The 144,179-nt window shown below is 44.4% G+C and overlaps 1 protein-coding gene across 3 annotated transcripts; it reads right to left on the reverse strand.

Annotated features, from left to right (window-relative positions):
* Positions 1-23,301: 23,301 nt before the first annotated feature.
* zeb2b (zinc finger E-box binding homeobox 2b) lies at positions 23,302-114,097 on the reverse strand. Of its 3 annotated transcripts, none has more exons than XM_084346988.1 (10): positions 113,695-114,097; positions 112,283-112,422; positions 46,285-46,539; positions 40,705-40,773; positions 37,471-37,659; positions 35,752-35,966; positions 32,645-32,753; positions 29,893-31,904; positions 27,264-27,444; positions 23,302-25,521 (listed from the first exon to the last, which is right to left on the reverse strand). In XM_084346988.1, the coding sequence occupies exons 2-10, from the start codon at positions 112,353-112,355 to the stop codon at positions 24,950-24,952; spliced, it is 3,675 nt and encodes a 1,224-aa protein (XP_084203114.1). In that variant the 5' UTR covers positions 112,356-112,422; positions 113,695-114,097; the 3' UTR covers positions 23,302-24,949. The 3 variants fall into 3 exon arrangements, with proteins under 3 accessions (XP_084203114.1, XP_084203115.1, XP_084203116.1); XM_084346989.1 differs by having other exon boundaries at positions 46,285-46,536; positions 113,695-114,096; XM_084346990.1 differs by having other exon boundaries at positions 27,342-27,444; positions 113,695-114,096.
* Positions 114,098-144,179: the final 30,082 nt, after the last annotated feature.

Raw genomic sequence — 144,179 nt, forward strand, 5'->3', positions numbered from 1 at the left:
GAAACATAAGGATTACATGAACATGTGAATATTTTCTGGTTTCTTTCCTCCTCTGTGACAGTAAACTGAATATCTTTGTGTTGTGGACAAAACAAGACATTCGAGGACGTCGTCTTGGACTTTGGGAAACACTGATCGGCATTTTTTTACCATTTTTTGACTATAAAACTAATCGATTCATTGAGAAGATGATTGATGATCATTTTAACATACCGAGCCAAATAACTTGATACGGCAGATACATTAGCAAACATCTGCCGATAACATGCCGTGCAGACACGGACCGACGTTGGTGCCAGTGTCCGTTTCTTGGATGGAGGATGAGTCTCAGCCAAGAACAGACCCTGTTAACTTTTGTTGCAGATTCAGATAAAGGGACAGGAGACATTTTTGTTAATTTCTCAGGAAGTAATGGACAGATCATGATGAAAAACATCAGGTGGCTCTTATGAAAGGGTAAACAAGGGGACTGTTGGGTGCCATCTTAGTTTTTTAGTTCATTTTGGTCTCCACCACCTCCTGCAAAAATATATCTGTACCTGGTAAAGTCAATCATGGCAAAGACGATATTTCTGGCAATTCTTAGATTGATCAGCTGTCAAAGTGACAATCATTTTATATTTGCAGACCTAATTGAGGTTTTTGAGGTCAGAAAACCAAAACAATGAGCTGAAAAACACTAAACCGCTCCATATAGATGAGGGGCGTTGCAGAGTTGGTGCTGATCCCTGTGGAGTCATCACGAAATGTACTTAGTTACTTCCCGTTGTCTGATACGTGGCTGGCACCTCACCTGACACAAACTCCACCCGTTTGGCATCCGGAGTGGTTTAAATACAAATGCTCTGAGTTATTGGCAGCTCCTATTTGTCCCCGCTCTGGTATACATACCGAGTGTGTTTATTTGAAATCAAAGGGTGTGGCAAAAGCCGGGGTAATGAAACCCAGCTGCAGGGCCGCAGAGACACTGGATGGCTTCCCTCAACAACATGGGCCGGAGAGAGGGCCGAGTCGGAGGATAACACAACAAGAAAATGGGAAAAATACAAACAAAACGAGTGATTTGCACACAAAAGAAAACTGAATCATCCAACGGAGAGGGGTTCTTGTAAACAAGTGGCCGTGCTAAAACAATACAGCTGGATTTCCTCTCGGTAAGCGACGATAATCATCACTCACTGTTTACCGCAGCGGAGAGGAGTTCCAGCCCCCGATCGCCTCTGGTTCCCCAATAACAAAATGAAGCTGGATTCACTAACTCCATCTCTGTGATGATGCACTTCTACACCAACATTTGGCACCGCGCGTCTCGCTACTGTCCAAACACATCGGGAAAAATGTGAATCATGTGTCCTTTTCCTGTGCGAACGGCAGAAAGTTTAGCTTTAGTACGTTTTTTTTTTTTTTTTTTATCAGAAAAAGCGTAGTTGAAACCATAATTTTGGCATAACTTACCTCCTAACTATGACAAAATTTCCCTCTTTTTTTTTTAATGTATTCTAAATGCCCTTAATATCTGAGAGCCGGGAACACTTTTTCCGCAGCAACATTTTCTAACCATTCCAAAACTAATCATTTCTCTTTATGGAAAAAGAGCTTATCATATGCAAAGTGCTCGACATCAATGTCTTCATATTCTCGTTTGAGAAATTCATTGCGCGGTGAATTCCCCCGGGAACGCCGCAGCCAAGTTTCTGCCTTGCAAAAGTTTTTTTCTTTTTTTTTTTTTTATTCTCTCACTTTAATTCAACTTGGCACGTTATTTCTCAGAAATACCGTCGGGCTCGGGGGAGAAACATAGACGTGGTCTCACTTGTTAGTGCGGGTTTTAGTGCTGAATAAGGATCAGACAATGGCTGAGGGGAGAGGGGCTGCAGTCTAGCGAGGTATTGACACAGGAGATATTGCCTGAACAAAGTGGATCCGTGAGAAAAGGGAGGGAGCGAGCGTGAAGGAGGAAAAAAAGAGAAAGATTATCTTAATTATCATTCAGGAGCTGCTTAGTGCAGCACCTGTGCATGAATAATGTCATTTATAGGCACATTGAGATGTGCATAATTCCCCCTTAAATCATACACATTAGCGGCATAACAAGGGATGAACAAGTCGGCCTCTCGCAGGCTCAACTAGGAGCGAGGGGGTTCATTGTCAGCCCCTCACCTCCCCAATAAGAATGTATTTCTTTATTCAAAGACTCCACTCTCCTCTCATTTAACACTTGCTATTCGGTCCAGAAGAGCTGTGAGGTTACATATCCTGCTTCACATTACCACACTGGGTTTCATTTGCGTATGGCGTGACTTCAAAACAGAGGATATTTTAGGGCTCCGAGTGTGATTTAACAGCAGAGAGGTTGTATGATCGCACTTGTTTTGAAGTAAAAAAAAAAGCAATAAAGGGAGCTCCGACCGAAACCACATGAATCGATGTAAACGTCCTCTGGGTCAGCGTCTGTACAGAAACGTAGCTTGGATGTTATACAAAGTGGATGTTAGGAGACGTTTCATTGAGTCGGGGCGTCTGTACTTCCAACAGGCTCGACAAGGACCGCTTCCTCTGTCTGAAACCAAAAGTAGTTCAGTGAAATCACACGTTTCAAAACACTTAACAAGAAAAGGTGTAGTTGAGAAAATAAATATGTGGAGGTGACAGAACCGGAGGACTCTGACTACTAGCAGCACCAGTAATAATCAGATATAATCAGATATATACAGAGCAGGGGTGGAGGAAGTACTCAGAAGTATTTACATTTACTTAAACTACACAAACAAGCATCAAAATATACGTAGAGTACTAAAAGTAATAGACACTAATGATGCAGAACGATATGTATTCAGCTGATGGATTATAATTAGTGATGCATTCATGAGTTAGCATCATTTTAATGCAGATTCATTCATTTATTCCAAAAAGCATAAGTAGCATTGATTCCTGGCGCACCTGTCCCAGTACTGGTGGTACTGTAACCTAGCATGCAGCAGTAGAAGTGGTACCAGTGATATGTTTCAATATGTTTCAAGTTATTTTTGTTGTCATATGCACAAAAATAGCGGTGCACGAGTGTACGATCACACTATCGTCAGTCTTTTGCTGTCTTAGACAAATATGTGCATCACAAATTTAAATAAAATCTACGTTTAGGTTATTACATTGTAGATTTAAAGATGATTATACAAAATATAATCAATCAACGTCATTTAAAGTACAGACTCATCACGCAGCACGATCCTGAAACACGTTACAATAGTTTAAATAAGCTCTTTTCTTTAAAGCGATGATGCATCAGTGTTATTCTTCACTAACAACATCTATATTACTCTGAAATGGGCCTTCTACTGTACTACTTTTGTCACTTTTACTGAAGTACAATTGGTGTTTTTATTATGTTTGAGTCAAAGTTCTTCTTCTCCTTCCACGACTGCCTGCATCTAATTTGTTTTATATAGTTACCACATGGCACACTGAACCCACTTCATGATGACACTGTTGCAAATCTGCACTGACTTCATTTTCAAATAAAAACTCCAAATCTCCAAAAAATGTCCCCCTTTTGGAGTCGTTGGACGGCGCTCAGTATTTCGCACTTCATCTGATGTCATTTAAAGCGGTTTCAAATGACAAAACTGGAGCGAGGTATCCACATGACACCAGTGAAATAAACGCTCGTACGCTGCCTTTTATTCTCTGAGGTCTTGTTGTTCTTGCACCACCAGAAAAAGAGCTTCTGATGCCTCATCCCGTCCCTGAAGACTTCATGTCAAGCAAGTCCTCGGGCCTCAATCTGAGTACAAGCAGGGTGGAGTTTGCCAAAACGGTCCGACGCGCTCCGGAGCCGGAAAGTATTTGTCATCCAAATCAGATTTGGTGTTGCCACGGGAGACGCGGGTCCGCACAGAGAGGATGCATACAGTACGAAAACGAGAGTAGTAACGAGGCTGTCATCACGGAGAAATGTCAAGTATTCCGCCCCGCTGCCGACTCCTCAGCGCGAGCTCGCCACTGTTGAGACCCGGCCCACGCAGTCAAAAGTTCACAACAACAATAGAGGGCATTGTGGGTTTTCTCTAATCAGTAGGGCCTTCCAGTTAGAGCCGAGCACTTCTGAATTCTAACTATGCCAACAGAGATATGGAGTAGGATTCGACTCGGGAGCGTGTGGACCTCCTCTATGCCGGGGTCAAACTGCAATTTTAAAAAACACTTTGAGCGCTCGCTTTTAGCCTGGGCGGAGGGCCGGGTGGGCAGGCTTCGTCATTTCTGGTTAAATGTCAGCCGATCACAGAGAGCGATTTGATTGGATGTCGGACTGAACTCACTCACATTTTTCTTCCCCAAAACCGGACGAGATGATCTCTGAAAGCCACACGATTCAAAGCTGCAAATGTGCTTCGTGCGTCCTATCGACACTAATAAATCATCACCGGGCTCATTTTCAGACACGAGTGCAAACAAGTACAAACCACTGGTGAAAACAGAAGCGCCACAGCAGCCAGGACTCTGAAAAACAATGACAAACGTTGACGCAACCTCTCCAGCGACAGCTCGGTCGGCAAAAACAGAACCATAAACAACATTTTTTTTTTAAAGCTGCAAGTCGTAAGAGTTACATTCATGAAGTTTTGGAAGTTGGAGTCACGGGACGATTTGGTGAATGACTGTTAATGACACTGCATGCCTCATATCCTTGGGAAACAGGCTACAACTCAAAATTAGTACACATACAGGAGCAAGAAAATATCCATGCTTTAAAAATGCTTTAATTAAATGATTAGGTAGTCCTTTTTTCAACATTATGTGATATTAAAATGATAATTTGGGGGGGTTGGGACCATTTGGTCGTACAAAACTACAAAACAGGCTATTTCAAAGATTATCTTGGGGTTCAGGAATGTGCAATGGTTGATTTTCACTATTTTTTTATACCAAACCATCCAAAAGTATGAACATAAAGTCTTCAAAAGGTTTTCTATCAACTTGAAAGCCTCCACGCCCTGAAGAAGAGTCCTGAAGACAGACAGCGAATGCATTACACTTCCCAGGGTGCTGTTATGTATCTGATATTGGACTTTTGACCTTTCTAAATCAGAGTACCAAATGAAAATCTTCCACATATAATCCCAGTTTCAGAGTTTTTAAAGGGTAAAGGACGATAACGTCACATACAATAGTCCGTCCATCCGTCCAGTCGTATACCTGATGACAAGACCAGCTTGAATCCCTCTGTTCACGTCTCCCCTCCAAAAAAAAGTCTAGCGTTCCCGTCCTGAATCGCAGGAGCAACATAATGATTCATATTCAGATCATTATTCTCAATACCTCTGAGTATTCTGGTAATATTTGATAATTGCAGTGGAGTGACCTTAGGACAAATGCCATTATGAGTTTAAAGGATGACGACTAATGTGAAAGATGTAATTCCCTCTGAATATTCGGAAGGCCCTGTCGACGCACGCTATCATGTTTGAACTCAAGTTTTATTTATCCACCACTATTTGATATCTTTAAGATACTGCAATACAAATAAATTATTCATGTCAATTAGCTTTTCATCTTCCAAGATGCGAACTTGTGTGATCCCTTTAACAACTATTTATTTCATGCTAAAACAGAGCTCTCCCTGGAAGCCCACTGCTATCGCCTGAGGACATGTCTTTTAAATAAAAGCATCAGAGCTTTGCATACCTACAATTTGCATATTAAAGGCACTGGGAGACAGATGATAGAAGAATTGGGTGAAGCAATCTAATCATCGCTCAAGTCTGACTGGAATCCCAAAGTCTTTCGGGTTCGGTCTTCAGAGACGCAACAGCAGCGGAGAAAATGTTCACAAATTAGCGAAGATCTTTTCAAGTTGTTATTGTTGGGTTTTTGTCGGAGCTCCGTCGGTTGTTCCTGGGAGCCGTCGGCCTCTGTTGTGCCGTTTTCTTTATGTTTCACAGCGTTTCTGACAACTTAATTCCTCCCGTACTCCCATTGAAGACATGTTTTAGGTCTGTGTAACCAATCGGCATAGGAAAAGCATTACAGTATTGATCTTTCTATCGTAGTTTTGGAAGCGAAATCTTTTTTAAAAGTGAAAGACAACCAGGTTGTTGAAAAGGAAAAAGATTATATAGACCTTGGTATTACATTACTCGCTATTATAGCCAACAAGGCTGTTAAACAGCCGGCCACAGTTCGATTTACACCAGTGGATATTTTAAAAAGGACACCCGAGTACATTTCCAGCTGTTTTGATCGTTGCGACCAAAAACAGGTATTTTAAGCCAAACCGCCATGTTTTCCTAACCCTAACCAAGTGGTTTTTGTGCTTGAAGCTAACCAGAGCAAAAGCACCATGTTGGGACAAGAGAGAAATCGAAAATTCAACCTAAACAAACATAAAGTTGCAATATAAAGAAACGTTGAGTTAAATGAACTAGGCTAACGTTTATTCTGCCGGTTGGGCTGCACGAAAACTACTAGGTTAGGTTTAGGGAAGGATCCTACTTTGGGTGAAACACCAACAATACTTACGTAAGTTCAGTCACTATTTTCATAAATAACTCAAAAAACAAGTCCACCTTGACACACGGGAGTTGAACCCTCGTCTCGTTGAGGACAGTCCAGTTCATGACCCATCCAACCCCCCCGACCGACCCTAACTCAGACTTTTCTCACTCTTTATACGACTACACTCGAGCGGCGTCTCCAGAAATGACACCGCAGGAGTATCAACAGCATCATGCGCCCAAGTGTAGCTAAATCCAAGCAATCCAGCTGAAAATTTAATTTTGCGTAGGCACGAACAGACTTTCTGGGAAATGTTGGAAGACAACAACACACGTGGACGGACAGTGAATTCATCTGAGGAGTAAATAGTATCATGACATCATGGAGTAAATAAATATACCACTGTTGAATGTGACTAAGCTGAAGTATAAACACCCTCCTGTGTGATATCAGCAGAGTATTCACTCTCAACATGTGTTTAAATTAAACATTAGACGGAGGTGCCTCCACTGTTTCCTGAGGTCGTGGATTTTTGGAGGAATTTTAACAGGATTTGACTTCGACCCTGCAACAAACACAAAGTGGAGCTGTGAGTGTGTACGTGTGTCCTCTCAGCCCGCATCATGCTGATCACCTCTGATATGCTGCTGCCCCGTGGCTACCGATGTCCTGTTTAGGCAGAACAAGAAGACACCAGCTAATATCATGGTCAAAGACTCGCAGCTCTGTAGTTTCTCTGGCGAAGCCAACACGCAATTTGATTCGGAACGAACTCGTCCTGAGCTGAATCAGACGTGTCTTTTATAATGTGTTGTGTTTCTGTTTTATAAATGTAAAAAGTGCGACTGGAGCATGATGGATGCTGCCGCCGCAGAGGAAAATAAACAAGTTTCTGAATGAGGGATCTCATACATCTACTGATCTGATGAACAGGAAGGAATTAATAGTAACTACATGTACTTGGAAAAAAACCCAGGGAGTGAACCTCGAGTGGAGTTTTTTATTTTTTATTTTTTGTTACACAAGGTCTTATTGTAAAGAGAGAGTGAATTTTTCCAAGCAGAAAGAAAGAAGGAAAGAAGAGAAAGTTAAAATAAAAAAGGAGGCAGGAGGGAAGGAAAAAGAAAAACAACCTGAAAGAAAGTCTGGAAGGAAGGAAGGAAGGAGGAAGGGAAGAAAAGAAGAAAGAGCCTTAAAGGAAGGGGAAAAGGAAAGGAAGGGAGGAAGGAGGGTGAAAGAAAAGAGACCCCAAAATAAAAGGATTTTAAGGCTGGAAGGATGAAAGGAAGGAGGGAAGGAAGGAAAGACGAAAAAAAGAGAAAAAAATAATATTAAAAAGAAGAAAGAAAGAAGGAAGGAAGGAAGGAAGGAAGTGAAAAAAAGGACCTTTAAGGAAGTAAAGAAGAAAGGAAGGAAGGTGGATAAAAGGAAAGAGATCCAAAAAAAAAAAAAAGATTTTAAGGCTGGAAAGAAAGACGGAAAGATGAAAAAAGAAAGACAAACTGAATGTTAAAAGGAAGACAGAAAGAAGTATTAAAGAAAGAAAGAAAGAAGCTGAAATGGACTTGATAACATGAGAGAAGCCTTAAATCAACATCTGCTGGTGTCTAATATGGTGAGAAAGAACAGAAAGCCGGTCCAATGAGATGAAGAAGTGGTTCTGATTCTGGTTAGAAGCCGCTCTGACCCTGTGAAGAGTCTGAAGCTGCAGCTGAGGGTGGACGTGAAGTGCGGGGCAGTAAACTTCTCAGCCAGCGTCACTCTGACTTCCTCTGATTTGTTTGCCCCGTGGCTACCGGCGTCCTGCATCGGCCGAGACAGACAGGACGAGAGCTGCCCCGAGTCCATCCACCCCACCGCTAACGGGTCACATCACACGCCGGTGTCACTCGCATGTCCGCTCACTTCGGACCTGACCCACTTCACCCAGTCCAACCACCATCACCACCATCATCATCATCCTCCTCCTCCCCTGCCTCGGCCAATAGGCCCTGACACCCTGCAATCTGAGCCACGCAGCTATTTAAAGCCTTCATACTCGATCAGAGGCAGCGGGGCCTTTTCCACCGACATCGTCACCGACAGCAGATTGATGCTCGGCGAGATCACGCAAATGAGGGCGGCGGGGTGTTTATGAGGAAGAGATCACGGTAAAACTTCTCTGACAAACTTCTCGGTGGAGAATGGGCATGTGTTTCGGGGCAAGATGGTCAGCAGCGAGCATCAGCTGCGATTAATGTCTCCGTTTCTGTGTGGGGTTTAATTGAGGAGGAGACAGGAAGTAGATCAGGATCGAGAATGGGGCTCGGAAAAGAAAGAAAGAAAGAAAGAAAGAAAGGTGGTGGACTCAAGAAATATTCGAAAATGAAATCGGAGACAAACTGCTCTGAATGAGGTGAAATCCTCCCGTTGGCGAGCCCTTCCTGGCTGCGTGTGGCGAGCAAGCTCCGAGCGGCGCGCAGACTTTCCTCGGCACACATGGTGGGCGAAGGTTTTCGCAGCCACCCTCGCCCCTTCGCCGCCGCCGCCGCCGCCGCCGCCGCCACCGCCGCCGCCGCCCTCCATTCAGAGCCTCTTTCCTGGAAGGTTCCACCTCGCTTCGCCCAGGGGACAAATGTGAATCGTTGCAGTCAGACCGGCTTTGTTACAAACACTACGCTCTCGCTGCTAGCACGCCGGCTGGGCCCTGCTGATAGCTAGTGCCACTGCCAAGGTGGGCTCGAACACACACACACACACACACACACACACATTAACACACACTTACAGAGTGCCCACAAACTCCTCCAAGCTGCCCGAGAGCACAAGGACTGAATGGAGATGTGCAGGAGGACGCCAAGTACATGTCGACCCTAACGAGAACATTAAAATCTGATGTCACGTCACGGTAAAAAAAAGTAATATTAACATTTAAATTAGACGAGATTTACAACGTATAACGGTCGATTTCACTAAAACGTGCCGGTGCTGAAGCGTTTTTTTGGCACACGAGGCGATTCTGGTGCCAGTTTTTTCACAGGTTTTTCAGGAAAATGTAATAATCAGCTCAGGTCTAATAAGCTTTACAAGCACAGTGGGTATAAAAAAGAACAAATAGATCCAAAGCAACTCGATACAAGGTGATTAATGTTTAAGAGAGAACATAACGGTGTAATTGGTCCACAGAGATCAAATTTAAAACCAGGAAATGGAGATAAAACGGACAATGAAAGGAGGTGAAAGATGAAGAAGTGGACTTTGATGGTGGACGCTTGAAATGCAGTTTTTCTGCCTCATGAAGTTCTTCAAACGTCATAAATGTGGAACGTTTGATTCGCACACCTTGAGAAACCGAAGTTAAACCGGCTTTCTCTCACGCTTTCGTGCGACCACGAGGTCCCGCGAGTCGTTCAACTTGTTGTTCACCAATTACCTTCGAGGCTTTCCAGCGGCAAGGACTTCTCCCTGCATTCTTTACATTTATATTTTATGTACTTGTTACTTGGCAGATATCGTCTCTCCGCCCTCCCCGAGCCAAATTTTCACTTTTAGTTGAAAGAGGACGGAGAGTAAAAAATGTTTTTCGAGCCCGGCGTTTTTTGAAAGGCTTCAGAAGGTGATTTGGATCTCGGGTGTCGGAGATCGGCGGTAATCAGAAGCGAGGTTTTTTTTTTTTTGTGCAAGAGTAAAAAAAAAAAACACACACATGGACACACACATACACACACACACACACACACACACACAACAAAACAGAAAAACACCCACACAAGTTCACATGGCTCTCCCCTTCCCCCTGCCTTCCTGTGCAAATTTGGACATGATTACAAGTGAGAAAAGCCGAGGGGGGTCTGGCTTCACAGCGGAGATGGAAGACACCGCGAGTGTGTGTTTTTGTGCATGCATAGTTTTGCATGCGAGTGTGTGTGAGAGAGGGAAAAAGACCTCCACACACACACACACACACACACTTCAGCCACACCGAACATGCAGTCCCAGCAACATGAAATTCCAAGTAGATTTAATATGCACAGTTGCACAAATGGCATGACTCGGAAAGCTTCCATCCCTCTCGTTCGGAGGTGAAAAACCTCCTGTAAGTACTTCAACAATGGCATTTTGCTGGTTTAACATACCAGTTATGATTGAATAATACTTTCTCGTGAGTCTTTGATCTCAAAAAAAAGCAACGGCAAACCTAAATTTTGTACAGATTAAGGGTTGTTCAAAGCCGCAGAATGACGGCAGTTTCTTTCTTTTTCTTTTTTTTTCCTTTTCCCCCTCCAACTTTTAAGTCGCCTGAGAGGAGAATCATTACACTTCAAAAGTACTGGGCCCTCGCTGTAAAGAGCCAATCATTAAATAAAAAACTCAGGGAAGAAATACACCTAATTACGAGCAGACAAACGCACATAATTCTCCTGTTTCCCCCCCCACCCTCTCTCCTGGAGAGCTCAGAAATGTTTTTTTTTTTAAAATGCACGTCGTCAACCGTTTGGAGGATTAAAAACGTACAACAGCTCGAGCACTTTTCACTTTACGTGTCGAGGTTTTCGCCGGCTTGACGAGGAGAGAAAAGGGAAAAAAAATTACGACAACTAATTCCGCGGAGGACGGGAGTCGTAGTCGAGCGCGTGGAGGCGTTCGGAGAAAGTGGCGACACAGACGGTGAGACTCGCTGCAGTGTGGCGCCGGCGACTCATCTCCTCATGCATTTATGAATTTACTACTGGTGTGTCATTATGGGTACATGCTGTCACAGAAAACTGCGAGAGGAGGGGGAGGGGAGTCGGGTTCACGGGCAGGAGGTAGCCTCCAGAAGTGAGCTGGTACTTCCATCATCAGAACTTCACCGTTTTGTCTCTCTCGACTTCTGAGCTTGTTTATTTTTACTTTTTAGCATTTTTAACCCATTATTTTGGCCAACCGATTTCAGGTCAATAGCTCTCGAAAGCTCAAAGATCGTGGGGTTGTAATGAGAACTGGATGCTGTGTTGGATGCAGGGCTCCAGTCATTCCTTTGAAAGCTGATCAGTGGTCTGTGAAGCCCAAAAAGTTCGATGGACGGTGCAAAATAGTTTTATTAGCTTTCAGGTACGCCGCTACATGTCAAATTTGCTTCGAAGCTTGGCGCACCTCGTCTAGGGTTTGACTTCCATAGATGGCGACTAGCTGTAGCTAGCATTGTGCAGTGTTGTGCTGCTAAAGAGACAAATACTTCTCCAAGGAGTTGGTGGAGACCAAAACAGAGGTAAAAGGAGAATGAATATCCAACCTACATCTGTCAGGTGACGAGAAACTCGACCAGAAACTCGAGAATAAAAGATAAAGTTGCTCTATCGTGTCCAAATGTGTTGCAGCTGTTAGCCAACAAATTTGACATATAGCGTGTCGGTTTTGCCACCAAGAGGCCCAAAAAAGAGCTAGTTTGTTTTAATGGTGGGTTGGATGGGAAATAAATGCTGTAGGCCCAATAAACACAAGGCTAAACTCCTTAACATTAGCATCACGGGTAAATTATTAGTTAGGTTATGTAGGTCACGGTACCGTAACTTACAGTAAATAACACGATATGTAGAATAAGCTAATCTGCAGCCGAATGTTAGCTAAATAATGCTTAATGTGAACATTTAGTGTTTAATAAACAGTTAAAATGGCAGTTCTTGGTACGCAGTGAGTTGTTTGTGTGCGTAACATTTGCTAACTGTTAGCTAGTAGCCTGCGTTTGTCGTTGCAATATGTCTCATCTTCTCTTACACTGTCATTGTTGACGACAAGCTCACGCACAAGAGGAGCTATATTTTGCGTTACATCGATAAGAAAGGTTATCTTTCATCGGTTTTCTGGCAGTTGACCCGTTAATTCATACAAAAAAACACTGTGCTCTGCTACTTTCAACATCCACCACAGCAAACCTATTTTATCCTGAACTAGAAATGAGATCTGTAGTCAGAAACTTCTCAGAAACCGGAGCAGGAGTTGTAGCATCTCAAGCTAAATTGCTTCCTCATCTCCTCACTCACCTGTGCGACTCTTGAATTGAATGTTGGTCAAACAAAACCACTGCAAACATTTCTGAATTCTCCACAAAAGAACAGAAAAACACCACGTGATTATCACATCAGTGATCTCGCCCTCGGACCATTAACCGCTGAACTCGCTAAAAGTTCCCCCGACCCATCACTCCTGTCCCACATGTTCATTTTCTTAAGATATTAGGCAATTTAATTACAGTTAAGAGCATTAAGGAGCAATTTTAAGTATAATTTGCAGTTCATGAACTGTTTTTGAAAATTACTCTTAATATAATTAACTTCTGTCATTAGGCCTAATCCCTGCAGGCTACAGAGGCAATGCTTCCTTTAAGAAATTACATACATGTAACGCTACATTCATTCCTTTTCAACAGGAAGGTTGGACTGCAAAAGGTTCGCCTCCTCAATGGAGTAATTATCTATTTCCAGTGAGGGAGTACAAAACAGTGCTAAGTCCATTAACGGCTGGGAGTCTCTCTAGCATGAATAATCATAAACCAACCCCAAAAAAAAAAAACTAATTGGCCTGTTCAGAAGACAAAAATACACAGAGAGAGAAAGGACACATGTGAAGTTCATTTTCTTGAGAATTTAGGAGAAAAATGCCCCAAAAAAAGGAGGGCAAAGGGCAAGAAATCATGGATTTTTTATGACCACATTAACCCTGCGTTGAATTGCACTGTCTGTTCGTCCTCTGGTGAAGTATACTGCTTAATTAGAGCAGATATTTCCTTGTCGAAATATAGTGGGGGCCAACGTCTAATTAAATCAGGAGGACAGTGGCGTATTAGGGATGGGAACGCCCAGGCAGCCATCCACCATCGGCCACGATGCCTTCATAAAAAATGCATGCAGCTCCCCGAGAAGAAAGCTCTAATTTACAAAAAAAAAAGGAGAGGAAGAGGTTGAAAATTCATTCAGGGCTGAGGGGTCTCGGCGGGGTGAGCCTCGCACCTTGACGGGTAAGTGATGGTTTGCTTAACGTCTCCTCTGATGAGGTTAAGGACGTGTCACTTTGTCTTTGGCCGAGCTTTAATCAGGCTCCAGCCGGCCCTCTGGCACGAGCCGAGGCTTCGCCGGGCGCGTAACTGACCGGTGATTTAGAATGATATGATTACACCTACACCGGCATGCTGCGCTGCGGTGTGAATTAGCCTCCGCCCCCCCACCACCACCCCTCTAGAAAATGTGTAATGAGCGATGTTCCCTGCACCCAGCTGGGGCCCCGCGGACTCAGCCATGAGCCGGCATCCTAATCAGCCGTCAGCCAAAAAAGCTGCTGTTGCCGGCGCATTAGAATCTGTGTTTGTGCATATCAAAAGATTTCCACAAACACATTGGCAAAACACATAATCACTTACCCCTCAGAGGGAGAGGAGAAGGGGGAGGCTGGATGAGCGACGGACAGACTGACAGAGATCATTTCCTTTGAGTGCCGAAAGGAAATCACGGTCGTCACGTGACCGGCTTGCAACTAGTAGTGCTGCTGTTTAATTGAAGGAGCTCGATGCTCCTCCGTGAGGGAAAGTCAGACTCGACCGACTCAAAAAAGCTAAGAAATGATCAAAATAAGATTGAAAACATGAAGTTCGGGGCTGTGATGTTCCTGCCAAAATAAAAAAAATGACCGCTGAGTTTATGAAGTTGTGGAATTACTAAAAAACGCTCATTAACAGTTACACAGTTTTCACCTGATATTAGCAAAGTGCACGAAGAAGAAAAGTCTCCTCTGCTCTCCTAACACACTGAAAGGCTCGGGGAAGTTTTGCATTCAACAGGGCGGCAACGAGGATTGTTCTCATTATCGATGAATGATTAATAATTTAGTCGTCACGGAGCCCAAAGTGACTTCAGATCGCTTCTCGTGTCCAACCAACAGTCCAAAAGCCAAAGACTCTTCGTTTGCTGTCATGAATGACTAAAAAAGCAGCAAATCCTCATGTTTAAGAAGCTGGAACCAACAAATGTTTGACATTTTTGCTTAAAAGGAGGCGAAATGATGAAACAATCAGTCGTTCTTCTGACTTCAGTGTGTTCATGTGCATCATGTCTGAATGTGTTTGAAAGTTGTTTTATATTTTACAAAGGAAACGGATCATGTGAGCCATGAAACATATTTCATAAATATGACTGTCACCATCAACCCAATGTTTACTTTCACCCGCCATGTTTTAGCATCATGTGACGTCAACTCGTCAAGTCTTGGTCCAAAATGTTCCCCGACTCTGACCAGAGTCCTTCTGACTGACACTCCACACAGTTAGCCTCCAGAAAAAGAGGGAAATACGTGAAAACCAGCCAAATATTAGAGGTAATTTAAGCCTTCTGAACCAGTTTTACAACAAATTAAGAGACGACTAAAGAATATCTTCGCTTAAGAATGTAAATGAATTAAACATCTTTCTCCACATGCAGCTAACATGCAATGGGGATTTGAAACATGACTCATCAACAGTGTACCAAGAATCAAAAGTACCAAGAAGTCATACTTGAGTAAAAGTAAAAAAATAGCTTTAAAATATTACTTTGGTCATATGAATAGTACCTGAGTAAAAGTCAAACCCCCTCCTCCCCAAAACTGCTCCTCCAGCAGCAGTTTGCACACAGACAGATTTCAGTCACCGATCTGTTGAGTTACTTGGTGAACTCAAGATGTTGAAGACGAACAGAGTGAAGGAGGTTCAGCTGCTCAGGAAGCAGTTTCGATAACAGAGTCTACAGTTTGTAATCCAGTTTAACTTTACAAAATCATTTCCTGTCCTTCAACAGCTTCATTATATCCTTAAAGCACAGACGAAGGAGATGTTGGAGCATTAACTGTTGTTATCAGTGAATTTCCTCTCAGTCATGTGACGTGTGTGACGACACTGTGGTGAAACTAACTCCTGTAACACTTCAGCTCTTCTCTGATGTTAACCTCATGCTGTCGGTGCTGTGCTGTTCTGTATACTCACAGGAGTTGTGCTTTCCATGCGGCTCAGCAGCACAGATGTCAGTGGATGTGTCCACCACTGATCGTGTTGACAAACTGGAATTGAATCCATTGAAAAAAACTTTATTCAGATGATGTGTGATGACAAAGTGTCAGCCAACAGGGGGCTCATGGACAGGAGGTGAGCGGCCTCTTGGCTTCTGACCAAAACAATAAAAATGGGTCTTAAACTCAAACTCTCACATTAAATTCTCGACTGCATCTTTTTCTCATACTTTGTGTGTCACTGTAACTTTACTCTTTAACATTTACTCGAGTAGATCTGAGCTCTGTCCCCCCAGACCTCTGCAGGAGCCAGCTTCACCACCACCACACCATACCATGACTCCGCCGTGCCAAACCCGGTGTTTCGGTGGGAGCGAGAGCATGAAACCATAAATGCAAATTAATAAAATTCCACGCGGGGGTCTTTGCAGAGCTGTCCAACATCACCACGGTGCGCCGAAGCCCCCTCCGATGGCGAGAGCATTGTTGTCTTTGTGACGCTCTGCAGCTGCTGTATTCACTGGAAGAGGCAGCGATGGCACCGTGTCCCCTCGCACTCACACTGTCACCTCCGGTTCACACGCCGGCCTGCACAAAATATCAGATTAATAGGTTGTAAAATGGAAAATATGGGGGGTTATGTTTCAAAATGTATGGTTTCTGGGTAGGGTAGGGTCAGATTTTCTTTGCATTCTGGGAAATGTAGGAAATCACTAACTGAGGCTGAGAGGAAACAGAAGCCTCAGACTGTAAAATTACATAATTCATTAGAAAATAAAGTATTTGAGGATGAATAGTGCTCAATTTTGATAATTAGCTTTCACTTAATGATCTTTTACTTCATTTATGAGCGTCTTTGTGTGATTCCCGCCTCGCTTTTACCTTTCCTACCTTCACTTAATTAGCTTTTTAAAGCTCTGTGAAGCATTTTTTTGGATCTCTTCTGGAAAATGGCACCTAAATAAAGACCGAGGTTCTTCTTTCAACACAGATTATTCTTGTGTCCCTGGAATATTTATGCATAATAACGCTGGGCAAAGCAATAAGTGCCAGGCAGGAGGGGGAGGAAAAAAAAAAAGTAATGCAGTAACGTCCAAACATTAGGCGAGGATGAGTTTCTTTTATCGTCATCTTCTTCTTCTTCCCTTCCTTTTTTTCCCCCTCCTCTGTAGCACCGCTGGCACCGGGCTGCACCACCTGCTCCGGGGCTCTTTTCGCAGCGGCCAGAATGAACAGCTGGCTTCTCTTCTGACGCTCTGATTGGCTAATCCCTGCTGGTCACTTGCGCTTTTCCTCCCTGCATGTCATTGAACTTTCTCTCGCCGAATGCCAGGTCCGAGGAGTGCTCCCCTCTCCCTCCCTCTCGTCTTTGCCCGGGCCCCGTCCTTCATGTGCCCCGCGAATGGTCCGGGTGGCATATGGGGATATGTAAATAATTTAATGAGGTCAAAAGTGTGAGAGTCTCCTCTGCTTTACCCTCGTCCAAACCCTCCGTCCATGACATCAACGGATCATAAAATAATGTTCATGCAAGCAATATATGTGTCCAATATTGACCTCCATCACCCTGTGTCACCCACCTGACAGAGACAATCTGTAGTCCCAGAGACGATCTGTAGTCCCAGAGTAAAACACATCCTTATACTGACATGATTGAATATTGCTAAAAACTAAGAAAAAGACGTGACCATTGCATGAAAATGACTCTTATGTAACTTAAAGGTGCAACGTGTAAGAATTGGCCACCTGTCGAATCACAAGCCATCTGTAGCACCAGCTAGTTAGCTAGTTAGTTAGCTCAGTTAGCTGTGCAGTTAGTGGTCCAGACTGGGAGCACAGCGCACCAGAGGCCTGTTAACGTTTGAACCACTAGCATAGGAAAGTTGGTCCAGGTTGAGCTGAGGCTAGCTGGTTAGCATGCTAACTCCAGTAGATGTCTCTGCAATCCAATACAAATACATTATAAAGTCCAATTTGTTTTTTTCATTTTTCAAATTCTGACATGTTGCTCCTCGCTGCAGCATGTGGCGATCTCCATACCGCCTCACCTGACTACCTCCTTTGCTGCCGTAATAATAACAACGCCCACTGGAGGCCGCTGCCTAAAAAGGAAACATGAATATGTGTCGTAATAAGCTGCTTTCACAGACGACCGACAGTATACGGTGGTTTTCCTGTTGAAACTGACAAAATCAAGCTGGAGTCGGGGTTGTGATTAGCTTAGCTTAGCATAAAAACTGGAAACGGGAGAAACAGCTAGTCTGGCTTTGTCCACAGTTCAAAAAATGCACTTTACACCAACTTAAGCTGACTTATTTTAACCCTAACCCATAACAATGAGGTTGCCAGGTTTTGTATCATGGTGTGTTCACCGTCTGTATCTGGCAACAGTCGTTTATCAAATCTAATGACTTGGATTTTGCATTGCAGTTTTGTTTTTGTCATTTTTAGTTTTGGTTTGGACAAATACATTCACAGGTTTGTAACATCTGGTGAGAATATGTCTGAATTACCTCCTGAACTAGTGAAGGTGACTGGATTTTACCCAAAGTACCAAAATACATTCTGCAGCGTAAAACTATTAGCACAAAGTTGGACCCAAAGGTAAAAACAAAACTGCTGCATGTGCTCAAAACTTATCTAAGTGTCTTTAATGCTTCTCTGTCCCATTACAAGTGTAAATGGTTTCACTGATGAGCTGAGCTCAGAACTATTCAAAGGACAGAAATATTGGCAGATACTGGCCTAGATTTCAAAACTTCAGCTCGGTCTGTGATGCTAAATGATAGCAAGAAAATCAAACTTCAGAAAACTCAGAGAAGCTCGATGGAGTCCGCAGGATTCTGATGGAGACTCAGCAGGACATTAACAAAAGGAAAGTGAAGCAAGTGGGTCAGAAAATAACTTCCAAACTAATTTCTTCAACTAATAAAACTTAATAACTTGTCATCAAACACTCGTCCTGTAGACTTACGGTCTCTGTCGATGCCTCTAGGAAGCAGCTGAAGATTTATGTCTTCAGACTCGTCCTTGTCTCTTCTCGCGCTGTAGTTTCGCGGTCTTCTTTTTTTTTAACCATCTTACCTGCGAGGCGCTGCGTGACCTACATGACCTGCTGGTCTCATGTGTTTCCATGACAAGTGAATAAACTCCATCTGTGTAGAATGGACTGTGAAATGTGGTTAAACGTGGCGGAAAGGTCATGTTTTTAATCACAAGCACCCTGGACAGCTCCGGGATCAGCACACTGGACAGCAGTTATGGATGTTTTTTTGTTGTTTTTTTCCCAGAATCCTCTTGGCTAGCATGGATAATGTGAAAAAACGGAAAAAATAAACAAATAGTGTGGTAAAAGCTCCGACAAAACCTGTCAGGTGCTTGCTAACGTCCAACAAAATGGACGGTGGCAAGAAAATCTCACATTTCTTTATAACTTTTGTGTGTTTTTTAAGTTGTCTGTAGCATCTGTATGCGAGCGTGGACCTGCCTGTGTTCATCCTGCAGCGTCCTCTCTTCATCAGAGGTAAAACTACCACTGACTCACTCACTTTTTCTTCACATCCAGGGACTGATCTGTTCTCCAGCGTGGCTTTCGACCGACTTCAACGTGGAAAAAACACACTCGAAATCCTCGGTCGCAAACCAAACCTCAGACCTTAATTTCGCTCGCTGGCCTCCGACGTGTTCTGTCACGCTCTATCGCTCTTATTCTGCGCATTACAGCGTGATCTTTTTTTCCCTTACGTCTTCATTTTGCTGCTGATGTTCCTCGCTCTGCCTCCTTTTTTCCACATTGTAGCCCTCCTGTTTCTCGGTGTTTTTTTCTGTAAGTGCTGTATGGTTGACAACAGAGAGCTCGCAGCTCCGAGAGGATGAGAGCTGCAGGTAGAGGATTGAAGTGGAGGATGAATAAAACAAGACGGAGGAGCGTTTTCAATGCAAACGAGTCGATTTTACTACTAAGTGTATCTGTGGAGGCAGCAGAGTAGCCTGAGGCAAAATGTACACTTAGCTTTGGTCTATACAAGGCCCAGCAGTGAATCATTAGAGCTCAGCTGTCCAAAATACACCACCAATCTGGCCCAGGCATATGGCTGCATGACACTCGTATGAATTACTACTACACACTCGTGTTGTTGTTTTTCCTCCCTTTTTAAATGTTCTATGAGCCGGGCAACACTCCCAACACCGTTTTACATCAGAGCGGATCAGAATCACAGCGCTGACGCCCTGAGAGACGAGACAGGTTCAACGCAGGAGGGAGAGTCGGGTTCAAACGCTTTATTAAAGGGCTGGTTGTAAAACGTGTCACATTAAAATATAATATTTGCTTTGTGCAGAGATTGTTCTGATTATAGGACGTTATTGGTTACTGTGACTCTACAGTACACTGGTGGTTACTGCAGTTTCATACAGGAGGTCACTGAGATACACGCAGTATATTAATGTTACTGTGAATATCTACAGTATATTAACGTTACTGTAAATATCTATAGTATATTAGTGTTACTGTAAATATCTACAGTATGTTAACAGCTACTGTAAATATACACAGTATTTTAATGTTACTGTAAATATCTACAGTATAATGTTGGTTACGTTTTTTTTACAGTACAGTTTTACGGTTACTTTTACACTATATTATCGGTTATTGTGATTTATTTTACAGTACATTGTTGTTTACTCTGATTAAATTAACAATATTATTGGTTACTGTGATTTTATACAGTATATTACTGTAAATATCTACAGTATATTGTTTTACTGCGATTTTTAATGGGACATTATCATTATTGTCATTTTTATTATTTTATCATTTTATTATTGTATATTATTGGTTACTCTGTTTTTTTTACAGTACATTGTTGGTTACTGTGATTTAATGCAGTATGTTATCACTCGTGTGTTTTTAGAGTTTATGGTTGGTTACTGTGATTAGCTACAGCGTATTATCACTTACTGTGATTTTTTACAGTACATTGTTGGTTATGCTTCTCTACAGGACATAATTATTTACTGCGCTTTTTATTTTGTAGCAACTTGATTTCTGTGGTTTTGACTGAATACACAATAAATAACTGGATTTCACAGTGACTTTTAAGTTTTAACATTTAAATTGTAATTTAAAGATGTGATCAAATGCAAATATGAATAGGAATATGTGTTTTTAACGTGCCTGAACCTGGAAGAAACTGTTGCAGATTATTCAGTGTGTTAGTTTTAATCTGTAGGGATTACCACATGGGTGGAGCCTGCTTCAAAGGACTGAAATCAGTTTTCAGCAGCACATAGCTGCTCTCTGATGCAGTGTTTGTGGAGAAAAGGTTCATTTCTTGTCTGCATATCAGTCAAAACATGTTTATGTGTAAACTAAAATTATTAAGTGCACAAAAAAATCAATGCGGGGAACCACCGCGCCGTCTGATTGCAATTAAAAGCCGTCCTCGTCTGAGCGCGCGCTAATAGCCTGAGACAGTATTGATCAGTAAATGTAAGACTAGATTGGATCAACATCAGTATCAGTCAATATTCAAAGAGTGACAACTGGAATTCATACAGACAACGACGAGGAAGAAAGATAAGAGTTATCCTCGGTCTTATTTAGTCCTCAGAGGTAAATAACATTCAACCATTTCTTCTTTCTTTCACACCTTTCCTTGATCTAATAAACTTTTCCCCTCTGTTTCCTATTTCAGCAGCTCCCTCTCCGCCTCCATCCACTCCAGGGTTGCAGGAATATTTCATCACATCCATCCCGACCTTTGACCTTCCCTATTAGATGCTTGTGAAGTCTGGCGAATTCAAGCTTTTATGCGAGTCTAATAGATGTAAAATGTAAAAAGTAGAGGACGGTAGAAATTCCCTCTCTTCGCGGTATCCTCCGGAGGATTCCCTCCTCGCTCGTCTTGACACGCGCGCTCATTTTTTTTCCCGCATGTGTAATTGTTGAGGCGGTTCACGGCAGCATTATCAAATTCATCAGCTAATCATTTAAGACCCCCTCTTTTATCTGCGAGATGGTCTGCGAATGATCCGATGGCACGCCGATCGATAGGAAAATCGGAATATGCAAAGCGCGTTCTGATGTTTGGCATCGCTCAACCTTTGGCGCTTTCATCTCGGCCTTTTGATGTTGCTTTTAATCTGCATAACGCAGTGTGAGTGGCTAATGGAGTCGAGCATCGTCTCCTTCAGCGGGGAGGACTCCGCTGCTGGAGTCCACCTGTCAGGGCCGAGCAAAAGTTTCAACATGAGATTTGGAGGAAGAAAAGTGTTGTTAATAAACTGGAGGGATGAGGACATCCTGGGTAGTTCAGCGAGGAGGCAGTGCTGCTGCTGGTATTCCTCTGTGTTTGATTCTTCACTGGGTGTATAAAATGTGAGTGCTGTGTTCGTATGTGTTGTTTTGTCCAACCAACAGTCCAAAACCCAAAGATAATCAGTTTAGAATGATATGAAACTAAGAAAGGCATCAAATCCTCGCATTTGAGAGGCTAAAACCAGCGAATGTTGTGTATTTTTGCTTCATAATAGACTTAAACAATCAGTAAAACCATTGCATGTTAAATTTCTTTCATTTCATCTATAAAAATGTCCGAAAATAGTGAAAAATGCCGTCAAGTCGAGTCCAAAGTGATGCATTCAAATGTCAAAACCCAAATATATTCAGTTTGAGATTATATAAAATAAAGAAAACAGCAAAACCTCTCATGTGAGCAGCTGTATTTTGGTTTTTAAATGACGTTATCGATTATTAAAAATTGCTGCAGATTTGTTTTCTTTCATTTAAATCAATAAAATGTACGAAAGAGTGGAAAGTGCCTGCCAAAAGAGTCCAGAGTGATGCATTCAGTGTCTCGTTCTGTCTGAAACCCAAAGATTTTCACTTTAAAGTGAAAAGTAGCAAATCCTCATATTTAACAAGATGGAACGAGCTGATTTTTAGCATTATTTCTTCATAAATTAACTTCGGTTATTAAAGTTGTTGCTGATTTCTCCTTATATCGGCCGTCTACGGGATTCAACTCACTCTACGAACTCAAGGTGATTTAACAGTAGCTATAACATAATGCTATATGTTGTCATATCTACGCTATCTCATTAAATATGCACTTATTTGTGCAAATGTCGAGGACAGAAATCTGAACCAAAGTAAACACCAGAATGTGTATTTTGGTTTTTGTCTGAAGGAAAAAAACTAGTGCATGAAAAAATAATGTTTCTCAGGCAACAAATCCCATAAAAATGCTAAAAAATGGGCCCCAGATGTAAAGCCCGGTTTCTAAAACAAGCTCAGCCATTTCCTTCAGCAGCTGCTCACTGTAGTTTTTAGCAAGAAAGGAGGAAATGCGGCTTCCGCTCGGGACTATTTTCGGCGGTGGATGAACACACATTTTGTGCTGTGGTCAGTATTTGTGGTGGACGGATGAAGTATGCAAAACATGTAAAAACACAACATTTCTATTACATTCGTCTGATACTTGTTCTTCATTGTGGTGGTTTGATGACTCCAGGTGAGAAGACGTTGAATATGTGTTTGGTTTTGACTTTATCGTCTAAATGAGACGTAATCAGGCAGCAGGGCCAGAGGTCAACTCACTCTGATCCATCCGAACATGTGAATCTAAACTGTATGTCGTTAACATAATAATGAGAGGCAGAGACTTTGTATGAACTGGATGTGAGGAGAGAAAAAAGATTTCCAGTTTTTTCTTTCTCTCTTTGGAGGGAATTTAAAGTGACTGGATCGCGGCGCTGCCAAGCAAAACCTCACAGTTTGTGTTCTCTGTGAATAAACATGAAGCGCTGAGGGTTTGGTACTCTGTAATTTGGCTACTTTTTATTCGAGCAGGGTCATTTTCAAGAGAAATTACAAATTAAGAATTCAATAATACTTTTACAAAGACATTTCAGGAAAGATTCTTCTTCAGTCATGATATCATACATAGTATTTAACAGTCCCTCTTCATTTTTTTTTAGCTTAAAAAAAGAAACAAAGATGAAGAAAGTGGAATTTTTTTCAGTCGAAAATACAGTGTTTTCACAATTGTATAAAAGTTCCCAAATTTGGAATTTTCCAGTAACTGGAAAATAAAAAGGAAAATAAAATAAAATAAGATTAAACTTCGCATTTCACAATGTTTCAAAACACAATAAATGCTCTCTTTACGTAAAATTTGCCCCTATGATCGACACCATGTTCCTTTTTACTAAAATATATCTATATATTGAAGAACTATAGTACTGTACACAACAGTATGAAATAAATAAAATTAGGAAATATAAAATGGGCCACATAAATAATGTTTTTTTTTTTTTTCAACCTACAAATAAAATGAATGCAATTTGTTTGTTTCCAAAAAAAAAAAGAAAAAGAAAAAAAAAATGGTTTGGTGTAATACTGACAAAGTTCAAAAAGAAAAAAAAAAAGAAACTGAGAAAACATTGCACAACATAATGTAAACTAAGGAACTGTTGCCTATACGTCTTAATACTGACACGGATGCTTCAAAGAACAACGGTGAACCATTTCATAATACTGAAGCTGGTGAAAAAAATTAACCTTCCTTTTACACAATACGAGGGTGGCACTTGCAGAAAACACACAGGTTAAAAGGTTTGCATATAAGGCTTCTTTTTTCTTATCAAAAACACCTTACAAAGGCTTCGTCCTTCATTTTTTTTTTTTTTCCCTCCCACACCATCTGTCCATAAACTGTATTTTCCCTTAAAACGAAGGTCTCTTTAAAACTTCATCCTCTTAACAAACAAAAAAAAAAAAAAAAAAAAAAGCTCCTTCATACAGTTCTTCTGTTTTTAAAATTCCTTCACGTGAAGTTTGATTCAAGAGGCCTAAAATAGTGTGGCTGGAGATGTTCGTGGCCGGGCAACGATGGCGAAAAAACTAAAGACGACACTGTAGGTAGGTAGGTGATAACAAAGGTAATATCGAAGGACTGTAGTGCAGACACTACTGCTCTTTTTCCAACACTGTATAAATATATACATAGGCAATACTTTTTATTATTTTTGTTCATGATTATAGAAGCGGAGTGCAATTTGTACAAGTCACTAGTTGTGCTATAAATACTATGGAACACAGGGGGTTTATTTGAGGAGGTTAGCACCACACATATTTTTAGGCCTTAGTACTGTACATTTTTTGAAATGTATTCATTTATTCATTGTTCGGTTTGCATAATGCAGCTTATTTCACAAACCCATGCCTTCCCTTCCCCTCAAACGCCTCCTCCAGATTGATTTTTGAGTCCATGTCTTGTTTCGGCAGACATCTTCCCCCTCGAGGAGTCTGTCAAAGAAAGCTTCCCGGAAGCTTCAGGCACGTGCACGTACAGCTTAAAACACGGTGTTTTAAACCGAGCAGGTAAGAATACTGAACCGAAAGAGAGAGAAACTTAAAACTCTTTAAGATGGGAAGCTTTTGAAACGCCGCCGCTGCCGATGATTACATGCCATCCTCCATCGTGTCCTCGTGATCCGATTTGGTTTCCGTTTTGCCGTCCAGCGAGCTATCGTCCATCGAGTGCTCTCCGTTCTCCTCCTCGTCCCTCAACGTGTCCGGGTCCGTGTCCATGCTCTTGCTCTCCTCCTCCTCCTCCTCGAACTCGTCGTCCCTCCGTCCGATCTTCGCATACGTTCCTTCCACTTCCTTCCGTCCCTCTCTGATCCCTCCGTTCACGGCGTCGTGCCTCAGGATGGCCTCGCGCTCCGCCAGCTCCGGGTAACCCTGAGGAGTCATGCCCTGCAAGTACGCCCGGCTCATGAGCAGCTCCGTGGGCTCCAGGTGGCCCTTCTCGCGGGCCTCCCTCTCAGCCGCCTCCCGCTCCTCGGCCTCCCGCTTGCAGTAGGAGTAGCGGTGGTTCATGTGCTGCGAGTAGGAGCCCGAGTGGGAGAACCTCTTCCCGCACTTGTCGCACTGGTAAGGCTTCTCCCCCGAGTGCAGTCTGGAGTGCTCGATGAGATGGTGTTTGTGTTTGAAGGCTTTCTTGCAGATCTGGCACTGGTGCGGCCTCTTGCCTGCGGACACAACAAAACACAGAACAAGGAGACGTGAGTCGGCTTGCTTCGCTCGTCCCGCTGCCACAACAACAAATCACACAAGTCAGAAGAAAAGCAAAACGTTGAGGAAAAACTCTGATGAATTGGATGGCATGGAGTAAAATGACATCACGGAGCATTAAATCCAACTTTGACATACGACTTAGGGATATTTGTTTATTCAAATTGCGAGCACGATGAGAAAGTGCGCTCGCATTCATGGGCCTACATTATGGAAATTCCCTCCCGTGGTTAAAGCATGGAGAAACTCAACCACAACTACTTATTTTAGGCCTGCGTGCCACACTCATGAATGCAACATAAATAAACTACTGCAAAGCAAACAAACAGAAGAAGGCGCGACAAAGGAGTAAACAAATCCGAGATTGGGTTTTGGAGGGCAAGGGGGAGGCTCCGAGGGGGTTACTCTGCTTATCTCCGAACACAATTCAAGTTCATGGTGACGCCTGGCCCTTACATTAGGTTTTGGGCTGGGGCTCCTCCGTCTACCAAAATCTGACGGGACGCTTCGGATGCCAAGGCAGAAATGAGAAACCCAAGCTGGCCACAAGGGCAGGGTGAGATAGTTTTATGACACAGGGCCATAAACTGTCTGGCTAAATAAATGTCCTCCGACTTGTAATGTGGCCACACGGCTGCTGTTACACTTTATTCCAAAACACTTCTAGGACCTGAAGTTACCTGAATCTTCTTAACGACTTTTTAAACTCCTAATTTTCTGCTTCTCGTTCACTGCTGCTCAGCACGTGTGGAAATATGGCCGCCTGCCTCACACAAATCACATGACTCCCCTCTGACACTCCAGTCCGCCCGCCAACAGGCTTTTCAAAGTGCACTTCTGTCCAACATCTGGCCGGCTCGACTGCACTTTACTGCACTTCTGAGCCTCGTAATATTGTTTTAAAAACAAGACACAGCGACGCGAACATGAAAGCGTCGCAGTCCTGAGCGAGATGGAGGGGCGTCGTGGAGATAACGCACCCTTTTTTTTTTTTTTAAGAGTTCAGCACACTGTTCTGACGGTGCACCCTCCCTCCCTTTTATGTCCGACCAGATAACATGAAGGCTGCATAAAGCACCGAGCGCTCGGCTACTGATAGCGGATAAAATAAATGATGCAACCTAGTGAAAGAGGATCTCTGTATAATAACTATAATGAAAGACTTGTTATCGGTGCTCTGAAGCTTCTGAGCACTACTCCGCTGATGTGATCTATCGCCAATAATGGGGCCGATAAAGGCATTAGGGGCCTTTTGCTGGCTTTATATATCTAGGTGAATTGATGTGTGTCTTTTAAAGATAGCAAAATGGTTAATATAGCAGGATATGATTGGAAAATAAAGAGCACAATCACTTGAAAAGATAGCTGAAGCCTCCCTTTACTTGCCCACCTGCATTAATTACAGATTTGTTATCCAAAAGAGCCGCCACATTGTTTCAAAATCTCAAAATTAGAACACACAAAGCTTCGAAACTTTAAATGCAAATTCACTCATTCGTTGGCATCCTGTCAATGAAGAAGCACGTTAGGTGTTGGTTTACATATAACAACTTAGGGGTTAAACAGAGAAGAAAGAAAGAGAAAAGAGGGGGGGAACATAAAATGTATATATTCATACTGATAGGATTTGGAAACACAAACATTTAAAACATAAAAAAAAAGCATGGGGTTTAAAATAAGGGTCTAGAACAGTATATACCTGTGTGTTCATATTTGTGTCTTAGAAGGGAACTGCTCTTCTGGAATGTTTTGTCGCACAAGTCACACGCGTACATACCACTTTCGGTCTTCTTAATCTTCTTCCGCGACAGACAGGAGTCGGGGTCTGTCATGTCGTCCAGCCCTGACATGTAATCTGGTGTACCGTCGAGCAGGTCCCCCTTAAAAAACCACAAACAAAAAGAAAAAAGAAAAGAAGAGAAGACAAAAAAATAACAATGAATTTGGGGCGCGATAAAAAGGGGGATGCAGTTAAGCTGGAGTAAATTGAAGAAGAGCTGCGGTTAGCAAGTTTAATGTCCATTTGTAGCTGCAGTTTTAGCTTGAGCTAACTCGATGTAAAGGCTAATGTTACATTTCTTTTTGCTTTGTTTTGTCCAGAAAGCTCTATGACCTCTTGATATGACTTACAGCCTACAGGAAGGCCATTTATAGCCACGTTAAACAAGAAGCTAGTTGCTAAACATGTAGGGAAGCCTATCAAAAACTGGCCCAAAACCAGGAAGTTTACAATTCTTCTAAAACAAAAGCATTTCAGGAATAAATGCAGGCAAAACATTGCAGTTATTTGTCTATGAAGGTATCGTAGCTCCAGCTTAAGCTTTCGCTAATTGCTAAACATGTAGCCTGTCAAAAACTGTCACAGCCACGAGAATAAATTACTGAAAAATGTCATAATACTTCAAAATGTTTCCATTTAGATGCTAATAGTTTGTCGTTGATATCATTTCTTTAAATTTCTAGGACATTACTTTGTTTAAAAAAGCTAACACATCCTGTGTTCATGTGCTAACTGCTAAACAACGTAGCCTTTAAAAATCTGAAAACTGTAAAAACAATGCAAGTTATTCAGGAATAAATGTCATAATATCGCAATTGTATAATGTGTAAGTTTGCACATGTTGTTTTTATTCAAATAAAAGCTACTTAACGAAAAGTAAATTAAGTTTTTAGCCACTTCATATCACCAGATAAAGCCATAAACCAGAGCCTTACCTCCCAAACAATCACACTATGCTACATACGCTCATGCATTTTTAATTACCAGCACATACCAGCGTTGATTTCTTATAAAATTTTCAGCTCCGGAGTAATATCACCCATCTATAACTGACATGCTCGCCCATTATGAAACCCCGGCCATAATGGTGTGTTCAGTGTGGTCTAATTTTGTACAGGAGTGTTAATTCTGCACATTTCTTTTTTAAAAATTCTCTTTTATGATGAAGATTAGTCTTAAACATGAATTGATGGGGAACAATATTACAACATTAGAGGAGGCACTGAGCACCATTCTTGAAATTGCAAACTCATATAATGATTAAAATCAGAAGGTGCACCTTAATGGCCGACCCACGCTTTCTTTAATGAATATGTGTGTGATAATGTGAGGACAGCTCTGCACTGTGTTTTAAGAAGGGACCACTATCACTCTGCAATCAATTTGAACTAAACGCCTGTAGCTGTATTTTTAAAATCTAATTTAATAACTTAGAATAGGAAACATTATTAATACTTTTTTTCATCAAAATGGTTCCCTCTATGTTAAACAGCCTTCAGCATTCAGTGGTAATGAACATGGAGACTGTGCATTATTAATCCACATGTAGAAGCTCATTTTGGCTGTGGCTCTCTCTTTAAAATGCAGCAAAGTTGCGATGGGAAATTTCAGAGAAGTGCACAGCTCCGGGGCTCACCTTTGTCATTTTTACAAAGGCCTTTCACCCATATTTAATAACAAAATATCTGAGTTCAGGCCGGCGCTGGAAGAGGACTGGAGTCAGGAGCGTTAATGTATTCCACCCACAGCTGAGGGTAAAATTTACAGCGGAGAGTGGTAACAATTATGGCTTTACCGAGATGAGATTTTAGGGCCAATATCGTTCCTGTTATTTATTTGAACCTGATGCTGTTTGATTTTTTTTTTAATGCTTAAATTGGACCTTTTTGAGAGTAAAAATTAAAGCACTCAAAAACTGAAGATATTCATGGTTATGGTTCAGGGTGGAAGAACCCTTGCAGCAGTTTTTAGACCATTATTGGACAATTATAAAAATCTACAAATGAAACTGGAGGGTTAGAGGCTCATTACGGAGGGAGGCAGAGGCAGGTTCGATTAAAGTTTTTTTTACAGTCCGACAGCTGTAAAAAATAAAAATAGGCCTGCAACTAATGATTATTTTCATCCTTGGTGAACAAGAAGATCAATCTATTGCAATAAATGATTGTTTAGTCGTCGTTGAAATAGTATAAATCAGAAAATTTGCAAATGTTCACATTTGAGAAGCTGGAAACAGTAAAAAAAAACCTTTTCTCCTCCGTTATTGGCTGATTGCAGTTTATCATTAAACTGCTCTGTAAACATCTGAACCTCTAAATTACGCCCTTGACTCCATGACACCACTACGCTTCACTTTTTTTCCCGCCCCGGGGTCGTGTCACAGCTGTTTATCTCCATCGCCCTTTGCCAGTTCACTCTACCTCAGGTGAGCGTTTCTCTCTCCTGAGCCGAATGTCGTTTTTTAATTAGTACAGAAATGAGTTCAGATCATTTTAGGAGCATCTGAGTGAGCCTGGGGCTTTGACAAAACCACAGGTGGCTTATTTACCTGGAAACCTGGTTTCCGCTGGTACTTTCTCCTCTGCTGCATCTCGGCAAAGGTAGCTGCCCCTGCTGCGTAAGTGTAGGCCATGTGCGGTAGGAAGCCCATTTGATCCATGCCCGGGTAGGGCCTAAGACCTGGTATGCTGGCCTGCATCGGGGGCATGAATGTGGCAGGTGGGAAAGCGCTCTGAGGTGGAAGTGATGTGTACAGGGGTTTGGCAGCAAACGGGTTAATGCCGAAGATGGGGCTAGTGCTTTTTTCAAGGTTTCCGTTGTTGGTAGAGCCTGAGAATTCCTTCTTGAGATAGGCCAAGTTCAAAGGCTCTTCGAAGTGCTCTCGAGGAGAGGGTATGCTGTTATGGTCGATGGTAATGCTGTTGACTTTAGGTCTGCTTTTGACAGTCAGTGCATGCTTGGGTTCCTTCATTAGTCTCGGCAGAGAGAGGTCCAGCGGCTCAGCCTGCAGGTCTTCTGAAGTCAAGCTGTTTGGAGTGTAGGAGCTGCTGTGGGAGTTTTTGGAAGATGTAGAGGACAGATTTAGCGGGGAGGGGGTGTTGCTGCGGGAGTGGTCCAACTTTTCACCTGTGGGTTTGGCGCTGCCGCTGAACTGGTGGTTTTTCAAATGTCTGAGCGAGTTGTCACAGTTGTTCACGTTGTTATGGAGCTCTGCTATGGAGGGGGACGTGATGCGGTCAGTAGGCTTGAGTAGAGACACAGGTGACCTAGCTGCCATAGAGTCTTTTTGTGGAGTGTGGTGGTTATTTGTTCCGAGAACCATGTCCGAGTTGTTCCTGTGCTCTAGTGGTGGGCTTCTAGTAGTGCCGTAATGGTACATCTTCCGCTGCTCGAACCACTCCTTGACGAATTCCTGAGGAAGGCCGACCGCTATGGAAATCTTGAGCAGCTCCTCCGAGTTGGGCTCCATGTTCATGGCGAAATACGCCTTCAGCACAGACATGTGGTCCCTGTAAGGGTTGATGGGCCCAGTGAGTCCCTTGTCAGACAACATGGAGGAGGATAAGTGGGCGTTCTTCTCCATGAACATCGCTGGTTTGCTGGGCATCAGATTCTCACTGGGCTGCAGCACGGCTTTGATCTCCTCGTTCATTTTACACAGGTAGCGTTCGTGCTGATGCAAAGGTATCGGCCCGGTGAAGGTTTCTTTGCAAAATTGGCAAGCGTAAGGTGTAAACATGTGATTTTCCTGCACCTTCTCATCCACACCTCCTTCAAGCATGTGGTTGGATTTCTCTCGTTTGATATTGCTAATCTGTCTCTTTGAGTCTGTTGTCAAGCTCTGGAGGCAGGCTTTGGCTTCGTTCACTTTTTCTAATGTGTAGTCGATGATGCTTTTGGTGGCGCCGTTGTGATTGACAAGTGGAAGACCGACCTGACCTCCCGATTGCGCCAGCACCTGCTTCTGCTCTTCGACCTGGGACCCCAGCTCCTTCATGTAGGCCTTGAGCTTGGACAGCTCCTCCGGCTTGCAGTCCATTTTCTGCCTGCACACAGTGTTGTCCACAATCTGGAGGACCTTCTGCACCTCGCTCAGGTTGTTCCCCAGTGGCCCTGGGTAGCACAAGAGCTGCTGTTCTAGCCCGCTCATCCCAAGGTGCTGCAAGGGGCTCTGGCCCGTCGAGTTGTGGTGGATCCCCAGCGGGCTGTTCCCTCCCATGCCCCCGTTCATGAACGATGCAGGAGCAGCAAATCCATGAGACGCCATCATCAGCTTGTAGTCGTTGAAGTCGAGCGGCTCGGTTTTGATGTTCAAGTGGTTGTTGTGCTCGGGGAGGCCGAGCGGCTTGCCGTTCTCCAGCTTCTGCCGCAGCTGGGTGATGGCAGTGTTGGTGGGCGAGGAGGAGGCGGAGGTCGGGGAGGAGCCCGTCTTCATGTTGCTGCGCATCCTGCCGTTGACAGCGATCAGGCCGATGCACTTCTTGCTGCTTATGTGGGAGCTGTAGGAGCCGGAGTGGGAGAAGCGCTTCTTGCAGTTGGGGCACTCGTAGGGTTTTTCACCTGAAATGAAAAATATACAGCGTAAGATGAAAAATATCATCAAATTAGGAGCGTTTTACTGTTAATTTTGTTACTATAGAGGGTACTAAACATTAATCAAATTATATTATTAATGTAAAAAGTGCAAGAGTTAAGTGAATACAATTAAAGTGCTTTACATTGGGTAAAGAAAGGTACAGTAAAACAAAATAAAACTGAAAAATATCCAAGAAATGCAGAAGAGTTACAGCAAGGTGATGAATTGCCCTGCACAGGAAGTAAAAGTTTAAAACATAAGTCAAGCAAAACTAAAACAGTGCAGTCACATAATGTTCCTAAAGGGCTTGTTGTTGCATGTCTTTACGTAAATGATTTGTGTGGTGTCTCGTCGTCAAACAATATAATTTTAATTAATTTCTCTAAGTTGTCTTTTAACATCTGGACATGAGGAGCCGATAAAAATTAGCCTTTTGAGCACCTCTGCCTCTTTATAGCTTCTCTGTTGATCAATGGACATTGTCCCTGACAAATAAACTAATAAATTAAACAAAATTTCCTGAAATGCTTCACACACGTACACATTTCTAAGCAAATATTGTACTTGGCAAGTGGACTGATTCTCTACACAGCAGAGTTCAGTGTCCATCAACAGCAGGGAGGGTCCAAAATAAACCGAAAGGAATTTCTGCAGATTCATGCTGTTCTTAAATCACGGTTATGAATATTCAAAGAGCGAGGCCAGCGTTCCTCCCGCTACTCACCGCTATGAATCCGGAGGTGTTCCTTCAGATGGTGCTTGTATTTGAAGGCCTTGCCACACTCGGTGCATTTGAACTTGCGGTTGCCGGCCGCTTGGTTGAGCAGTTGGTGCTGCGAGAGAGGGAGAGAAAGAGAGGGAGATTCACGTTGAAACAAATGCACAAACATCGTGGGGGTGAGAGTTCAGTAAATAATCACAATTGGACGGCGCGACAACAAGCAGCAAGCCAAGCGGCTCCCGTCGCCAACGAAGCATCTTGGCTTTCTACTCCCACCGCCGTCGAACGACTACAGGCAGCGGCGGCGATAACAGAGAGAATCACATACCTTTTAATTTCCTGGCTCCTCAGCCAAAGGAGGCATGCCTTTAGAATTTGGCAGCCCAGAAAATAGAATAAATGAAAAGAGTCTTTTTTTAGAGCGTTTCCCCTTCATTAGAGCACCGATTTGATCTACTTTTCATTAATTTGGGCCTAATCAGTCTGAAAGGTATTCACAATCATCTGCGAGCTCTCTCACCCTGCATACCTGCATTCATTTGAGTCACACTTTGTACTTCTGAACAGTTTCAAATGTCTTAAAGTAATTAGGTCTTTTTTTTCCTGAAACCTTGAACGTCTCTTTAATAATCTTAGGATACAGAACAGAGCGTATAGGCCCGGCCTTGATTCGCTGTTCAAAGGTAAACATCAGTTGCAATCCATCAAATTTGCAATTCAAACAAGGCCTGTTCTCTGGAAAGAAAGAAATCAAAATATAATACCCAGCGACAACAACAACACTGGGTGTGTAAACCTGGCTCGTCACTCTCGCAACAATTAATTCCAAGTGGGAGTTGAGGACGTTAAACGGTTGGTAAATAAAAAAAAAAAAGGGACACATTTTCTCCGAGCTCGCTGGGGGGAGAAAACACAGCGACTCCCTCCTCCCAGTTCAGCCTTGACAAATGCTGGGGTGTGTGCTGACTCTACCCACATTCCTGGGGAGACAGATGGTGGCGCGCAGGACACTGGGAGGACTGGGAGGAATTGTTCAAACAGCCCCAACCTTCAAAGATCAAGCAGGGAGAGTCGGGGGCCCCGCCAAGCGCCGGAGAGGGACCCCACCGCTCGTATGTTGCTGAGTTGCATAAACAAACAGCAACAGCTGCTTCAGTGCCTCCGCCCCCCCACCTCCGCCGCCACCATCCCCTTACTTCCCCCTTGAGGACCCCTGCCCGGTAAAGTTTAGTCTCGCCACCACTGCTAATAAGGCACAATCGCTTGGCGCTCTTAATTGTGAATGGCACCGGCAAAATGCTCCATCTCTCCTTCATGGCTCGTTCTCGATGTGAACGGCACCACTGCTGGTTGTGGGCGGGGACCCGACTGGATGTTTGCATATGTATAACCTCTAATTAGTCATATTTCGGCTAATTGGTTAAGAGGAGGAGGAGTATTAAGGCTTGTAAACATACGAGACAGAACAGCAGAGCACATGTTTACCTATCAGGACATTATTCTTTATGTTAATCCGATTGCTCCTGAGTCCTCCTGAGTTAGTTGTTAATTGCCAGATTCACATGAATACATGCTCATTTTGATATTCGTCTGAGAGGAAGTGATATGTTTCACGCTTGCCGTTTATCCTCGAATAAACAGAAAAAGACCGAGGAGGCAAAGAAAAGAGAGAGCGCCACCTACAGAATATCAAGCGAGCAAAATCAAAGGAGTGAGACATCACCTCGATCTGATCCCGAGGATTACCACTTAAACAATTCAGCTAATTTACAAATCAAGATAGGCGGCTTTGTGGAAGGAGCCCGAGCGGCGCCTGAATAAGGAGTCTTTGGCCATTGACTCGACTCTGGAGGGGAGCAGCAGCAGCATTGTAATATGAGGATTGGGACAGCGGCTCACTCGGCCGGCCCATCTGCTCACGTTTACACCCAGCTGGTAGATCAGGTGAAAGTGCTGGCTGCTGACATCTGATCAAATCAGCCACAGTCTGAGCCTGTCATTCTCGCTTCAGAGAGCACAACACAACACCCACGACCTGGGAACTGAACACCGCCGAGCATCAGGGTACATGATATCATCGAGTTTTGTTTTTTTTCTTTCTTTTACAAGGTGGCTCAAGAGGAGGAAGTTCATGAAGGAAAAAGATGTCAAAGAAGTGACATAAATTAAATCCCTCCTTTTTTAAAGCTAGTTCTGTATTGCAAACAAAAAGAAGAGCCCATCTTGATCACTTTTTGACCTTTTTTCCAATTAATTCTTACATTTCTAAAACCGACTGTGTACTTTTGCGCTTTAGGGCTTCTCAGCAGTGTATCTAAATCAGAAAAGCACACCCATTATATTTGAGAGATGAACTTGTGGTCTCTTTTAAAAAAAAAACTAATTCCTCACTCATAATCATCCTTTCGAAGCACAAACACAGACTCCATCTACTTTAAAATTTACTGCTCTAATTTTAGTTCACTGAGAAGTTATAATTATCCCCCAATGTGTGAAAACTCTGAAAGCGTGCAATTTTTTTTTTTTCTCTTCTCGCCACGATCTATCTCGCCCGCCACATCTTCAACTTAAAGCTGACAAGCGAGTTAAACGCCCGTGACTGCTGGATGTGTTTTCACCTCACAGGACTTTAAGGTGATTCATGCTAACTGCCAGCGGATTCACATTATATCTCAGACATATAGCGTATAAATCGCTCGAGAAAAATTCAAGTATACACAGATGTTTATGCAGTGCATGAAATTAGAAGCGGGGGGAGGGTTTGATGGAGTACTGCGGGGCTCGGGCACAAGAACATTAAAGGCCAGGAGTGAAGTGAAGTTAAGGAGCTGATAAAAATTTCCAAATTGGAAATTCACACAATCATTCGATCGTGAACACGAGACTGGAAAATCATATCAGGGAGGGCCATCAAAAAACCATTTAGGGCCTCAATTAAAGTTATTACCATTAAAGGATCTGCATCTTCAAAATGCCATGAAAAATTAATAATGATTGCCAATCAGAAAAAATGATCTCTCCTCTCGGAGGGATCAGAGCACATTAGAAATGAGATAGGGGGGGACAGAAAGAGAGAGAAGAGAAGAAGAAAATGTTTAAATCCCTCTAACCTGATCCCTCGCAGGCTTGTGTGTGGCCATATGCCGCTCAAGCTGAGTGCGGTAAGCAAACGTGTAGTTGCACAGGGGGCAGGCGAAGTTCTCCTCGTTCTTCTCATGGCGGTACTTGATGTGCTCCTTCAGCGATGTCAAACGCTTGTAGCCCCGGTCGCAGTAGGGGCAGGTCAACAGTTGGGCGAAGGCATCTGGCGTTCCAGGTGGCAGGTCTGCACGGGAGACAGCGGGGGGAGGAGGGAGGGGAAGGCGGAGGAAGGGGAAGGGAAAGCGGGCCAAAAGGTCAGCGAATCAATGGCAGCTAACGGGCGGGCTGCCCAGGAGTGGTATGGGAGTTATCTCTGCAATCTGCTCCACATGAGAGCCACAGTGTCAGGCTGGCATCCGCTGCACTACGACCTCCTCCCGACACACACACACACACACACACACACACACACACTCCTTGACACAGTAACAAACAGCCGACATGATACTGTATGTACACACATGCAAAACAACCATAACTCACTGACACACACATAATTCCCCATACCTCCCTAATTGCTCTAAAGACTTTTTAATGCCGTTCCCGCTGACACGTTCATCACGTCTGCAGCATGAATCATAACCCTAACCCTAACCCTAACCCCACATTTCTTTTTTTTTTTTTCACCCTCCGGGGAGCTTCAGAGGTGCGCTATCTGATTTCAAGCCCCTGCCCAGCTGTTGCTTAAGACTGTAGGTAAACACCAAGGCATCCGGTGAATCTGTGGGACCAACAGCTGCCCGGTCGTGTCAGCGAGAAGAGCTGCTGCTCTGTCCAGACTCCTGTGCTTTATTTCTTTTTTTTCTAACCTTTGCTGGTGCACAGGGAGGTTAGCTGAGCCAGCATGACTGTTACTGAAACATTCAGGCCACAAGACGAGGCCACATTTGTACTAAACCATAATCTGCTAAGAGCTTGTTTATTGTTTTAAAATTGTGAATACTACCGTCAAAAGAGTAACTTTAATTCTGTAATCAAATGCTTTCAAACCAGATTGTGTAACATTTTAAACAGGAATATATTTTTTTAAATTAATAAGTATTAAAATGTGATGAGTCTCAATTCAACACATTAAGGGGTTTTACTGCTACAGCCTTTCAAAGTCTGGTATCACCAGTAGCTTATGATGGCTAATGTTAGCTAATGTTAGCTAACTTTAGATAGATTTCTGAGTCAGTTTGCTAAATTTTCTGACTTTCTATTTTTCTACTGTTGTTACACTGCATATAACCATTCACCATTACCCTTTACTTGGCAACAGTGCTTCAAATTGTTGCATCAACACTGTTTAAAGCTAGCTAAAGCTAGCAGCCGGGAAAACCTGTCTTTAAATTAAAATAAAGTCTGTATTTTTTTTGATTTCCTGATTAAGATGAGGAAGTGTCTGATGAAAAAATATGTAAACATAAAATTTGCTACCTCAATGCTAATGTGTTAGCGCAATGCTAACCCTAATGTGTTTGTTGACATATTTCGGTTGGTGCTCATAAAGTTTAAGGGTTCAACACCCAGTCTTTGATCTTTAACCTCAAAGATATTTAGTGTCTTATCTTACAAAGAGTTCTCAACTTCAACAGCTGAACGTTTAGTGCTTTGTTCGTCCCTTCCCTCACTTATCTTTGATTTTGTATCACAAGTCTCCCTCGACACCTTTGACCCCTCCTATCAACCCCTGACAGGATTCCTACCGTTCTCCTCTGGTCCGGTGGCCTCCGGCGTGCCCAGGCGGGACAGCTCCTCTGGAGCCTCCGGGTAGATGATGGCGGTGTCGCCTCGCTGCAGGTACTCGGCGATGCTCACCACGTGACTGTCGCCGTCGTCCAGCTTCCGCTTGGCGAAGAAGTCCTCGAACTCTGAAGTGCAATCCACGCTCTTAACTGAAGGGGAGGAAGAGAGAGAGAGAGGGAGACGGTGAAGGAGGAGACCAACAGAGAAAGAGGGGGAGGAATAAATTGGATTCATTTCTTCCCCAGAGAAATGTCTTACAGGAGGATATTGGGAACATCTTGGTGGAAATGTGATGAGGACAGCCACCCTAAAACATTACAGCCGTGCTTTGGGGAGAATACATCTAAATTACTGGGTTTGCTTGTCACGCCATGCCGGCTAAAATAAGAATTGTAACCTAATCCGGCCAAAAGTCAGAGATAAACGCGCTACCATGAGCTGCTGAGGAACGACGTGTAAAACAACTTCACTGACTGAATTTACTCATGACGTGAAATCAGATTTCAAGTTTAAGGCCTGCGATATAAAAAAAAAAAGGAAAACACACTCGTATATACATTCATAGATACACAAGCCCGGCTTAATCAGCAACAGAGCCACGTTTCTTTGTATCGACTTTCACATATAAGGTCAATCAAGAGACCGTGGCTTTTGTTGATTCTGTGTTGAACAGATTACCGAGGCCAAACCACAAACCGGTGCAAAAAAAAAAATAAAAAAAGGGAAAGAGAAAGAGAGAGAGACACGCTTTGCCATAGCTGAGCAGAATGTATCTTAAGCCAGCCAAAGTGCTGAGGCCACACAATGCGTTTTCTCAAATTATTTCCCAGTCCCTTCTCTTCAGGGAAACTCTTAAGCTGCAGTGTGGAGATAGCTGCCTCCAAAAACAAACCGGAGCTAAAAAGAAATCAGCAGCCTTCATTAGTCAAGGGGATGGCCGACTTTCAAAACACACACACACACGCATTCACACACATGCATTCACACACATGCATTCACACGCTGTTTACAACCTGAGGAAATTCTGGAGGCTGTTTGGCTACGTCGAAACCGAAAAAAAAAAAAGCGAGTGACGTCTCATCAGACTTCATCCCCTGTTAATTAGGCTTTTAGTCTGTGAGCCAAGGTGAGGTTTAAAGAGCGATTTGTTCGGCCGTGATGACTTTGCGGTCCAATTTGCGAAAGGTCAAGGTAGTGGATATTTGGTTGTCAAAAATGGCACCCAAATGTCATCGGTGCCAATGGATCACTTTTGAGTACCGTGATAGCATAATATACAGCGTTCTCATTAGATGGTTCTTTTGAAGACGGCTAAGCTAATTGTGAGAGACTGAGTGTTGTGATAATGGTGGGTTTTTTTAAGCCGTTATTTAAGATCGACTGATGATTGACCAGGGTGCGGCTCGGTGCAATCAGTTTCTGGACCGCAACCTAAAAACCTTCAGGGTAATGTTTATTTTATGTTTAACTTTCAATCAACCCAACCTACCAATCTTCTGGACCAAAAAAAAAACAAAAAACGAGTGCTTATTCTTTCAGGATGAAAAATAGAAATGTAAAATGTTCCTTTAAAGGAGAAACAAATGACTTTCCTTCCAGCGGAGGAGGAAATCACCTGGATCAAAGTGTGCTTTGGCACCGGGACGTGATCAAACTGCTCATGTCTTTAAATGAAATCACATGTGATCCGGCGGTGGGGAGCTTCCACAGCGGTGCCACAGCATTGTTTTCCAAAGAGAAAAGAAAAAAAAAAATGCTTTCTGCAAAGTCAAAATGGAAAAAAAAAACATTTGCTGCATAACACGGAAATAAATGTGAAGAAGAAAACACTCTGGAGGAGCAGAAAGTTGGATTAATTAAAGCTGAAAGGAGGGTTTTTGAGGGAAGGGCTGTGTGGCAGTCTGTGGGGTGAGTTTGGTTTACCATAACAGAGTCCGGGGCCAATTGTCGGGGTGGCCAGGATGATATCATGGAAGGGAGGGGTGTGTGGCTGCAGATCAGCCTCGGTGGCTTAATGAAAAATGGCAGGTAGGGATCGGTTCCACCAGGAGTCGGCAACGGGACACAAACACACTAAGACTCACTTAGCTAACCAAAACCGGCCAACGTGTAATCAAAGGTCCTAAAATTTAGAATCACTTCAGCTGCTATAAACATACAGGGATTTGTCTTGGAAGTCATGGAGTCAGCGGGAGAAGATTTAATTAGAGCGATGTAATTGTTTGTTGTTGGTTTTTTTTTTTGAAGAAGAAGTGGTTGGCAACTTGGGGCCACAAAATAAACTGAACCACGAGATGATTAATTATGAACTTGCACAAAGTAGCAGTTAGGTTAGCTGCAGCACCAACTTTCAGGATCACACAGCTTTTTCTTCCTCGAGCTAGAGTCTTCACCCTCCACAGTTATCTTTGCACATTTTGTAAACAGTACATACTGTAAAGAAACCAACGTACCTGACGTACCTGATTTTAGGAGCTCAGCTGACATTAGGTCGCTATTGCTCTTTACTCTCAGTGCTTGCAAGAGCTGCCAAAATCAAAATATTGTTTTTATCATGTTGCTTCTCACCTCAGTAGCGAGGTCAGCTAGCCTTGCTGGCTACTGAAAATGAGGAAAAGCACTGCAAGTTTGTGAGCAACGATTGACTAGCTAACATTGCTAACGGTGATCAAAGACTGCTACAAAAAAGTGCTACAAAAAAAATTGAAAAATGAAGTAACTAACTCAAGAATGAAAAAGCAGTGTTATTACTAAGATTGGAGGTGAACAGGAAGTAAACTCTTTGTGAGCATTAGCCCCTTTAAAATGAATTTGGATGCAAAGTATTTAAAGAGTCTCCCACACTGCTCTGACTATTTTTAAGGTTTTTGTTGAATTTCTTTAAGGTTTCTGAAAGACAAGAGTCTTATAAATTCATGTATTACACATTTTTATCTATCCATTGCACTAACAATCCCAAAAGGAAAAAAAGAAAAGGAAAAAACATTCTTTGGATTAGCAACAAACTGGAAAACTTAGGCAACCTGTGACGAGAGGTTGCAAGCAGACATTGCTTCGTCTGTAGGGCTCTTGAGCCAAAAACGATTGGGACAGACTGTTTTAAAGCATGTTGCAATGTAGGTTAAAGGGACAGAAACTCAATCACACTGCGAGCAACACACACAAAAAACCAAACACATCATGAGTCAACTCACCTGTACCGTTTCCAACTGCCTGCAAAGTGGCATCAGGCCCCAGGGTGTCAAAATCATCCTTTATTTCATCTGCACAGAAACATGGGAGAAGAAAAAGAGGGGGTGAGGGGGGGGGGAGAGAGGGAGAGGAGGGGGTGAGTACCTCAATGTACCATCCAAACCAACAAACGCTGACAATGAGGCCTCTAAGAAGAAGGTATGGAGAAAGCAATAAAGGCACTGCTGTGCATCGCAGCGCGCCGCGGCTTTGTTCGGCATGCTTAATGAATGCTATCATCGGGGCCAGACAGTGACTTATTTACCTTTAACATGACAACAAGCGGCGGGGGAGGCGAAGAAAGCTTCAATCGCCAAACAGAGCGATTAAATACAACACGGAGCACATCCACCTGAGCAATCATAGAGCTCCAGCCAACACGCAGGCTGAGCTTATTACTCCCTGGCTGTGACGCTGCTGCAATCCTCTGCATGCAGGATCACGCTTGTTGTTTTTTTTTTTAGTTTTTTTTTTATCATATGTCATTTGCTGGATGCTTTTATCCGACGCTGCTTGGAGTATTGTGGAGCGCACACGTTTTTTTGATTTGCCACACAACCCCCTAGCAGAGAGTTAGTGCCTCGCTACTAAAAAGAATACAAGCCTTAACCACAAATTAAGAGTTCTGGTTGCAGAAACATTTCTGAGGGGCAGAAATAACCTCATTGGTTGGGGTAAACCTCAGGTGGGTGGGGACAAAGAAATACTGTTCTTTGGTACAGTATGTTAAAACGAAGCCCAGTGATAACATTCAAACCAGTAGGCAGCTTTACTCCAAAGCCTTATGCTCGTATGAACACGTAATAAGATATTCTTGTTTGGACTGTCGTGGCTCTGCAGCGGTGTTTAAAACCGCCCAGAACATCACTGGTAACCATCAGTGATATCAGCGAGGTGAGGTGTGTGCAGAGCCCAAAGGATACGAAAAGACAAAACCCACCCTGCTGCCGCCGGCCGAAAGATACAGAAGTATCCGCTGCTGTACCATCAGACAGCAGCTTCACTCCTCAGGCTGAGACTAACCCTAACCCATCCTTCACACTGTACTTTAATCCGAGATTCATATCAGCCAATCAGGTGTAAGAACTCTGCCTCAGAGAAATGTTTTAATAACTAACCCTCCAGGAGCATCGGTTCAAACAGAACCGGTTCTTACTGCCCATCAGGATAATGGCCCCTGGTCTGTGCAGACGGGCAGATACAGTCCTGGCACAGGTGAGGCGGCTGTAAATAACCGGTGGATTGACAGGCTCATAAACAAACCCCCTTCTGACAAATTAATCCCACCACGGTCGACGGGAGGACACCGACTGGACAATCAGCTTAAGGAGTCCCCGGTCCCTCCTTCCTGCCTCGTCGGTAAAAATTAAATCAAGGTGCTTCCGAGAACACGGGGGCTTTGTGTTTTTGAAAAAAAATGAACAAAAAAACCTGCATTGTGTGCCTCGCACGCATCTGTTCTTGCTCTGCTGCTCCTGCAAGGACGTTACAAGCGTTGCATTGTGAAGATTTGTGTGTTTTTTTGCCAGTCCACAGCAGGATCTGATGCATCTGACTCTCCCATGGCTATTAAACCAGGATGAGCGCCTACATTAGAGAAACCTGGCTGCGATATTGCAGGAAAGGTGGTGGGTGTATTGTTGATAATAAAGCTATCCTGGTTACATTTTTTTTTTTAGCTGAAAACAATGGGCTTAATAGTTGTGGAATGCTTTGTAAGGCAGGGTTTGCTTGAAATTAAAGATTCGTCTTCTGCGGTGAGATGATAAATACCTCTGTCAATGCCTTCAGAGAATAATGACAGACTCCTCTGGATGCGTATGTCCTAGTTTAACTTTCCCCCTCGCTAGGATTTCTTTCCCCCCCCTCTCCTGTACATTTGATTGCACGTCTGCTAGACAGCATCAAAACCACAGTTGCAGCATGAGAATAAATGGGTTTTAAACAACATAAATTAAGCTATGACAAAACAAAACACTCCACCGCAGATTAAAATATACCCACAAGGATCAGATATCAGCATGTATGAAAACCTCCCCCCCTTGCTTTTTGCACCGAACACAGTCAAAACTCCCTCACATTTCTGTGTCCTCGTAGGCACCGTGTTTGCTTTGGGTAATCAAATTTGGCTGCATAGTTTTGGTCTGACGCAAGGGGATGACCGGTGGGATTTACTGGCCCTCCACTCTTCCCCTATTTACCTTGGAAAACTTTTGTTATCTGTGGTCTGAAAGGGAGGGACGGCTGCTTCCAGTAGGAGGTAGGCTAATACCACGAACACCTCACTGCTACGGCCTCTGGCACACATACATGCAGAAATCCATGCCAGGCTTGAGCTACATTCAAATGGGACAAAGTGTCATTGTGGTGACTTGCGGTGCCCGGTGAGAAGAGGAACTCGCGTTGCTCCTTTATACACAGATTTAACAAGACTCGACCGATTTCACGTTAAAAAAACGAGGCAGAAAAAGACGGATTTGATTTCTCCTGGAGTCGTTAATGTCACAAATGTGTGCCTATTTTTGGTAGTGGAAAGCATTTTGGATCAAACTGTCCACTAACTGTGTTGTTTCAGTAGTAAATCACAGAAGACCTGAGGCGGTAAGGTACACACCTCCTTGAAGAGCGATGTTGAGGTTTTGAGACCCAGGAGGAGTCCAGAATACCTTTGCCCGACCATAATTCCACCTATTTTCATAGCAGCTCTGATGCTGTTTATTTTGAAAACATTCCTATTTTTATGGCCGGTCACCACAGTCGCTTTAAAGTTCTGCCTCAGGCCTCATTTATCCCGAGTCTGTCTAGCGTGCACACAATAGCTTCAGAGCAACTCCATTCGATTCAAACAGGGTTTTTTTTTTTTATAAGCTGATGCCATCCCCTGATATTTTTGGACTGAGGTTGTCAATAGCAGATATTTTCGTGACAGCGTTCCATCTATTCAGATTTGAGCGTTTTCCAGCCAAAGAACACAGTGTTTTCCATCCTGAATTGTATTCTTGGCAGGGTGGAGAAGCATCTGAAACACTGCACTTATTGAAAAAACACAGGAAACTCCTGGACGCGCTAGGTGTTTAAACGACAAATTAATAACCCCCAAACTTGATAAATGTGCAAAGAAAACAAGAACCACTGTTTTATCAAAAACAGAAGGCCAAATTTGGCAGAAAAATGTCACAAAACAGAACATTTCTTTCTCTTTCGGCGAACACGAGAGAGAAAAGTGGGATTCTCAACGTGTGTGATTGCTGCAACGTTAAGTCAGAAATCCTCCTGACGCCCCGGAGAGGAGTTTAAAAAGGGCAAAGGGAGAACGCAGGTGATTTATTTGAAAATGTCTGTCAGTGATAATGATGTCATGCTTTCCAGCACATCGCGTCCAGCCTCGCTGTGGGATGAAGGAATGTCAAGGACAACGCCAGACACAAGACTCTGATTGTGCCCTGGAATCAGAAGAGGCTCGACGATAAAACTTTTCTTTTTTCATTTTCTTTCTTTCTTTCTTACATGCATGTCTCAGAAAATCTACCGGCTGTGTTTTCTGTGTGCTGTTAAAGCGCAGGGACGAGTCCTCCGAGCGTCTTTTTTTTGTGACATTCGTTCACACTTTCACTGCGATCCCCTACGATCGCTTTGCACTCACACGTACTTCCAAGACCTGCGTTCAAAACTCTTGATAAGGGAGTGACGACCGAATCAGTCCGAGGAGGAAGGAGGGGAGTTTGAAGGGGGGGTGGGGTGGTGGTGCAACTTATCTCAGTCCTAAGTTATGTGCTGAGGTATCACTGCAGACACTTAGGCACCGAGGAGAAAAAAAAAAAAAAAAAAAACAGGCTGGGAAACACAGCACCCGCAAGATTGGGAAAGAGACTCCCAAACGCTCTAATGAACTTGACTTGCTCTCCGAAATATGTCAGACACTTTATCACACGAGAAGCATATTATCTGGGAATTGCAACATAGTTGAATTACAGACATTATGGCACCGCAGGTCTTTATCAAATAAACAATTACCGTATGCAACGACAGCTTGTTTATCCTTTATCTTGATTTATTTACCAAACTGTCTTTTCTCCCTCTCCCCTCCCCTTAAGGAGCCAATATGAGCTGTTATTTAGGAGAAGCGGGTGTTGATACCCACTAAGTTTTTTCTTTTTTTTTTTCACCCCCTAATAAATGTGCAATTTTCCCCCATATTAAAATTTAAGACTGCTGAATGTTCCTCCGTTTTTCGGCACCGTGCACAGCTAGTTCATTAGCAGAAATGAATAGCGAAAGCCCAGCTCATTTAAATTGGCTGTCTTACATGACTTCTCGCCATACTCTGTTCCTGTCACATGCTTCCAAGAATCATTGACTCTTATTATACATGTAAATGGCTATCATAAAAATAAAAATTTCATTTAAGATTGTTAATGACTTTTTTGCAGCAGTCTGGCTTCCTTTAATGATTATACCCTGCCCCCTAATTAAAAGTATTTATCTTTCAAGCATCCGTGACTGGGGGCCCCCGCGATCGGAGTAGTTGCTCAACAAAAGACGATAAGTCAGTCAAGTTTGGGGAAGGCATCACCTGCCTGGGATTAGGCAGCTTGCTGGGGGAGGAGGTTTCAGCCGGCATCAGTCACTGCTGGAGGTTGATGAAATAAACACTGATACAGTTTGAGTCAAAAAGTAACCGGCAGAGTGAAACATTGAATCATCTCGACCACATTCTCCTCCTCCCTTTTCTTTTTCATTTTCTGCAGCTCGCCTGCCTTTTTTTTTTTTTTTTCTTCCTCGTGAGGTTTTATACATTACTGTAAATATTTTTTGTTGTTTGGCTCAGAGCGGGACTTTTCTCTAAGCGTGAACCAAATGGTCTCCGTCGCTCACAAAGAAACTGTTTATCGTGTCTGTCTGCTGAGGGAGCATCGTCGGGGCTCCAGCGTCAGACCTGGCTCAAGCAGTGTTTGCGAGACGCTTCGCGGGGTTTGTTTAAGTCTCCTCGGGCACCAGATGGGTGGGGTTTACGGCATAAGACGATACTACAAGTGGCAGGATGTGCACACATTCCCTATAAAGTATCTTAAAGTCAGCTTAGGGGTAGTGTTTTTGATTGACAGCTCACCTGAACCCCCACATCTGGTAGTACTGACAGAGCAACAGCTGTTTTTTTATGTATGTCTTGAGCCAGATGTGTGTAAAATATGGGAAAATAAGGTTATTTGGACACTTAATCATTGATTTTTATGATTTTATGAGACCTCGGCTTCATTATTCACCCCTTAATTTGGTGTGTTTTGCCCACAATTGAAGGTCGTGTTTCTCAAAAAATCTGGACGACAGATTGCAGATTGGGTTTCACAAACATTTTCATGGAGGCAAAAATAATCTGCCTGGTTGGGAAGATCACTGGGCAGAGCCACAACACTCAAAACATACACTAAAACCCAAATTTAGAAGAAGGAAAAAAAAATCATCCGCTTGCTCTTTAGTCAGTCCGTAGATCTGTGACTCTTCCCGCTGAGGTTCACCTCAAACATCTGATCCGAGACACTCACCAGTACCGTCGACCGAGGCACTCAGCATGTCGTTGTCGGGCCAGATGTGCTCCACGCCGCTGTCCCGCATCTCGTCGTCCTCTTCCTCCTTGGTCAGCAGGCCGTGGCTCTCGGCGCGCGGCGAGGCCTCCGGGTTGGTGAGGCTGGCCGGGCTGCCCGTGCCGTTGATCAGGGGGTCTTCCTCGGACACCGGCAGCTTGTCCTCCTCCTCCGTCTCTGAGCCCGTCTCCACCACATTCTCGTAGTTCAGAGCTGCGACACAGAGAGAGAGAGAGTCCGGTCAGTACAGGAGAGTTTATGAAAGGATTATCAACTATTTAAAATGATATGGAGTGAGGAATGTAGGCGTGTCCGACTTTGGATGCGAGCACTAAGTGATCGGACTGAGACGTAAACGACAGAGGAATCTGAGAAGGGATCGACTTGTTTTGGAAATTGCGGTTTATTCCCAGATTAAAAAGGTCACCCCACATCACTGCTCGGTCCAAGGCGTAGGCGCTTTTTTTTTTTTGTGGGTTACACCCCAATTACAGCATCCGCGACTGGAATCTGTGACTGAACCGCAGCGGTGGGCAGACAGCTGTCGAGGAGATGCGAGCCAAAATAGCCACTAATTTTCAGTCCTGCTCACATGCCTCGGATGCCAACGAGCTGCACCTTTCAGGACGGCTCTGCTCCGGAGCATACCCGCCACGTTTGAGATGCTCCGCATAGCGCACGCAATATTATAAATGTCGTTGCTATGCATACAAAAGGCTTAACCTATAGTAATTTAGATTATTCATTGCATGTACCCCTCGGATGTCTTCGCATTTGCATCGCCAGTGAACCATGAACATAAATATAAATGTTTTTGAACATATGAGACACACGACGGGGCCTCGAGGCCTATCGAGTGCACACATTCAGGGGAGCTACCACACACACACACACACACACCCTCACACACACTCTCCAAACTCCAGAGCAGCATCAGCCGGGCCCGCCCGCTTCCACAACACTCAAGTCCCAGACATATGCCTGCTTTTCTTAAAATAGACAGCCTGTAAATAAGGGCTGTGAACTCAATCAAAGGTGGCTCACGTGCAAATTAGTCGCCGCCATCGGCAGGTTCTCGGCGCACGCTCGCCGCGGCGTAAATCGTGGCAGGAAAGGACATGAGAAGACTTATTGGAGGAGTGCAGATGGAGCGCTAGGCGAGCCAGAAGCATGGCATCACATCGGGGACACACCTCATTGGCAGCTTGTGCAAGAATGTTCTGCGGTAAGAGCCAATCATGGGAGGGCCCCCGAGTTTGAGCCGCCATAGCGAAGAGGTGGAGGCTTTTTTTTTTTTTTAATGCGCTTTAGTTGAATTTATGTTTCGGAGTCGTAAAAAAGCTGCAGCGAGCTCGTAAGTCTTGGGTGAAAATCAGCAGATTTATATCTAATAGCTTTGAGGTGCCATTTTGTTCATAAATAGCGCTCGAACGCCTCACATTGTGGCCCTGTAAAGAATCAACAAGCTTAATGACGGCGGTTTTATGTGCCATATTTTGCCTACTGAGGCCTGAAAGTGTCGCTGCCTCTCGAACTTTTTTTCCCAGAATCAAGAGCGGCGGCCAGACGAAGTCCACGCACGACATTTCTGAAGACATTATACATTTCAAAAGATAAGCCTCCCCACATCTCCTCCTAACACGTCTCCCTGCGATTGACTGGTCTGCACTTGCCTTCAGCGAACAACTGCACAACAGGTGCAAATTAAAATGAAAACAGGGCTTTCAAACGTGGGAGGGGAGGCGGAGGGGGGGAGGGGAGGGAGGGTGGTGGCAGGCAGGCAGGCACGAGGGGGGGAGGAGGACGAGGAGCAGGCGGAGGAGGAGGAGGGTGGGAGTGCGGTGACCTGCCTCGAATACCAATCGACGGAAGAAACAAAACCTTTTCAAGAGGTGTGATCACAAGGGTTTAGGCAAGTTCAGACTCAGTAATGCTCCTTGGAGATGACAAAAAAGGCAACCGAGGCTGGAGACCCAGGAGTGGAGCAGAGACGTTAGGAAATTCCTGGGTGGTCTACCTTTGGTACAATTGATTTGTTTAATAAGCTACATACTTATTTTACCAGAGAGAAAACCATCACCTGTTAAATTAACACCTAGAGGACCACAGCTCTCTCACGCATCGACGACCCTTCCAGACAACAAAAAGATCATTTTTTTGGTTTTCACCTCTCGGCGCCCCTTCACCCTTGAGGTTTTGAACTTTTCCCAGCAACGTCCCATCAGCTCTGTGTCCCCCCCAAAACTTCCAGAGGGGAGGAGGAGGTGGGCAGCCGCACGGGGCTGGTAGAACAAAAGGCCAAGAGGCTTGGGAAGCTATCAACCCGTCGCTGTGAACCTGATCTCTGGATGCAGATTCAATGACGGCGGAGCAGGGGCCGCCTGAATGAAATTATCTAAGGCTGGACAGGTTTTAAAGGGCCCATTCTTCCCTAATAAAAGGAGCGAGGGAGCTTCTTTTTGTTTAGCAACACATCCACGGCAGCAACGCACACCGTTTCTGACTTCCCACGCGGAGGGAAAAAAAAGAGGGAACGGTCCTGCAACAAACTCTTCGAGGCTGCGATCGAGAATTAAAAAGTAAATCCTGGAGAGGCAAAGTGGGGCTTTCATTTTTTATATTTTTGTCACCAGTTTGAGCCATTTCTCTGCCTCCCTGCTGTTTTCTCTTATCTCCCGTGACGTCTTGCTCTCGAGTTTTCTGAACAAATTTAAGCGCGGGGGCGTCGAACTGTCTCGGAGAGCTACAGTAAAGACGCAATCTTCCCCGAACGTCAGCTGTCAACGTATACCTCCGAGAAGGCAAAATGACAGTGGGGTGCTCGTCAAGTCAAACGCGCAGCATTAACGTCGAGAAAGCCGCCATTGTTTAGGTGCCACCGCATGACAAGAGCCTCTCCCTCTCCGAGCATGAAGCATCTATTGGTATTGTGTCACGCAACAAAGTAATTCTAACCTACTAATATTTTCCAGGCAGTTATTTCGCCCCCCCTCCCTCCTCAAACCTCACTCTTAATCAGCCTTTTGTGCTGCCGAGGAGAGAGAAAGACAAAGAAAAGATAGTGTTTACTTCTCCGATGCCTCTTCTCTGCTCTCCTTTCTTTTTTTTTTTCATACCTTGAGTGTCACCCTCGACAAAAGCAATTACGGCTGACGTTTCTACAAACTCTTACTACCTGTTTGATTTTGCTTTGAGGTAAATAAAAGGAGCGTCTTTGACTTTTTTTTCCAGATAATTAAAATGACACATGTAACAGCGCAATTCTTGTTTAATATCGGGTTTTAAACTATCTGACATAACCCTTTCACGGGCCTGGCATTATTCTGTCACTCACGCAAAAAAAAAAAGTACAGAGAGGAGAGGGAATATTGTATATTGATTAGGATGGCTAGAAGCATCAGCGGTGACAGCCTGAGAGAGAGCCAGAGAGCAAGGGGAGAAAGTCTTATTAAAATCTCATCATTTCTTTGATGAAGATAAATAAAAGGGTGGAAAAAAAACAATGGCGCAGGCAATACTTCAGCGGTGACAGTTGTATTCTGCAGATACTGAGGAGCCAGTGGAATTAATTTAGTGCCCGGGAAACAAACTCCAAATCTAAAATGATTATATTTACAAAGCGTCAGGTTTGACAGTGAACAAATGGCTCCAGTGATCAAAAACGCCTTTAATGTCGGAGTCATAATCGACTCCTGCAACAACAAAAAAAAAAAAAGCCAGAGATAACTCACTTGGTGTGTGTGTGTGTGTGTGCATCTGACAACAGTTGCCTGACCACATGCTGCATTCAAAGACTCCCAAAGTCACAGCGCAACACCGACTCACGCCTTTGATCCTGACCCCACGGATGCGTTTGTCAAAAAAAACTTTGGATGTATGGTTTCGTATGCGAGGAATTAACCTCAAGCTGGGAGACGCCAAAAAACAAAATATCAAATAAATGAGCTTGTGGTCCTGTTTTTCCTGAATCTTTGATTTTCCTTTTTTTGGTGGAAGTCTTTTTGGACAAACTTCTGAAATGTTAAGTGCCTCTTTAAATAGCAGAATCCGGTCAGATGTGTTGGAAAATATCCTTATTTCACTTAACTGCGACGGATACGACATCATTAAACTCAACATCCAGTTCGTGGCAGCTCGACTGGAAAGTAAAGACGAGTTTCAGAGCGACTCTCTCGACGGTACCTGGACCTGATCCGTGCGAGAAGGGCTCAATCTCTTCTCCACTGCCCGCGAATGCAGAGTTCAGAGGTGCTACACCTGCACTCTGCCGAGGAAAAGCGTCTCACGATGCTAACAAGCATAATCACATTTATTTAACGATCCCAAAGTAGTCGTCCAGTGCCCAGAGGAGGCTGCACTAAAAGCCCTTCCTGCTCGAAGTCTCGGCGCCAGAGAGAAAAGAGAGCTCCTTCTGTTCAGCAGGCCAACGGTGGAGGTGATCGCTGCGGGGAGAATGACTAACACCCACATTCGCGCTCTCAACGCTAACCCCGGCTGACTTTTTTAGTCGAGTGTCGAGGCTTAGCTCCAGGTGACACGCTCGGCCTCCTACGCCGATAATGAGCCGGGACATTCTCCCTATTGGACGGTAACTGCTCACGCTCGCTCCCTGTCTCATGAATGTGAGCCGGGCGGATCACCTGGATGGCTGCGAGGGAGATGGGGAAGCAGGAGGTGCTGTAGTATGTGTGGCGGTGGGGGAGGAGGAGGGCATTAAGGTGGAAGCGAGGTCGCTGCCTCGTGGCTACGGCCAGCGGTCGCGGATTCTCGCGGTGACCTTTTGTCTGCCCTCGCTCCCGTCTGCAGTTTAAGCACTTCCCCGGGTGAGTCTTACCGCTGCCTGATGGAAAACCTCACACCAACAGTGTTTTTACATTAACCGCTAATTATTTCACATGTTATGAAGGAGTCTAGATTGTCTTCTGGTGTAGTTTTTAAAAAAAAAAATAACTTGACAGATGCTCGTCCAACACAGAGCCATCGAGTAGTGGAATAAAACTTAAAGTTAAAATCGCCGAATTAAAACAAACTTCATTTTTCAGGCTTTTCATTGAACCCTCAGGTGATGACTTTCCTTTCAGACGGGGGGAGGAGCGGGGGGTGGGGGGGGGCACGTTATTGCCGCTCGGGGGTCGGACTCAAAACCCGAGTCGCGCCGCACAAAAGAATCGCAGACATGTTTGGATATTTTGTGCTATCTTGTCTCAGTATAATGGTGCGATCGAGCACAAGGGGCAAATCAGGGCCAAGTCGGTGAAAGGACGGTGGCAGAGGGCAAACAAAAGCTCTGAAAGGAGACAGAGAGAGAGTGAGGGGTGAGGGCCAGGGGAGAGAGGAGGAGGGGGGGAGGCGACTTGGGAGAGACGATGAATGGTGAAAACTCAGTGAAGTGTAAACGCAACCTGGGAGTGTGTGTGTGTGTGTCTGTCTGGGTGCTGTGTGTGTGTGTGTGTGTGTGTGTGGAGGGGGAGGGGTGTCGCTGACAGACGAAGTGAGTGAGTGTTTGACTGATATGAGTCGTTGACGAACAACAACGGTTTTACAATCTCGCTGTTTAGGAGACGCTTTAGAGGAGAAAGTGAAAGTTTAACAGCGCGGACACGGTGAGAGGGCAGATAACACTTTATAATAACCGCCGGTAACAAGTAGTTATAGTTCATTTAACCTTAGTTTTTTACTGTTATTAAGCAATTGTAAAGTTTGTTTGATTGACTGTAAATGAACCGCTTATTAGTAATGGTTATTATAGAGTAAAAAAAGTATTAAAAATGTCATCTTTCTTATGTTAGAGAGTAAAAATATACCTATAGTGTAATATAACAGCCAGTTAATCCAACATTAACAACCCAAAACCATGTCACTATCAGTAAATATGGTGAAAAATACACATTTTTCAAGGTATTTTTCTAATCAGATTGTCAAAAACCTCTAAAAGAAAAATACAACCTCCTAATGTAAAGTTCGTCCAGCAGCATTATCGTGATAAACCACCAGTTAGTGACAAAAAAACTCCAAAAAATACACAATAACTGACTTTTTTCCAGGATTTTAGTTCCAATCCGGTTGGAAAAACTCAAAAACAGAATTGAAATTTAGTCTGCACCTCCAAATGTATATTTCTTACTCACCACATGGTATTAAAACTCACATTTTAAACCTTTACAAACCCATAAAAAACATATTTTATGTTGTTATTGTCTGATATTGGTCTGAATCAAGTGTGTCCACCTCAGGCAGCAAACACATTAACAGTCACAAGCTCATATTTACGACTGAAGTGTCTAAAATAAATGATATCAGATGGAGGAAACATTCAGCGATCGTCTGGGTTTTGAAACTTCCAGCTCGTCGCCGCGCATCCGTCAGAATCGCCGCTGGGTTTTGTCCGCGAGGAGACCCCCTCTCTCCGCAGCGCTGCCTCTAATTCAATTAAAGTCCCATTTATTTGCCGAGGAGGCCGGAGCAACAGGCTGGGGAGGGCGAGGGAGGCACAGAAAGCTTCAAGGTTTGCTCAACAGCTCAGAGGTCCCACCTTTGCCGGGTCCTGCATGGATTCACCATCTGTGCCCCCCCTCCTCCTCCTCCACCTCCTCCCCCAGTTCACACATGTTCCTGCCTCCAACAAATGTTCGAAGTAAACCTTCCCCCCTCCTCCTCGTCCTCCTCCTCCTCCTCGTCACACAAGCCAAAGAAGAAGAATAAAAAAGACACACAAAAGCTTCCCCTGGCTGCCCTCAGGACTCCCAGGCCAGGGGAGTGGGAGGGAGAATTCAGAGAAGAAGAACAGAGGAGGGAGATGTTGGGAGGGAAGGGGGGAGGTTGGAGAGGATATATTTTTCATCCCGGCTCAGGTGAGCTTCCCCTTCGCCTCCCGATGTTACCCTGACACACGTCAAGCAACGCGGAGAGGGGGGAAAAAAACGGTTAAAATTAGAAAATTTAATTTATTTGATAATTTCCCAGAATAATTAGAGTTAATATGGGTTAATTAATATGCAAATCTCTCAGCAGATGTTCGGCAGCAAGGCTGCGCGCAGGCTGAGGAAAAACAGCCCCCTTCTACTTTCTCCTGCCTGGTTTTGGCTGTCAGTTATTGGGCCGTAATTACTGTAACTAACCAAATACACACACACACACACACACACACACACACACACACACTGAAGGGAGAAAGAGAAAAAAAAACAAAAAACGTTTGCTTGGTTTCCAGTTTTGGAGTCGTCGTCGCAGGCAAAGAGAGACCATCGCTAATTTCCCCTCCACTATAAAGGCCCTTTTTAAGCTCCGAGCTGAATGAATGCAGCAAGTAGTTTAAACTATTTGAAATTTGCAGGGCTTTGTGTGTGTGTGTGTGTGTGTGTGTGTGTGTGTGTGTGTAAGTGTAAATTGTAAAGAAGAAGAAGAAGAAGAAGAAGACAAGAGCACCTGCACGTTAATATCGAGGAGAGAGCTCAGCTAATAGCGCAGATGTGCGGGATCGGTCTCGCTGTAATAAAAGGAGGACGGACACGTGTTTACATGTGTGTTTGCAGCTGAATACTAATGCCATAAACACGCATACATTAACACCAGAGGGATTAAGTCGCAACACTTGAAGCTAAAATGAAAATTTATCAGAAAAAGATGTGAGATCGTTTGTAGAAAAATGCAAAAAATGTTGAAGAATGACAGATTTGTGGTTGCTGTTGAAGTTTTTGGCCTCTTTAATTAATGTTTTAACTCATTTTTTGTGCAAAAATCACAGATATCTTGTTTTAAACCTTCATCAGCTTCTCAAATGTGTTTTATATCAACAGCACTGAAATTCTGATTGTTTCTAAAGACAATTTAAAGACTTTTGGAGCTCAAAAATCTGCATTTCTCACTATTTTCTGATGTTTTTAGAGCTTTATAACGGTGGTTCAATTAACAGAGAGTCATCAGTAATGAAGATAATCAAATAATGAAATATTCAAAAGTTTTAAACCTTCATCAGCTTCTCAGACGTGAGAATCTGCTATTGCAAATTCAATATATTTGAATTTCTGACTGTTTTGACTGATTCTGGGAGCTCATGATCAACATTCCTACGATTTTCTGATGTTTCAGAAACCAAATAATTTGTCAATTAATCAAAAAATAATAAAAAACACAAACAGACATAATTTGAGCACTTCTATTTCATAATTCAACAATTAATCAGTCAGTTGATCAACAGAAAATGATCGGCAGTTAATTATTTTGATCATTTGAGTCTCAAGTTTTTGAGACAAACAAGCTTTAATCATTCAAGTTTCTCAAACGTGAGAACTTGCTGCTTTTCTCTGTTTAAAATCATCTTTCAACCGTCTGTAAAGCAATTTAAAGGCTTTGGAGGCTTAAAATCTGCATTTTTCACTATTTTCTTAGTTGTATAAACTTAATAATTGATCAATTAAACAAAAACTAATAAACAGACGCATGAATAATGAAGATAATCACTAGCTGCAGCCCAAACACAGACAAAACACAGGCGGACATAATTTCTATACTTCTATTTCATAATTTAACAATTAATCAATCAGACAACAAATTTAATTGATCGTTCGGCTACTTTTTAAGATTTTTTCCCATTTTTCGTCATTAAGTTTTGAATATCTTCGATTGTTTGAGTGTTTTTAAAGACTTTAAAGACTTTAAATCAGCGTTTTTCACCTTACAGAGTAAATAATTGATCAATTAATCACGAAACAATAAAACACAGTCATGATAATCAGGAGCTGCAGCCGTCAGATGGAAACATTTCTCTCCTCTGGTGTGTATTCTTGTGGGAGGAGGGACGGGTTACCTTTAATAGAAAGATTTAATTCATGAATTCATCCCTGGGGAGGCAGAAAAATATAAGAGCCTATCTCAGGGTGCTTGCCAGGTTCTCCTGTGGTCAGCTCTCTCCAATAATAATGTGTTTCCGATAGCAGCGAGTGTGTGCGAGTGTGTGTGAGTGAGTGTGTGTGTGTGCGTGCATGCCAAAAGCTGAGACTGTTATCTAAATCGTTCCTCTTTCTCTACGGCCTCTCTTCGTTTTCTCCTCCTCCTCCTCCTCCTGCTGCTGCTGCCCAGTCTCAAAGGGACACCATGGCTCAATGCCATGAGTCCACGCCCCGGCCTACACACACACACACACACACACACACACACACATGAACACACACACACATGAACACACACACTTTTACATGTGGGACGCGGCAGCAACATGCATTCATTGAAATAGACGCGCAAACACACATGACGAAACGACACGCAGAACATTTTTATAAATAGCAACACACGCTTTCACACATGTAAAGAACAGACACACACTCGCACACACACACACGCATAAAAACACACACACACACACACACTCAGGTGTCGGAAACTGCTGACACCGACTCGTATCAGGTCAGATTTTGAGGTGGAGCGAGGAGGGGGGGCGCCAAATTGATAGTCGCAGCCTTTTGTTATCAGGTCTGACTGTTTAATACTGGAACCTGGCTTTGTGTGTGTGTGTGTGTGTGTGTGTGTGAGTCTGTGTGTGTGTGTGTTGGAAAGCCCCATGAGAGCCGGTGTGGCCTTGCAGTACTTCGCCACCACGATAACACATCTGCTTTGGGTTCATCTGTTTATGAATCACTCTTATCTGCCCTGGAAGTGCTACACCGCTCCTGAGTGTGTGTGTGTGTGTGTGTGTGTGTGCGCGTGCACAAGTGTGTGTGTTTAAGTGGCAGCGTGTGGGAGTGTGCATCTGTGTTCCTGTGTTCCTCAGTGTGTGTGTTTCTCTGTTGGCTTGTGTCATTGTGAGTATTTACAAGAGGAGGAAAACAGGGAGACGAGGAGGGAGGGAGGGAGGACGGAAACAAATCACAACGCATACCAGACTCCATTTAGATTTTGACGTTTTTTGAAGTAGCTGCAATACAGGCCGACAGTTCGGGGCTGACACTTTGAATATTTTCTAATGTCACCAAAAATCTCAACTGAAAGTTTTGTAATGTGTGAAGATCCATTAAAGATGTAAATATCTGGTAAGTATGATGGAAGATTGCCAGAGGTGTTGACAATACTTGATTTAAAATGATCCGTTTTTCAAGTTAAGTTCCCACTGAAAAGAGTCTGCTGTTCTTCAGGTGGGTTTTCCGTCACTTTCTCCTGATAAAAACTACAAAGTGCCAGTATGGTGAAGCATGCAACAACTTTCCAAAACTCGACTGACTATTCAGAAGATTTTAAACATTTTGAATCTTGAGGTCTTTGATCACAAACACTGAGAAATGAGGACGAACGAGCCAACAGCTCTGACTTTGCATCTGACGAACCAAGAGAAACGCCAGCAAAGGAAACCCAAAAGCTACGTCACAGGTCACCTGCTATCACGACAGGTGCTGTGTCACCTTTCCTTCCTCTGCACCTATGAGGAAACTCCTTCCCTCGCAGCACAGAGGCAAAAATCCAGTAATTTTTCATCCCTGACGGCCCCCACGTGCCTCGTTTTAATAAAAAAGAATCTATAAAAATAAATTACTTGCACTAAGTATATGCAAATTCAAATGTAAGCAATCATTGCAAAATTAATTTTGCCAGAACTGATTAAAAGCTTTAATAAATCTATATACAGTATTGCGCCAATCTGATATTGTAAATTTATTACGCTCCCTGTAAGATTAATTAGAAAGCTACGGTAACATATTGCACTGCCAGGCCAGATTACTGTACTTTTTTGTTAATAACAGTTAAGCAGAACCTGAGCTGTAATTACCGGCGAACAGAAGCTTTTTGATGCTGATTTCCTACACCGGGAGGAGAGAGAATGAGATCGAGCCGGTGAAAAAAAAGAAACAAACGAAGGCTTCTTCTTTTTTCTCAAATGCATCTATTTTGGAAAAAAAGAAAAAGAAAAAAAGAGGAAGAATTAATCACCGCTTGAAGTTCATCTTTCATCCCGAGCTGGAAGATTTCATTTCTAGAGCTGAGGACGTGAATTAAAAAGCGTCCTCGTTTGGTCTGTGGGTTGAGCAAGGCGTCGACGCTGCCAGGGTTAGGGGTTGAATTCCCACTTGAGATACCTGAGAACTTTCTTTCTTTCTTTCAGACTTTTTCACCTTATTTCAACCGGTTTGATCTGGCCAAGGTTGTTCTGCATTCTTGTGCGCTGCGACGGCGCCACGGCCGCCTTTATCTCCACAAAACAGCACCTGAGAGCTAAACACAACCACTTTCGAAAGCAACACAGGAGAGTTTCGCCTGATTCCTGAAGAAGCGTCGGGCTCGTTACGACCCATTGTGATCAAACGATGACCGCTCGTGTTTCTTATCCTGTCCTGGCGCAGTAAAAAAGGTCTTGAACTGTGACAATGACAAGGAAAAACAGGTCAGAGTGAGACCTCTCGCTGTCATAAAACTCTGCCAGTCACCAGCTGTTTAAAGGTCGATCTGTGTGTGTGTGTGTGTGTGTGTGTGTGTGTGTGTGTTCAGGGGGAGTAAAGGGAGGGAGGTGAGGTGGGGGGGAGTCAAGCGGGGACCTCAGATGGACTAAAGAGATCAGACAGGATGAACCGGGGGGGTTGGGGGAGGGGGGGTCCAGGTGAGGGGCCACAGGAGGGTGAGGAGGAGGTTTGAGTCCTCTTCTTCTTCCTCTCTGGTCCGAGCCAATCTGGGGGCCCGGGGCCTCATTCACATGGTAATGAGAGTGTAAAATCACATCTGTTACCCCCAACAACACACACACACACACACACACACACACACACACACACACCGACAGACACACACACACACACACATGCACTGGGAAGATCTTTGTCACCTGAATAGCATCCCCACCAGGTATCAAACAAGCACCAGGAAATGGGGGAGTGTGTGTGTGTTTGTGTGTGTGTGCGTGCGTCGACCCCAGCAGGCAACCGGCAAACTGGGCTCTCCAATCAGTAAATGACACACACACACACACACACACACACACACACACAAACACACACATACACAGACACACACTAGAGAGGTGGCCTGGGCCCTCGCAGAGAGGGAGAGCCCTCTGGAGAAAGGCGACTCGCTCTGACACTGTTACCAAGTTCCCAATTAGCTACCAGCCAGCCAGAGGGGGGAGGCGGGGGAGAAGAGGGGAGGAGGAGGAGGAGGAGGAGGAGTCTGGACAGACAGGGGGGCATAGCTTATTGTCACGGCGACGACCTGAGTGACCAAAACCATCTACTCAAAGCTCTTTTCTTTCACATTGGACTCGATTTTTTTCAGTGAGATTGTGGCAGCTTCGCACCAGGAGTGAAGCTGCTGTTACAACCCGAACGTCACATGTTCAAACCCCCAACAGAAGCTGGTTTGTGTTCAGTGGCAACAAGTCAAGCTGCCCTGGTGCACTAGGTTGGTTGATAAAATGTCAAAAAAATGGTAAAAAATGCCCAAGATGACATCCTCAACACAGAGGAGAGAGAAAAAATTCAAATTTAAGACACTGAAATCAGATTATTTTGACTTCTTTGTCTTAAAAGATGAATTTTATTGTCCACTAATGAAAAAAAATGCCTTCACTTTCAGTATCGGATCCAATATTCACCATTTTTTATGATCATCCGAATCTTTATCGAAGTATTTTTTAACCCAACTGCTGATAAAATAAACTGATTTAAAAAAATGTCTCTGATCTGCGATCCAAGTTGCCACAGTGCCCTTAAGCATGTCAAGCTAGCTTCATATGAGCCTCAGTTAAGTAAATAAAAGTTCATATCTTAATTACCAAGTTTTATATAGAGACCAACATGTATTAAATTAATTATATAGTGAATAATATGAGTTTGTGCTACAGAAACTGCAGAAAAACATCAAATACTTGTTATCGAGTTCGGTCTCAGAACAAACAGTTGCTTAAGGTCACGTCAGCGCACGTTACTGTAGGTAAATAATCTTTACGTGGTGGATAAAGCGTACATCATTGTGCTGTGAGCTATAAGAATTGAGTGTGTTTTAAGGATGTAAACACATATTAATGCTTTTTCTCAATCGATTTTCCCGTGATCGCCAACTGGATGCGAGATTTTTTTGCAACACCTTCCCATTTACCACACCGTCCATCTGCGTGTGTGTGTTAGACAGCGCTAGCGGCAAGGTACGCCAGGTGTAAGACAGCAGCGAGATGACACAACTTAACCTCTCCCTCGATCTCGGTAAACGGCACAAACAGGCAGCGCTGCAGTCGGAGGCCCCAGAGCCCATGACTTATACATGATGTGGGTGGGAGTAAACAGGAGCAGACTGAGGCATTTTGTTTCCTTTTTTCCCTCTTGCCAGTTGCATCTTTTTTCATGTTGTACCTGTCTTTCTTATCTAGCCGCAGGAGGGCGAAAACTACACTTTTAATTACATGGTGGGAGTTGAGGGTGGAAGCGGCAGTGGGGGATGCGGATACCTAGGGCTCTTTCACATACTGTGCTACACCTTAATAAGAAAGCTGAGACCTTAGCTGGAAAGTTCAAACCGGCAGCCACCTCCACGTTTACAGGTGCAACCTTTAATGTCGACGCTTATGTGATTAGTTTCGTCTTTAACGGCAAAATTAACACGGTTTGCGCCACTCAAGCTGTATACTCTGCGTTTCAGATGCATAAGGTTCCTATTAGGTGAACAATGAGTAAGATAATTAGCTTAAATTCCCAGAATGACAATGTATGAACATGTAATAATAAGGGTCAGGGATGTAGCAGCTAGGTGTAGCAGATACTCTAATGAGGATGTTGAGCACAAGATGCATGCAAATACATTTTTACTTTTGTTCGGATGAGATTTAACAAGATAAGTAACCTGGCTCACAGATAAAAGTAAAAACTTGTTTCTTACCATCAGCGTAGATGGCACAAACTCAGTATACGTGTGCATCTATATATGGCTTACATAATTGAGTGACTCCATTGGCATGACGTGAATGGCTGCAACATACGCGCACACACACACATTCACACACTCTGCAGTCTCCATATACTGTAAGTAAAAAGGAAATTTTGATCTAAGGCTTTTCCCCCCCACCTACCCTTGGGTTCTGCCTCCCCGTGTTTCTGTCAATCCTCTCCTTTTTTTGATCAGTGGCTTGAAAGAGTCGAGCATGTGTGAGTGCTCAGGTACCTGGGGTATGCCGAGGTGCTAATTAGCTCGGCAGGATAATTGATGTGTAGATTACACCGTTGAACAAATGCTCCGACTTGTTTGTTCTTCGCACTTCTCAGCCCTTCGCGAGGGGAGGAAGAGAAGAAAAAAAAAAATCCTTCTCGCCAGCACCTCCCACCCCCCCCTTTTACCTCAGCCCTAATGAACAATTTACCTGGCTTGTAAAGGAGGTGGTTAAGCCTGCCAAGGCAGAGGGAAAACAAAGAGCGGGTTGCGCTGGAGTTCATTTCCCACAGGTGGAACTACTGTCTCCTGTGCTTCAAGACCTGCGTCTATTCCCTGGTGCTAGCGAGGCTGGCTGTGGAAGAAGAGTATGTGTGTATACGCTTTGCCAAACCCTGAAGGAGAGGATGGCGAGCATACATAATTCCAAAAGGGAAACAATTTAAAAAATGAAAGAGCATGCCATTAAGAGCGCCGGTAGGCTTCCATTGTTCTCCCCCCCCCACCCCTTCTCCTATAATGCTATTTCCTCCATCTTTTGTCTTTGGGACGCTATTATTAGCCGAGCGCGCACGCGAATAACCTCCCCCTCCCACCCGCGTCCGTTCAATAGGGTTTGAATTTGCTCATTAACGGCTAAGAATCCGCAAACACATTCGCCGGAGCTTTTGCTACTGCTAATAAACTAATCATGCCCTCTCGTCTAATTGGGAAATAGAATGAGGGGAGGAATGAGAGCTTCGCCTGAGGATTTTAGGGAGCTGGGTTTCTATCGCGCTGGCAGAGAAGTGGAAGTGGAGCCCATTAGCAGGACAGATGTAGAGGCAAAAGGTGAACGGCTGAGACGTCGGCGCCTTGCCACACTGCTGGACCGCCCGTAATCTGTCACCCACACTAGTTTACAAGTTAAACACATTATTGTGCTTATTGAGTCTCATTTCTAGGATGCAAAGCGCCGGCTGCCTTTTTTCTCTCCCTGGTGGAGCGCTTACAAACCTGCCAGGGCACTGTCACTGCATGCAGGCTATTACCATTTTTCTTAGCAGTCCTGATTAGTCAGGCAGGGAGGGCAGAGAGAGAGCAGAGGAGGAGAGAGATAGGGGAGCTGAGCCAAGACATAAAGTCGTACTCTCATTGTTTTCTTGATACTTCCTTCACATCCCTCAGAAACCTCGTCCCAGCGGCCCGAGAAGCCTCCGAATGGCTTCACAGGTCTCCAATTTTCACAGCTCCCGGAAGTCATATCACTGCTATTTTCCCGTGTAAGGGGGCAAATGATTTGCACAGTGTAAATGAAAGGAAATGTGCTCTGCAAGATGTCCAACACCGCTGTTAACTCTGTGTTTACCGGTGACATAGTTCAGCCATGAAAAATGCGCTCAATACAAGCTCCCTGAAGAAGATCATTTTATACTCTTGTTATTGTGTTAGTGGCCTTAGGCACCTTCAGTTTGCTATGTCGGTATGATAAGGGGGAGAAAAGATGAGCTCTCTATTTGAGATCAACCCTGAACTCCCTGGGACAGATTACCGTGTCATCGAAAACCCGGGGCGGCATGTTTGGACTACTCCAGATTGGGAGTCTTGCTGACTAACTGGCAGTTTCCGTCGCCAACCTGATAACTCTGCTCCAACATCCCTCACCCCAGCCCAGCCGACAAGCCAGCCAGCCAGCGAGGCAGGCAGGCAGGCAGGCAGGCACTTTTTTTTTTTGTTTTTCCTCCCTGCCTTTTTCCTGTCGCCATCTCGGTATTTAATCTAACACCGGCAGGCGGCAAGAAGGGTTTACTTTTCCCCCCTCAAAGACAGCTTTGCGAGGCGGAGAAGGCAAAAGTGGGAGGAAGAGAGCCGAGCACTCAGGCGGGGAGGGACAGGGGAGTCTAGGCAAGGCACAGGAAACCTGGGCCAAGCGTCACTTTTAACAAAAGCCTTTCATCTTTCTCTCCGCTTTCCCCCAAGACAGTGCGCTTCCAGCAGTGGGATCCTTTTAAGTACATACCTGATAAGGAAACTTTTTTTCTTCCCTTTCGAGAGTGCATAAAGGAAAAGTATCCCCCTCCCACACACATATACACACATCCCAGTGCAGTTAAAACCCTCTCATCGCTTTGAACACCAGATACTGTCCCTTTTATCCCCGGCAAGCCGGTTTCCTATGGCTATTAACTCATTCAAAACAGGTAATTACGGAGGGCAAACAGAGACGCCACGGATCAGAGTGAGCCGCTCAGACCCACTCCACCTTTGCAATCAAAACCGGGGCGACGTCTCAGCTCGCGAGCTAACAGGGCAGAGGTAGTCGAGGATCCATTTGCGGATAACTGCACCTAATCCATTTTAGTCAGGAGTCGCTGTGGCAGGGCTCTGTGTGCACCGGGGGAGGACCCATGGGATGTGTGTGATGGAGAGGTCATAAATCACAGAGAAGAAGTTGAAAAAGTCGAGCTCCCACGGAGGGAGAGAGGTAGCAGACAAGGGTGAAACGCCCCTCAGAGCCAAACAAGCACAGCTATCATCACCTTAGTTAAAATATCAGCAACCTCGGGCCGGCGAGGGCGGGACCGCCAAACAATGGCCTCTTCCCTGTGGTAGGAGAAGAGACGGATTCATGCAGAACCTCTGGTGGGTGGTGGCTGCGGAGGGACAATTCCCTCAAGTGTAGTTAACATAGCTTGAGCCAGTTGGTGGGCATTTTTATCCAAAGTTGCTGCATACATTTATAGCATGGGTGATCCCAGTGGGAGTCACACTACAAGGCTGGCAGACTTGCCGAGGAGGGGAACCGGATCTTTAACAGTGCAATATGTGAGTGAGAGTTAAATAACAGTTCTGACGTCTATGTATTGTGTTGCAGAGACATCTACAGAAGTTAGCATGCTAACCAGCTAGCCCAAACCCCTATCTTCCCCTATCTTCATGGCTAACTGAGCTAACTAGCTAATGGCAGCTCTTAACCCTGGCAGAGTTAGCGCTCGAGCTCCACAGCAGTTCCTGTGTTCAAAGTCGCCATTAACATCGAGGTGAAGGGCTCAGAAATGTCACACGATGAGGAAAAAAGAAGGGGAAAAAAAGGAAAATCTTGACTCAATCTCAGGAGCCAAGTAGCCCTTTTTCACCTATCTCCTCATCTGCACAGGAAGTAAATGGCGCCCCAGGGGAGCACTCACTCTTTCCTTCCTCGTCTCCTTTTTTTTTCCTCCACTGTTTGTTGTTTCAGGTAATGAAAACAGAGCGGCTGACAGAGACGTTTTCATGTTGTTTTCGTGACCCGGACGACATGCCAGAGCCTCCCGCAACGCTTGTTCAAGCCAGAGGTGAAGTTTGACAAGATCCTTAAACATTCTCCCTCCTCCTCCTCCTCCTCTTGTCTTCTGCCTCCCTCCACTCAAATTTTGAAGCAAGCTGTTGCGTAAGAAACTCTCTGTATCTATGGTAATGGGCAGCTAATTGATCCCATGGGGTTTCAGCTGGCATGGGGAGAACTTATTTACTCTTGCGACAGAGGGGTATTTCAGCTCAGACATTTTTTCTCCCTCCCTCTCAAGCCTTCCTCTAATGTGACTATAACTCTCAAATTCTCTTATCTGTGCAGGGCACGGCAAGGTGCGAAGGGGGCCAATGTCTACACATTTTCCCATTTGAGGAGCATGTGTTCGTGGTGTGACAACCAGCCGCCCGTTGCACCGCAGAGAGGAACCAATCAGGCTTTAACACCTTGACTCTTCTCTCTGAATGTGGCCGCCGCTGCTGAGCTGCTTTCGCCTTCGCCTCGATGTCAGTGCTACAAATTGGCTTCCAACAGGAATCCAAGGTGCCAAAGAGCCATTAGACGGACAAAGGCTTGAAGTCTACCCAGGGATTAATGTGTCAAAATCCTTGTGTCACACACAGGAATCAACCCTCTTCATTAGGGCTCGTCGAAGACTGCCAACATCAGTTCGTCTCAGCGTGCACTCTGCTCCTTTTTCTTGTTAAACCAAATTGAACCATTTTCATTGGGTTAAATCTACCTGATCCTTTTATCAAGTGCGAGGTGCTACAGTAGGCTCCCCATAAATGTGTGGATCATCAACAAATCTGTAGCTTTACGGAGAAACTTGTACCTTTTCTATTCTGTGCCGCCACGGCTCAAAAGCTTGTTGACAATACCTCTTAAAATGGAGTTTAGGCTGTAAAATTCCCAAAGATAAAGTGAACAAGAGTCCAACGCGTAGAGAAGCTGCGGATATATTGTTGGATGCATCTTCACGATGAAAAGCACAAACAAAACACCTGCACCACTGGGCGACGACAGGCCCGATTGTCAGCGAGGCCCATCTCCAATTAAACAAAGTCGTAATCTGCCCCTGACAGAGCGGATTAGGCTTTGTCCTGGTGGGGGCCTCATAGGGGGGGTAGGACGAAGGAGAAGGAGGAGGAGGAGGAGGAAGGAGCTGGGTTACCACAACTGGCGACTTAATTTCCTGCGAATGCGCCCCTCGTATCCTCCCGTGAAGTTACCTGACTCAGCGGCCGAGCGGGCGGCTGACTTGCCGTCTGCTTGCGGGGAATCAAATCCTGTCCGAGATAACGGCTAATCATTTGTCACCCCGAGAAGCAATTCCCTCCAATCACCCGGGAAGAGAGCGCCACTTTATTCCGCCGCGCTGTCAGGACGGCAAGAAATTACATTCGGCCATCAACTTCCCCCCCCGCCCACCCTCCCAAATCTCTCCTGAGCCCCGTTTTGGAACGATAGAACAACAGCTGACAAGATTGGAAATGACTCTCTTTCCGACCCCCGACACACACACACACACGTTTCTGTTTCTACACCTGTGAGGATCGTTCCTTATAAACTCAACCCTAACGTCGTGTTTTAACTCCAGACCTCAGCAAACATGCGTAAGAATCTGTTTTTCTAGCCTCGTCAGAACATGTCGTCCAGAAATACAAACTCACACAGGAGCTTTGGGAAACTCTGGGAAAACACATGCATGCAGGCAGGCCTGTATCACACACACACACACACACACACACACACACACACACACACACACATGCTGTAGCCAGCCCATGCAGCTGTTTCCTTTCGGGATTCCTTGAGTTGTTACACTGTGACACTCTCTCTGCTTTCTCCGTTAGACAATCACTTGGAATGAAACTTCTGCTTCTGGGACTTTCGACATGTTCGCGAAACTAAAAAGTTACTCGATGATGGAAGTCATTTGCAGAGAAAACATCCAAGATATTTAGTAAATTCGTCTTCCCAGCACAGCTTACACAACTCAAGTGAACAGGAAGCTACCAGATAAAAAGCTGTGATCGTGTGTGGTTTATCTGCACCTTTTCTTTTCTGTCTGAACTTCAGTTTTCTTTGGACGCTCTCCTAATGAACTTTATCTTCCTTGTCCCCTGTTTTGAAACGTGTACCCAAACACTCTCTCGTTCTTGAGCAAGACGAGAAAAAAAACCTTGATCTCTGGATCCCATGTGTTAGCAAACTCATGCTAACTAGGCAGCTTGCCAGTTTTTGTTGAACTCTGTTGGCTTTTAGTAAAAGAAATATGCCAGTTTTTTTGTCGTCTTTGAAAGAGCGAACAAAAAGCTTTACATCTGCGGACTGAAAACCGAACAGAACGAGGTTGAAGTGCGCCTCTTGAATGTACACAAAAGGTAGAAAATCAGCTTTTGGCTGAATTAAATTGGAATATTCATATAAAACACATGCACATTCATACACATACTTAATCTTAAATGTAAGAAAAGACACATGAGATGTATGTTAAATGTCTTTCCAAACAAAACTACACGACTGCAGCAGCTCCTGGAGCAACGCAGCTCTTTCTATCAAATGTTCCTCGGTGCATTACTGCCACAAGAAGCTGAATGATGGCAAAGCAAAGCGGTTCATAAGGTTTCATATTCTGAGTTAGTGAACTGACTGGCTCTGGGACGGCTGCCCACACTGCATTGGCCATACTTAATTACATTATGCACGGCGTGGGGATATTCATAACATACATGAATAGCGAATTAAAAAGGGAAAAGAGAGACAATATTGCCAGCGTGGAAAAGGACCTCTGACATCGAGCGAATCTGGGCGACGCGTTTAAAAAAGACACCGTCCTATTAGATTAGCGATGCTACATTAGCGACAATTTAGGAAAAAAAAGAGGAGCAAGAAAGTCCAACCTGAGAAGGAGATCAGCGCGACGGTGACGTCTGGGAGACACCAGCTTGTTGATGGCATAATGCTAAAGTCTGTGTGTTGGAGATAAGAGCGCCATACAGTACGGCCCTAGGCCCGACGCCGTGTGTGCGTATGGATGTGTCAGAGAGCGGGGGGAGGATGTGTGTTTGTACACAGATATATATGAGTGTTAGCGTGCAAGACAAATGAGAAAGGTGCTTGACGGTGTGAAGCGACTTATCTCTCATTATGGGGGAGCAGTGGATGAATAAGGCGGTCGATAGAAGAGAGAAACAATTAGAGAAAAGCATCCAGGACTGAGTATAGATTGTGGAGGTGCTGCTTTAGGTGTGTGTGTGTGCATGTGTGCTAGATATGGAGAGAGGCCATAAAACTGTTACTACAGGTTATATCAAAGAGACGAGCTGCAGACGATTGCCTAAGCTTCCGACTTTGAAGACGCAAAGAGCGGAAAATTGATCGTTTCATGCCTGCAAACTTTCTCCTTTTTGCCATGATTTTAAGGTAGTATTTTGAAAATGCTCCGTCAATAAATGGATGTAGCAATGAAGACGAAGACGACGAGGGGCGGGGAGGACGAAAACACCGCGGAGAAATTCAAGAGCAGGCGTTTCTTTTTCTTTCTTTCTTTCCCCGCACAAATACCAAGGGAGACGTCTGATTTTTCTCAGGTTTAACTGAATAATGTATGCATACTTTCAACTTGGGCATGATGAAGCAATTTTGGCCTTTACAACCTTGCGAGCGCAGGGGTGGGCTTCACTTCCTGCACGCTTGAATAATTCAGACGACCAGGTGGAGGAGTCTCAGAATACTTGCTATCTCTTTTTTTTTTTTTTTTTTTTTTCCCGGAAAGTAAAACGAGCTGGGTTCTTATTCAAAATGGCTTCATGAATGATTAAAATAGGTGTTAAGATAGGGGCCAGGAGAGATAAACAAAAAAAGCGTGGGTTGTCCAAAATGATGCATCCTCCCTTTTGACGCCTGTGCAAAAAATTTAAATTTGATTTCAGGGATCAGAAGGTCACAAAACTCACTCACTCGCTCGTTATAAACACAAACCTGACCTTCTTCCTCCTCGCGCTCACACTCGTGTTTTCACCTACATCCCGAACATTCAGGTTCAGTCTGCCGCTGCACTCTTTGCAAGTCACTCTGGATAAGAGCGTCAGCTAAATGGCTAAAATGTAAATGTAAAATGACAGGCCCTGGAGATCTCCCTGCCCTGGATGTGTGTGTGTGTGCTGCGTTTTTTATCCGTGGAGTTCAGGTTTGCCCTTGATAAAAGAGGAGGAAAAAAAAGGAAAAATATATTTGTGCCGAAGAGGAGAAAAATGAATAGAGGGATTTGCCGTCACAAAAGTGTGTCTGACAGGTTGAAGGGCTGGAACCGTGAGCGAACGGACACCTTGGTGGGTTTCCTGAAGTGGCAGCTCCTGAGCATATATGAAAGGGGTGAACGTATGATGCCGGGAACAGTCAACACAACGAGACCACAACGTCCCTCCGACCCAACAAACCCTAACCCCTAATTTGAGCAATGAGGGATTAATAAACAGAAATAAAGGTAGTACGTATCGTTTAAACTGCCTGATTCCTCTGCATGTCAGAGATATAACAGGTATTTATTGTGTCCTGACACTTAAATTTCCCTCTGGGATAAAACAGCAGAGGCCTCGCCGTTTCAACGCCGAGCTCTCCGAGATAAACCCAGGTACCGGGTCCCTGCAGAACCCTTCAAATTACTTTAAATCGATGCGGTAAAATAAAGCAAAATGCATAATAATGTGTTAGCTCTCCGGTGGGAGCGCGAGGAAAAACGGAGAGAGCAGGATAAAGAGGCAAAGGTTTCCCGGGCCAGGCAAACGCTGTCGGTTTTTCTCGTCTTCCAAACACCCCACGCTGCCTGCTCCTCGGCGCTGCCCTCGGTGGCCAAACAAAGAGGAGGAGAGCTTGTCAGAAAAAGTAACGAAAATCAATAAAAGCGAGACCCCACCACCAACCACCTGGCCAAAGGCTCGCGCTGCTCATACACGCTCCTTTTTCCCTCCTAGGTTTTTCCTTCCTACGCTAGCCCGAGCAGGGAGTAGGAGGCCGGGAGGGGGGCCACGCAGGAGGCCCGTGGAGCAGCTGGGGCTCCTCCCACAGTGTTACCCGTGGGCTGGCTGCCTCGCTCAGGTGTACGAGGGCACAGAGGCCACAGAGCAGTCGGCCACTATTACCAACCTCTATGACTACCTACAGTTAGGATTTCAAGTGTGGAAATACTCCTTTTCTTTCCATCGTCGGTCATCACTGAGGTATTTTTTCTGCATTTCCCTGAGATCACTTGGCAATCTAATCGTGTGGGCGGTGCTGCGTGAACTCCATTCTGCAAAACTGAAAGGTGGGTGAGGCGAAGGAGAGTTTAGTGAGGGTTTTACTCACATATCAAGAACTGAATGTCTAGCTTTTTTTTTTTTTTTTTACTTGAGCTCTGCTATAACAAACTTTTTAAAAGGACCCGGCAGAAAAAAAATGGTGCTTTAAGTGAAAATATCAGTCAAATACTAGATTTATTTCGCCAGGTTTGGTCCCGCTGAGATCAATGAAATCTATTTTACAGGGAGGACCTGGCCAAGAATGGCAGCAACGGAGAAAATTAACAAGAAAACAGAGATTTGAGATCACAAAAAGCTTTAAAATCCTATTCTGAAGTGTAAGATCAGTCCAACGATTGTTCCATCCATCGTTTTATGACCTTTTCTGAACAATGCAACGCAAAAATATCAAGAGAACGAAGGTTGTGATCTCCGCACTTTGAGCTTAAAACAGACGAGGAGGCAGTGATGTACAATAAAGTACGTCTTTATTTTCTAAATATGAGCGAGAAACTCTCGCATATTCTCTCTGTTGTCGTAACTTTTAAGAAAAAGCAGAATTCACTCAGAACTCCTCTTGAACTTCTGAAGTTTCTTTGCTGATTATGTTTCTGCTTTAAAGGCCCGTCAGTGTTTTATGAAACCTTTAGATAATTTGCTTCCTCTTTCTGTTTCTCGCTGCACTTTTCCATCAACAGCCTCTTTACTCCTCGCTTGTATCTCGCACGGTTCCCCAAAGAAAACAGGATTTTTTCAGTGTATCCCTCTCTGACATCATTTATGAACAACATCAGCTGAATGACTAAAATGAAAATATGACTCAACGCTCCCTCTCTCACACACACACACACACACACTCTGACACACTGTTCTGGCAACATATGGCAAAACAACATAAAAAAACCCTAATTCACTCCAACTGTGGCTCGCCTTAAAAATGCTGCTGCGCCCTGTAAAGAGAGCACTTGTTTCCTCCCACACAATACGAGGGCGACTTAATCTCAATTACACCCAGAGGTGAAACGCCGATTCACTTCCCCACCTGAGTGATTGGCCGACAACGGCGAGCTGAACTCTTAAGAGCAGCGCTGTGTTGCACTCCTCCACTCCACTTACCCCGCGAGGGGAAGGAGTACTTTTTTTTTTTGCGGTTGAGGTCAGCAGAAAAACTGCGGCTGAAGCCTTGCGGTTCATTCCCGCCTCGCAATCTGTATTAGAGCGTCTTAAAGGAAGGGCTTTAGTGACCGAGGAGTATTTTTCCTTCCCCCCACTGAGTTTTGGCTCTGGATAAGCTATGCCAGCAATGAGAGGATCCCTCGGATGCTGCCGTGTTACAGCCCGCCCACGCCGAGACCTCATCACGACCGGCTGGTATAGGGGTCACAGCTGCTGCCCTCGACCTCGCCGCAGCACGGGGAGGGTTCGTTGTAACGGTGTAGGTGGAGGTTGAGCCGGAGACCTCGACGCGATACTTTTTCCGGGGCTCTTTTGTGAGCAGAGAGAAAAAGGTGGAGGAGACTCTGGTGTGTTTGGGTGTTTGGCTTTTTTCCTACATCATGTTGGCGATTGTGGAGCGTCGACTCGCCCTGTTTTTCTTCTTTGAAGATACAAGCAAAAAAAAAAATCCTTGGTTTCAAACCTTAAAGTCTGCTGCGCTAACCTGTAATTTGAGAATTTTTAGCTTTTCGTGGAGCACACTGCAAAAAAGGAAAGCTGTCCATGAATCAAGATACTTTTACTTGACAAGACATTGGAAATGAGTTGGTTCAGTCGAGAAAAGTAGGCCTACAAGTTATTTTAGATCATGATGTCTGCAAAAGACCAGAAAAAAATCACAAATTTAAGTGAGAAACTACATAATACTACTAATTATGAACAGTATGTGTCTTGTTTTACCAGCTAAATGACTCAATTTAAAGAATTACTGCCTAATTAAGGCATAAAAGACATGAAATTTAAGAATACATCATGAATTCAAAGATTGAAAATAGAAAATCTCATCTTTTTGCAGCGCGTGTACTTGTTTATTACACTTTCTAATAACTGTTTCATAATGAAAGGAACGTCACAAGTTGTTAAAAACAAAAAGAAAATCCATTTTTAAACAATTAAATTAACTTTTAGGTCATAGCAGGGTCATGTTAGACAATTAAGTCATTTTAATTGTTTAAAAAAATAAGTTTTCTTGCGATTTTTCACGCCTGAATGTATCCCTGTCTCTAAAGCGTCTCTAAAACTCTCAATCCAGTCCAGTAAATGTTCCTACTTTCACATTTTCACTCTTCTTGAGTCATAAGTGCATCGTGTAATAATCATTAGTGAAATTTGTCCTCATTACACCCTCCGCACCTCAAACTGGCAACCACTAAAGAGGGAGAAAAGTCAAGCACGATCCCTAATTGCATCCCCTCAACCTCTTACCTGCCTCCCCCCTCACACAGAGGAGAGGCGGGGAGGGAGGCGGGTGAGGCGGGTGGTGGTGGTGGTGGTGGTTGAGGACAAGGACAGACGTGTGTTTTTGTGTTTTTAAATAAACATGACCCTTGTGGTTTCTCCCAAGGCGAGGCGTATAAAAAAAAAGAGGAGATGCCTGAGCGAGAGAAAGGGAAGGGCTCTCAACAACAACCATACCTTCGCCCGGACACAAAGAGACGAGAGGAGGCTGGAGGGGTCGGAGGTAGAAGTGCCATCCACTCAGACCTGCACTCTCTCCGCCAGGACTAAAAATAGCAGGAAGCGAGCCTCGTGACGCTCGGCCGATGACAAATTAGGAAAATAAAAGCCTTAATCTGGACTGTGTGTTGTGTCGCTCGCATGTAAGAGTTAAACTCAAGCGGAGGAGCGCAGTGTGCCCGCTGATATCACACTAAATAACAATCAGAGTTCAACAGGTACAAGTTCAGCTGCCAGGAAACCAAAACTTTCTGTCCCTCTGCTGATTAGCTGAACGTCCTAATCTTGTGTTCAGGGACGTTTGTTGCATCTCTCTAACACTTTTCCTCCAGCTTCAGGGAGTAAAGCTTCTTCTTCTGGTCTTTACATTAAATGTAAAACAGGAACACAGAGGAGGAAGAAGACGAGGAGGAGGAGGAGGAGGGTCTGCTTTGTACAACCTCCGCTGAAATCTTCCAATAAGGGATTATGACACAGATCATAAATATACTCAACCTTATAAATATTTGAGCTTGGCTACTCCCCTTGCTTAATGTGCTGTACAGGCCCTAATTAAGCCAGTATCTGATAGATGCCACTGCATAATGATGTGCGGGTGTCTGGGGGTGGGGATGGGAGGCGGCAGCAGCAGCAGCAGCAGCAGCAGCGATGGCGGCGGCGGCGGCTGGGGACAGAAGTATCATCCGAACCGCTCGCTTTGTAATAATGATAGCAATGTTAATGATGGCACTGCTACTTCAATTAAAACTACTCAGCTACTACAGCTGCCGCCGCCGCCGCCGCCGCCGCGCTGACCCCGACTGAGAGCGAGCTGAGTGCCGCGTCTCGCTCGCTCACTGTTAACATCCTCCTTTCATCAGGTCGCTTCCGTCTAAAACGAGCCTCAACGCTCCTGTTTTCAACATGAATCAAGAGTTTACTTTAATCAGGTGTTTGGGAATCAGGTTACAGCGCCGCTCGATCGAGATAAATGTAACTCGATTCAAGAGAATTACTGAAACTAATTGATTTGGACTGAAAACAGGAAGTTTTAGAGGCAAAATGTCGTCCTCGCTGTCGTCTTTTGTATCTTTGAGCTCTAAAAGTTGATTTTCTTTATCGGACAAGAACAAAATCTGCACTCGCGTTGACCTCGGCTGAGTGGAGTTGAAGCTAAGTGCAGCGTCCTCACTGGAAAAATATATAAATCAAGTCTCATTTTCTCGAATCCTGTTTGCTAAATGAATCATATTGTTTTGAAAGTCTTCTTGAATCACGTTGTATTGCGGCTAAACTAGCTAAAAATTAGTGTCAGTATCTCAATAAATAACACTTGATTCGATAAAACTCTTGATTTGGACTCAAAGCGGGATTTTATTCCTTACTTTTTAAGAAATATCTGAGTTTCAGGGCTCAAAACGAAGCAAGATTCCTTCATAAGATGGAGAGTTTTGTGTCTCGCTGTCACTGTGAGTCACTTTTGTCTTTAACTGACGTCTTAAAGTTTATTTTCTCTTCAACAATAAGAGCAGAAGTCGACTGTTGTGAACCCTCTCTGACCCCGACTGAGTCAGTAACACAATTAAGTACGTAAGTAAGCACACCATCTCCCTGTTTCCCTGGAAAAACCCTCATTTTTTGCCTGAATCGAGTCCCGTACACTTCATTCTTCTGAGAACAAGTAAGACAATCTTTTGTATTTCCCAATATGAATCATATGTTCCCAAGAGTTTTCATTTGATCCTATAAAATTGTTGAAATTCTTACTGATTTGGACAGAATCTGAGTTTTGGGGCTCGATACGAGGAAAAATGAGTTGATAAGAAGACTTTCTACGTCACCGTCCCTGTCATGTGTATTATTACGATATAAAAGTCACATTTTTTTAAAAAAGCTTGAATTTCAGCCTTATTTTGTCTATTGTCTGATCATTTCTCCAGAAATGAGTGACGGTGTCTTGAATTTATTCAGTTTCTGGTCTTTTTTAGGGTTAAAAGTAGAAAATACATGATTAGATGGACGTTGTTTGCAGTGCTGCCTCTCTGTTTCACACACACACACTCTCTCTCTCTGGATGAGATAGTCCAGGCATTGATTTACACGTCTCAGTTTCCCCCTCTCTCCTCTCTCCCCCTCGATTACACTGAACTACCTCCTGTATATACTCCGCTGCACCTATTTGCTAAATTTCCTGCTAAATTTTGCAGCAGTGAACGCAGCTCCAGTTGTTTTTTCTGCTGATGCCGCTCCGGACTTGCTTTGCCAAGCACTATTTGAGCGGTGATTCACTCGCTAAACGTGCCGTCCAGGGTCCAACTGCTTCAACCGCAGGGTGACACAGGGAGGAAATCTCTCACTCCTGACCCGAATGTTTCCACCGAGCGAGTTATTCTAATAAAAGGGTAATGAGACAATATATGTTGCTGTTTTTAAACTTTTATGGCGCGTGGTGAAAGCTCCTAACACTCAAAATAAAGAGAGGAAACCTGGCCTAGGTTTGGCACACGGGGTCTTGAGACAGAATAGACGTAGAAAAGTTAAATCTTTTACGACGCCGTGGGGAGCGGCTCTATTCTGGACGCCGGGCTGATTCTTCTGAGCTTCCCTTAATTTAAAAAGAGTCCACTTTTTTTAATCTCATTAAAGCCCCCAGACTCGACTTCTCACCTCGAGTTCAAAATGTTAAAACCATTGTCCAGCGAACTCGGGAGGCGCGCGGAGCGAGCCGGGCGGACCTCGAAACTTCATGACTCAATTATTCCGCCATTTGATTCATGTGCTAACCAGATGATCAATGCAGATTAATTATGTAATAGTCGTTTTGGCCGGGCGCCATGTGCAGCGGAGGGGAGGGAGACAAAGACGAGAAGCTATAGACTCTTGGCTTGGGGTAAAAAGCCACGAGGACTTGCTCAGGTACTCGGGACTTATTCAATTACTACGCCGCAGAGCTGCACTGGAAGCATAATTTCTGGGTTTTAGCCTCCTCCGCTTACACACACACACACACACACACACACACACACACTCCCCCACTGACCTGGCCTGCCTCTGACAAGCTCTTATTACTGAGCAAACATGCCTGCCAAGTAGCCATGAAGCAGAGCCTAATGAGCACATTATTGTATTTACCTTAGATAAGGTGAGCCGCGCGAGGCGATAACAGGAAGATAAGGGCCGCGTTTAAACAGCGGAGGTATACATTCGCCGGGGTCTTATGGTATTTGTCAGCCGATCGAACACCGGAGGATCAGACGGGAGCCACGAATCAGAGAAACTCTGATGCGAGTGTGGACGAAACCAAGCGTCAGTAATCAAAGGAGGGGTCAGTGAGTTTTCAGACGCCCTGCCTCTAATTGCCAAATGATATTTCCAGTTGTGGCAAAGCAGGATGGCGGGGGGAGGGCGGCGATTAGGCGCTGCGGCAGGAAGTGACCAGATGATCTGACGCTGGGGGTAAAAGGTCATCAATGAGTCCCTTTTACTTCAGCCGGCCCGCTGCATCCTTCCCTGGAGATCTCGCATTTAAAGCAGAAGAAGGGGCCTCTCAAATTTATCACCTATTGACCATAGTTCATGGCGAGGTCATAAATCCACTCTCCGGCCCCCGCAGATGGCCACCTCAAAGCTCTGTCAGCTCGATAATACGAACAGGATACAGGCAGAGGAGAGGAACAAAGCCCCCGAACCGGCTCTCGTGTGAAAAGGTATCCGCCGCTGTCAATCCTGTGCATTCGCAGCTTCCTGATTCAGAGTTTTTTGTCCCGCGGTGGCACCTATAGTGTGCCAGATGTGTGTGCACCCCCCCTCCCTGACTCCCATCCTCCTGCATGTGACCTGAGACAGGCCCGGGGCAGGATTCTGGGTAATTTCTCTCTCACATCCTACACCGTCGATCGCGGCGCCTTTTTGAGGTGAGGGAAAGTGACAGCGCCGACTCTCCAGGGCAGAGCTTCCCAGTCGAGTGGATCAGCGGACTGAAAATCGCTTATGAATAGTCATTAGGCCTTCATTACAAAGCCCCTCACTACCCACTTCTTCCTGTGCAACCAAATGCCTCTTGTCATCTTCACAAGGTGTATCATTTAATTGCCAATTGATTTTTCTCCCCCCCTGTATATGACAACATGTCACATAGCAAAATGCAGCCTCGGCCAGCCCTAGGCGGCCGCATATTCTTGGCATCCTGAACCGCCTCTGAATATTCTTCTTCTTCAAAAAAAAAAAGGAGAGACAGGATGCTTCAACCCAAAGAGAAGCTTAAGCGCCTCGCACAATAATTAAACTCAAAAAGAAGAAGAAGAAGAAGAAGAAAAACATTCTTTGTGCGACAACTGGCAATTGTTTCTTTGTGACCCATTTTCCCTGTTTCGGAGGCCACAAAGCTCTCAGAGTGTACGTTCCCTGTTTTTTTTTTTTTTTAATGTACAGCGGCTTTGACGAGTCACGGTGGCAGTTTTTATCCCTTTTTTCTTTAAAACACGCCTGTTTGCTGCTCGCAGTCACTGTCAGAGCCATTAGCAGAAGTGACACACCTATTTCGCCTCGAACGTAAATGTAGGACAATCGCCCGCCGATCGCACAAAAAACCCTCCCGTTAAAAAAACACAAGTGACAGCTCGACAGACATCCACTCGCATCTCTTCTGCAGGCTGCCTCTCAGGTCAGAGCCTGGAAACTACGGCGTCAAAGGAGGGACGCGAATGGCAAGTTGTGTTTTTTCTCGCCGCGGTGCCTAACAGCTGCATGTTGTGTTTGTTGCGTTTCATATCTCGCGCTGACGGATTGCGGGCGTGCGTTCCCGGCCCCCGTTGTAATGACATCCAAATCGGCAGGGTTATCTGTCAGGTGCACTTCGCCTTGGGTTTGACTCCCCGGGAGGAGCGTTGCATTGTGTTGGCCGGGGCCACAAAAAAAAAAAAAGGAAAGCATTACACGTCGCCTGTATTTACAGAGCAATTTCATCCCGCCTGCAATGCGTGGAGGATTGAGCTCGGAGCCTTGTCTAGCCTTCAAATGTGGCAAATCAGCACAGTCGCCCCCTTTGACACGAAATGCGGCACGATTATCGAGTTGGTGCAGCCTTAATAAGCTGAATAATGAGGGAATTTCAGAAATGCCCAAGCGCCATTATACCCCAACAATAAGAGCTAGGAGTGAGTAAACCAGTGCGGGGCAGAAGGTAGGCGTCGGGGATATAATGAGGCTACTGTGTAAGTAATGTAGTCTCTATTGTATACCCATGTAAATGCCCATTTCTTCACATGCACAGCAACGACGGCATTAAGCCAGTCAGAGATTTCTGGAAGAATGGCACACACAGTGGTGCTCTTTTTTCTACTTCACCCCTCTCTCTCCCTGCCTTTTTCCTTTCTCCCTCCCTCTCTCCCTTTTTTTTTTTTTTCCCCCCGTCTCGGTGACAGCCAGTGACAGTGGCTGGCAGCCGCCCGGCTTCTTGAAGGCAAACATTACAGCGAAAAGATGAGCTGCAGGTGTGCCAGACTTGTAAACACGCGCTAATTACACATTTTCCAGCGGATGACAATGAGGTCACTGAAATAATTGCTGTTTTTTTTTTTTCTCGACTCCGCGCCGTAGACTCGGTGAGAACGACAGGATGCTGCTCCGCTGCTGTTTTCCCTCTCTGAACGCGCAGTTTATCCAAAATAATGTCGACAAATTAACAAAGGCGCGCCGTTAAAGGACAACATGTTTCACCTGATGTGTCTTTCAAAGTCCCGATCGTGGCGGCCAGTTCTGTTCTCAAGCAGCAGCACTACTGTTCACATGCCTCTGCTCAGCTTTGCGCAGCTGTTATCTGCAGCAGGTCTCCAACTGAGGCCTAAAACACTTATTTTAAAGGGGCACTTCACCCCAAAATCAAAAATACATATTTTCCCCTTCATATTAAGAGCTATTTATCCATCTAGATTGTTTTGGTGTGAGTCGCAGAGATTTGGAGATATCAGCCATTTTCTTGTGATGCTAACAGCGATGTGTCTTTACAGATATCGTGACCCGGTTACTCAAGATACTCCACCGATCTTGTTGTGAGCAGTTTTGTGTTCTACTCGTGGAAAATGAGTTTGCTAACGTAAGCTAGCTAGTTAGCCTCTTGTCCATGAGTAGATGCACGCCTCCTTCTGCAGCCCGTAACCAGATCATGATTTCTGGTCGATATCTCCAAAACTCTGCAGCTCACGCCAAAACAACCAGGATGGTTAAATAGCATTAAATGTAATAGGTAACATATGTATTTATGATTTTGCTGTGAACTGCCCCTTTATTCAACAAAACAGGACTACAAGGTCTCATTTAGGACATTTTTAAGAGTGCAATCCCTCCGCTGCACACAGAGCCAGATCTCTATTTTACATCATGGATGGGGTAAAGGGGGCAAACAATTTCCGCATGATCATGATTGCCATTAATTATATTGGCGGTTCATTCAATACTGTTTGTCCTCATTTTTTGAAATATGACCCGCCCGGACAGTAAATTATGTCAGGTACCTCGCAAATCACGCCTCGGGCCGGGCGAGTTGCTTCAGCTGGAAGATGGCAGTGTGGGGGGGGGGGGGTCTGTTTCAGGAAAACAATCTCTCTCCTGCATTGTCAGACGAGGAGGAGGTGGGGGGTTACCCGGCGAATAGGCACATACATCAAAAGAACTGCCAAACAATTGTCTGTTTTTTTATTAATAAGCTCTGAATATTGCTGCTGGACAAGGCCAGGAGAAGTGCCGGGCTTGCACTTTTCCTGCAACACAATACAGGTGCAGAATTTAACAGCCCTGTAGTTGTCGGGGAGTGTTTTTCCTGTAGCATAAAGAGGCTTGTAAAAATGTCCTAATCTGTCAGGGCTGCGATCTGTTGAGACAGAGGACGGGCTTTTCAACAGGACTGAGATCAACTTCAGAAAGACTTTTACAGAAGCGAGTGCACCATTGAAACATGATAGGGGGAATATCTCGGTTTGTTTTGCAGCTACTTTCACTTCTGGATCGCGATATATGGCGGATACTTGTTAAGATGGAGTTACATATACTAATATTTGTTGGTCTAGACTCCAGATATGTATAAAATTAAGCTTGTAACACTTGAATACTGATATCTGACCCGATGCAAACAGATCAGTTTCAGCTCTGCTTCCCTCAAACCACCAGTTCACCTCCCACAGTCCTCGAACATTAACAGGACCGTGTGTTTCTATCTGAGGTCCCGATCTGCTGCACTTTGTTTAAGTATCTCTTTCCATTTGTTGAGGGGAGTCTAATCCTTCGCCCATACTTTCCTTTTCTTTTTTTTTTTTACAAGCTGTTAATATTGATTGCCACCGCGGACGAGAGCGGGGCGGCTCAATCTCAATAACAGCATTCCATTATATGGCAGACGACAGCCGTGCCGAGTGTGCATCTTCCATGCAGCCACGCATTTAGGGTATTATCAAATTGATAGTGACTCAAATTGATTTGGATAATGAAGGTCGCTGCACCTTGAAATATAATGGCCACTTATTGTAATTACCATCACAATTATCAAGGTCACCGCATCAAAAACAAAAAGGGGGCTGACATTGTGACCAGAGCCTGATGAGCCTTTATCATTTAGTGCGGCGATACAGTTGAATATTAAAGTGATGGATGCAGATAAAAAGGTCGGGTTTTATTTGACCACGGACCACGAACGGTGCTGCGAACAAACCCAAGACAGAGCTCAAAATCCTGTGCAGAAAAAGTACCAAAAAAAGACGTGACACCTCCTCCTGTATGATTTTGACTCCTGCTGCCCTTCACCCACCCTCCCCGCCTCTGATGCCCGTCAACGTGTCAGAGAAAACGGGGATGACATCCCAACACGAGCGAACTGTCACGGCCGACACCTCGACCGGAGCACTCGCGGGCACGAAGCCGTTTGAACGGAAAATCTCCAAAAAAGAAAGAAAAACAAACAGACCAACAACCATCCTTCAGCTCGGATGCAACCTGCCTCCATAGGACTAATCTGCTCATATACCATCCACAGGAAACAGCAGGGATGTCTGTCTACTATCTCTGAGAATCAAACAATGTTGGAGTGCGTTTCCTTTCACACAGTTGAGCCTGCAATAAACCCTCGGCCTTTGTTTCGACTACGCCGCGCAGAAGGATGACCTCAGCTTTGAAACAATAAAGGGCCTGTAATGGTCTCTCCAGAGGCCTGCTGCCTCAACTTTGTTTCTCCTGAATGTGTGAGAAGAGGGGAAGAAGGCAGAAAAAAGAAAAAAAAAAAAAAAGGCTCAGGTTATAAACTTTCGCTGCTCTTTAGCCGACGCCAATAAGGGTGCGACGAGTTACGAGACGGAGAAAAGAGAGAAAGATTTCAGATTTTTAACTTCGACCGCCCTGAATGATTTTCAAACGGGTGACAAAGGAGATTACAGTGGCGGGACAGAGGTGGACAAACAGCAAATGAAAGTGGGAGAGTGTGTGTGTGTGTGTGTGTGTGTGTTAATGGTAGTAGTAATAGCGGAGGGTAGTAAGTGGGCGGAGGCATGGCAAACTGCTAAGAGGATCAAATATCGAAGCACAACAAAAGCTGTGTCACAGGGGCGTTTGAGTCACAAGTCTCCCTTCGACAGCCCCTTTCCTCCTCCGCCACCCACCTCTCTCTCCCCCCAACCCCACCACCCCGTACCTCTAACCTCCTGTTACCACGACAGCGCTCTGCCACAAAGACAGCCCCTGATATGACAAAGAACAAAACGGCAGACAGATGTAGGTATTGTCATGCAGAGTGTCGCCCTCCCCTCCTCCTTCTCCCCGTCTTTCCTCGTCCTCCTCCTCCTCCTCCTCCTTCTTCACCCAGAGAGAGGAGAGAAAACAACCTGCCCCTGCTGCCTCCAACACCTCTGAAAAAATAAGTCGCTGCCCTCGAGTCGCCGCCGTGACGGTCAGCGAGCAGGTCGACGCTCTGCTCGCCCGGCTTCACAAAAGTTTGACTGATTTTTGGATCTTTTCACGCCAAAAAGTTCAACGTTTTATTCTATTCAGGTTGAATAAAAAAGCATTAAGCGCCTGGACTGAGAGCCAGACTAAAGAGAAGTTAGCAGCTCCTTAAGGCCAGCTGATGCATTGATCTAGTTTCAACATCAAACAGGGTTTTATTTTTAGCTTGTTGGTAAACTGGGTGAGACTGCGTGCTCTCATTTCAGTCTCAAATCACTGTCACGGTTCGCTATTTTGACTGGCTGTGAAGTCATGGGTGTAGTATTCACTCAAAGGGTGTCAGTGACGTTAAAGCGGTCTAACTTTTGATTATTTCCTTTGCGGATCCCCGTTAAACGAGTTAAAAAAGAAAGAGAAAGCGGACTCCTTCTCTTCGGGGTCATCTGCCGCGACTCTGACCCGTGTCCGAGGTGGGCTCTTGATGAAGCCCGGGACGTATTATTACAGCTGGGAGACCCGGGGAGACGCTGGCGTGGGGACGAGTCTGATTGATTCAGACCAGATGGGCGTCCCAACACGTTGCTGCGCCGCGACCGAAATAGCTCCACGCCGTCTCGCTGCATTCCTCAGGAACACACTGTGCACTTCACGGGCAGAGAGGGAACATCCAGGAGAACCTTTAAATCCAGCGTTTAATATTCACGCTGCCAGCTTATCGGAGTTGGACGAGGACTCAGACGCTTAGATCAACAGATATTAAGGGGAGGAGGTTTCATTCCCAGATAGGAAAAGTCAACAATAATTCATTGTACGTCCATCACAAGTCGTTTATCACCTGCCTACAGACGCGTCAGTGGACAAACAAGACCACAAAAAACTATGGGAAAGTTTTCTGCTAGCATGAGTTAGCATTCCTCACTGACTAAGACTGATCTACATACTTTCTCAGAGGTAAATCAACATCTATGAATGTGCTGACCACCGTGAAAAAACGCTCTCGACTGAGCGTGTGCACCAAAATAACAAGTTACTTCACACGGCGGGGGGATGGAGGTGGCCGGAGAGGTACCTTAAATTAGCCGGGGATTTAATCTAATTGGTGAAAGTCATCTGCTCCAACCTTCACCGCGCTAAATCCCCCCTCCGCTCTCCAGTCTAGACTGAATTCTTGACGGTCCTGCGCTTAATGTCCCGGGCCGGCGGCGGCGGGCGGCTGCAGCGGCAGCAGCAGTGGCGGCGGGACAAATGCAGAGCGGCAGGCCAATCTGACATGAGGCCCGTCTCCGGGGCTTTAATGCGGGGTGGCAGCGCGGGCCTCTTTTTTAAGGGAATCAATTAAGGTTTAAAAAGGTGATTCCTGGACGCAGTGTCTGGCTTTATTCCTGGGAGGGAAGAGGGAGGCTGGGGGGGGGAGAGCAAGGGGGGAGGGGAGGGGAGATCCCATGGGGGTTAAAGAGAAACCACACACACACATAATCACACACCTCAATGGCACCATTGTCGTAAGCAAACCACATAACTGCAGATTTGGCGGTGCCGTCTTGCCTGATTTGAAAGTTTACATGGTTGTTTTAGTGTCGATTGACTCTTGGACCCTTGAAACCTGTTGAAAGTATAATTTCTCTCCCTCCTCCTCCTCCTACTCCTCTTTCTGCTCTTTATTCCCTCTCCTACCTCCCTCGACATTGTTTTCTGGATGTGCCGAAGCCGTTCTCTCTCTCGCGACCCGCCAAACATGAGTAAAACGCAGCGCCTTTAAAAAACATGACGACTACTTTCCTGCGTGTTTCTGAACTCCTGACACCGCTCTCTTTGAACACAAAGTGGCTCTAGGAGAAGACACGAGCCCTGATTTGGAAAAAGCAGAGATAATTGAGATCTAAAACTCAAAACAGCTGAGTTGATTTGGCTCGGCCCTTCTCTGGTGCTAAAACCACTGCTTTCTACTCAGTTCTTCCACTCGGAGTCCTGGTGAACTCTGGATCACCCTGTCACCCTCCATTTAAAACCACTAGCCGCTTTCCAAATTGCCCTGTGGTCCTCTCTCCGACTGCGTTGCGTTCATTAAAACTCGCATCTGATATCACTCTATCACTCGTCACCAAAACTTCCAAACCTGTGGGAAAGGGCGGGAAGGGGGTTTTAGCCTCGTTCTGCACCGTTTAGCAGCGAGCTTGTTGGATTTCACTCGGTTACACCATGTATCAAAGGGAACGAGTCTTTACCAGCACAAAGGTGCTTCTACACCTTAGCGTCGACTTTAATCTGCGCCCCGAGGCGCCAGGCAAACTATTCTTTCCCCGGCGAAGGCACCTTGCATAAGATGTCGAAATCAGCTTACGACATGATCTTTTAAGAAAGCTCGCTCTTGTGTGCAGGTCGCAGACAAGGTGTGTGCACCGTGCAGAGAAATGCCATTGTGATGTGTGAAAGATGAACATCCTCCTCAGCTCCTGATCGCGAGCCGTCAGCGCTCAGATACACATAAACAAATCCGAGCGAGCGAGGCTTAAACGCATAACTCTTATTTATGTCATTCAATTTAGCCCCGGCCGCTCGGCAATTCATTTTCATGATCAATTACAAAACCTTAAGGCATCTGTAATGCATTTGGCTTTGACAGGCGCGTTCACAGACTCCGCTGTAAAAATATTCAACCCCGGCGCCTTTGAGAATTGGCTAATTTTCCTCCTTTCTCGGTGTGTATTTGTTTGTATTTGTCCCGCGGGACTCGGCAGTTACCTACACCTTTGATGCTAATAGCAGGCTTTGTGTTGTGTTGTGTTGCGTTGTGTGAAGGTGTGTCTGCAGCTGACTGCGCTCATGTCGAACAAGACGATGAAACGGGCTGCAAAGACGGTAATTTGTGGTGGAGAGCTGGAGATGCAGGCGGGGAGGAGAAGCTGAGGAACGTGTTTTTGTGTTTGGGGAGTTAACTATGAGATTTAAAGGGTGAGTCCACCACTTTGACACATTAGTCTTGGGGAATATTACTGCATATGTGGAAAAAAAGTAGTATAAAGCCTATTCATTGCATTGTGGGTAATGTAGGCACCAGGTTTTGAAAAGGAAGAAGAGTGCATGTAATAAAAAGATGATATCTCTGGTTCTAATCCAGTTTTAATCATTTGTCTTTAATGAGTCCAACTGTGTTGTAGGAGTACTGTGGTGCCTACATTACCCACAATGCAACCTAGCCTCTGAGTTACCCTTTAAACTCTGCTTCATAAAATAAAAATTTCACTCCAGGGAAAACATGAGAACAAGATTCTTACTCTAAGAATATTATCATGGGTAAAACAATCAAAATAAGTCGGATAACCAGTATTTATGGCAGCGGACTGATAAAGGAAAGCACAGCAGACGGGAAAACTAATCAATAATCGATGACAAAATTATAGCTCAGATGAAAAAAGTCAACGTTTCCTCTGTCGGTGTCAGATTTAATGGCTTTTCCAAATCCTGACCTTTCACCTCTGGACCTCCCTTTGACCCTTTTTGTTTGATGTGGCACTTGAGCTGATATACGAGTCCCTCAGTGACATCTTATTAAATTTATTAGATATCACATATCAGGTAGTCGTCCGCCTCTTGAGGAGGCTGCAGTCACTTTCGCTGTCTGAGCTCTGTTTCAGCTCAACGACGGCCCGACAAGAGGTTCATCCTTTTCAAAAGAAGACGAGGAATCCAGAGGAAACGTTTGCAGATTAATACCAGGAGCTGAATTAGCCGAAGCTTACAGCTACAGCAGCATAAAAAAAAGCTGAAGTATGAAAAGGGCAACAGCAGATGTAAAGAAAATAAACAAAACATCTGGAAGCCACAAGTTTGCCTTCCTGTTCTGCAGCGTCTCTGTTCTCTCCTTCAAACAGGTTCGATTTTATGAATCACCGCTCGCTCCTCGAGGGAAACGCATTGTGCATTCCTCGAGCCGCGGCCTCGACCGTCTCTGCTCATATACAGGGAAAAATTCATTTCAATATTTATCTCCATGAATATTTTTTCTTTTCGTTGGGGTGAGAAAAACGGGTTTGGGGGGGATGTGCAGCCCGGCTGCAGCAGCAGCAGCAGCAGCGGCAGCCAGTGGAGGTGGGAAGCTTGGAGGAGATCATCAGAAAGGGAAATTGTGCACAGCGGGAAGAAAAATCATTGTGTTACCCCAGGTGAAAAATATTGTTGCTTTGCTTAAAAGTGCATGCAAGGCGAGCTACATTATTAGAATGTTTAAATATTAATTCTTCTGCTGGGTAGTAAAGATGATGGAGTCGCCGAGTCAACTACTTTGTTTTTCCTCCCCCTGCTTGTAGGCCGCAGCTGCATTATATTTTCCCATCTAACCTCACTCTGTTCCCTCCTTCCTGCAGGAAAAAAAAAACATCTCTGCTCTCAGGGTCACTCCTCAGAGTCTCATCGCAGTTTAACATGTTAATTTTTGATGTTTAAACGAAACATGCGATATAACAGGGAGGATCCGCGGGGGCGTGATGTGTCATCTGACCGGCTTTGATCGGAGAATCAATACTCCGTGTCTTTGTCTCGACTGAAGGTGAGGTCAGACTTCAAGCAGCTGACAGTTAAAGGTATAACAACATGCACTTGATGTAAAAGCCTCCTATTGAGACGCAGCTAAAAAGTGCTTTCTGTCAAGGTGACTGTCATGAAGAGGTTTCACTCCAACAACACTATGAATAAATTTCAGAAAGTAATTATCACCTGATGCTCATTTCTACATTCTTGAGATAACATTCTGCAAAATGTTAATATGTCTTATGTAAATGGCCCAAGATTGCTGATAACTCCTGCTTCCATGCAGCAATTTGCAATAAAAGGGATGAAATGAAACTCCTCATACATCAAGAAGTGCTTACAGGGTGTTACCGAGGAGAAAGGAGAGGAGGAGGGAGGAGGGAGGAGGGGGGAGGGAGGGGAGAGTGTTTGCCCAACAAAGCCAGGTGCGATTTAGGAGGATCTTCACCGGCACTCAGGTAAAGTGGGGGGAAAAGCGAAGTTCCCCTTGTTATGTCAAAAAGAGATTTCAAAGCCGCCGGCTTAAAGGTGGGTATTAGACTGCTCAGATCTGAAACACTTTGGGATCCTTCAGACTGAAATGGATGAAGATACAAAGAGCCGAGGGCAGGGAGGAGGGAGGAGGGAGGAGGAGGAGGAGGGAGGAGGGAGGGGAGAGGAAGGGATAGAGAGGGAGGCGAAGACATGAAGCAAAGGGCTGATGTGATGCAGATCTGATCCCAACGGCAGAAAGGTGGAATAAGTTGCAGTTTTATGATAACCGTCATTATTAAAGGGTTTATTTATGGTTAGTAGTTATTTTAATTTACATCCGTTATTTGATATGAACAGGTTTCTCTAAAAGTGGCAGGAAAGCATCAATGTGGAGTCGGTGCACCGCAGAAACTCCAACTGTTGCCTCGACTTACTCACGAGCGCTGTAAACTGGATATTCACTGCAGAAAACAAAGCCATTTCTCTCTGTTATTGAGCCCTGACGATTGCATTTTCCTCATAAAGTGAAAGAAAGTCAACCTGTTTTGAGTTTAGTATCATTTTCTCGATTTCCTCGACTCAAGCTGACGTCCAAACGTTGGCTAAAAAGCACTTTTTCCGAGACCGGAGACAGAAAACGACCCTGTGAATGCAGCCGGCGAGCGCGAGGGCAGTGACACGGGGAGAGGCAGAGCGAGGGGATGGAGACAAAGGAGACGACAGATAGACACTCGAAGGCCCCCGGTGCACGAAAAGTGAGAGCGCTGTCACTCTCGGCTGCCCCCGCCGGCCCTGCCCCCGCCCGCCCTCCTCCGCCCCCGCCCGGGCCCGACCCCGCCCCACCTGAGAGCGATTGCGGCGCATGTTCTAGTCACTCATGCAGGAGAAGCAATACACAAGTTCGGTGTACAGCCACTTTAAAAGCTCATCAGGCGCATACTCTGCTTGTAGGAAATACCTTATTCATGACGGAGCCTGCCGAGGCATAGGTAATTACTTGAATCAAGGTGGCCTCGGAAATGTTTAAATCTACAAGGACTGGGAGAACGCATGAATAATGCAAAATAATTTGCATCTAAATTTTTTAAGTGTGCTTTATTCGAAAAAACCAAAACGCGGGCTTCGATTAAACTTTGATGAGTGAAAGCTGAGCGCTGCGTCCGCGCGATGCGATGCATGCAGCGGAGAAGAACCTCCTCATTTGTAGAAATTATTTAGAAAGGCGATAAAGGGGACAGAGGGAGGCGAGAGGAGAGGCGAGGAGAAGCCAGAGGTAGTGCCAATAAATAATAATTAAGAGAGAGAGGTATTACAGCGGGCCGGGCGTCTGGAGGACGGCGCGAGCAGCATCCGCCGCGGCGCCGTCGAACAGGTTGCAACCGGCGCTCGTACATTCACGCCGCCGCCGAGCATCTTGTTTGGAGTTTTTTTCTCCCCTCGTACACACGTTTTTACAGCTCCACTCGTATTCAACTCCTTGAATATTGATGAGAACGTGTTGTTTCGCAAAGCAATATTTTCCCTCTTCGTTACAGCTCAGGCTGGATGGCCAGGTTCATGCCGCCCGCCATCCGTGTGCGTGTGTGTGTTATGTGAAATGATGGTTTTGTGCGTGTAAGGAGGCGATACAGGTGCTGTTTACATAATGTGGCATGCATGAGGAGCTGGAGCTGAAGTGCTTACCTGCTTTGGAGCGAAGAGGAACAGGTGGAGGTGGGTCGGTACCGGAAAGAGAAAGAGAAAAGGAAATACATGTGAATACATGTAAGCTAGCTTACATTACTCTGCTTTCTGTTGTGAGTAATTCTGCCAAATGCACCAACATTAACCTCCAGTGATGTCCAACAGTAGGTTTTCTCTCAACGCTGACGAGACAAAAAAATCCCGATAAAACACTGAATAATTCTCATTCTTCACTATGTCGAAACACAAATATTTAGCATCAGCACAAAAATATCACCCATCTGCAGTTTGACTCTAAAAATGTGCGTATCTGTCTCCATAATTCCACATCTGACTGATAAAACCGATCTGTCACTTCAGATGAAAATAACCTGAATGAATGTTGAGTCTCTCTCTCTCTCTCACACACACACACACACACACACCTCCCTTTGTTAAACAAGCCATATATCACTGCTTTTCTCTATCTGCTTGGCCCCGGACAGGGAGGGCCGGGGAGGTGATAGAGGAGTGGGGGATGAGGAGGAGGAGGAGGTGCACGCTGGGCATTTTTAAACGGAGGCTGGAAACAAAGGCCCCTCCTGAGGCCGGCCCCCTGCCCGGAGGATCACCTAGTCCCAGGCTACGCTGCTCCACTTTTCCCACGCTAACCTCCGGCCTCATTTGCATCCCCTGCTGCCCCTCGCAGCGATTATTTTCAGGTGAGCTGCTCTGTATAGAGGGGCCTGGGCTTAAGCATGTGCGTGCACGTCCACGTATATGTCTACGTGCATGCGTGTATTTATGTGATTTTTATGTCCCGAGGTCCATCAGTGTGCATGTGTCTCGGTGCGTCCACCCCCTGATCCTGCTCTTAATTACGACTGACTGGCACCAGACACAATTGCCCCCTTGATTCGTCAGTTTGCCCCCCCCCCCAGCCCCTCCTCCACCCGGCAGCCCGCGGTGACCCGAATCATCTCCCAGCAGCTGGAGGAGGAAAAAACACCGTGTGCACACGATGACGAGCGCAGAGGGAGATAGTTGAGACAGAGTTGTGCTGTCTTTCTCCTTCAATGACAGTCGCTACTATTATACAGGCGCTCTATAGGTTACAACAGTACTCTGTGTGCTGCTGTGTCATCTCTGAAGGAGCCCTGTTCCCCCGTTAACACTGCCGCCACACACCACACTCGCAGGCAGCACGGCAACACAGGGAAGACACTGAAGTACAAGATGTACTATGAGGTGACGACCGTACAACACTGGGTTAATTCACACGTTGGCTTTGATATACATGAAAACACTGCAGTATACTATTCTGTACTCTGCTATGCTAACCTATCCTGCACAATACTTGTATATTTTTAGAATATAATACTGTAAAATACCATATTATACCATGCATGGCAATACACAAGGCTTTAATACACAATATAACACTGTACTATGCTATGCTACTGTGCTACAGCGAGCTAAGAGTGTAAACCTCTACTATCCTCCACAACACTGCGTTTACATGTTATTATACTGTAAAATACCATAATATACTATAACATTATGTTATGTCATGCAATACTATACAGCTATACAGTATATCATGCTATGCTAACAGCATGCTATGCTATTATAAATGTTGCACTATATTATCTTATCCTGTACTACGCTCTACTGTATATGACGCCATATTAATAGCATGCTATGTGCTATGCTAAACAGTATATTCTGCCATGCTAACAACATGCTATACTACATACTTTACTATAGCATGCTATGCTATACTATGCTACTGCAAGCTGTAATGAACAATAATCTTTATACTATGTCTTGCCACACTACTACATACTATATATATAAGACTATATCAGACTTGATTGTGACAGTAATAGTCATAATAGCACATAACATCTGCTGTTAATCGTGCATGTAAAAATAAAAACAAATTAAAGAACACACAGAATAAATCAATTAATCAACATGTGAGGTCTCATCCTGCAGGTTAGTGTAAAAACAAAGCTACATGTTAGCAGCTAGTGTTCACTGGTGAAGCGTCCGAACCACAGAGTCGCTGGCTGCAGCCAAACTTTCTCCAGCTTCACGGCACAAGTGTCATAATAAACTCCGAGTCCATCGGGTCTCAGTACACGGTGCGACTACACCCCGGCAGTACAGAGAGCTGCGACTTCTAATGGACAGATATCGTCACTTTTCTGCACTAAATTTATGTAGAAATGTTCACATCTCCAGCATTGTTCTCCCGAATAGACCTGAACCCTCTCACCCCAGCTGTGTCAGCGCCTTGTTCTTCCCACTGCGCAACACATACAGTAAACCCACTGATCTCTGCCACAGCAGCTCTTCATAGAGATAGCAAACAGACAAAAACAATGTTTGTCCCGCTACAGTCGGGAGCCGCACACATAACTACACCTTATTATTTCATATCATGAGCTCGGGACTAACTCTTTCAGCTGTGGCAAGGGGAAACATAGCTACAAGGCAGCGAACAGGGATCCACACACACACACACACACACAGAAACAAACACACACATCCCTAATATAATTGTCAGAGTCTGTCCCTCCCCGTCTCAGAGTGAAGCCCCAGCGTTCACAGAGAAGGGTAATTATCGTGTATCCGAAAGGGAGGATGCAACCATCTCTGGCTCTGATTAGAGGGGACAGGAGAGGAGTGTCGCCTCCCTTCTGCAAGCCAGCGTTTACAGGGAGGCGCACCTTTCACTGTCCAAACAATGTCTGTCAGCCCGCTATCAATAGCTGCCGTGGGAGGAAACAGTAGCCAAGGTGCCCGGACCGTCACACACACTGAGAAATGGATATAAATTGGGTGAAAAGTGCATTACAAGGCTCCGGTAACTCCACAAATCCCCCCTGCGTTGGAGGTGGAGCGCGGCGGCCATCGTCCCATAGCATGTCTTACAACGTCCCTTTTGCACTTACACCAGGTTTCTATCATGTATGTCACACTCTATAAAGCGAGGTGATGTCGTACCTGGCAGCCCGGGTGATTATAATCTTTGGGCGGATGTAACAGAAAAATAATCATCTTTCTCTCACGCTAGGACGGGAAAAAGCGGTTTCTGTCAAAACGGGTCTCGTCAGAGGTTTTTTAGTTGGCCCGTGTCACGCTACCTTCCTCTCCTCCTGCTCCTGCTTCACCTCGCTTCTCCTCCCTGGAGGTTACCGTCTGCACCCCCTCCCTCCTCCTCGGCCTCATCTTGTATTTTGTGCTCATCCACTGAAATCTCTTTTGTTTTTTTCTGATTCGTTTGTCCATTAAATGTACCATCTTCCCGACTCTTATATCAGCGGAGGTAAGAAGACACATACTGTGCCCACGAGAAAGAAGAAAAAAATGGGAGAAACTGCAAAACTTAATGTGCCGACTGCCTTTGAAGTTCAAGGGAAGGAAGTTAGCTGCCACTTGAGATATCGTAGCTAATTGTCCATTGCGAAGGCATGTATGATCATACGGCAAGAAGTGAACGCGGATAATGACAAAACAGGGAGAGTGAAAGAGTGAGGGGAACATACGCCGAGGCCTCATTTAGTAAATAAATGAGCTAAAAAGGAGCAGGAGAAAGTAAAAGAAAGAAATCGGTCTTCGCTGCTCCCCTAACACACCCCGAGTCGAGTTAACGCATCGTGGAAGATGATCGTCTCGACTCAATTTCTGAAAATTGCCACTGCTGCTGTAACCCCCCCTGCACCCCCCCAGAGAGAGAGAGAGAGGGGGAAAGAAAGAAGAAAAAAAAACTTATCAGCGGTTACTCCTCCTTCATTTTATTTCATTTATGAATTACAAGGAAAGATGCCATTATATATTATTAATTCTCTGCTGTTGCTTTGGCTCTGGCTGCTGCAGCGGTGAGCTGCGGATGTCGGCGGCGGTGTAATTACGTTCTAGCCGGGCAGCCATCCGTTTCCTTTCAAAAATTTACAGGATTCTTAATCACGTTGCTCATTTGGGTGCACGGTGGCGGGGATGGCGAAACACAAACAGGGGCACGTCTGTTTGCACGGGAACACCTGCTTAGCATTGATAGCAGATGTCAGTCAGTGAACTGAACACAAAAAAAAAAGAAAAAAGTGCGGCGAGGGGAGGGGGTGGAATTAAAAATGCAAGCATCACCAACTTCTTATTATTTACTTACTCCAAAAAATGAACTACTGGAATGGGAGAAGGGGAAAATCCTGGCAAACGTTCGGGAAGCCGGGCCTCGTAATTGTGCCGCCGCCCTCCCTCCTCTACTTCCTCCTCCTCTTCCTCCTCTCTCCTCCTTCCTGTCCATCTCTCTCTCTCTCTAACTGAGCACCAGTAAGTATTTTTTAACCTTTACCCCTTCTCCCCTCTTCCTCCCTCTCGCTCCCCTGGACGTACCTCGGCGCTGCAGTCTTATATTTCTATCCGTTTGCATCAGTCTTTGCTGCATTATTCATTTGCATTATAGCTCTGGATGGTAATTAAATCTTGCCTGGGATGCCGTTGTATTTAAATGAAACGTGAATATTTTAGCGAGGGAAATGCAGAATGCTTAATCTGCCCCCCCTCACCACCACCACCACCACCCACTCTCTCTCTCCCCGTTCTCGCCTTTTTAAAGCTCGATTATTGGCCGAGCTTTGAAACAGTTTATTGTGCTCGCCGCCCGTTGTAAACGGCTTCTTCTTAAGAATAATAGTGTTGAGTCAACAGCCGCATTGACAAACATATTTCAGCTGATGCATTTGCCCGGACAGGGATATTTGATACCACACACACACACACACACACACAGCTTCCTCCTCCACGTGCACACGCATGGATGGAAACACACACCGAGCGAAAAATCTCGGCCACAAAATGGCCACTGAGGACCTTTGACTCACTAACAGAGACCTTGATAATGTACACATCATAGGAGAAGATAGCGAGAGAGAGAGAGAGAGAGAGGAAGGAGGGGAGACGAGGAATTAGGGAGGAAGAGACAGAGAGATAAGAGGGGAGGAGGGGGGAGGTTGTCAGAAATACATTTGTAGATAGGGAGAGAAAAAGGAAAGGAAGGAGGAGAGGAGGAAGCGAGACGACGGCTTTTATGAAAACTGTCTCCAGATTGGCTGAATGTTGGAGCGCTGACCTCATGTTTCAGCGAAAACTGTTAATGACGTGAGCCTGGTTTGGATCTGCGTGGCAGCAAAGTTAGGAAACTGTTAACTGCTGCGATGATCAATTATTATTTTTAAAGAAGAAAAGTCAAAACTCTCTAAATGTGACTATTGAGACACGAGGACGTCGTCCCGGGCTTCAGGAAACACACATCGACGCTTTTCTGCTTTTTTTTTTACATTTTCTCAGGTGATAACTAATCATTTATACAAATAGCCTTTAGCTGCAGCCCTGATTGTTAAGATTTTAACCTAATTCTGATGATTTATCAACTTTTTCCATGCATTTCCTAAAATGTGGATACGTTTCGACTCAAATCAACAATCGACACGACGATCTTCAGCTGCAGTCGTTTGTTTTCGGGTCGTTTTACGTGCAGATTATACTCAGGTGACTCAGTGTGGATGGAGTCTAACGCAGTCAGGGAGAGGAGGAAGCAGAGAGGGGTGGAGGGAGGCGCAAACGTTCACAGACAGAGAGAGAAAAACGCAGAAAAAAGCGAGAGGGAGTACGACAGTGACAGAGAGACCTCTGGCACGAGCTGACAGAGCAGAGAGAGAGCGAGAGGTTGAGAGGCAGAGGGATGAGCTGTGCCTTTAATGCCCATCTGGCCCGGAGATGTAATAAAATTGACATATTGATTCCTTTGAATTTACGAATGCCTGTTTCATAAACTCCATTTCCAAAGCCGAGGCCTCTTTAGAGCCCTGTCATTTTTCCCCCAAATGGATCAATTATGTGCCCACGTAATCCTGTTACCTGAGAAACCCACGCATACTTCTCCCATTTGCGGCGCTTCACCGGGCGCACAGACTCGCATTATGTGCACATAAACAAACTGAAGGTTTTTTTTTTTTTCTCTCTTTTGTTTGTGTGTGTGACTTCTCCCTCCTCCTCCTCCTCCTCGTCCTCCTCCTAATATTAGCGATTGTTTCCCCTCGGTGTCGTCGTACGAGTCTCTCCCGGAGGAGCTTTAGGGAGGTCTTTCCTCTGTTTCTCTCCTGAACTTGTAGAAATCCCCTTTTAAAGTGCGACCCTGCCACCGCTACATCCACACAAACATCACATGAGATCCCTGTTAAAAGCCTCCACAAGCATCCGCACAAGATTTTAGATCCTTTCTACCTCTTAAATCACAAAAACAGAGACAAGCTAAAGGATCAATTTCTCTGACAAATACAGCCTCGTCTCCAAACTGTGCCTTAAGTAATAAACAACGCAGGACGACACACAAGATGGTTTATAAACCTGAAACAACACTAACTCTTCTGCACAAAAATCACCAGAAACTTAAAAACATGACAGAATAAAGCAGGTATCCACATTTTAGAAAATACTTTTTAAAAACTTTCTTAGTTGTTTTTTCATGGGAATAAAGTTAGAAACCTAAAAATTAGGGCTGTAACTAACAATTATTTTCATTTTCTATTAATCCGCTGGTTATTTCCTTGATTCTCGATTTTTTTTGCTCTATAAAATGTCACAAAATGCTAAAAAAAAAAGTCAATCAGTGTTTTCCAAAAGCTACAAGATGACGTCTTCAGATATCTTGTTTGCCGTCACAGAGGAGGAGAGAAACCAGACAAATATTCACATTAACAAGCTGGACACTGCAAAAAACTGAAGATCCAAGAGAGTGTTATAATCTGAAATTTAGATTAGTATAAATGGATAATCTAGTGCTTTCAAAGGATGATCATTTACTTGATACAAGGGACACGTCTGTAAAACATCAACTTCAAGGCTAGAGGAACTATTCTGAGCGCAAAATGTGAAGACAAAAACATCAAATTACAAGCAAATTTCAAAACTAAGTGACATAATGTTATATTCAGATTTAAATCTCATCTGAAAGTCTGAGAATTACTGGAAAATACTGAGAAAAGAGCGAGTTAATAAAACGTTTCCATCTGCTGAAGTCATTTCTGTTCATAAATGAGTCCTAAAAATTGCACAATTGCCTTAAAACAAGGAGGAAATTTTTAAAACTTTAAACTGTTTCCGGACCGGAGAATCTGCGCTGCAGCGCAATGAAATCAAAAACAATTTAACTTTAGGAAAAACACTTGAGACGAGACATAGATACTCTCAGCCTGCGCTCACGTGAGTCTATAAAAAAGGCCCAGAATCACCAGTCGGTTAACCAGAAACAGAACTAGAATTTGTCTCGGTGTCACTGGTGCAGAAACGTGTCGACAAGAGGTTCCCCCGACCGGTGCTGGCAGCGCGGGGATGGTTTCACATTCATAACCCGGGTGAACACAGGAGGAGTCGGTGCTGCTCGAGCCTCAGCGGTAATAGCATACAAGTGGTCACGGGTCAAACTGGTGCGAGTGTAAATGTTGGAGCAATGCAGCGGGCTGTCAGGTGGAACGGAAATGTATGAAGAGCGACAGCAACGGCGGCGCACAGGAGCCCCTCGCCGAGCCAGTGGATATCTATTTTACTATCTCACATTGTTGTAAAACCAAGTGAGAGACAGAGAGGGAGGGAGGGAGGGAGGGAGGAGGGAGGAGGGAGAGGAGAAGAAAAAAAATCAGTCCTCGATCTTATTTTCCACACTCCGGCGAGCTACAAGCGGCTCAGTTACACTACACTTGCACCGAACAATCAGTCTGGCAAAGGTTCACAAAACGACGAAATACCTTGTCACTTACTGCCTGACCTGTTCAGCCGAGTGACTCGGGCGGAGGAGAGAGGAGAGGAGGACGAAGGGGGAAGGATGTAGGGGAGAGAGGAGAGAGGAGGGGGAGAAATCATAAAATAAAATAATCATGAAGGAGCTCTGCTGTGAGGGAAAGAGTTCAGATACATTCCTTTATGTTCTCAGGGCTTGTTTGGCGGCACGAACGAGTGTAACCCCAGTTTTCATATATATTCTGTATTATCAATAAAGCACGATCCAAGACTTCACCGTACAACTCGACACATCTCCCCCAAAAATCCACCCTGACATATTTGGTATCCTTGGACTCTTTCTCGTGGGTTTGAACAATGTTTGGCTCGGCAGCAGGAGTTCATAACGGCTGACCCACTGACAGGTCGTTGGAGTTCATGAAGTTATTGTGTGTTGAGTTAAGTCCGGTGCAGTTAGCGTCAAACGTAAAACCTGTTTGCTTTGTTTTCAAATCCACGGAGGAGGCTGGGTTTGATATCCTCACCTGACCCTTCATTTCTGGGACGAAGTTTTAGGACTCTATGACAGAAAACTGAATATCGTTTGAGGACGTCATCTTGGGCATTTTATCGACCAACACATCAACAACGGTTGCAGTCCTAACCCGAACCCTACTCCTCTGCTGCATGTGAACTGTGCTTGTCTTTGTAAAACAACCCGAAACACCTCAAGTTTTTGGGGATGAGAGAATTCAGCAACAAGCAGCTTGGATGTCAGAATCGGAGGGGGGCAGGAGGGGCGTAAAGTAGACGATTTGTCACATAGCAGCCGTAGAAAGTTGGTGGAGCTTTGAGGCTGAGTGAGAGCGATTGTTAAAAAGTGAAGAGGAGGAGGAGGTGGAGGAGGAGGTGGGGGTTGGGCTTAAGGGGCTGACAGGCAGCTGAGTCCTGCTCACTGGACTTAATCTAAAAGAAAAAGGCCCCAGTTATGATGAAAGGTCGACAGAGTATGTCTCAGCAAATTGGCTTTCCCCCTTTTTTTTTTAAGCCTCGTGCTGCCTGAAGCTTCACCGCCGTGGAAGCCTAATGACCTACGGCCTGCTAGCTCAACCCGTTCTCCCACCTGTCCAGAACCCCCCCTGTGGATCAGGAGCACCAATTTTCTGTGAGAACTTCGGCTGTCGGTGTCGTCTCCACTTAAGTTCTTCCAAAATCAACTGTAGTGACAAATCAGGTCAACCATCAAATGAACTTTTTGAGTTTTTGTCACCAGAGAAGCATCGCCAGACGCTCGTAAACTCATATTTCCAGATAGACAAGATAACGGGGAATGCAGAGAGAGTTTGCGACCCGGTTGTGGCCAAGTTCTGAACATGATGGAACAGTTTGGCTCGTCCCAGGCCCTGACATTTCTCCGAGGCCAACTGTAATGATGGACAATGACAGGTAATTACTAGGGGGGAGCTGGAGATCAGCAGTATCTGTGGGGTTTCTGGAAACTCTGAAGCGGGACAGGGGACGACGGCCAACATCCTGAGCAGCAGCGGTGGCGTCCAATAGGAAAAACCACCGCAATTTTTGATGTTGTGTTTTCCCTAACTTGTATTGAAGACATTACAGCTACCCCTGAAAGCGACGATTAAAAACTTAAAGGTTGTCGATGAGGAAGTATCTTTTCTCTTTCACAGATGTGTGGCAGCAGCAGATGTGGGGATGTACGGTACGGACCACTGGTGCAGAAATACGACTTGTTTCTGAGTGTAATACAATTTTTTTCATTACAAATGATAATATCAGCTTATTGGTTTGAGTAAAAAGTTGCATCTTTGAATAAAATCTCCCTTTTGCTTTAATGATAGCATGTAATTGAGCCGGCATGGACTCCACAAGTTTCTACAAAACCCGATGTTGTTCCAGCATGATTTGACAGTACTTTGTTTTCTTTATTTCACAAATCCTGTATCTGTGATTAAGTTTCTTTTAATCTCAATGTATTGACCCCCTCAGGGTGTGGTCACTTTGGGTTTGCCGGATCGTGCTTTGGATGAAGTTTCCAAAAAGCGTGTTCGAGCTCCTACACTGCCTCTTAGAAACCTTTAGTTTAGACATGATTTGATGCCCTAAAAACTTCTGACACTGACTTTCTGAATCTTCTGATTATTTCCAGCTTTATGAGACGATCTGGTCCCAGTCTTTTGGACCCGACTGTTTATTTTACCACCTGGATAAACCTCTGCTTCCTCGTGCATTTCCTTATTCCTCGTCTTGGCACTTTTCCTGCCTGTTTTTTTTTGTTATCTCCACTAAGGGAAAGGTGTGTGTGCTGATGTGTAGTGTAATGCCCTTACATATCATTAATAAGTCTTGGGTGTTTATTCTAGGCCACAGATGAACTCCGACGCTAACGAAGACGGAATAGCAAACAGCTCCAATATTTTCCAAACAGCTTCACCTGCACGCTGGGAAAGCAGGGATGGATGTGGAGGGGTTGGGGGGGAGGCGGGGGAGTCGGTGTTGCAATCTCTCGTGTTGCACAGACTCCTCGGCGCTCCCCCTTTATAAATTACCTCATCAGTGACTGAAATTAACACTGATTCTTGCAGGCAATTTCTCAATTTCCAATGCTAATTAGCTTTTTCTCTTTACTTTTAAATTCTGTAGCACCTGTTTAGGGGGAAGACATCTTAGGCAGTGCAGGCGCATTTAATCACAATTTTAATTAACCATCCCCGTAGATGTGAAAGAGAAGCAATTATAATGCAGATGAATGATGATTTTTCCACATTAAATTGTTTTGTTTCTTCGTTATGTTGATTGCATAAATACTGGCGCCGTTCAATTTTTATCTACTGTAATTTTGTAATTGTTTTGCAAGAAAAAAAAAAAAAAAAAAGCAGCAGCAGAAAGAGAAGGAAGGGTTTGGAAACACTGAGTTTGTGTGTTGACAAATTGTTTCATTTAGTTAACCCGTTAATCGCCGGAGCAGCACGGAGAGGATTTGTCAGCAAGTGTCTTATTTGCTTCCCCCCCTCCCCAAAAACAACTGCCGCCAACCTCCTCGCCTGTCAATCATCCGGAGGGGGGGGATTACACTCTTCTCTTTTGACCTTAACAAACTATTTAACCAAATGAAAGTCACCCCCCCCCCTTCACTTTCCTCAGCCTTCCCCTTTAACTACTGAGCATATAGTCGCAAATGAAAGCACAGATGGGTGCTACTGGAATGGACTCATAATCTTTATGTGCTCGTGAAAATATCATTGGGTTCGATGACGGCGCTTTCGACCGCGTTTATTGCCCCTTGTTCTCTGAAACTTCGCTTTTATGTTAATGTCAGAGTGACTGTCGCAGTAAAAAAAACAAAAACACACGCCCCGCTTCTTCGGCTGTTAATGGAAGACGCCGTTTGCCGCACAAAAAAAAAAAGCTTACGTTAGCTTCGAGTCGGGAAGTTTTACTCGGAGCGCGAGCCTGTTAATTTGGAGATTGAGCGCGGTCGTTGAAACTGACGTTCAGCAGAATTTCCTTCAAATAAAAGTTCATTCGTAACGTTCAACTTGGAAACACGTCGGACGGACTGGGAATATCGAGGCCAAACGAAAGTCTAAATGTTCGTTGGTTGTTTTTTTGGTTTTATTTCAAGCGTTGCTCTCTCAGGATTGTTCAGGATGCACTGGTTTAGAAACAGTGTTTTCCTCTATAGAAGACCTATAGTGATCCCTGCAAAGTTCCTGCTATAGGGCCAGATAAAAAAAAAAAAAAAACTCCCAGAATCCTCCTGTGCTGTGTCCTCCGCCCTCAGCCACCCCCAGCAACACTCATTCTCTAATCCCACTGAGCGCTGCTTTCAGTTTGCCCAAAGACCATGCAGGGGAACTCCAACGGACCAGACACACACACTCGCTCTCTCTCTCTCTCTCACACACACACACACACACACACACACACACTCTTTGCTTCATATCTCTCTCCCGGTCACAGTGACACACACTTAGCGAGGAGGCTTCGCAGGCTAAAATTGGTGCGGTCATCTTTAACATGAGTGTGTTAGAGGAGGTTTTACTGAAGGTTTTGCAGTTTGCACATTCAAATTTGATAAAAAAAGATGTTGTATAATTAAAATAAACCTACGATAACACACTTCAGGCCTCTGTTGACATTATATCTCAAAGATTCTGGCCTACAAAGTCAGAATTTCTGCTCTTTGTCAAAGCTGCCATCTTTTTATGGGTCTATCTTAAATCATCCTGAGGTGCGTCTAAAAGGAAGAAGCCCCCTCTTTGAATATTAGTGGCGATTGGCTGGAGGTAAACAGAGCATTAAATCCTGCAAAACTGTGGCAAGGCCAATACGGGCGCGGGACAATGGCTTGGCCCGGCATCTCTGAGCCTTTGTTCTCGGCTTAACAAAACTCTGCCGTCACACCGTTTTACCTCAATGCTGCCCTGTCGAAAACGGCCATCAGCCCATCAGAGCACATGCAAAGCTCAGGACAGGCGGGGAGTGAGGAGAGGGGAGGGGAGGGAGGAAAATATGAGGGGTGGGGAGAAAGGTGGGAGGGAAGAGAAAGATTAAGACAGAAGGAGGGAAAAAGGGAGAAGGTGGCAAAGAAAAGTGCCAGGAGGTATGAAGAGGGTGGAGGCAGAGAAAGAGAAGTTAAAAGAGAGAAAAAGGTGCGAAAGTGAAGTGAAAAAGCGTCAAAGGGGCAAAAACAGTTGGAACATGTGCATGTGGACGGTCAGGAGGGAGAGAGAAATGAATAAAAACACGATAATCCTCACGCTCTCCCACTTAACAAGAATATATAGCAGCTGTGAGGGGCGGCGGGGGGAGGATCGGCGGCGTTTTGAGCTTCGTGACGTGGCGGCGACAGAACTGGAGCAGCGAGATTCACTAAAAGTTTCATCACAAAGTCCTTATCTGCTTCCCTCCGAGGGCCACGGTGAGCCTCGGAAAAAAAAAAAAAAAAACGAACGAAAAACGGCACATCTGCGTCTGCTGCGACCTGTCTGCCTGCCAATTAGCATGTGTGTGTGCGTGAGTGTGTGTGTGTGTGTGTGAGTGTGTGTGTGTGTGCGTGAGTGTGTGTGTGAGTGTGTGTGCCGCCTGTGTACATCTGCGTGTGATATATATATAGTAGGGTTATGCGTGTGTGTGTGTGTGTCTGAGTATGTGTCCAAATATGCAGATCTGGATGTGTGCGTGCAGACATGTGTCATTATGTGTGTGTGTGTGTGTGTGTGTGTGTGTGCAGATGTGCACTTGCCTGGCGAACATGTGTGATTATTTGCAAGTGTCAGCCATTTTCAAAAAATGTTCAGCGCGTCCCTCTTAAAAAATTGAAAGGCCCTCAAAAAATATGATGCAAACTTCAAAATAAAACGCCGGTGATTAATATTCATGGAGATTTTCATAATAAAAGTCACACGGCGGAGTATTTAAGGGAAATGTGGGGATTTGTGGCCACTGAATTGCAAAAAAAATGGACAAGAAATCCAAACTACACTCGTGTAATTCAGTCATAAAAGCAAACAGCGTCGTCTTTAGCTCAATTAGCCTTGATTTAAAACTGACTTATTAGCACTTAACCCCAAAACTTGACCCTACGATCACCATCTTGGATGTAGTTCAGGCTTCCACTGGTGCGATCTGCCTGCTCTCAGCTCTCCCTCCCCTCTTTTATCCCTCCTCCACTGTCAGGTTCTGGCCTGCCAATTTCCACTTGAAGCTTGACTGGGCCTGATTTGATGCAAACTACCTCGGGGTGAGGGTGGGGAGTCGCAGGGAGGGAGTGAGTGAGGGAGGGAGTGAGTGAGGGAGGGAGGGAGGGAAGGGGGACTGAAACTGATGAACAGTTATGTCAAGTCGATTTCGCACCGCTGGGAAAAGGTAACCTCTCCGTCGGGGAGGAGACGGTGGGTGATAAAGGTAAAAAAAAAAAAGCAAAAAAAAAAGGTTAGTGGAGTAGGCTGCCAGAGGAGGAGGGTGGGGTCTGGGGAGGTGGCGGAGGGGGCGTGTTATCACACCAGGGTGCACCCACCCCTCCGCCGCTTCACCTCGCCTCCCTCTGCTTACCGCCCCGCGCAAAAAACGCTAACTGTCAGTGCGAGTACTAATTGCAGATGTGCCAGTCTGCCATCATAATAAAATCAGAGGCAGGGCGGACATTAAGCATGGCTGGCTCATTTGTGAGACTGCTGAAAAGGTAGCATAAATGAATATTTCATTACCTTAATTACTAAGGAATACTCCTTTCCGCCAGTCGTGGAATGAGTGTTGCTGTAACTAATTATGAAAAGTAATAACATTAGGGATACTGTGATTGCCAGTTTATAAGGCGGCGTCTGCTTGCTGTTGAGGTATAAACCATGTTGGGAAACATACGGCGAGGAGCGGAAGGAAGGAAGGAAGGAAGGAAGCTCCATCAAACCCGCACATCTGCACAAAAAAAAAGTGGGGTTTGCAGGGATGAATGGAGCTCTGATTATTTACCCAGGGATGCTTGTGCGTGTTTGAAATTGCCGAGTGGAGGTTTAAACAGGTATGAAGGGGCTAAAAGGTTGCGAGGCTCACTCGGTGTGTAAAATGACAGCTTTTTGGCAACGCGGGGAGCTCTTTAATGCACCGTTTTTCCCCGCGAATACAAACACAGGATATGAAAGGACACATGCGCTGCAGCTACCTGGGCCGCAGAGTGCAATCTGACGAATCCTTTAACCACGCAGCCCTCAAGTACCTGCGCCTCCAAAAGGCCAGGCTGCAGCAGAAGCGCCACGAGCGCCACATTTGCATCGCTCCGTCATCCCTCAGTCTTTGATGTCCGACACACGGCTCGATACCTCTGTCCGTTATTCACCTCTGCAGCCCGTGGGCACGCCCCGTGCCCGGCTGTAATGTATGACCACTGATAAGGTCGTGAGGGGGGGGGGTGTGAGAAAAAAGGCAGAGTACAAGGTCCGCTTTGATGGACATGCTAATTCCAATACCCCTAAGTAGTAAGAATAACAAAGTGGTGGGGAATTTATCTCAGGAATGCTGTAGCAAGACGGCCGGGCGATAAGGAAGTAGCTTCCCTTGGGTGGGGGAGAAGTAATTAGAGTGGGCTGACTGGTTAGATGACTGACTGACTGGCTGGCTGGTGGGACAGATGAAAGCAGAGGTGGGGGGGGAAATGCACTGGACGCCCAGACGGAAGGCAAAGTTTGAAGGCAGAAAAGGTCCGAGAATGAACTTCACTGTTTTCCTAAAACGGACTTCTGGCTAAACTCGACAAGATCTCCTACTCGTTATTCACATTTAAGGCGTCTAACTAATGACTTCACGGTGCAACAGAACCAATTCTGCAAGTTTTTAAAAATACAGCAGTGCAGGAAAGAAAAAGACAGAAAGAAGCAGAGTCGCATCCTTGACTTCAAAACCAATCCCCACAGGCGAAACCACTCAGAATGTACAAAACATTTAAACCAAAAAACAACCTCAGGCCCTCGAGTCATAAAGCCTTGACCTAAACTAAAGATCAGGCTGAGTCACAAGGCCTAATCTGAGCTCCAGTCTCCATATCTGACCCAATCTCCCACAAGGTTTCTAGGTCAGGAAATACCCATCCAGCCCTCTGCAGCCAGCTTCAGATTCAGTCGTCAATCAGTCGCCTCTGAGCCAAAAAACTGAGGCGTCAATATCAAATTATAACCACAACCGCTCAAACCTCAGTTTTATCACTTCATCATGACTTTAAGAAGTCGATAATGAAAATAATCACAAAGCATCCATCCCTGAAATTCTGCTCCGGTGCCTCGTCCAAACCAAATCCTAGATTCTTGCTTTGTCACCCAAACCAAAGCTACAACCGCAACCCCAAAGAGCTCGGCCCTGTCAAGACTCAAAACCTCCCAGTGTTTAATTTACTGTCACGTATTAAACACACTTCCCCCGTAAATCCCTGACCTCCTGCTTGACCACCTTGCCCCAAAACCCAGAGCCGAGCTGCAGCCCTGAAACCACGGAAAAGCTCCTCCGTGCTGCAGCCTCAGCCCCTGTTTGTCCTGCGTGTCAGAAAGGCTGAGGACAGGCCTGTCGGTGTGATTATCCCCCCGCTACCTGAGGAGGTGTTTGTTTGACATTCGCGTTTGACAGCGGCGGGACACGAGAGGGGGCTCCCTCTCCAGTCACAACTCATTAACACGTGAATTCACCTCTCAGAGTTTTTAACAGGGTCGACTTTGCTACACATGTCCACTGACTGCACCACAGATGACATTTAACGGGGAAGATGCGCTCCCCCCCCTCCTCCTCCACCTCCTCCTCCTTCCATGTTTCAGCTCTCCTTGACTCACTCTTGCCAAAGGTTAAATGTATGTTTGAATAACAAGAGGACCGGAGCGTAATTTCTGACCATTTCCTCTTCTTTTCCCTGCAACCTCCGCTTAAGAAGGTGCTTGATCAACGGCGAGATGAAAAGCGTGGAAGTGAGTGAAATTTGTGCAACCGCAAAATGACCTAATTTTCGTCCTAATCTCGCTCGGCAATCGGCTGCAATTAAATTGAGATAACACATCTGAATTTACTTCCACGCGAGACGGTGGGGAAACCGGAGCACAAACGAAAGCAGACAAGTCCTCGTTAAATTAAAAAAAAAGAAAGAAAGAAAGAGGTAGCGAGAGGGGTGCACTTAGGTGGCGAGGGGAAGCGGGACGCCTCCTGAATAATGAACCAAAGTAAGAAAGCGAGCCCTGATCAAATAGCATGTTCTATTATCCTGAATTAAAGGTAGCACGGTGTGCTGCGAGACGCGTGGAGTCGTATGTGGAAAGAGGGCCTAGATTTCCAGATGTCACCGTGCCTTAATCTGGTGATCTGTTATTGATTGTTCCACGCGGCCGTGACCTTGCCAGAAGAGCTCTTCCACCCGACAATCAAACATACATCAAAGAGCGTGCACGTGTGTGTGTGTGCGTGCGTGTGTGTGAGCGTTTCCCCTAAACGCGTGTGTGTGCACATGTGGCAGCGAGCGGCGCTTGCAGATCAGCGGTGCCGACATCAGAGCAGAAAAACTGGAGGCTGCTTTCAACACTTGTTTGCACAAAGGTGTCATCTCTGAAGCAGCTGCCGCACAGAGGGGGAAGATGGAGGGGGAAAAATCATTTTAATGGGCGATTGAGGTGATTACTTTTTTTTTTTTTTGCTCCTTCTTCTTTGGAAACGTCATGAAGCTGTGGCCTGTTTTACGCTTGACAGCAGCGATAACACACACACACACACACACACACGGAGCAGGACTGCATTCACACACAAGCACCAACCAGCTGTGATGCGAGCCTCCTTTTGATTTAATCTATATCTGCTTCTTCTGTTGCTCTATTACGACACAATCCAGTTTGTTAAAGGCAAAACATTTGACCCGACCTGTGCCGAACACGACCAAACACGAGCGATATCTACAGGAAAACAGCGGGAGGCTTTACACTCATCAAATAACCTGAAGTAAACACAGTAAAATCAGCAAAATATCATTCCAGAAAGTGTAAATCTGAAAGGTATACGTGGATTAAACTGATATTAAAAGCTGCATTTCATTCGGTGGAGCAGTTGCCATCCAGACGAAGGATGCACATGCACACATATACCATTGTTTCGGCAGCCGAAGGTGTTTTTAAAGTTGTTTCTCGCCCCCCTGCCATTTGATTATGAAATCCGAATGTTAGTTTACACCTGCTCAGCAACCTGTCGTCTGTCGCGCCCAGACTCCCTCGCAAACGGGAGAGAGAAAAAAAAAAAAAAAAGAAAAGTCGAACGCGTGGAAAAATGTCGAAAAATCACAGGCGAGACTGCGGCGCAGCAACTGAATAAGTGCAAACAGCAGGACGAGACGGAACGGATGGGCCAAATAAAGACTTTGCATTTTCACTCGAGAAAGACTCAAATGAGGCATGATATTTCAAAAATGCATTCCCCCTCCTACGCAATGCATAAAACATGTCGGCTTAGGGGTAAAGAGTGTACACACGTAAAATGAAAAAGTCCAAAATGCATGCAATTATTTGCCGGACCACTGAAGTTTCAATTTCTGTGTTTGCCTTTCTTTTTTTTTTTTGTCAAAATCGCAGAGAGTGAAAGGAGAAAACAAGAGGATGAGAGGGGAGGAGGGGGAAAAAAAGGAGAAAACAAGCAAGAAGGCATGAAATAAAGTCAGGGAAGCAGGAGAAAGACATCTGACTGCGTCGCAACTTTACTTAGACTGGCGTGTCGCAGAGCAGGCGTAAAAAAAGAGGGGGGGAGCTGATGCGACCTGTCAAATCCTGAGAAAAAACAAGGGATGGATGGAGGGAGGCGGGTCAGGGCTCGACAGGCAGAACGCCGCCGCCACCTTTAAGTCTGTCACCTTTGCTCCATCACTCTCCATCCCTGCCTCTTTCACACCGTCCTGACTCGTCCACCTCCAGACAATCAGCAGCAGCAGGCCCGAACACTGAAACTCATCAGGGCGTAATTTAACTTTTAACATCTCGAGTGGATACAGCCGAGCACTCGCTATAGTTTCAAGTGGCTAAAAGGCGAGCAAAAGCCTGATTTTTTTTTTTTTTTCTGAGGCAATTCCTTCTGGGGGAAGAAGAAGGAGTTCAGCAACAGTTCAGCTGCCATGCAGGAAAAAAAAAAACTTCAGCACTGGTTTACATGTTCGGCTGCCTTCTCCTTCTTTTTTTTCCACGATGCATAAACAAAATGCAAAAAAAAAATAAAAAGATTAAGGCCAAAAGCACGCGGGGAATGCCACGTCGTCGCCGCCTGTGTCACCACATTGTTTTGGACGATGCATCATTATTGCCGTTTAAACATAAAGGGAAGTCACAGGGGCAGAGTTGGCTCACTATTGGCTGATTCATGCCTCGGTGTTAGTCAGGCAACGGATCCCAGCCACCGCTCTCGCTTTCATCGTTCTTGGCAGTGGCAGTTCTCTCTGTGTATGTGTGTGTGTGTGTTTTGTGTGTGTGTTTGTGTGTGTGAGTGTGCATCACCCCTAAATACACTGTAACTTCTGCAGCTTTTCCAAAAAACCGAGCGGTCCCATCAGAAAAATCACAGGAATTTTCTTTCTTTCTTTTTTTTTTTTTTTACCAAAACAAGCACAAGCGAGGCAGCTTAGAGAGATTTTTTTTCTACAAAGGAGGGATGGATGGCCACGGACAGCAAAGAGTTGTCATACAAAGAGTTAACCCCCCCCCCTCCCTCCTCCTGCAACCGCCACCTCAACCCCGATTCCTCCAAAGCACGGGTTAATATCATGGCTGCCTGGTAAGGCATTATCCAGAACCTCTCGGAACAAAAGGCCCCTTTTGCAAACAGACTCCTACTTTCCCCCCAGTGTCCAAAGGTGTTTGCTGAAGTAAATCTGCCTAAATCCTTGCGCAGCTTGGCCAGGAGGAGGAGGGAGGGAAGGTGTACCGATAATCCTTCTTCTTAACCAAAAAGGAGAAAAAAAAAAAAGTTCTGGGTGAGGAAAAGAAAAGAGAAAGGGGAAGAAAGAAAACTGGAATCCATATCACATGAGGTACCCCCCCACCCACACCTCCCCTCCTCCATCTCCCCATCTTTGCTTAAGATTTGCATACATCCATCGTGGGAATCAGATGATAAAGATATCCTGCTAATCACTCTGATAACACGTAAAACCCGTATTGTGTGTGTTTACAAAAATCATCGTGGTGCATTAAAGGAATTCGGGGGAAAGTGCGCCGACGTTTTTACATTTTTTTCGAAGAAGTTTTTCGGAGCGCGTCGCGAAGACACCTGCTCCCAAACTCCTCTCTCGACACAATCCAGTCGGTCGCAGCGAGGATTTTTTTCTCCTCTTCTTCTTCTTCTTCTTAAGTGTGAGTCGCCACGAATAGTGTGGGCATGCCATCTCGTAACACTATCTGTCTGTCAGGAGGGGCCTGGGTCCCTGCTAGAGTAGGGAGGGCTATAAAAGGCTTGTAACCAGGGGACGACCAACAAACAACCACAAACACCCTAGTTATTTCTCTCCACCACCCACCCACCACCACCACCACCCTTTCCCTATTTTTTTCCCTTCCTCTTCTTCTTCTTTTTTTTCTCCTCCTCTCCTCTCTCGCTCTCCTTTTTTTTTTTTTTTTTTTTTCTCTTTCCTCGCCCCCCTTTTCATCTCAGGCCCTTTTTCTGATGCTGAATGCAAATGTGTAGCCCTGCTGCTGGCGGCGAAAGGGGGCTGAATTGTGATTAAGAGGGAAGAAGAAGAAGAAGAGGAGCTCCTTTCTTTGTTCTCCCCCCGGGGGATGTTTACCAGGAGAGACACGGCGGATCAGATATGAAAGGCATTCAGGTCAGCATTGATGTGAGCGAAAGTGAAATCGTACCTAAGGCATTCCTAAGACCCGCGGTGTCAGGGGTCCGGGCTCGCGGTGCCTCTGCAAGTGTGTGTTCTCTGGCCGCCAGGCGAAAAATATCTTCACACAAGCAGGGCGGTCGACGGAGGAAGAGCGAGGAATAAAAAAAAAAGGAAGAATTAAAAAAAAAGGAGGAAATGTGTCAAAAATGTTTTTTGGGAGATTTTTTTTGGGGGGGGGGGAGGGAAGTTTTCAGTCCAGTGTCCAGGATGGAGTTGAGATGATCATTAGTTTGTGTGTGTGTGTGTGTGTGTTGGAGAGTATTGGAGGAGGGGGGAGGGGGGGTGTACAGCCACAAGCCATGCTATTTGCTTTTATCTGCCTTATCAAAGCGTGAAAAAAACTGTGCATGTGTGTCGCTGTTGTGTGTGTGTGTGTGTGGGGAGCGAAGCTGCTGTTGCTGAGCTACATTCCTGATTTAATTCCTTGTGGAAAGCACATATTAGAGGATTTGTCGAATAACATATCGGCTCGAAAAAAGCCGAAGATATCACACTGCGACGACTGTATCTGCACCGTCTCTCTCTCTCTCAACACACTCACGCACAATATAATAAAATAAAATAATTACAATAAGTGTAAATACTCCAGGCACCTCCTGACAAGAAATATTTCCCTTTTCAGAAATGACACTGTTACCCAAAGGGAACACATCCTCCTGCTCCTATATACACCGACGCCATGCTTGAAATCACAATGATCTTGTAAGAGGGGGGGAAGTCCATTCATTTTTATGTGCTTGGCTATATACACTTGACTCACACACTTTGAGCAGATGGATATATTTAGCTCGTGACGACTGCAGCCGAGGGAGAGGGAAGACGAAGACGAAGAAGAAGAAGAAGAAAAAATCGAGTGATGCAAAAAAAAAAAAAAGCTACCGTACGCTCCGGAAAAAATAATAAGGCCTCACGCAGCACGCCAAAGTGCAATGTGTAGTTGTGACAGGACAAATATGCCTCCTTATTAGCCTGCGTTGAGGGAAACCTGCTAGCCGTTTTACATGGGGTAATTGGAACGTGTCTATTTTGATTCGACCACGAGGCCCGACGTTATAAAAATACTCCATCCCCGGCTATCTGCCGGTCCTGCACACCACGACACTCTGAGCACAACAGGCCCCCCTGCTGCACAGCGACATCCTGCCGGCCCCTGTAATATCTCACAGTAATTATTTCACTTGCTTAAACAAAATAATCCCTTATTTCCCTCAACATGAATGCACCGCAGAACACTTTTCTCTGCTTCTTTTCCTACCAAAGAGAAATAAATAAAAAGGAAGCCATCAGGAGTGGAAGGTGTCTCGCTTTGGCTGAATTGCCAACCCGTATGGGAATGGCAGCGAGTGAATGGCGCGGTGGACAACCCCCTGCCACTATTGACGGTATAAACATGTAAATGAAACACATTACCACTGACAATCAATTGTCCGCGAGCGCCCTGCGAAACCTGCCCTCCTCCTCCCCTCTTTTTCTTCTCCGTCCCCCCTCCGCCACCCCCTTTTTTTTACTCATGACGGTGGCAGAAAGCTGCCCCTACCTTGAGGAAGGGAGGGAAGGGAGGGAGGGAGGCTGGTGGATGGGACAAGGCAGGAAAGAGGAAGGAGGGGGGGCGAGAGAAGAAGAGGAAGAAAGGCAGCACCTTGTCCTGCCTCCCCCCCCCCCTCAACCACCCTCCTCCCTGTTTTCTACCGCGGGAGCTGCGAACACAACTTTAAAAAAAGGCAGAGGAATAATAGAGATGGACAAATTGTTTAGACTGGCAGAAATGTGGCATTGTCTGGGTCTGAAAGCGAGGCTACCCCCCCCCCCTATTTTTCCTCCACCTTAAGCGTGAATCTGTGATAACCACATTCAGACTATTATATCAAACTCCAGCAGCCAGAGAGAGGAAGAGCGTGAGAGAGAGGAGGGAGGGAGAAGGAGATTGGCCTCGTCTTTCTGCCTCTTCTTCTTCTTCAGATTATGTAATCGGAGCGTTTCCGAGGGTATGTCCCGACACCGAAATGTCACCTGGGGTGCCGAGGAAAATTTAAAAAAAGAAGCTCCTTCAAAAACTGGGTGACGCCGAGTTTACAGAAAACACTCTAAGAAAAAAAATTACGCAACATCTGTATCTTCTCTTTCATCTTTTTTTTTTCTCAGACAAAAGAGTCGGCATCAAACAACAAGACAATCAACAACCGTTTGTTTTCTAAACAGGCTGCGTCTTTTATTTTTTTTGATGCTCGCGCCGGTTGGGTAATAAGAAAATAAAGGACAGGTGTGCGAGCGCCTTTTTCTGTTGGGCGCCCACAGCTGGATGTGACAAGCAACACCTGGCGAGGGCCAAAAACTCTCAAACACTTCACGCTGCCGAGATCAAGTTTCACACCAGGAGAGGAGAAGGGGTTTTTGTAGCGGTGTAACAGTAGGGAAGGAGGAGGAGAGGGGAGGGTGGGGAGGGAAAAAATGTAATTTCTCAGGTTTTAAGTATTTGCTGCCATTTCAGAGCGCATCAGCTGGAAGACAGAGGCTTTTCGCAGCGGCGTGCAGGAAGGCTTTGGACGAGGAGGGGGATAAGTCATGAACTGTGGTTAAATACCACATGACAGGCCGGGCAGTGAGCGAGCGAAGCTACTGTAGCACCTCCAACCCTGAAGGCCAACAGTCATCTGGATGAGAATGTCATTGGTTAGACAACTTAGTGAGCAAACGCCTCATTAATACTAATTGGCAAGAATGCTGCAATGCCCTCTTCCATATTGAAAAAATAAATAAAATAGTAATAATAATCCCAACGATTCGAGGTATTCTTTCTGCGAGGGGACGAGGAATTTAATCAGAGAGCATCAAAAACTAAAGGAAAATAATTACAGGTGGCACGCAAATTATAATTTACATCAAAACATGCTCTGCTCACACACCAGCACCAACAGAGGAATTAGCTCTAATTGTTCACATTTCACATTTGTGTATATTCATCTGATTCGTTACTTAAGAGACGGACGAGTCTGGAGTCCATCTGGAGGACAGAATTAAGAAAAAAAAAAAGCCTTTTCTCTGTGTGTGTGTGCATTTCTTGGTGCATTTCGAGGCGTTTTTTGTGTGTGTTTTTTTTTTTGTGTTAGTTTCCTGCCGGGGCCCGTCACACACACGCTTTTCTCTTTTTCTGCCCTGCCCTGCCATCCCTCCACAGAGCCAGGCAGGAAGAGGACAGAGAGACAGGCAGGGAGACAGAGAGAGGAGAGAGGAGAGAGTGGCCAAGCCTCAATAAGCCTCTGCATTCCCAGGGGGGAGGATAGGGGGTGAGGAGGGGAGGGAAAGGAGTGGGGAAGAGGCAGGAGGAGGAGGGGGAGGAGGGGTTTCATCAGACAGGGGTAGAAAAAATAAAAGATATTAAATCTTTTTTTTTTTTTTTTTTTAATGTACACTCTCCTGGATTGGGAGACGTTTCTTTCTTTTTTATACGAGGTAAAAATATTCTTTACACACTCTGCCAAGGCTCGCCGTCTCTTGTCAGGTTTTTAAGGGTGTGAAAATTATATTTGCTTTGCTAATATTATTTTATCAAATGCTACATTTGGTACAAAAGCCAACACCGGTTTCTCTCCCTGCTGAAAACAGGTGGCTGCTTCTGAACAGGCTGTCATGTCTCCAAATGTGTGCTATTATTCTCCTCAACTGCAAATGTACATATACATATACACACACACACATATATATGTATATTTATTGGAGATCTCCAGCTTCCACTGTTCTGCTCCTGTGCTATTTAATGTGGAACAAAATGCTTGTCTGCCATCGATTGGTTGTGCGATCAATAAATGAAATCTGATCTAGATAAATAACCTGTGGGGGCAGAGATTTAAAAAAAAACTGTTGTGGAGAGAGCAAATAATGTGAGCAGCTGAATCACAGCCTCGATGTTTTACACACACACACACACACACTCTCTCTCACACACACACACACACACATTGCTTCAGCTTTTGGAGCCTATATGGAATAATCAGGAATAACGGGGCCAGGAAATGTCACTGCAGATTTGCCTCTTGTGGGAAACTGTGCAGTCAAATGGAGAAAGAAAAGCAACAAATCTCTCCAGCGCTCCAAGTCCAGACCCAATTAATGTCCAGCATTTATCGGGACGTGTCATCCGATTTATATATATATGATGCATGCACTGTAATAAACTGACACATGAGAGGTAAACAAAAAAAAAAAAAAACGCACTAAAGCAAACAACCAACATGCCAAGTCCCTGTGAATTATTCCACCCGGAAAACAGCCTCACTGCTGGGGGGTGAATCAGCTGAAATGTGCCTCATGTGGAGGTGATGTAAAGGCCCTCATGTAAAGACAAAAAAACACCACGGCTAACGCATACCAGGATTAAAAAGCTAACCACAACTCAAGTCACAAGATTGGACTTTTACACCGAGCAGCGTGAGTGCTGCCCCTCAGCCAGCGTCGCTCTGAGTGAGCGCTGCACAGTCCCCCCATGGCGGATCTTGTCCCGGCGAGAAAAACGAGCCACCGGCACCAACAACTTTCCCCCCCCCCCACATCCACAAGTTTCCAACTAACCTCTCCGCAACCTCAGCGAAATAAACACACATTTTAATTTCTCTCTTTTTGTGTGTTTTTACACACAATCCAAAGGCTCGTGTGAGGCTGCGACACGGACGCATTTACGCACAGTTTCTCTGCCGGATAGCGGTCCCTTTATCCCTGCGTAAAAAGAGGGGAGAAGGCAGCAATGCGCACCAGCACCAGCCGCGGACCCTCACACACCCCCGAACCCGCAGTGGAAACCTTCAACCCGGGCTTACATCCAAAACACAACCCCCCCTCCACCTCCTCGACTGCTTCGTTTGTGGGTTTTCTTACCGTTTTTCCGTCTCGGGTTGGCTTGTTTTCGCCTCTTACACCTCGGGCCATCCGCCATGATCTCTTGCTTCATTGATAAGTGTGTGTGGGATCAGATGGCAGCTCGCATGGACTCGATTCCTTGATTTTCAGCTTGATATCTGACGGGAAACACACACACACACAGGGAGGGAGAGAGAGAGAGAGAGCAGCACCAACAATATTAGCGTGGAGGTCCACTTGCGCCGGACGCGCGACAAGAAACTGCAAATGTAAGTTGGAGATGGAGGGACGGATTGTTTGTTTTTTTTAAAAAAAGGAAAAAGGAGCCGTGGGTGAAAGTATGAGAAGGAGCGGCGAGGGAGATCCGTGTCCATCTAATTTAGATTTTCAGCTGATCGGCGCTCAGCTCTGTGAGCAGCAGGAGGAAGAAGAAGAAGAAGAGGAAGAAGGGAATAATAATTTCTCTTACAAGGAAAAACCACAATTCATCCCGCCGAGGAGGAAAAACAATCTACTTACTGTTAATTCATTCAGGAAAGTTTCACAATCCGGTTCGTATTTTTCTCCACTTTCAACAGAATTAAATCATTTTACTTATTTTAATTAAAAACTGCCACGTTGTTTTGTTGCGCCCTTCAGCCCGGCGTTGGCACAGAACGCGAAACAGGCTAATAAATCAAATATCTGTCAGATTTTTAGGGTCAGATCCAAGAGAGCTCACCGCGTTTGGAGACGGCAACAGCGAGACTGAGCCCCAAGCCTGGACTGAGCCCCCCTCTACTCTGTGGTCTGATTAAAAGTCAGAGAACTTCAATAAACACTTGGGTTCGCCTGAGAAAATTGCACTTCAAGGTTTAATAAACTAAAACCCGAGCCCTTTCTTGTCAGCAGCTAATAAATAACACATGTGGAATAATTGTCTGAACGTGCCAAATGAGTCCGGACTGCGAGAAATAAAAATCTTTAAGGCGCAAATCGCGCGTAAAACAAAAGCGGATAAGACTCAAATCGCTCGGCTCGCCCTGCTAATTTATCAGCGCAAATACCGTTATTAGGAGAAGTGAATATTGACAAGAGGTTTTGTTTGTTGTGGGCACACAAACAGACGCTAATATAACACAAGCTGAGGGGAGAAAACGGGGATGCATATCGGCTGTTTCTCCTCCCAAGGATACAGCGATGAACGCGGCGCCAAGCGCCCCGCAAAAAGCCCACTTCCCCCGGCTTCCAGGACGCCTCTACACCGCGGAGTCGGAATAAAAAAAGAAGGTGCGGGGGGTGAAGAAAAATGAAAACAAACGCACCTATCTCCACCTGTGCAGGTAAGACAAAAAGTTGAGCTCCAACTCTGGCGCGGGGGGGAAAGAAGTTTAGCGTCCAAACCTTGTGAAAAATGCGAGAAATGGGAAAAAAGTGAAGGAGGCACATACCTGTTTTTTTTGTGGGGGGGTGTAAAGAGGTGTCTCGTGGATATAGGAGTTGCGAGGAAAGGATGATACCGGAGCGCGTCGGTGAGCGGATCCTTTTCCACCGGTGATAATAAAGCCTTAGAAATAAAGCCTTAGAAATAGTTGGGAGGAGGGAGGGACCGCTATTCCTGCTAGGGCAGGTTTACAACTGATGTCTTACACCCACTCCAGGAAACAAACCTGGGTAGGGACTGACGTGTTACGCCTCTTCTAATGACATTTTTTTTCTTTCCACCTCCTTTTCTTTGCCGTGTAACACAGAGGAGAAGCCCCCTGAAACGCACGCCACCTATCTTCACGGGAGGGGATAATTGAGGAGAGCCAAACGTGAGCATCTTCTGGGTTGAAGTTTTTTTTTTTCCTCTCTCTCTCTCTCTCTCTCTTTCTCTCCCCTCCCTCCCTTCCCTTCCTCCTTCTCTTTCTCCCCCCCTCTCTCTTCTTTTCTTTCCCTCACTCTCCTCTCTCTTCCTCCATCTCTTCTCTTTTTGAGTGAAACCAACTATGTCGGGCTTCGACGCGGAGCAAAGAAACAGGCGACAGTGTGTGTTTTTCCCCCTCTTTCTCCTCGCATCAGTGTGTGTGCGCGCGTGTGTGTGTGTGTGTGTGTCGTGTGTTAGTGTTAGTGGATGTGGGGGAGAGAAACTTGGAGCGCGTCCACGCCGACCGCAATCATGTAAGGATTTTTTTCTTTTATTTCTTATTTCCACTCCGTTTAATTTGCAGAAATGGCACGGCTGATGCGGCGGGATGCAGGGAGCCGGGGCGGGGAGGCGACTCCACATATTCTTCATTATTGTAATTGGCTGCGACTGCAAAAGGTTTGGGGACGTTGGGCTTTTTATCTACGCTGCAAAAAATGTCTGTCAGGACGCTGTCATTTAGTGCAAAAATGTTGTTTTTTTTCTTTCTTTTTTTGTGCGTAAAAATGTGCCGTGTTTTGGGACAATTCCGCTCGTTTCCAGGAGAAATTCTGCTGTCTTGTGCGTAATTTCCTGCACGTGAGTGAGTCCATTTGCTCTGCTGTGATTTAACTTGTTTTAAAGAATTCATCAGAACTGAAAATGTTCCCTCAGCTCCTGCGCGATAATTTATATTTTGATTTTTGTGCGGAAAAATAAGCTGAAAACATCTGCGGCGTGACGCAGAATTATTGCTGTTTTATCACCTGTGATGTACCTGCAGCGTGAGCGCGCGCTTGCAGGTACATCATAATAAGGAATGCGCGTAAACTCCACACACACACAGTCACAGTCTGGAGGGAAAATACATTCTCGCTGCTTCTGCTTATTTGCACAAGTCATTTTCAAGCGAAAACGCACCAAAAAAAAACAACAGAAAATGACTCTAAAATCAAAAAATGCGGGATATTACGCACCTCTGTCTGCACACACTGTAATCCAGCAGTGACAGAGAGGAGCTGCAGCCTCGGTAGGAATATTCAGATGACACTAAAGGAGCCGTAAAGTACAATAAAGTGCGTGTAAAGTCACTACAGAGGGACACACAGCGGCTCCCCGCAGGAGTGTTGTAGGAACATCAACGGGGATATTCCGGGATTATTAGAGTGATTCTTCGTGCTGGACGCCACTTAACAGGATGAATCTCGCATTTATTAAAGAAGTCAACCATCTCGGCCATGTCTGACACACACACACACACACACACACACGCAGAGAAAGAGAGAGAGAGGAGAGAGAGAGAGAGGAAGCTCCACCTTTGCAGCGCCGTGATTGGTTATGTAAATAAAGTATTATTTTGTGTCCTGTCCTCCTGCAGTTCGCCACTGTATGGCTAATTAAATCATCAATCAAGGGGCTGAACTGGTTTATGCCCCCCCCCCCCTCTTCTTCCCTTCCTTACACCCCCACCTCCACCCTCCTCCTCCTCCTCCTCCTCCCCCCCATCCTCCCAAAAAAAACAATCAGATGCAGCAAAAAGAAATCACAACTAAATCTTTTTAAGCGTTTTCGTTGGGATTTTGTCGCTTGCTCTGGTGTTTTTTTGAGGAATACTTTGTTTTATAATACTTCTATAATTATTTTATTAATAATATGCTAATTATATTATTAAAATTATATAAATATCGTAAACTTTTGTTTGTCTTTCCAACTCTTGGACGGGAAGGACTCAAACGCCAAACTGAGTATTTTTTGGTAAGTTTCTCTTTTAGTTTCTTCTCTTTCACGTCACTTATTTCTTCTCCTTCTTCTTCTTCTTATTGATCAACAAGAAGGTGGAGGTGGAGGTGGAGGTGGTGGAGGTGCAGGAGCCGGGTGAGGCCGCTCTGCCTCCCCACTTTTCTCGGGGGTCGAGAGTGGATCCAGTCCTGGGTGAATTATTGTCATGCGTAATTTACTGCCACGGTGCCTGCATGTAAACGAAGCAGTCCAGCACTCTCTCTCTCACTCTCTCTCTCTCTCCACACACACACACTCTCTCTCTCTCCACACACACACACACACACACACACACACACACTAGCACCGTAGCTCCAGCTCTGTGTCCCATTCATCCGTGCGCGCCTGGAGTGGCACCTCTACGCGCACAGGGGGCCGCATATTCACCGTGAAAACGGATTACAGTCGGTGTGTGACCTATAGGGGGACCTTGTGCTTAATGAATATATTGATTTAAATGAGGGGAGGGTGGGAACAGGAACAGCTTCTGCATGAATATATAATATATATATTTTTTGATTTCTTGATTTCAGATTGAACGTGTCGACGCTCAGATGTCAGTGAGATTAAATTAATTCATCATGAGGGAAAACTGATTGTGCAGGATGTTTTTTGGAGAATTGTAATTTGTGAGTGGAAGAGTCTAAAAACACACATTTGTAATAATCACAAATAATTTCTAATGAATTGTGTTTTATTTTTTGTCTGTATGTTTGTGTTTTTATTTTTTTTTCCTCTCCAAATAAAATGTTGCAGCTCTTCGCAGCCCCTCACATCCGCCGCCGTGCTTTTTATTTTTCCTCAAGTTGAAATGTTGCCCCGCAAAAATCAATAAGTGGAAATTCACTTGGGTTTAATGGTTTTTAATGTCCAACACCTAAATTGGAGCTCTGCAGTTCTGCAGCTGTCCGCCTCAGGCGTGACTGCTGATTACCAAGATTATAATCCTAATTTTCTCTCCCTCTCTGCCTCAATGTGTGTGTGTGTGTGTTGTGAGTGTGTGTGAGGAGAAAAAGGAGAGAAAAGAAGAGAAAAGAGGCCCACTTCTAGTTTTCCTGACAGCGTAAACACAAACACAAGCGGTGCAGCGAGGGCTGCAGGAATGTTTCGGAGCATTTAGAGAATGTGAGTCGAATTACGACTTCTGTTTGTACGTCAAGTTACAGCACAGACACGTACGCTCGCTGCTACACTGTCAGCTGCTCGGTCCTGACTGAACGTCTCCGCTTCTCACAGTCCATCCTGTTCATGCGCAGGCTTTTTTAAATTCAGGATGTACACCACGGGCAGGAAAAAGCATAAAGTAAGGAGGTCAGAGGTCACTGCAGCACCACCGGAGAGGCTTTTTTCTGCAGCTTGGTCGAAATTCTTGAGGTGATTTTGACAAATTTGAACATTTTCAGGTAAAATAAAGCCAAGATTTTTTTATATTATCCTGCAAAAGTGTGAAATTCACTAAAAAAAAAAGTCATTAAAACTGAAATCTGACAGCAGGCTTCTTAAATCAGGTCAAATCAAACATGACCGACCATCTCGTGTCTGATTTTTAATAACTCATCTAAAAAAATACATCCTGTATTAACACATAATAAATGTTTTTGTCCTGTTGTTGTTGCCGTCGCTGGTGTACAGTAGAATAAAGCACACACACACACAGACACACACACACACAGAGAGAGAGAGAGCGAGAGAGACGCCACAGCGGCAGAACACGCCTCGGGACTGAAACACAGTTGCATGTATACGTTTGTGCATTCAACAACTCAGCCGCCAGGCGTCCCTGATTATTGGCCTAATTTAGATCTGTGAGAGTCACATGACATCGTGGTGCATCCAGAGATGAATCTATGCCCAGTCTGAGCTCTGGGAGAAACAGCCAGCAGCTCCACCGGACCTGCTACGACGTGAGGAATTAACAATCTTCATGATTTAGGATGCTGAATTCAAAGAAGTGTGTTTAGTCTAAAAACGTGACTTTTCTCTACCAGGTCTGGTGCTGCAGGTCGTCATCGAGAGGTGGCCGGACACACGTCACACCTTTTCAAGGATTTAACATCAGGTTTTGATGTTTCCAGGGTCTGAAATTACACAGAGAAGCGTCATTTTATTTACATTTTGATTTTAGAGATTCACATAACGTCATGCATAACAACCAGCAGCGAGGGAGGTCAAAGGTCAGCGTAACACGGAGCCGCACCGATGATGCGGCTGGAGTTATAGGATACTTACGCTGATGTCTTCGGCTCAGAGCTGCCAGCAGCTGATGCATCGAGCCAACAGTTCATACTTTAATTGTTGGCACAAACAAATCTGACACTTCTCCAAACAAAACAGTGATTCAGCTTCTCCTCCACAGCTCCATTCTTATCGGAGGGGGGATGAAGACGCAGAGCTTTGTCTCGAACACTCGTACACTTCTGTACCTTTTAACTGAATCTGATTAAAACGGCACGTTAGTTTAAACTTTCTAATAAACAGCAGCTGTAGATTTAAGATGAGGTAACAGGGATATCAGAGGTAGAACTTCTTTAAGCAGCTTATTTAGGATCGGGTTTAGGAGACGCGTTAAAGGTTTAGGTTAGAAAAATCTGACAGAATCAGATTTTCACCATGATGATGATTAAAAAAGGAATTACACTCAAAAAACAAGGTGGAGTCTGAAAACATAACTGCGCAAAGGCTTTTGTTTTATAGCACATAAAAACATAATGTGAAAGGTAATAAATAAAGGTATTATTTACACAATATCTTCATGTGTGTATTATAAACACAGTATCAATATTTCATTTTTAAAATTCCACAGTTATCGTCAGTATCGGTCTAATGTGACACCTCCAGTTCAGATGAAGAGGAGTGATGTGGATTTATTTCAGCCGAGGTCAGAACGTGATGAATTTTCTCTCTGATAAGTAAAATCTGATCATTAAAGAGGCCGTCTGAGCGTCACTGCTGAGTGTTGTGTGAACACAAGGCTCAGCTGAGCTGTGACTCTATTAAAATGTAGTAAAACATATTGAGTTCTGTGTTGCATCAGACCCACAGGTGTCATTTACTCTCGTACCTCTTTGTGAAACATAGTTACTTAAAAATGAGCTGAAAAAGTAGCTTGCACCGAGAAATGTTAACTAATAAATGAGATTAAATGAATTTTGATGCACGATTATGCAACTTTCTCCTGATCTCATATAATCTACACATTACATCGTCTTACATTAAAGTTATTTTAGTTATTTTTCTGAGACCTCATGTCCCGAACACTCGATCAGACCTGATCGATGTAGTCTGACGAACACAGAGACATGCAGTGTTGGATCTACAGCCTCACTGAATAACGTCACCTTATTCTCAAGCCTGGAAAACTTAATATATCTGCATGATAATCAAAATGTTATCAAAATTGCAATATGGCCCGGTGCAATATCCAAATCCCAGCGGCTGTAATTTTATGTGAAAGTAACAGATTACAAATGATTTGTTACTGTACTTCAGTGGATTTCTCAGGTGTCTGTTCTACCTGAGTATTCATTTTTCTGACAGCTTCTTCACTCCTTTCATTTTCAAAACAGGCTCACTACTTTAGTTTGATGCATTTGAGGGGAATTATGGATTATTTTTATTTTTGCATCATCGCACGCCGCCGTCCCAACATCAGTGCACGTCACGCACGGCAGACGTAGCGAGACGGAAACTGTGGATGCTTGACCGATACAAAATGTCGCTACTTGTGGTGCGTTCAGGAACAGCTGGGACAAATCCTACTGATTCTACCTTTAACTTTAATAGTCTTTGAATTAAATTAATATGACATGAGCTTCAGGCTTTGACCCCACATGTCCTTTTTACTTTGTCACTCTGAGTACATTTCAGAGCCTGTACTCTATTACTTTTAATGGAGTAAATAGCCTTTTTATCTCTATTTCTAGCTACAGATCTTGATCTCCAGAGCCCAACAAATGTCACATCATCATAATTTCAATAGTTGTTTTTTCAGATAATTTAAATTGTGATGCAAAACTGATCGTTCCCACAAATCATGAATCATCTCAACTGCAATATCTGTAAAAATAATCACAAGATATATTTTTTCTTCACCGTCATGCAGCCGTAAACAACACAGACTCGTGTCCACAGCACCTCGTCCTCATGCGCTGGGTGGCTTTGCTTTTCTCAGCAGTTGCATCATGCATGGCTTCTGACATATGACGTCTCTCAGACGTGAAGTAAGAGGGGATTTTTGGGGGGTGAAACACGTCACCATGATTCAGATATCGCCTCTGCACAAATCATTTGGTGGAAATGCAATTAACACCAAGAAATAATAATGTTTCCTTCTGAATCGTCCAGTAGATGTGAAGTAACTTCATAAACTGACATGTTTATGTTGTATCAGCGAGTGTATGGAGGAGAACAACTTCTGTTTGTAGCCCTGAGCTGGAGGAGTCGGTGTAAATACAATTACAACCACTTCATGTGATGTAGAGAATCAAACAAAGCTGCTCTGACCAGAAAGCGTTTGGACATTTTTTGAAAATTCACTTCTGCAATTGAAAACAGCTGTCAAGTGACTGCAGCTCGGCCTCTCGAGTGTAAAACCCTCAGCGTACAGTTTGTGCTTCGGCCCCTGAAAGCGAGTTTCGCCTCTTTTTAATTAAAATAACGGTGGTTGTTGTTGGCGTTTTCAGAGGTTTTTTTGAATGCATGACAGAGGAGCCGGAGTATCCTAGATCACATCTCCTCCGCGCCTGTTTGTGGCTCTTTCCCAGCGCTGCAACATCAAACTCGACAATCTCTCGCCGGGGTTTGGCTCTGTGATAGCCACCGCGAGAGCCTCGACACCACAACAACTCCCAGAGATTGACGGACAATTAAAGAGCGAGAGGCGAAGGCTGGGAGCGTGTGATCTGCGAGGAGCTCCTCAAACATGCAAAATGAATTTAGTTTACATTCGCCACGAGCGAGAAACAAGAGAGGGAGAGGAGGGAAGAAAAAACTCCTCTTTTCTGAGCATTTCTGATCTCTCAGTCGGACGAGGAGGCTAGCGGAGAGAGAACAAGACGGCTGCATAGCAGATTGCTGCAGAAACAAATGCTTACACCAAAAAAGTATTGATTTTTTATGTTGCTCTTGTTAGCTGAAGACGGCGCAGAGGCTTCTACAAATGACCACTTATTCGACTGAGACACTTAGAAGAGAAAGACAAACATATCATGTGTTCGGCTTCGTGGTTTTTTCTCCTTCTGTTCCTGCAGAAAGAGGTCAGAAGCTCTGTGGCTCCCAAAAAACAACAAGTTGGGAAAGACGACTGAATAAAATCTAACTTTTTCTTTTCAGTGTCATCAGGCACCTTTCATTTCACATTACACATTTATTCTTTTGATTTCTGCTCCTTTTTAACCAGAAATGTCTGACTTTTAACAAACATAACATTTAAAATGACAAAATGTAATCAAATTAATTATTATTAATACATCTGAGCTATCTGTACAGCAGTAAGTGAACCCTGAGGGAAGATATTTTGGGTTTTCAGCGAACATATGTGAATGTATAACATGTCCTGCAGTAAATTACACTTGAACAGATGTAATTATGTGTTCGCAGCTATCACCAGACTGATGACTCCACGTTCAGAGACTTTAATCATGATGAGAGAAGGATCGGAGGAGCTAACATCACTCTCCCTCCCCTCCTCGTCTCTCCCTCGTATTGATTGCTGGCCTGAGAGTGAAGCTCCTGATGTGTCAGTGTTAAAGTTTGGAGCTCTTCTCGACACATTCAACCACAACATGAAGTCAGTCAGGGCTGAATGTTACCTCAGCTGCCAGTTTATTGAGGACACCTAGCTAAAGCTAACGCAGTCTGAAGCTGCTGATTCGACTTTACTCTACATGTTGTCCACCACATTTATAAGAATTCAGATAGACTTAATTTAACTTCATTATTTCAGAGGAGAGCTTGTTTTGTCTAATAACTTTCAATCATTTCTTACAGCTGGTGTGTTTATGCTGTTAAGTCTCTGTTAAAGGAACAGTTCACCCCTCCATGCTGATGGAAAGTCAGGTGAAGTTACGTAGTCCACAAAACATTTCTGGAGCTTCTCCTGAACAACTGAAGCAGCTGGAAATAACATAAACCGGCTCCGTACAGCTCGGCCTGCAGCGACCTTATCTATACCCTCGATGCACGCTCAGGCAGTTAGCTGTATGCTAACACGTGCATACCGTGAATTGTTGCTTTAAGGTCCCGTGTTTAGGATCTAGAAGCATCTAGTGTTGGGATTGCAAATTGCTACCAGCTGAATAACCCTCGTCTAACGTTCAGTATAGTTAACAGAGTTCGTGCATCACTCCAGAAATGTTTTGTGAACTACTAAACCTCACCTGACTTTAAATCGAGATGGGGGTGAGGAGATAATTTTCATTTTGGAGTGAACTGCTCCTTTAAGAGGACTATTTTTTTTTGCATTTATCTGACAGTTGACAGCAGAGAGAGAGAGGGGCAGAGATGGGGAGGAAGATGACAGATGATATGCATGCAAACCAAGACACCGCTTGAATTATCGGCTGCTTAAACACAAGTTACAGCCCTTAAAACTGCGAGTACTTGAACTCATCATTAGTAGAAATGGTCCAAACATCTTGTAACGAGACACAGAGCACACACACACACACACACACGTAACGTGATCTCCACAGCCCGACTGTCTGATGCTTGATCCGGTTGCAGTCTCTGCTCACAGCGCCACCAAAAAACAAATCCTGCACATTTACTGTACTTGACAAATAAAATGGTTTTGATTGGGATTCTGATTGATCCCACAAGAAAACTTTTCACTCCGAGAAGACGAAGAAGAAGAAGAAGAAGGAAGAAAAAGACGACTTATCGCTCGCTGAAATGAATAATTGACGGCGTCTCCGATGAATAATTAATCAAACATTTGAATAATTGTTGTAGCTCTAATCTCGACAGACATTTGCATATCGGCGTGCTCTTAATATCTGCCACTGTATATGAGTTTACATCCTCTCAGGACACAAAGATAGAATTAAAAAGATCTAACTCACATCTGCTCGAGCCTCGTCCGGCTCCGGCAGATTTTTCCACTCAGATCTCTCGACATGAACTGCTCTGAGGCCGGCCTGATACGCTGCGACGAGAGGAGAAGGGCTCGTAAACTTGCTGCGTTTAAATAAAGGTTAGAAAAACAAGACCGGCACACACATGCAGATACGTGAACAAGCAGCAAGGAAGAGCTTACTTTATAAAGTCAGAATGATGATTTGATTTCATGTTTTTGCGACCGAACCTCGTGATTCAATTCAAAGGGGAATTCTCATGAAATCCACATTTAAGAAAAGGAAAATCATCTTATCTTATCTTAATCATCCCTTAAGACCAGTACCTGTTGTTTGCTGTGTTCAGGACTCAACAGTCAACTTTAGGTGGTTTCTTTACAGACAGCGACCGACAAATCTCGCATAGTGTGCCTTTAAGTGAAGGCGGATTAATTCACAAGACTAAAACTGAATGAAAAAACATTCACGTGCCGCAAAGAACATCAGTAAATAAAGGTAAAATGTGATGCACAGAAACCTGACCCAATACTTGTGATTATTTATTAATATAGTTTCTATAAATACAGTTTCTGGGTCTTACTTTTGTAGCTTAGCATCCATTTCTATCAGCTATGATAACATCTTACTCACCAAGTGAAGAGCTGAGACACTGGAGGTGCAGCATCGTCCAACAAGTGTGAAGGCAGCCTGGTTGGAAAGCGGTCCGTCTTCATCAGACTGTGGAAGCAGCTTATTACGACCCGCATTTGCGATTCTTGTCAGGCGGCGGCCTCCAGTGGACGTAGTAATTATCACGGCTGCAAAAGAGGAAGTCAGGTGAAGTCGTATAAGAGTCCATCAAGCTCAGGGCTGTCGACAGTGAGTCATTTTAACTTACTTACGTAGATAAGTTACTACATGTACGTAACGTATTGTTACCTACATGCATACGTACGTGCATGCATATTAACACACGTCATTAACAGTTAAAAACATGTAAAAAATATTCATTTAAAGCTTTTCTTTCAGCGACTTTGTGTCCTTTAGTTCACAACTATTTTCTGTTTACAAATATGTTACGTAAGAAAAGTTATTTAGTCTTTTTTCATATAAATTTATAATGAAAATACCTTCAAAATCCTCTCTGTTAATACGCTGCATGAACAATAATCCTACAATATCAGCCCCTGGCAACAACAGCATGATTCATGTTTTTATGGCTTTGCTGGGAAGAACTCAAAGCACTCAGTTGAATGTAGGGAAAGATTACAGTTGCGGTTAAATATTGGAAAAAGTCGATGCACTTTGCCAGGATCGACTTTTTCAATATTCAACCACGACCACAATCTTTCCCCAAACTTAACCAAGTGTTTCATTAAACTATATGTAAGAAAACACGGGCCACAGGTCAGAGAAGCCTCGTCTCCGCTGTCAGAGTCTCTGTAGGACGAGCCTGAAACCTCCTCCTGATGTGCAGTTAAACAAAAAACAAATCCTGGACTTGGAAAAAAGTTTCCATTGAACATCCAAGAAGCAATTACGTTCCCTTTCAAGATATATTTGGCGGAGCAAATTGGTCATTAAGAAACATAATTCGCTGAATGCGTCATTCGCATTGATAATAACATTTGCAGATTGATCTTCGGGGTTGTTTAGAACAACACATCGTCATACTGACAGGGACTGAATAGGTTGATTGTCACTGACTCCCAAAAATGACATCTATCACTGACCGTTGCAGCGACCTAACCCCCATTTTTCATGGTTTGATCCAAGCTAGAGGTGCAACAATTAGTTGAATAATCAAATTGTTGCCTACTATTAAACTCACTGCTAACTTTTCTGACAATAAATGACTGGTTTTGAGTCATTTTTTGAGAAAACATGTCCAAATTTTCTGATTTCAGCTCCTCAAATGTAAATGTTTTCTAGTTTTTTTTGTCCTCCATGACAGCAAACTTAAAAATCTTTGAGTTGTGGACAAAACAAGACATTCGAGGATGTCATCTTGGTCATTGGGAAACACTTTTCGACATCTAATTAATAAAATGATCCACAGATTAACAATAACAATATAATGCTCCATGCACAAAGACAGCTCCATGCAGAAATACTTTTCCCAGTTTGATGGGAGAGAACTGGAAAAATCCTGACCTCAGCTCCTTGCAGATGAACTGGAACACCGACAAAGACCCATACCGCATCCAAAATCAGTGTCCGACCTCACAAAATGGGTCCAAATCCCCACAACCAGGTTCTGCTACCTCGCAAGCCTTCCCAGAGGAGATGGTAATTGTCAAATTATCATTATAAGCACATTTCAGACATCCGTCATGTCCGTGACAGTGTCGTGCCACTCCTTCAAATAAAGTGTTACCAAACTAAATACATGATACACATAATAACCACCACACAGTGCAGTAAAACAAACTTTTAAGACTTCCAAGACTTCGCCTACGATCGTCCAGACTAACTATCACTCGATGCACCGCCTCCAAACACGGCCGAAAGAAGTGTGCGAGTGTGTTTGTGTGTCTGAACCAAACGATCACTTACTTTAAACTAGGAGGCAGCAAACTAATGTTTTTTTTTTCACCTGCTGTGGCAGAACTTTGCAGAGAAAAGTCAGCTTTGAACCCCTTGGCCTCTTCGATAAGACTTGCAGGGGTTTTCGTTGCTTGTTTGCGCCCTCAAATGTTTGCATTATTTTTCAGCGGCGCGCCTCAGACAAACAATATCTGTTTCATCCTCCGCTAAAGTTTATGGCCCCTGTAGGACTTGGAGAAAAGTCGGTTCACGGTCTGCTGGATGCGCTGTATACCTCCACCGCTCATTTTTAGACATACCATCCTTTCCTGCATTGTCATCCGTGGCGTTTGTTATCTTGACGCTGAAAGGATTCGGAGGGGGGGGGAGTGTTGATACAAGCTGGTGTAGGAAGCAAATTGCTGTTGTGTTCACCACTTCCTGCCATCTTTCTATCCTTACTCGGTAAAGCTATCACTCTCACCTCGCGCTTTTGACCATTTTTTTTCTTTGTAGCCGCCTAAAAAACACAGACAAGAGAGCGTTTGTGTGTCGGTGTGTGTGTCGGGAGGGGAGTCGATGATTCGTCTTTTGATCCCGGCGTGCTTGTTGTCAAAAGCTGCCTGGATTGAAGAGACTGTTGGCCACAATTGACTGTGACAATTAGGGCACGATCACGGTCCCCGAGTGGAGCACTTAAAGGCTAATTTACATGTCACTTTGTCGAATTAAAAAAAGAAGAAAAAAAAACAGCGAGAGAAAAGATATTCTGCTTTTTTTTTTTGCTCGCCCTCCCTCCCACCTTCTCGTTTTCTGTCTATCTGCTCGTTTTTTTTTTGTTTTTTTTTATTCCTCCATGCCTTGTAAACTGTAATTTGTACACTGCTTAGGGGAACCTGGCAGAAGAGAGGCGACCGGCATTTCCATTTGAAAGGAGGCAATCACCAGGCCACTGCTGAGCCTATTGTCCGGCGGAGGTGGCGAAGGGGGGAGGAGGAGGGAGGCGGTGGGCAATTTACAGGCAGGGAAGTTAACCTTCTGGCGAGGTACATTACACGCGAGGTTTACACCTGTATATCTGCACGTCTTCTCCAGTTTGCTGATTGTCCTTTTATCAAAAGCTGGATATCTGTCTGTGACGGAGCCTCGTCTCCACACCTGCTGTGACGGGGTTCAATGACTGAATTTAACCGCCTCCACATGGTCCTGACTTCATCTGGGACGTCCGGATCTGATATCAAACATGCTTCATATATAAGTGTTACTTCAGCCAAAACAAGCCCGGTCCCTACCTCCAATCTCTCGCTAACTGCGGCCTCATTTGTGAAAACGTTCTCCGATTTATACTCGACCTTTTCCGAAGGTGTGCTTACGCTCGATTCATAAAAGACGCAGAGGATAAAAAACAAGCCCAAGCTAAGAATCTGTAACTTACACACCTGTGAGCTACAAATCCTCTAACCCGAAGCTTAAAGGCCTAAACTTCTCGGAAGACGGGATCACAGCGACGGTGGAGGATTGAAGCCAGGCAACATGTAAACATTGTGCATGAAGCTCGTAAAACATTTTAATTGACATATTTCTTGGCACGACACACACAAAAAAAATGGTCTGGAGCTACAAACCCAGAAGTTTAACCAACTACTGTGACATAAACCATAAAATATACATATAAACCAACTAGTCATCATCATAGATCTCAGTTTTGCGCAGCATCTACAGCTCGGAGATGGTCCGACTATATTCTGGCGACTTAAAAACGAGGAAGCTCTATCGGATGTTTTCTCCCCAAAACTACCACTACCAAATATGACTTCCTTCATGAATCTGAGCTGATAATTAAGCCACGGTGCTGCTTCCCCAACATCTAAAAACTGAAGCTAACAAGATTTTTGTCTGAGTGTAACTGTGACGTCATGTCGGAGGATGTACTACGTGTTTAAAGCTTTCAAAACAACACGTTTTTTTTAGTACGAAACACTTTAATCAGCTGAGCTGGATCAGTTATGGCTCTTACAGATCTGGTCCGGGGCTCAAACAGACGATCCGTCCCTCGGCTCTTCGTCCTCGTGGCTGAAGTTTCTTTTCTCCTGCTCTGACAGGCTGTTTGTGACAGGTGCAGAGTGTGTGCGTGCATGAGACTGTGTGTGTTTGGGTGTGTGAAAGGACCCCCCCCCCTCCCCCTTCCTTCACCCATCTCACTCACACACACACACACACACACACACACACACACACAGACACACACACTCCTGCTGTCCTTTCAAAGAGAACATAGAGGGGACAGAGTGTGTACAGAAACAGCAGGTTGATGGGATAATGCCCATCATCTGTTGCACCGTGTCATTTCTGCGCCGCCGTAACCTGCTTTTGTAACGGCCCTGCACACGCACACACACACACACACACACACATGCACACACGTAAACACACACACACCTTTAGACGGCAGTTACTTTGCGCTGCTATTTCATTTTTACAGCAGCGTGATAGACGAGAATACAAGCGAGTCAGAAGAGCTGCAGGGTGAGACGTGAATCTATCAAACTAAAGTCGGTGTGTTTTAAAAGCTACACGTGTGTGTGTGTTTGCATAGGTGTGTGTGTGTGTGTGTGTGTGTGTGAGGTGTTCAGGCATACGTCAGCCAAGGCGGGGATTGTGTTGCGGCGCAGCCTGCTCACAATAATCATCGGAATAAACCCCCCCCCCCCTCCTCTGCTGTGAATGACCTAATCCAGATTTGATGGTCATTATATCAGGCCTGTTTCATTATGCCGTAAACATACAGCGGAGATAATCTTAATCTCCGTAATGCCACTGTAAACGAGAATAGCACTGCTGTTGTTCTGAACCCACCTCTCGTCGTTTTGTTTTCGTGCTCCTGGCGCCGGTTCAAACTGGAGTTTTATGATATTTGAGGCAGTTTGCAGCCAGTGTTTTTTTTTTCCCCCCGCCTAAATCCTGGAAAACATACTTTTAGTGGATACTTGAGTTACCGATATGAGTATCAAATTGAATGTAGGTTACTAATCCCAACGATTGAGCCCTTAATTAATTGCGCAGTTTTGTAATAAGGCTGGGGAGGATTAGCGTGTGGACAGGTGGGCAGATTTAAAACCTCACTGGGCCGGACACATGTTGAGACTGAAGGGAAGCCATCATCCCGAACAAAGAGGGATTTTTTATCCCGTGGAAGTACTCCAAACGTCCGTGTGTGTGCTACGACAACGGTTCTGCCGCATGTAAGCTCGAATGTAAGCCCGGGCGATCCAAAGTACCATTTCACAAGAGGCTTCGGAGACATTTACGGTGCTTAACGCGTAAAACGTTCTCCACAGAACCACGGTGACATCGTTTTTTGCCAGTAGTAGTTTTACTATAACCGACCTACACTCTCTCATACTGTATATGGAGAGCTATGGACCTTCTGTTAGCCATCAGCCCACATCACACAAACACACAACCCCCCGCAGGGACCAGCCTACACACCTCCAGTTGGAGCGTCTGAGCAGGAACGACTTAACGTTCAGCACAATTAACAGAGAATGAATGGGCGGATAACTTGGGGGAATACTGACAAATGAATAACGATGTCGCCTGGACACGACTCACCTGACGAAGAGTGAAAATAAATTCATAACAGCTGAGAGGAGGCTTTAGGTATCTGTCCAATTCAACCTGATATACCAGCTCCAGATCGATTGCTTTCTTAGAAATTTCATAAGAATGTTTGAGAATTAGCCTAGCTTAGCATAAAGGTGGAAACAGCTAGTTGTTGTGCACATTTTTCTATTTTTTGACTCATGGGTGGTTGTTAGTTAAGTTGAATACTGCATTACATATATTTCACATCTAGGAGGAGCTAGCAAGCTAGGCTAACTAGCTAACAACTCGGAAATGGGAAGACAGAACCGGGAAGTCATTATGTCCAAGTTCCCGGTCATATATTTTAACTGGAACGCCTCCTGAAGTCAGATTTCTGACTCGGAAAGTTGGAAGAACCTCACCGGACCTCAAAATCCAAGAGCGTCAACATTAGCGAAAGTTGTCGTCGCGTTAAATCAGCTGTACACACAGTACAGTCCAACTTCTATCTGTGGACATCTTGCTACGGTGTTCGTACGCGTATGAAACCGCGTAACGTGTCATCAACTGGTTTAGCTAACAGTGGTGACTCTGACTTCTAACTTCTGACATGAATGTTTCTTTCCTGTTTTTTTTAACACCGCTAACTTGTTGTCAACCTCCTGCACAGTCAGTATTCCTTAAAAAAAAATACAGAGAATAAAGCTAACTAATAGCGTTAGCTGTGTGTCTTTCATGGGCACAGATGGCAGCAAATAAACACAAAAGTACTAGCATCATAAATATACTTATTACAAATACTATGTACCTAAAGTAAAATGGTATTACAGAATATTACATATTATAACATTAGATTTAAATGGTTGATTCAGGATTGTGCTGCAGCTAAAATAATCTAAATACGCAAAGTAACTAGTAACTAAAGGTGTCAGTGGAGCAAACAGGACAATAATTGTAGAATAGAGACACACTGACTTAAAAAAAAATGTCTGACCTCTTCCCAGCATTCACATATTTTACGCCTAAAGCTTATTTTTGGTGTTAAACAATAGTAACGACGCGTCTGACTTCAACACGGAGCCGAATGTGATTTTTTTTTAGTTTCATGCCCGTCATCACTTTTTCCTAAGAAGAAGGTGTTAATTTTGTTAAATAGTGGATGTCTCATTTTTGGAATGAAACTCTTCATTTATCTCCAAATGTCAATTAAATTCAAATATAATCAAATATATCTCAATGAATAAAACATTGTGGGTCGCACGTTGGATGAGCTTTCACTGCTGAGAGTGTGCAGTGTTTGGGGTTTCTCTCTCGCTCTCTCATTATAAGCAGCCTTGAGCATTATAGCAACTCTCTCTCTCTCTCTCTCTCTCTCTCTCTCCCCACACACACTCATGTTTGCCAATCTCTCTCTCTGTACGAGTTGTTAGTGGCCCCAAACAGTTTCACAGTACATTTAGGGTTTGATCTTCTGCTAGTGATTCGATGGCGCAGCGTGGCCGAGGCTGCCTGCTCCACGCTGTAGAAGCAGAAACTGTGGTTAGAGAAGACAGAAGACCACTTCTTCACCTCCGGACCGGCTGCAGAGGCTAATGAAGAACTTAGTGACACTCGGTGATGAATTTGCACATAAAGTTTCAGAGGATCAGCACATTTTTAGGACAGTTAGGCTTCTTAAGGCATGAGGGGAACCATATATTTGAGGTTTAATATTCTGCCATGCATTCTGCTTGGATTATTGTTACAACAGGGTGGTTTTAAAATCTAATCTGTTGAATTTACATGCGTATAACTCTAAAACTGTTCGTAGTACTGGACTGTCAAACTTCTACATCTACCGGCAGAACAGAGGACAAGGTTCAAACAGAAACAGTAAGACTTTTATTTGCAAACATTTAAAAAATCCCCAGAATTTGAAGAAATAATTGATAGGACGTCCATGAATTAATGTATTATGTTGAAGAGATATCTTTTTATGTTAGCATGCTAACCAGCTAGCCGTGACCCATCCTGGTTCAAAGCTCCTGTGCATCCTGGACTGCAAGTTGCACGGCTAACTGAGCTAACTAGCTACTGGCAGCCACAGTTAGCAACAATGAGCGGTTACCCCCCCTTTTTGTTTATTGCAACTTTAAAAATCAGCTGATGTTTCCGTATCATTAAAGGATCATTTGATAAAAGTATGAATTGAATCTTTGCGATGACGTCATGTCAAAGTATTTAAGAAAATTATACACTTACTCACGTGAAGTACTTACAAAGACAGATTTGGTGTGCAGTACACATATTAAACCACTTCTTTGTGATATTTCATTTAAAAAAAAAGCTTCTTACTCAATTTATCTGACAGTCTCTGAAAAGACACGATTAACTGTGTCACATTAAATGAGCTCTAAAATGTGAAGGTTTGAAGAAAACACCTGCAAAAAACGGGGCAGCTGCTGCAAAAGTGCATCTTATGGGACTTTTTCAACAGTAAAGTGAGAGGAAAGATACTGCAGCACTTTTTTAAAAATATCTCTACACTTTCAGTTAAAATGCAGATTATGGGACCTTTTCTCTTCCATTGTGTTGTTGAATTTAGCTTTTAAGCATAATATTTGGAGAGAATTGGACAATTTAAACATTTTTAATTTATAGTTTCCCTTTGCTCTCAGTAGAAATGAGTTATGAGTTCAGGACTGAACTCGTGCTGCTGGTGATGAAGGTAAATGTATTCGTCCGTCCACACTCGTCCCTCCCGCCCCCCTTAACTGTCACACGACATACTGCTTCCTGTCTCTTGTCACATGTCCTCTATCTAATGAGGACACGTACATGTTTGCATGTTACGACCTCGTTCACGAGACCTGGTCTGGATGCGTTTACATCTCGAAGGGGGGGTGTTGATGGGGTATTCCCTAAAAGTTCAGTCTCTTTGGAAAATATTGAGGAGTTGTGATAAAGCTCCCCTACAGACAAAAACTAAACACAAAGCCTCCTGCAAACCAGACAGCAGGGGTTTCAGCGCCGCGCTCCAATCAAATTTTGTCGCCTATTTTTGGGGGCAAAGCTGGGGGAAGAAGAGGGAGGAGCGTCCGGGGTTTGGTAGGGTTGTTGGGGTCCGTCTTTACAGAATTGTCTATCAATAGGTGCAGCCAGTGTCAGTAGTCCTTCTCATCAAACCGGGGCCTGACAAAGAGGCGGCGGCGCATGGGAAAGGGGCAGCAAGGTGAAACTAATGCCATGGATGTTTGATTCATCAGGGCCTCATTGTTGGCGGCCACGGCTGATTGTGAAGGTTCAGTCAAGCAAAAGGGGTGCGGAGTAATCAGTCGGATTTATGGTGCCGAGGGCCTCGGAGAGAGGCAAAAAAAGAAAAAAGAAAAAGCCAGATAGAAGCTGTTTGCAGTGCAGCCGGAGCAGGTCCGGAGTACACATACCTCATATACAGAAAAACAGGTTCAAGATCGCACTCGTAGTGACGCCTCGCTGCACTGGATTAATAACATGATACGTTTTAATACTTTCATCCACACCTGGAAGCCACTTCATGTCAAAATTCAAACCTGACATGTTGTATGTGCTGTATGTGCACAAGCATACGCATCTATTCATAGTAATTACATTACAGTTACATGAATACACAGCTAGGCCACCTGCACTGACAGCATGAGACCGGTCAAGAAATGAATTAAACCTTTAAAAAAAAGAAGGAGAAACTGTCATGAAAAGGAAATAGTATTATAAGTATTGAACATTTTAGATAACGGGATGCCAGAAAAAGCACACATCCACGATCCTGAGTGGGAGAGATACGATGATTTCTTCATGACACAACTTGAATATCAGGGACGAGCGAGTACACCATCAACAAACTGAATTATCAGTGTCCATATCTGTTCGTTTAATCCTGAAACTGAAGCTGGATGATCAGAAGTTTCTATATTTATCATTTATTCAAAAACTATTTGCAGAGCAGCCTCAGAAGTGAGCTTCAGATCAATGTTTTTCATCACAAGACTAAGAGAAATATTTGCAGAACAGGTTTTTTTAATATAAACTTTTTGAATAAACAAAAACTACAGGACACTTCTGTCCTCCATTAGAAGTTTGGTGAAGCTACAGCTAACAGGCTCCTCTGTCCTTATCATGAAATACTTATATTATATCACATTTTATGAAAAGCATCAATAAACTTTACAACTTTATTTAGTTATTTTGTTTATAAAGCACATCATTGTCTGTGAACAGTAAAATAAGTATTAACTAAAGTTGAATTAACTATAAAAGCATCATTTTCTGTGTTATGTATGGTGTTATGATATTTTTCTTATGGATGCATTTACAGATTTCCAGCATTTTCTTGTCCTAGCAGACGAAAGTCGAGCTAATTTAAAGCGTCGGGTAGTTTAATCTGCAACAATCCGTCGTAGATATAAGCTGATTTTGTTTTTGTGTGCAACGTCTGAGTCACTGGTGCGGCTCAGATAACTGTACAGTGAGTAAAAGTAGAGTATTACCCTGTGAAGTGTGCTCTCACATGTCTCAGGCTACTTCCTCAATGACCCATTAAAAACTGTTCACAAATGTCTCCCCCGGAGCCGAAATGAAAATACCTCCGTCACTCTCAACCCTCACTCTTCTTCCGTCACCTCGCCCCTCTCCCTCTTCCGTCTTGAACCACCTTCCTGTTTTTTTTTTTCTTCCTCCCTCATCCCTCCATCCTCCAACCCTCCACCTTTCTGATTGGTCGTCACGGGGAGAAGACAGATGTAGGGCGAACAGCAGCTAAGCCGTTGTACTCTTAAGCCTAATGTGGAAGTTTTATATGCAAAGAGGTGAAGCGGGGAGGAGGGGAGGGAGGAGGATGGAGTTTGAACTGATTAGGATAATTCCTGCTTTTAATACAGCTGTCCCTCCAGCTTAAGGTAAACCAAATGTTGCCATCGGAGATTAGTGTACCTTGCCTGGTTATTAGCGACCCCCCCTCCTCCCTGCTCACCCACACACACACACACACACACACACACACGTCAGAAATGTCTCTAAAGCCGCTCTCGCTGGCATTAATTTGAGAAAGAGAGAGGCGGGAAGAAGAAGAAGAGGACGGGGGGAGGAAGAAAAGTGTTGCAACTTGATCTCCTTCTGCACCTGTTGGGAAATAGTGTGTGTAGTGTGGACGATTGTGTGTGAGTGTGTGTGTGTGTGTAGGAGTGTGTGTTCTTGCCCTCAGGAATTTTAAGGACAATCGCTGTAAGTGATGACATTTTGGCTCATTCTCACTTTAAGCGTACAACTTCAGGCTTGAGTTGCAGGATGAACGCTATCGGTTTAATGTCCTCACAAGTATAGTTTTTAAATAACAGCTGCCGCCTCTCAAATTAAAGTCTCATGTTCACAGTAAAATGACGGCAATGAAAATGTCGTCACCTTTTAGGGAAGCACTGCGATGAAGAAAAGGACGCACAAGATGAGAAACTTTGTCAAAGAAGTGAGTTAGTGTCATCATTGTTATTTAAAACTGAGATAGTTTAATAATAAACATATTATTTTTGACATACTAAGTGATTATTTTGGGAGGGGTTATACTTTTATGAGACACAATGTCATTATTTTAGTGTTGTGAAATTCATTATTTTGAGATAAGTCAATATTTCAAGATACTAAGTCATTATTTCGAGATACTAAGTCATTGTGTCAAATCATGTCATATTTCGAGATACTTACACATTATTTTGTCATTATTTCAAGATACTAAATTATTATTGTCATATCATGTCATTATTTCGAGATACTTACACATTATTTTGTCATTATTTCATGTTACTAAATTATTATTGTGTCATATCATGTCATTATTTCGAGATACACATTATTTTGAGAAGTCATTATTTCGAGATATCAAGTCATTATTGTGTCATATTATGTCATTATTTCGAGATACTACGTTATTATTGTGTCATATTATGTCATTATTTCGAGATACTACGTCATTATTGTGTCATATTATGTCATTATTTCGAGATAATAAGTCATTATTTTGTTATTATTTCGAGATATTAAGCCATTTTTTTTGGCATATTATGTCATTATTTTGAGATACTAACTCACTATTTTTTGATACCAAGTCATTACTTTGTGATACTAAGTCATTAATTTGCCATATAAAGTCCTTATTTTGAGATACTAAGTATTTTTTTAAGATACCAAGTCATTATTATTATTATGAAGTTGACAAAGTTTCTCTTCATAAAGGACTAAGAGGATCATGTTTTTTATTTCCCATCACATTGTCATTAACTGGCCTCTGTACATTTTCACTATGTTTTTGTGTGTGTTGATGAAATGCATTAACATTTCCTCTTATTCTGAAAACACAGCCCATGAGGGAAGGACAGAGAAGGCTACAAAAAACCTTTGAAGAGGGAAAGAAAAAAATAATAAATCAAAGGGAAAGAAAACAAAAGACAATATAATATAATATCCATGTGAACACTTGTGTGAATGTGTGTTCCTGTGTGTGTGTTTCTACCTGTGCATCTGTTCTGGCACATCAGTCGACGGGCTCTCAACTGATCCTGCCAGTTGGTTTAATACCTTCACACCCTGAGGAGAACAAAACACACACACACACACTTTACACACAGACTTTCTCACTCTTGGCATCTCATGTCAAATATTATGTCACCCGCTCCGAGCCAGGACCGTTAACGCAAACATTAGTAACTGAATACAGCAGACTTGGCTCGGGAGTCATATCTGAAATCCTTTTCTATACTTAAGCTGCTCGGTTGACTTCAGCTGTAGAGAATTAAACAGATTCAGTCCAGAGCTACAGTAGAGCAGCAGCACAAACCTACACCGACGCCCCAGCATGGAAGTCCTGAGTGTAAGACTTTCCCACCGGCACATGAACACAGCATAACATGGCTAAAAATAACATAACGTGAAATTCACAGAAAATCTAGAAACTGATCCACATGCCCTCAAATTTTTCCCCCCAAATCTGTTTACTTTTGTAAATAGTTCAGTAGTTTAACATTTTTCTCTAAGTAACACGAGCCACCATTTGAAAAAGCTCTGCTAATCACCTCCTGCAAAGCAAATTACAGAAAGCATTTAAGTTTTCATAACAGTGATTTTCTTTTTTTTCCAACAATTGAAAGTGATGCCTTACTAAAACAGTTTGGTATGATGAAAGAATGATTAACTGCTCTGATAATGTCCAACTTCTGCATGACAATTAGCAAGCTAATGAGGTAAACAAGTAACATATAATATTTACAAGCTAACACTAGCTTCTACAATAAAGCTTTGATGCTAATTGAACATCTAAACATCAGCAGTGATATATTTGGGCAAATAATGCGTACAACCTCAACTGTTGGATCAGTTTTGGACACAACTAGCTACTCAGTGAGCTAAAAAAAACCTCCAACATGGCCGCCCAAAAGACTTTGAGACTGTTTGATAACCTTCTACAGATTATGGATAAACCCAACCCAAGAAACAAGATGGATGCGCTCCGTTTAGATTGAAGTAGAACTAGCATGTCATTGAGCTAAAAGCCTCCAACATGGCCGCCAAAAAGACTGTCCTGGAGGAGGAGCTCACTGCGACCCAAAAATACAATTTGGTTCGACAACCTTCTACTGATCACAGATAAACCCGGCCCAACAAACAAGATGTGTGAGTTTTGTTTTGATTGAAAACACAATTCACACTTCGCTAAGCTAAAAGCCTCCAACATGGCCGCCAAAAAGACTTTCCTGAAATCGGGGTTCGCTGCCAACCCCCCAAAAATGCTGTCACACAACTTTATAACAGATAACAGATAGATTACACCCGGAAACCCAACCAACGAGATGGATTTGTTTTGTTTTGATGCTAAAAATGACAGTTACATACACTGAAGTTCTGCTGCTTTCATTAATCCTCCTCAACAATCATGTCAAAGTTGTTCTCAGATATTTTAGTCCATAATCAATTATTAAATTCACTCCATTAAATATCAGTTTTGAAAGGATTTTGATGAGTAGAGTTTCGTTGCGAGGGGGCTTCATTCCTAAAATGGTTCATTTAAGATGACTTCACTAGAAAATCATCGTGTTGTGTCTGATTTCTTCTAAAACCCTTCAGTTACAGGAGTTGATGGAATAACTCAGATGCTCCTAACACACTAGGTGGGCATGAGTAACGTCTTTAAGCAGTGGTAAGTAAGTATTTTAAATACTATGTGACCTAGTTCTCACACGTGTGCCGTAGCTGTCACAGAATCAACCCTAATTTCCAAAGCAAGCTACTTTTGACAAAAAGGGAGGAGAAATCCTTTGCCTGGAGCGTTTGAAGTGAACATGTGAAGATTTCCTCCCAAACGAGATATCCACTGACAACTGAGGCAACATCAAAAAGTACCAAATTAAAACAAATGATGGCAATTTTCCATGGGAAGTAGGTGTGTCTTAACTCTTTGGCTGACACGCTTTAGGCTGTAGAGATATTACCTGATATCTTCCACTCCGGCTGGTATGTATACAAAGTGAGATGTTACTAAAAAAGCCTTGTTAGATAAAACTCAAAGTGATTTCACTGGAAATGGGAGCAACGCTTTGTATGCAAGCTTTCATTAGCAGTGACCTCTGGCTAACCGGCCTTCATCCGAGTAGTTATGGACCGTGGGAGAAAAGGAGTATTTCTACACTTTGGTCAAGTACAATCACCACAAGAGTAAGTATGTGTTGAAGAGTTCTGCCAAAGCCAAGAAGCTAAGCGCAACAAAACAGACCCTGAAACACGATCTTTTGTTTGGACCCATTGGGTTTGACTCAGGCCAATTGATGTGAATAAGGTTCGGCCTTTTGTTAGGTCTGGTTATTTTCAAATATGATTATACATTTTCTTCCTTTTGTCTGTCTGACTGTGATTATAATCTGCGTCTGTGTGAGTCATCTGTTGCACATAGTTAGTTTAGAACTGACCTGCAGAGGTCAAAGTCAAGTGGGTCCTTAGGAAATGTGGAAATGAGCTGGGTTTGCATCTCAGATGTCGGCCCTTTGCAGAACTGTAGAAATGAAATGTTGCACCAACTCTCTTGATCATTACTTTATGATAACTGTGTGATAATAAGGTCTTAGAAGAATTGTATGATTCATGCTCAGTGGCTGCAGCAACACAAAGAAGGTATTTCAACAGCAGGAGCTAGGAGTCTTTGGAGGTACTCGGTGCATTTCCAGTTCGGGTCCAATTTGGACTGGCAATAGACAACTTTTCTGTGTTATTCTGAAGTAAACACTGATTGCACAGTGTAAGAGTGGAGAGAAATGACACCATCCACACATAGATTGGTTCCCTACAAGCCTTTGGTCGACAGCCAGGAAGGATTTTTCCCAGACAAAATGAAAAGTCAAAGTACGGCACGAAGGAAACACATCTACGTTGCAACAGGAAGAGGCACTGTTTTCCCTGGACCCTGGCATAACTGTGGAAACTCACTGATGGAGGAGGCAAAGAAGGTGAAGAGGCAGAGTGATAGAAACCGAGGTAAAACAAGAGTGAGCAGACGGGTATTCACTGGATGGACAGCACTCCGATGTCGGTCGATGCCGGTTTCTTCTCATCACAAGGACTTCAAAAACCAGCCTCAGTAAGTAACAAAACCTGCCTGGTTTTTAATACAACCAACCGTTTTACTTTGCCCTGTCATAGCACCAGAGTTCAGGGTTTCTGGGTCAAATTGGGTTTCCTACAGTTGTTTTTTTGCTTTGGACAGTCGCCACGTTTCAAGAAGCAAGATTTGTTCCTGTAAGGGAATTTATTCAACCAGATGAATGACTTGTTTGGTTTTACTGGAAAACTGAAGGCCTCTCTCTCTGCAGCCGACAGAAAACAACGCTGTCACATCCAGGAAGTCTTCACTGGATAAATGAAGGTAAAAGGAGCAGCAGCAAAGCCTCACTGACAGACCGAATCAGAAAGAAGTGAACACTCAGGCAGAGGAAGCCATCAGAGGTGATAACACCGTTCATTTCTGCCTCCATGACATGTGAAAAAGACGGTTCACTGGCTAATGCTCAACAATAACACACCACTTCACACACACATTTATACAGTACACGGAGGTCAGAGGGCAGAAGAAGAGAGAAATCATTACAGACACTGACCCACACAAACGGATGATTACCACCACCACGGCGGCGCTGCGTGGATCGATGCGGAACAATTCGCTCCATTATCAGGGTTGGGTAGTTAGACAACATACTCTGAGTTAAGTAACAAGATTGTGGCAGTTGGTGCCAGAGAGAGAAATATCACAGACGATCACAGAAACATGAATAAACTGGCTTCAGTGTGGAGGGATCAGGAGTTAACTCTGACTCTGACGGTGGATGATTCTGGGTTATTTTCAGTTCTGGTCATTTTGTTTATCATGATCAACTAACAGAACAAACAAAAGGGGAGCGCAAGTTGGTAAATGTTGGTAAAAGTTACGTATTGTTCAGGAAAAATGTGCCCAGAACCAACAAGTATGAATTAAGAGTGACTTTAAATGTTTTAAGAATAACGCAGTTTGTATTTTCCTGCCAACCTCTTTTAGTAATTAAGGATTTAAAACATCATACAAATCATTTTTGAGACTTCAGTTTTTGGAGTCAAAGTTGAGCCAGTAAATCAGAAAAACAACAACTCTTCATATTAATTTTCCTCTTCACCTCTGTCTTACCGTCTCTTTGGCTACATGGAGATTATGTTTGTATGGTAACAACTCCTCTGACTGTTTGTACTTTCCACTGCCTTTGACTCCTGCAATTAAACCGACAGGTGCAACGTTACTATTTCTGAGTAATTTCCAAAACATTGAAAATAAGACTTTACAGGGTGTCTACAGGTATAAATCATGTTTTCTTATTCTCAAATTGTGGGTAATCATGAAGGTAAGTAGTGTAAATGTGATCCCATACGGTGGTATTGAATTTAGGACATGTTAAGACGTATAAAGGACCTGCAGACACCCTGCTTTAAATCCCCACTAACAGCAGCAGAAAGACTAATGTACGCTCAACATCAGCTGTGGCCCTGTTCCCTGAAATCTGGGGTGTACTTTCTCCATCCGTTGCTCTCATTCCTCTTTGTTTCACCTCGTCCTTGTTTACATCCGGATACGTAAATCTGACCTGACTCGAACGCAGCTCCAGCGGAGCTGAGAGGGAGCGGAGGCGCGATGGCTACAGGCGGGTCATCGGGTTAATCACACTTGACTCGGAGCTCATTGCGATTGTCTGAAACACTTTAGACGTCGAGAGCAGACCTTTCAACGGAAATCCCATTAACCTGGCGAAAAGACCATTTAAACACGGTGACTGGAGAAGCGATTAGGTTCAATTTGAGATTCCCGCTAAGCAGTGTGCGTGGCACTCAGCCAGAGCGAGCGCCGAGATGTGTGAACTTAACCCAGGCCTGAAAGGTAACTCATCATCACATCAACAGGGATACGCTTCTGTCTTCCACTTCATTAGAAAGAATGATTTCCTATAAGTTGTCGAACAAAAATGGATTACCTGTTGTACCTTAAACTCATCGTTTGCATGATTTCCATCGCTTTCCGTGGCATAAATTAAAAGAATATCTTAATATAAGTAGAACAAAACATTTGTAGATTAAAATAATTAAAGAAATGTATAAACAACTTCCGACTTCTTGATAGACGCATGCCTGATTTTGAGCAATCAACTCTTCAAATGTAGAGATGATGTAAACAGAGGAAGGAAAAGAGGAGGAGGAGGAAGAAGAAGAAAGATGAAGATAAGAGTATGAGAAAGGTTGCACAGGAAGAAGAAGGCATAATAACTCACACCACCCTCTCGCTGAAGGAGTTCAAACATCATCTAAAGCTCAGAGTTTGCACCACTGCACTGCTGCTCATTGCATTAAGGTTAGAGAGACGAAGGTAAGCGAGGGAGACCTCATGCGTTTTCTTACACCACAGTACTCGCATGTCACATAGCATCGATTTGACACGGAGAAATGCACGAGGGCAAACAAAGGTAGGCTCGTATGTTAATACACCGGAGCCTCTCTCGCCCTCGCTGTGGAAAACAAGCTGCACTCTGACTCACTAGCTCGGGAGATGACACGCGGTCCTGAATCATTCAGAGGACTGGCTGGGGCTTTAGAAAAAGCAAAAGGTTTCCTCAGAAGTGGAAATAATCTTATCATTCGTTTAAAAACTTTTTAAATCTTCCTCATTTTTTTGCATCGACTCAAACAGCGCGAGGCCTAAAGTGCAGAAGGCCATATTAATATGGAGGTAACGCGCCGTCTAAAGCATCAAAAAAGACAAAAGACTCCTCCGCGGTCACGTACGGCTCCGTGTGCCGCTCCAGAAAGAAGCCAAGTGGTACAAAGTGCAGGCAAACTTCTTGATATCACGTCTTCACAAGTCAGCCGGTGCTTCAGAGTGCGCGGGGTCCCTCGTTCATTTTGCATTGATGCTGAATGTCTAATTTAGATCCTCGCTCTGGCCTACTTCATCAAAAGACTGCAGGGTTAAGGGGTTATGAGGGTTATAAAAGATGAAATGGTCAGACGCTCTCAGTTTGAAAAGAAGTGACATCTGCAGTGCTGAAGTTTTGTGTTGCAGACACTGAAATTATTGCATTTTCAACAGCATTCGCCATTTTTCCTTTGAGCTCTGAAATACCAATTTAAGCTGAGCGATATCCATAAGAGAGTAGAAGTCTTGGGAACTTTTAACAAGTCGTGTAATTCTGGGTGACCAACTCACGGTGGCAAAACTGTAGGTTACATGTCATCACAGCGCATACACAAAGCTTCATGACAAAAGAGAAACAGAAAATTCAACTTAAACGTATAGAAAGTTGCAACATGAAGAAACGTCCAGTTTTTATCTGTGGCTGCAGAAATGCATCCATCCTTCCACTTATGCTCTGTTCCTAAAGGTCCCAAAAATCAACTTTTCTTGATGACAAATACAAAGAAAGAGTTAAAGGACTGAGGAAACAAAGATCCTTGAACATGCTTTGGCTGAACGTTGAGGACAGCTGACGGGGAGGAGCTGGAAGAAATGTGGCCATGAACTGAAAAGATGTGAGAGCTCGCGTGTGTGGACGAGAGAGAGAAAGACTTTTAATCATATTGTTTTAAAGGTTAATTTACCATTTTAAAGCAGATATCTTTAACAGTTACATGATGAAACATGATTTTAAAATCCTTTTAAAACTGAGCAAGGCTTCAGGACGCTTAGTCTGGAGGAAACGGGTGTCGTACCACCAGGTAAGAGTCGTCACCGATGCAAAACATGGCTGAGGTGTAACCGTTTCAAAAACATGGCTTTACCTGAAAGCATGCAATTAAACGAACACTAAAGGTGCCCCGCGTGAGTCCCCCTATACATCATCAAAGTGAGGTGGGGGTGGCTGGTGTGCATGCGAGGCTCTGACAGCCTCGACAGTTGGGATGGGCGACTGCCAAGCTGCTGCTAAATATACACAGGGGTCAGTCTCTGGCAGTTCCTCAGCTTTGTCAGAGCGGCGCTTCAGGTTTTCTGATAAAAAGGGGTTTCTGCTCGCTGAAGTCAAGTGACAGTTGTGACAGGGGAGAGGTCGCGGGCTGGGGACCTCTGTGTATGTGTGCGAGGACCTGACCTGTCGGAGGTTGATAGGCACTATAGGCGATGGAGGGGGTGGGAGTTGTCATGGAGGTCCCCAGATATCCAGCCGAGAGGACTGAGGTTGTCCTGCTCTTTCCTGCCCGGGGTTTGTGTGTTTTATGGGTACACTACAAAAAATATCTGCGTTACAGAGTCATGTATCGTCTATATCAGGCATGGAAATCAACTATAGGCACATTATGATGCACCTACATTGACATAAAGTCATCGCTAAGTACTTACAATACCATTATAACAGAAATTATAACACAATATAAGGTTTTTTGTAATGTGTTAAAGGCATCAGCCTAATATTTTTTTATTATAATGGTCATAAAGCATTATGATCGTTGACGAGTGTTTATAACTATGACTTTACATGGCTGTAGGTGCGTTACAACACATTATAATAATGTTCATAACATATCAGCTTTGAGAATTTGTGTTTTTTAAATATTCAGTTTAGCAGAAATAAAAGTCAGAGCCCTGTTTCCAATGCAAATGTTTAAGTATTTCTGTAAATCAAGAAAAGAGCATATTATTTTCCATTCACTGGCAGAAAAGCCGACATAGAGGACGTCGCGCCCAAGTTACGCCACTGAAATTATTTTAAAAGACAATAATCTCACAGATTAACATTTCACGGTGAGCATTTTTTGCAGTGTGCATCTGTGTGTATGCATTTCCCTGAGAGTGTGTGTGCCCATGTGTGATAGTGTGTGTGTGTGTGTGTGTGTGTGTGTCAGCGCAGCATTGATGAACTCAGCACAATGTTGAATGGGACTGTTTTGGCAGCTGAGACAGCGGGGCCGAACCTGCGGGTCAGAGATAAACGCCCCTCGCAGCTCTGAGCCGGCGAGAGGACGTCCCATCAGAGACGGGGAGACAGCACAGGAAAACAGCTCGCTGAGGGGGCAGCGGCGGACGAGGGGGTTAGACGCACGGGGTCTGTGAGTGGAGGGTTGCTGGTTGAAATCCCAGCGTTGGATTGGACCGAATACCCAACACATCCTCCTTACCGTATCCCAACATAATGCATTATACGTTATAAAAAATGAGACGGCAGGAGAGAGGTAGCATGGGGAAAAAGCAAATATAAAGCAGTAGCTGCAAAAATAATAAAATCAACCATGAATTATGTTCATACAGCAGAAATATCACAACATCTGCATCTGACAAAGTCCAAACCATAAGTCCACGTACTCCTGGCCTTGTAGATGTAGCAGATTGCTAATTGTTGGAAGGAAAGAGCCAATTAAAGTCTTGTTTACTCCTAAAGGTAATCATGTTGATCTTCAAAGAAGGCATCACTTGATGACTCACCAAAAGGTTGAGAAAACGCTGGTCTGGAGCCCAGCGAACATAAATGAACTTGAACCTGTGATGCAGTCACCAGGAAGCGGCCTAATCACCGCGAGGAAACGATAAGGTTGGTGCTTAATGTTTGCAGCAGGAAGC

This window comes from Pagrus pagrus (assembly GCF_965226575.1).
Source record: "Pagrus pagrus genome assembly, chromosome: 24".
Lineage (NCBI taxonomy): Eukaryota > Metazoa > Chordata > Actinopteri > Spariformes > Sparidae > Pagrus > Pagrus pagrus.

Bases quoted from the DNA above. Each gene is read 5' to 3' on its own strand.
- zeb2b (XM_084346988.1), bottom strand. From the start codon at position 112,355: ATGAAGCAAGAGATCATGGCGGATGGCCCGAGGTGTAAGAGGCGAAAA. The intron at 40,774-46,284 runs GTGAGTGTCTCG...GTTTCTGTGCAG, and splicing joins TGCCTCGGTCGACGGTACTG to ATGAAATAAAGGATGATTTT. The intron at 35,967-37,470 runs GTAGGAATCCTG...TCTCCCGTGCAG, and splicing joins CACCGGACCAGAGGAGAACG to ACCTGCCACCTGGAACGCCA.